This window comes from Sciurus carolinensis, chromosome 8 (genome assembly GCF_902686445.1).
Source record: "Sciurus carolinensis chromosome 8, mSciCar1.2, whole genome shotgun sequence".
Taxonomy (NCBI): domain Eukaryota; kingdom Metazoa; phylum Chordata; class Mammalia; order Rodentia; family Sciuridae; genus Sciurus; species Sciurus carolinensis.
The window spans coordinates 148,057,020-148,196,097 of NC_062220.1; the positions used below are offsets into that span (position 1 = coordinate 148,057,020).

A 139,078-nucleotide genomic window follows, 5' to 3' on the forward strand; every position below is an offset into this window, starting at 1 on the left:
AAATGCAGTTTCGGCCACGTTGGTTTCTGGCAGATCCTTCCCACAGTTTCTGTTGCTCTTTGGGGATTGGGGCTGGGGACGGACCTAGCCTTTGCTTCCTCTTCAGCCTCATCATCTCTGGCTGTCCACATTTCAACCACGAGAGCCTTTTCCAGTTTCCAGACTCGCCAAGCCGGAGGCCTCCTGCCAGGCAGACGGGGTGCAGCTGGCAGAGCCACTTCGGGAGATAGGCAGCATCTACCAAGACTGACCATGCGCTTCCCCTGCGACCCAGCGATCTCACTCCAAGGCTCAGATCCACAGGAACCAGAAAACGTTCACCAGCAGCTTACTCTAAATCTTCCAAAACAGGAAATCAGCAAATGGCTGTGAGAAATTAGCCAGCTATGAAGAAGCACACATTGCCTGTAATCCCAGCTGCTCGGGAGGCTGAGGCAGGAGGATGGAGAGTTCAAAGCCAGCCTCAGCAACTCACCGACGCCCTAAGCAACTTAGCGAGACTCTAAATAAAATGCAAAAAAAGGGCTGGGGATGTGGCTCAGTGGTTAAGTGCCCCTGGGTTCAATCCCAGGTACCAAACCAAAAAAAGAAACACACTTGGTAATGATTTTTTTGGTGGGGTTGGGGGTGCATACTAAGTACACGCCCTACCAGTGAACAACACGCCCTGTACAAAAAACTTCAACGGACAACAGTAAGAACGCTTCTGGGTCAGAAAGCAGAGCGGGAAATTGAAGAGAACTTCTTGGAGCCCAAGGAAACTTGCGAAGCAAGTGTTTAGATCTGGATTGGAATTGCGGCTCCACACGTGTGGCTTTGCTAAGACACATTAAACCGAGTTCAAATGGGTGCATTTTGTGATGTGAGGTAAACCTCAGTGAAGCCGGTGGAAGCGAACAAACCAGACGAGGGACAGAGTCTGAACACAGCCCACATTGTGCAGCCGGCGGCAGTTGGGTGTCAGGGGTCTGCAGGGACCTTGTGGGCTTCTGCAAGGCTTTTAGATCTTAGTCCGGGTGGCAGATGATTCAGGGATGTGTGCATACGTAAAAGTTCACGGCACTTTAACTTAGAATCTAGGCTCCGTGCTGCATCTGAGTCACAGCTCAATGAAAGGGGACGTTCAATCGACAGAAGGCACCGAAGTCTTCCCACCTAGGTCTCCGCCACTCAGTTCTGAGAATCTGGGGAGCTCCTCTCCTCCCCACTCCTCCACCTTCACCTGCCTGGCTTCCTCTAACCCTTTGGACTGAAAGGTCGCTTTTCCTAGGGAAGCTTCTCAGACCAGTCGACTGTCAATATGTGCTCTGGACTTCGCTTTCCTAACTAAATAATGGACATTATGGTTGGTGCTCCATCTGTGACCATTGACTAACCTCAGTAAAGGACCTCTGTTGTCGCTGCCACTAACAAGCAGTCACCTATTTAGCGGAGCCTCAGTGGTCCTCTGAGCATCCTGCCCGGGCTTTGCTCCAAGTCCTTGCCTCCGGTGTGGCCGACACCCCGGGCCTGGCCGGTCAGAACAGCGGATTCCTCTGCACACATTGACCGGTCCTGAGATGGGCGTCTGATCCAATCAAAGTCAAGGGCATTTTCTGAGTTCTTTCTTCAAGTCTGTTCTTGAACTTGGAGACTGAAAACAAGAACTGCCTGCAACTCTCTGGCCATCACAGGGACCTGGGAGGGAAGCACGACAGGGAGGTGGTGGAAGATCTGTGCCTTGGATTTCCAGTACCTCGGGCCCATGTATTCCTTTTAATTTATCCTAATTTTGGTCAAATCTGCAACCAAATTCCCTCTCACTGTCCACTATTAGACTAAACTCTGAGGACAGGTCCTGGTCAGTCCTGTTTATCATTGTATTCCTCCATTCTAGAACAGGGCTGGTGAATAATTTTACTCTTTTAATGCCCCTTTTATGTCCTCGCATCCCATATATGTAGGACAACTGTAAAAATTTAAATCAAACAACACTCCATTTAATTTTTCTTTTTTCAAAAAAATTTTTTTTAAATTTTGAGACAGGGTCTCATTAAGTTGCTCAGGGCCCTCTAAGTGGCTGAGGCTGGCCTCAAACCTTCAATCCTCCTGCCTCAGCCCCCCAGGAAGGAGTTGCTGAGATTACAGGCATGTGCCACTGCACCCAGTTCTCAATTTAATTTTTTTCAAATGTATCTTCCATATGGGACACAGGGACACAAGGGGTTAAATGTTTCCTGGAACAGATAGATCCTAATTATAGAGTCAGGTAATTCAGGTTTTATTCAGTTTACTTGTAAATACATCACCAGGAGAGGAACGCTCTGTGAGCACTCTTAGAATTGTCCCCAGGGTCCCTGAGTTGGAGCAGTTTTGCAGACTTAGCTTTAATCAGCAGCTGAGACACTAGTTCCAACTTGTTAGCCAACCGAGGTAAGGGAGAATACAATCGACAGGAGGCGATGAGGAGGGAGAAGGTGGCCTGAGCCTCAGCATGTGGCTTTGGATGGCTCCTTGGAAGGACACTCACCTTGCCTGGCTCCCTGCTCCGTGCCTCGTTCCCTCACCTGTAACATGGAACCTGATGGTTCTGGGGTCATGGGTTGGCCCGAAGAGTAAATGAATGGATGTCAGTTAAGTAACCCCAACACATTAGATGCTGTACAGTCCGATCAGTAGCAGCTAATATTTACTTAACTGCTACTATGTGCCAGACGCTGTGATAAATGCTTGTCAGGAATTATCTCGGCAGTTCTCACAATCAGCCTCTCAGGAGAGTCCTAGGCACTGATTAAATATTTACTGGGCTGGGCCGTGTCTGGACTCGGGGAATGTAGTATCTGCCCTGGGAGTGTTTTTATTCTGGAGGGTTGAAGCTAGACTTCTCTCATGCACCATCCACCTCTGTGAGAGTCCCTCTCTGTGACAACATTCCGCTGTGTTGGATGGACAGAGGATTGTATGATGTATGATCCTGTTTATGCGAAATGTCCAGGGACAGAGACTGCATCTGTAGTTCTCTCGGGCTGAGGTGGGAGTGGGGAAGAAATGGGGGAACTCTTAGCGGGGGTTCTGTTTGGGGAGATGAAAATATTCAGAATTAGCGGTGAGCCTGTACGTATCTGCGAACGTGCTAAAATCAGCCCACTGCATACGTAATATGCATGAATCGTCTGGGATATGAACTGTATCCGAACAAAGTTGCTTAAAACCAACAGGGAAGAGTTTCCAGCCAGCCGAGGCACAGTCTGCAGTAAGGTTCGGAGAGGGCTCCCTGGAGAGGTTGTATCTTTGAGATCAAATCATGTTCCAAAGCTGGTTGGGCTTGGGTTCTGTTATCTCCTGGATTGTTTTACCATCGTGAGTATCAGACAAATGTCACGGCTTTGAGGAAGAGCAGAGCAGCCCTGATGTCCAGGGGCTGCCTGCTTTACAAGGAGGCCTCGATGTTCTCCTGTTGACATCAGCCCTGCCGCAGGACGCGAAATTCAGACGAAGCCGCTCCAGATCCCGTGTCTCTCTTCTTGGACCTCTTAAAAAGGTGAGTTTTTGTTTTACTTGTTTATTTTTCTCTGTTGGGCTGCTAAGAAAGTAGGCAGGAAGTTGGTAGGCACGATGGTGCACGTGCCTGTCATTCCAGCGACTCCGGAGGCTGAGGCAGGAGGATCGGAAGTTCAAAACCAGCCTCAGCAATGGCGAGGCGCTAAGCAACTAGTGAGACCTGCCTCTAAATAAAATATGAAATAGGGCTGGGGAGGTGGCTCCGTGGTTGAGTGCCGCCAAGTTCCATCTCTGGTGCAAAAAAGAAAAAAGAGAAAGGAAAGTAGACGGGAAGCCTGGGGAAGGGAGGCGAGGTGAGGACAGGCCTCATCGCAGGCCCCGTTAGAACCGAATCGCGCTGTGCCTGAGGTTTTCCAGCTGCGTGAACCAGTGATCTAAGAGTTTAGCTGATCATGGCGATGGTGGTATAATTCTGTGAGCTGACGCAGTTGAACTGCATCATTCAATGGTTGAATTCTATGACATACAAATTACGCCTGAGTTTAAAGAGAACACAGCACGAGCCCTGACAGAATCACTCTCAGGGATTTTCTTGAAACGTAAAATAAAAGCAGTTGGCCCCGTCTGCAGAGGGAGCAGGCACACAGTTTCCCTGAGGAGACTCTTGTCCATTTTATAGATGAAAAGCTAAACACTCTCCCAAAAAGGAATTCAGCATGATCCTCTAAATAAATGAGGCACAGGGCTATGAATTTAAGTGATGGGTACTTTCTAGCCCATGACCTAGTCTTTGAAAGTGCTCTCTCCTTAGGCTCTGTCCAGATGTCAAAACCAAGCCACCACTTAACTGATCTGTTATTCTAAGTCTTTTTTTTTTTTTTTTTTTTTTTTTTTTTTTTGGTGCTGGGGATCGAACCCAGGGCCTTGTGCTTGCAAGGCAAGCACTCTACCGACTGAGCTATTGATCTGTTATTCTAAAGCATATGCGGCATTAGGCCTGTTTATCTCTGAGCCTGGCCTTGCTTCTGCTGTCACAAGCATCTTCAAACAGGTATGGGAAAGTCTCTGTGGTTGTTACATCTCTTGCTTTGGATTTTTATAGTTTATCAAAACTTTTCAATGGATACTGGGGATGTAGCTCAGTGGCAGAGCATTTGGTTGGCATGCTGGAGGTCCTGGGTTCAATTACCAGGACCACAAAACAAAACAAAGGCAAAAACAAAACCACAGCAAACAAAATCCACATCAACAAACCCTGTTTTATAACTCAAAAAAATATATAAATATGAAATCCAGGATATGGACTTCAGGTACAGCTAGATCCAGGAGTTCAACCATGTCTTCTGACATCTGCGGTTCTAAGCCCCTCAGCTCCCAGTCTGCACAGGTGGATATCACTATCATGCAGGCGCTCCTCATATAGTGGAAAAGGTAGCCTTGGAAACCTCTACAGTTACATCCTCCCAGTTCAATGACTCAGAAAAATCAGTGGATTTTCTTTTCTTTCTTTTTATTTTTTTAAATATATTTTTGGTTGTAGATGGACATGATACCCTTAATTAATTAATTTATTTATTTATTGTGATGCTGAGGATCAAACCCAGTGCCTCACACATGTGAGACAAGCAGTCCACCACTGAGCTACAACCCCAGCCCAATCAATGACTTTGCAACGCTTACCTGGGAGCATATGGTTGCTCCAGGACCAATCGCTGTACTTGTGGAGATGAACGTTGTGGACTGGTCAGGCTTAGCACAGGAGGATGAGGGCAAGTTACCTGAATGATACGGGACAAGGTAGAAAGGTGGCAGACCTTCGTGGAAAATGAGGGTGCTCTTTCAGGGGAGAACTGAGGTTGCGAGGGATGTTTCCGCAATGCGGTGATGCAAAAATAAAGCCCCTAAAGGTATCTATGGAAACATGTATGTACTTTGTTTTCCCAAATTCAGGAAAGTGAGTAACATCCATCTGCCAAATCTGATTGGGCAGTAATCCTCGAGGGTTAACACCCAGATGTTGAATAGGAAGGGAGACAACGCAAGCAGGACACGCTTTTACAATTTCCCTTGCTTGTTGCCTGGTAATTTTACAGAGTAACCGAAGGCTCTGAGAATTTAAGTGGTGAAGTTTGTGTAAATCTGTGGCCTCTTGGATGGATCCAATAAGAACTGGGAAAAGGGACCGAGTGGCTGCATCAGCCTGAGCATTACCCCGTGATAGGGGACCGGGAAGATCAGAATGTGCTCTAATGTGTCCTAAGAAAAATGGATGTTTTCTAGCCTGAATTAGTTGTTGAAGCTGGTTAAACAAAAAGGCTGCGTTGGAGGAAGCCTTAATGGCGGGTGAAATCTCCAATAGGGGCACAGAATGGGCAATATAAGCACTGTCTGTATAAATATTAATAGGTTTATCAAAAAATGTCATAAAGACTTGTGTTATAGCAAACAATTCTACAAGCTGTGCTGATGGATAAGCAGTGTCAAAGGTGGTAGGCTGATTATCAACAACAAAGGCTGCACGGCCATTGCTGGAGCCATCTGTAAAAACAGTAAGGGCTTGTGGAATAGGAGCCTTCCGAGTAACCCGAGGAAAAATAAATGGATGTAACTGAGCAAAATGCAAAAGGGGGTCATTGGGAAGGTGGTTATCGATTATTCCCAAAAAGCCTGATAGAGCAATACCCCATTCATCCCTCGTCTGTAGCAAAAATTGGGTTTGATCCTTAGTGTATGGAATCAGAATGTTATCAGGGTCTTTGCCAAAATGTTGTCGAGAAAGCAAGCGACCTTTAATAATGATAGAAGCTACCTGAGCAGGATAGACAGCAATAACTTTAGAGGATGTGGCGGGCAAATGAACCCAGAGCAAGGGGCAACCCTTATTTTTAAAATGTGGATCCCGCTGCCAGAATAGTCCCGTGGGTGTATGAGGGGTGTGTAATATAACCAAAACCAAAGGAAGGTTATAAGATATTTGTGTAACAAATTGTTGAGCGATGGCTTCTGTGACTTGAATTAATGCTTGCCATGCCTCGGGAGTAAGCTCTCGAGGAGAAGAAGGGTCAGAATCTCCCCTTAAAATATCATTAAGAGGCAAAAGCACATAGGTGGGTAGTTTTAAATATGGTCTTAGCCATTGGATATCCCCTAGTAGTTTTTGGAAATCGTTAAGAGTGTGGAGATGGTCCACACGCAATTGTATATTAGGGATTTGAATTTGATTAGTTTGAAGTTTGAGGCCCAAGTAGGTGTAGGGGTCCTGTGTTTGAACCTTATCAGGGGCTATCTGAAGTCCCAAGGCAGTAAGGGCTTTATAGAGATCCAAATAACAATTGTTAAGATCATAGGTATTAGGTGCAGCAATTAACAAATCATCCATATAATGTAATATATAAACTTGTGGCCACCGCTCTCTCACAGGGTCTACTGCTTGAGCAACATATTTTTGGCAAAGACTAGGGCTGTTAGCCATACCCTGGGGAAGGACCTTCCATTGAAATCTTTGCATAGGGCCCTGAAAATTGATGCGGGGGAGGCTGAAAGCAAAATAGGGTCTGTCCTCAGGATGTAAAGGAATAGTAAAAAAGCAATCTTTTAAGTCGATGACCATTTTATAATAGTCCCTAGGAATAGCTACCGGTGTAGGGATGCCTGGCTGTAATGCCCCCATCGGGCGCATAACCTTATTGATAGCGTGCAAATCCTGTAAAAGGCGCCATTTGCCTGATTTCTTCTTAATAACAAAAATAGGAGTATTCTAGGGTGAGGTTGAGGGTTCCGCATGGCCGGCTGTCAACTGTTCCTGTACTAACATGGAGGCAGCCTCTAAGTTTTCTTGGGTAAGGGGCCACTGATCCACCCACACAGGAGTTTGAGTTTCCCAAATAATTTTGTCTGCATGGGGTACAGGAGGGTCAGGGACCGACACTAAAAATCCACATACCCAAGTCCAAATTTGTCTGTTTTTTGTATGGGCTGTACAGGCTCAACCTGTCCTTGTCCTAGCCTCCCAAGGCCTGTACCAGGGACAAAGCCCATACGAAGCATTTGATGAGTGACTAAAGAGTCGGGACTAGCAAGAATAACTTTCATTTGGCTTAGAATGTCTCGTCCCCAAAGGTTGACAGGGAGATCAGGAACAACGAAGGGGGTAACGGTTCCTTTATTCCCTGTGTTATCTTTTGTGTCAGTCCAATTAAGCACCCTGGAGCTAACTAAGGGGTTTCTTGACTGCCCTATTCCTTTAAGGTCAGTTAGTGATGAGGTGAGGGGCCATTCTGATGGCCAATATTTTTGAGAAATAACTGTGGTGTCCGCACCAGTATCTAGGATCCCTTGGAATTTCTTTCCTTCAATAAATAAGGTAAGAGTGGGTCTTTTGTGGGAGATAGGTTGGACCCAATACACATCAGAGGAACCTAAAGAGGCTGTGTTTCCTGGTGAATTTCCTGAATTGAGGGGAAGGAGTATTAATTGTGCAATTTTTGTTCCTGCAGGGATGGCAGCTACTCCGTTAACAGCTGTGGCCAGTATTTTAATTTCTCCAGTGTAATCATCATCAATGATGCCAGGGAAGACCTGAACACCTTGTAAGGTGGTAGGAGCTCTCCCAAGAATAAGAGCACACATATGAGGTGGAGGGGGGCCTACAACCCCAGTGGGTATTATTTGGGGTCCTTGCATAGAGTCTAATATTGTATCGGTGGAGGCACAGAGGTCCAATCCTGCGCTGCCTGGGGTAGCACGTTGGAGGGAGGTGATTGTGGAGAAGGACAGGGAGCCTGGATTGGGTTGGGAGTCTGAGAGGGAACAAACCTTATTGCCCCTGGGTTTGCTCTGGGGGTGGTCGGGGCCAAAAATTTTCAATCATTAGGGGTGAGCCACTGTGTACTATGGTTCTCTAGCAAGGCCAGTGTATAAGGTGCAGTGGGGCCATACTGTGTACAAGCCTTTTTAAGTCTTTCAAGAAAGCGGAGGCTCAGCCTTTTATAAGAACCAAGGGCTCCACTCTGTCCAGAGGTGGGCTCCTCCTCATCCCCTGATTCCTGGTCCTCCTCTTGTTCCCTCTCTGGTTCTACCTCTTGTTCCTCCCCTGATTCCTCTTCCTGACTTCCTTTTAAATTCTCTGCTTCAGTTTGTGCGGGCTGATCTGCTTGACTGCGAGTGACTGGAAAGGCAAGAACAGGCTGACCACGTGGCTTCACCTTACGAGTATTGAGGGGTCTTGGGCCAGTTTGTGTTAACTCCGTGCCCAAGGCCAGTGAGCAAAGCTCGGCATCAAGGACTTTTAGTTCTTTTAAAAGTTGGATTTGTTCCCGCCTATGTTGGAGAGACTCGCGTAAAGGGGTTAGATTAGGCAAGGGAAGTGGGGAAAAAATGTCTGGGGGGGCAGTAGGTCCCTGAAGGGCCGGAGCACGAAAGGCAGGGGGTGTATAAGTGGGAAGTGGATTTTTAAGAGGTGGCAGGTCTGGAGAATGGTGTTGAGCCGCTGCCTCCTCCAGGGTAGCCTCCTCCTCTGGGGTCACCTCATCATAGGGATTTAAAACCGGATAAATCTTAGGGGGACTTTTAGGGGACTATTTTGGTAAGGTGGGATCTGGGAGGTTCCCGGGGTCTGGGAGGGTCCCAGGGTCCTGAGAAGGCTGAGTAGGGGGCATATGAATACTAACCGAAGGGCATGCCGATGGGGGGCGAGAGGTGGATTGCATTGCCTGTTCCCCAATCTTTACAAGTTTTAAAGTACCACTGTCAAAGGGTGAGCTTTTAAGAATCTCATTAATTAAATTCCAATAAGAAAAGGCAGTGACAGGCACCTTTTGAGGACCAAAAGTCTCATAATAATCTTTGAGGCAGTCTCCTACTCTGAGCCACCTTTTACCATCAATTGACCCCTCGAGGGGAAACCAAGGACACAAATCCTCTATGTATGAAAAGAATGATCTTAAATCCTTTTTCTTAACACGCGCTCCCCGAGTCTTGAGGGCCTCCTCGAGACCCGTCAAAAACAAATCATGTGACGAAACTGCTTGTCCCATGGTGCGTCACTCACCTTGCGCTGGCCTCACTCTCCTCCTGGATCTGACTCCCGGTCGCGTCCACCGAGGCGATCCCGAATCCCGCTTGGCCAAGTCTTCCCCAGAGGGCAGCGTTCGCTTCTCAAACAAAGGCTCGAGCCAACCACTTTGGGCGCCAACTGTCCCGACCCGCGGGACATCAACGCGGAACGGCAAACCTAAGAGAGAAGGAATGAAGGGACAAGAGACGCAGGGAGAGACAGCAAGACAGGAATTCTGATCAAGCTGCAAATTTTTATTGTTCTCACGGGTATTTATGCTGAGGGAATGAGGGGTATGACGAGGTGCAGCCTGGTTGGTTGTGTTGTTCTGCTGGGTTCCTGATAGGGTGCAAATTCGCGCTGGCGGGAAGGTGAAGTTCGCGCCGGTGGGAAAGTGTAGTCCCGGAAGAGAAGCCGTGGGCGCCATAGGCGCCATACTGTCAGAATTATCAGCCAGGAGGGGGGGAGGGGCGCTGCTGCTTATTGTAAAGGTCAGAATGTTCTCAGAATGAGAACTTCTTGGTCCCTGACAGATGTTTGAACATTTTTTCATATATGTTAGTCATTTGTGTTTCTTCTTTTGAGAAATGTATGTTTAGTTCTTTTGCCAATTAATGATTTTTTTTCCTTGCAGTGCTGGGGATTGAACCCAGGGCCTTGTGTTTGCGAGGCAAGTACTCTACCAATTGAGCTATATCCCCAGACCCCCCCCCTCCCGGTGTTAAGCTTTTTGAGTTCTTTACATATTCTGTATATTAATCCCCTGTTAGAGAAGTAGCCGACAAAGATTTCCCCTCATTTTGTAGGCTCTCTCTTCACACTCTTAACCATTTCCTTTGGAAAAGGTTCCATGAGCGGCTGAGAAGAAAGTGAGGTTAGCAGTTTTTGGATGAAATAGTCTATAGATATCTGTTAGGTCCAGTAGGTTTACAGTATTATTTAAGTTGGAAATATTTTTATTGCTTTTATGTTTGGATGACCCATGTATTGGTGATAAGGCCATGCTGAAATCACCCACCCAATATTATCGTATTGGGGTCTGTCTAGGATTTAAAGTCAAGAACTATTTTTTATGTGATTAGGTACACTAACATTGGGGAACAAATATTTACTATCATTATATCTTCTTGTTGGATTGATCCTTTTACCAATATATAGTGTGCTTTTTTGTCCTTTCGATTAATTTTTGCTAGAAATCTGCTTTATCAGATATTAGAATAACTATTCCTGCTTGTTTTTGGATTCCTTTTGCATGGATTATTTTTCTTCCCCATCCTTTTACTTTCAACCTGTGGGTGTCTTTGCCTATGAGATGAATCTGTAGATATAGTTGGAGCTTGTTTTTTAATCCATTCTTCTAGTCTATTTTTTTTTTTTTTTTTTTTTTTTTTTTTTGCAGTGCTGGGGATTTGAACCCAGGGCCTTGTGCTTGCAAGGCAAGTACTCTACCAACTGAGCTATATCCCAGCCCTTAGTCTATGTTTTTTAATTGGGGAGTTGAGACCATTTACAATCAGTGTGATTAGGGACAGATGTTCATCATTTCCTGTCATTTTGGTTGGTTTGCTATATTTAATTTGGTCTTGATTTTAATTTAGTTTGTTGCTCTTCTAGTGAACTTCATCTATTTGGAAGCTTTGGGGTTGTTTTTGAGTTCTTCTGTGTGCAGTGTATCTTTAAGTATTCTTTGTAGGGCTGGCTCAGTGGTCATGAAGTCTTCTCATTTATCCTTATCATGAAAAATTTTTAAATCTCTATTGATTTTCAAAGATAACTTTGTGTTACAGAGCGGAGAGAGTGAGGAGGCTGCGTCTGGCTCCCGCTTTCACAGCCATTGCAGTACATTGAGCTCCATAGAGACAGCGCCGGGCAAGTGAGAGCTGGACGGGCACTGGGCGACTCTGTGCCTCGCTGAGGAAAACAACTAAACATGGGCAAAGGAGATCCTAAGAAGCCAAGAGGCAAAATGTCATCATACGCATTCTTTGTGCAAACTTGCCGGGAGGAGCACAAGAAGAAGTACCCAGATGCTTCAGTCAACTTTTCAGAGTTTTCTAAGAAGTGCTCAGAGAGGTGGAAGACCATGTCTGCTAAAGAAAAAGGAAAATTTGAAGACATGGCAAAGGCGGACAAGGCCTGTTATGAAAGAGAAATGAAAACCTATATCCCTCCTAAAGGGGAAACAAAAAAGAAGTTCAAGGATCCCAATGCACCAAGAGGCCTCCGTCGGCCTTCTTCTTGTTCTGTTCTGAATATCACCCAAAAATCAAAGGAGAACATCCTGGCCTATCCATTGGTGATGTTGCAAAGAAACTGGGAGAAATGTGGAATCACACTGCTGCAGATGATAAGCAGCCTTATGAAAAGAAAGCTGCTAAGCTGAAGGAAAAATACGAAAAGGATATTGCTGCCTACCAAGCTAAAGGAAAAGCTGATGCAGCAAAAAAGGGAGTTGTCAAGGCTGAAAAAAGCAAGAAAAAGAAGGAAGAGGAGGAAGAGGAGGAAGATGAAGAGGATGAGGAGGAAGAGGAAGATGAAGAAGATGAAGAAGAAGAAGATGATGATGAATAAGTTGGTTCTAGCGCAGTTTTTTTTTCTTGTCTATAAAGCATTTAACCCCCCTGTACACAACTCACTCCTTTTAAAGAAAAAAATTGAAATGTAAGGCTGTGTAAGATTTGTTTTTAAACTGTACAGTGTCTTTTTTTGTATAGTTAACACACTACCGAATGTGTCTTTAGATAGCCCTGTCCTGGTGGTATTTTCAATAGCCACTAACCTTGCCTGGTACAGTATGGGGGTTGTAAATTGGCATGGAAATTTAAAGGAGGTTCTTGTTGGTGCACAGCACAAATTAGTTATATATGGGGACGGTAGTTTTTCATCTTCAGTTGTCTCTGATGCAGCTTATACGAAATAATTGTTGTTCTGTTAACTGAATACCACTCTGTAATTGCAAAAAAAAAAAAAAAGTTGCAGCTGTTTTGTTGACATTCTGAATGCTTCTAAGTAAATACAATTTTTTTTATTAGTAAAAAAAAAAAGATAACTTTGCTAGATACAGTAATCTTGGCGGGCAATTGTTTTCTTTTAGAGCTTGGACTGTCTCATTCTGGGCCTTCCTTGATTTTAGGGTCTGAGCTCAGAAGTCAGCAGTAAGCTGTATTAGTCTATGTTTATTTCATTTTGAGACTGTATCTTGCTAAGTTTCCCAGGCAGGCCTCAAACTTGCAATCTTCTTGCCTCAACCTCCTGAGTAGCTGAGATTACTGGCATGTACCTGGCATGTCCCACTTGGTTCCGAAAGTCATTTCTTTGATGTGCTGTACATTTACACATCAGAATGCTGTGTTACACGTATGTTTCTGGATCTACTTTCAAAGAAACGCTTAGAAACATGAAAAGTAAATCATTTAATTTTTTATTCATTAGCACTTTCTATTTTAAGAGATTGTATGTTTCCTTCTTGTGAACCCTGTCTGGTTGCAATTCCTCCGAACATAGCTCTTTCTTCTAGGGAACATGCTAAGTTGCATTTCCTCTATTGCTCTGTGCAGTCATGTAATTGAGTTTTTGTTTGTTTGTTTTGTTTTCTCAGTAGTGGGGATCGAGCCCAGGGCCTCAGGCATGACTGTTTTACTTTCTGAGACAGGGCCTTGCTAAGTTGCCCAAGCTGGCCTCAACCTCGCAATCCTCCTGCCTCAGCCTTTGGAGCCGCTGGGATTGCAACAAGTGCTGCATGACTGAATTCCGACCATGGAACAAGGACAGAACTGACAGTCACCAGTTTTAGGTCTCCTCTCTCGAATCCTCCTCTGTGATCCTCCACCCTCCTTCATTCCTCACTTTCCAGGGGGGCTCAGTGACTCCAACAGCAGACCCTGACATTTTAGGAAATGGTGACCTCCTCAGTGGGGGAATTATGAGTTCCCCATCACTGTGAGGAAGGCTCACGTGGGACTGTACCTTGGATTGTGACACAAACAGGACATAAGCTTTGACTGTGCTGAGCAACCGAAATGTTGAGGTCCTAGTTAGAGCAGCTCAGTCAGGCTGGACTACAGCATGTTGCAGTAACAACCTACCCTCCAAAATCTCAGCAGCTGAGACGCGGTAAACGTTCACTGCCTCTCACAGTCACTCAGAGACCTATCTTGACATATGCCTCAAAACACGAAGATGGGGGTAAAGAGAGGCTTGGTGAAACATGAACCATTAAACGCTTTGTCATGGAGTGACGCATGTCACCTCCATCCCCAACGGACTGGCCACACCATGACCCGATTGAACCTGAAGTTCTAACATCCCTGAGCCTGGGAGGAGAGGGATGTCAGTGAAAAGCTCTAACAACACACACACACACACGTATTTTTAAAAGTTTTTTTTTTGTGTGTGTGTGGTGCCTCCTGCAAGCTAGGCAATGCTCTACCACTGAACTACACAGCCCCCCAGCCCAACTCATCTTTCCTTGATTCCATGAGCAGAATTACCTTCTAGACTATTATTTCCTTTCTTTTTTAAAAATACATTTTCATAGTTGTTGATGGACCTTTACTTTATTCATTTATTTATGTGGTGCTGAGAATCGAACCCAGTGCCTCACACATGCTGGGCAAGTGCTCTACCACTGAGCCCCAACCCCAGGCCCCCTATTAATTCTTTTTTTTTTTTTTAAAGCCAAAGTTGGTTTCTGTTGTTTGCAATCAGAGAAGCCTACTGATACGGCATGAGTATTGTTGCTGGCAAAGTCGCTCTAAGTTGCAGCTCTGGTTATGTTACTCCTTGTTGGGGGTTTGATGCTTTCCCAGTGTCTATAGCAGGAGGAGGCAACCTTTTTCTTTAAAGAGCCACATTGTAAACACTTGAATTCTTGTGCACCATGCAGTCTCTTTGGCAGTTACTCAACTTTGCTGTTGTAGCTCAAGGATTCATGAGCAAGAGGTGGACAAATGAACTTGACTGTGTTCCAATAAAACTTTATTTACAAAACAGATCTTAGGCCATAGCTTGCCAAACCCCGGCCTCCAGAATAAAATGAAAGCTTAGCGTGGTGTGGAGGACCCTCCTTGTTTGGCCCCAGGTTTTCCAGTTGTGCATCTCACTATACTTTCCTTCCTTCCACTCACTCTGTGTCTGTCAGTGGAAGGTTGTGCTTCCTACTTGCAAATCCCTTCCCATCATCTCTTATTGTATGCTGAGATCCAATTATCTTTAAGTCTTAGCTTAATGGTCACCTGTCGTGCACATTGTGTTTTTTGTGCTTTCTAGTCGTCAACTGCATCCTGACCTTGCTTGGGGAAATCACCTCCCCTCACTCACCACTCAGTCCTGGGGATGGATCCCACGGGTGCTTTACCACTGAGCTGTAATCCCCAGTCCTTTTTATTTTTTATTTTGAGCTGGGGTTTCACTAAGTTGCTGAGTGTGGGCTCAAAATTGTGATCCCTCTGTCCCAGCCTCCCAAGTCACCTGTATGCCCCCCCAACCCCCGTAGGCAGGTACCAATAATCATCACTCAGCATTATGCATGGTTTGGACAGGTCCATAGTTTGGGAGTGAGTCGGTTGAGCAGTTCTGACCCAGGGTGTCTCCGTGCTTGGTTAAGACGTCTCCTGGGACTGCATTTACCCGAAGGTTCAGCTGGTGCTGGACAATCCCCTTCCAAAGTGGCCGGCTCCATGGGTGTGGGTGGAAGCCTTGGGTCCCCTCCTTGCTGGCACCTCTTCCATGCTGCTGTGAACATGGGTGTGCCTGTGTCACTGTACACTGACTTTAATTCTTTGGGATAAATAGTGAGGAGTGGGATAACTGGGTCCTACGGTGGTCCAGGCCCAGTTTTTGAGCAACCTCTATTCTAATTTCCGTAGTGGCTGTACGAATTTACAACCCCACCAACAGTGTGAAAGTGTTCCTTTTTCTCCACATCCTCTCCAGCACTAATCTTTTGGAGATGACAGCTGGCTTTCCCAGAGTAAGTGATTCAGGAGAAAAAGGTAGAAGCAACAACACCTTTTATGACTGAGCTGCAGAATCCCACATATTAGATGCAAGCGAGTCCCTGAGTCAGGCCTGCAGTGGGCAGAGTTGGGCTCTGCCTTCTGATGGGAAGAGTATCAAAGCAGGTGCGGGTATATTTGGAAACTATCACAATGGGTGATGATCAGTCTATGGTGAGACAAACCAGGGATTAGCAAGCACAGAAACACACTAAGCTGCTTAGAACTTGGGGAGCAAAGGATGGAAGTGGGGTCACCAGAGCCCAGGAGCCAGGACCATGTCGTGGCAGCCAGGAGGGGCTGCTGGTGGGAGTTGGGGCTATGGAGAAGCAGTGCCCAGTGCAGGTGCCCCAAGGCAGAGCGAAGGAGATGATGATTTGGTTTATTTCTTCCTCTGTCCCTCGGGTCTTCACCCAGAGCCTGCAACTGGCTGGACCTGCCAGGAAGCAGAGGGCAGGGGAGCTTGGGAAACATAGTTCTCTGTGATGCAGGGGTGAGCCGAGAGGGCTGGGGAGGACCTGCGAGCAAATGGAGAGAGGACCAGCTCTGGGTTCCTCGGAGCTCCCACAAGTGGCTGGGTCGATGGGGTGGTGACATCATGGTTGAATCTGTCTCGAGGGGCTGGGGTTGCGGCTCAGTGGCAGAGTGCTTGTCTCACATGTGTGACACACTGGGCTTGATTCTCAGCACCATATAAATGAATAAAATAAGGTCCATCAACAACTAAAAAAAAAAAAGGTCTTAAATTCAGATGAACTTTTTCTCTGTCTACATTTTTATTGGTGTACAATATTATATCTACATTTTTATAGTTGCGCGTAGTGACGGGATTGGTTGTTGCATATTGGTACATACACAATGTGACAATGAGATTTGGCCAATGTCCCTCCCTAGCACGTCCCCTCCCTCCCCACCTCGCCCCTGGTCCCTTTCCTCTACTACCTCCCTTTGATTTTCATTAGCCTCCACACACACCTTTCTTTTCTTTTCCTTCTTCCTCTCTAGCTTCCACATGAGAGAAAACAGGACTCAGGACCTTCTGAGTTTGGCTTATTTTGCAACTGTCTCTAGTTTCATCCATTTTTTTTGCAAATGACATGCTTTCATTTTTCCTTATGGCGCAGTAAAGCCCAATGGTGGATGTAGACCACATTTTTTTTTTTTAATCCGTTCATCCGTTGATGGACACAGGCTGGTTCCCTAGTTTGGCTACTGTGAACTGTGCTGCTGTGAACACGGGTGTGCCTGTGTCACTGTACACTGACTTTAATTCTTCAGGGTAAACAGTGAGGAGTGGTATAGCTGGGTCCTACGGTGGATTCATGCCCAGTCTTTTGGGGGAACTTCTATGCTTATTTCCATAGTGGCTGTGCTAATTTTCACTCCCACCAATGGTGTGAAAGTGTTCCTTTTTCTCCAGCATTAATTGTCATTTGTGTCCTTGATGGCTGTCATTCTGACTGGAGTGAGATGGAATCTCAGTGTAGTTTTGATTTGCATTTCCCTACGTGCTAATGAGGTAATGACATTGAGCATGTTTTCATATATTTGTTGGCCATTTGTATATATTCTTTTGAGAAGTATTGGTTCAATTCATTTGATCATTTAGTAATTGGGCTATTGCTTTTTGGTGCAAGTTTTTTGAGTTCTTTATATACTCTAGGTATTAATCTTCTGTCAGAAGAGCAGCTAGACTGTTTTTTCCTAGTTCCGCAAAGAGTGTCATTGGTATTATTCTCAATAAAGTATCGTCTTAAAACTGAAAAATTAAAAAAAAAAAAGGACTGAAAGGAAATTCCTCAGTGAGCTTTAATCTTCCCTAATGTTTTGACTTCTGTGGGGCCAAGAGGGAAAGGAACATTAATAACCAGCAGCAGGAAGCTGATCCCAGCCTTAAAATTCTCTCAAAAACTTGCCAGTATTTGGCAAAACTGGAAATCCATATGCAGTAAAATGAAATTAAACCCCTATCTCTCACCCTGTACAAAACTCAACTCAAAATAGATCACGGATATAGGAATTAGACCTGAGATCCTTCATCAAATAGAAGAAAAAGTAGGCCAGAATCTCCATCATGTTGGCTTAGGACCAGACATCTTTAAAAAGACCCCCATAGCACAAGAAATAAAAGCAAGAATCAATAAGTGGGATAGATTCAAACTAAAAAGCTTTTTCTGAACAAGGGAAACAATCAATAATGTGAACAGAGAGCCTACAGAGTGGGAGAAAATCTTTTCCACATACACTTCAGACAGAGTACTCATCTCCAAAGTTTATAAAGAAGTTAAAAAACTTTACACTGAATACAAAGAACCTGGTCAATAAATGGGCTAAGGAACTGGGCAGACACTTCACAGAAGATATACAGGTGATCAACAAATATATGAAAAAGTGCTCATCATACCTAGTAATTAGAGAAATGCAAATTAAAACCACCCTAACATTTCATCTAACTCCAATTAGAATGGCTATTATCAAGAATACAAACAATAATAATTGTTGGCGTGGATGTGAGGAAAAAGGCACACTCATACATTGCTGGTAGAGTTGCAAATTGGTGCAGCCACTCTGGAAAGCAGTGTGGAGATTCCTCAGAAAGCTTGGAATGGACCCACCATTTGACCCAGCTATCCCACTCCTTGGTTTATACCCAAAGGACTTAAAATCAGCATACTACAGTGATGCAGCCACATCAATGTTTACAGCAGTTCAGTTCACAATAGCTAGATTGTGGAACCAACTGAGATGCCCTTCAGCTGACGAATGGATAAAGAAACTGTGGTATAAATACACAACGGAATATTACTCATAAAGAACAAAATTATGGCATTTTCTGGTAAACGGATGAAGTTGGAAAATATCATGCTAAGTGAAATAGGCCAAGCCCCAAAAACCAAAGGCTGAATGTTTTCTCTGATAAGTGGATGATGATATATAATGGGGGAGGGTGGGCAGAGGGGAAGAGGAAGAATGAAGGAAATTTGGATGGTGTAGAGGAAAAGGGGGCGGGAGGGGTGGTGGGGGAAGGAAAGATAGTAGAATGAGACAGACAGTATTACCCTGTGTACACGTATGATTACATGAATGGTGTGAATCTACATCATGTACAACCATAGAAACGAAAAGTTGTACCCCATTTGTGTACAATGAATCAAAATGCAGTCTGTAAAAATTCAAAAAAATTTAAATAATAATAAAAAAAGATACAGCATATTAAAATTATCCTTCCAAATTGAATAGATAACTCAATAAAATCCGACTAATATAGCCTCTTCCAGAGTTGAGACTAAGAAAAAAACAAAACCGAAAGCTCGCCAGCATGTGAGAACCGACAGAAGGGATGGACAGGACGCCTCATCAATTTCCAGCCTGGTTTCCTCGTCCCTGCACGTGGCTTCTGAGGCCAAGCAGAAGTATTCTACTTCGTCCACTCCCGGTATGTAGGCAAGAGAGCTGAAGTCCACATCCTCACAAACACCTGAGCACGGACGTCTGTGGCTTGTGGTATCTTTCTCTTTTCCACTTGGATACAACATGGACAACTGCTTTCATAATATAAAAAATAAACGTACAGATGGTTTCCTGCTATATCTTTGGCCACCAATGTGTTTCCAAAAATTGAAATTGGAGTGTATTTTTGTTTTGTTTTGTTTTTTGATTCTGGGAGTCGAATCCAGGGCATTGTACCACTGAACTACATCTCCGGCTGCTTTTAAAATTCATCTAAAATTCATCTCACTAAATTGCTGAGGCCGACCTCAAAGTTGCCATCCTCCTCTCCCAGCCTCCCAAGTTGTTGGGATTACAGGTGTGTGACACCATGTCCGGCTGGAATTGAATGTATTTAGCTACAACATTCAAGATTAAGTTTGACACAATTCTCCTTCCTCTTGCCTAAGCAATAAACTACCTGATCACCAAAGGCATTTGAGTTTGGGTCCCCTCATTTATACGATAACCCCCCACAATATGCAATTGAAACTAAGTGTGGTGGTAGTGTGGTGGTGCACACCTGTGATTCCACAGACCTGGAAGTTTGAGGCAGGAGGATCTTGAGGGTCAGCCTCCTCAACTTAGAGAGACCCTGTCTCAACTCACAAAATAAAACACCAACCCCTCAACTGTGTCCTACTGAGATGCTAAGTGTTCACATTTTAAATCTCTGAGAGATGGAGCTAAAACAGTAATTGGTTCAAAATTAAAAATGAACCTTGAATATACAGATTATATAAAATTGTTTGTGGCACTTTTCTACATAACTAACCTGCCAGGGAAATCAGGCTGCCTGTAGGGCTCAAGAATGGAAAAGCCAGGCCACTATTGGAACCTTCAAGTCCAACAATGTCACACCAGGAAGTCTTCCTCCAGCAAGCTGCACCTGTTCTCTTGACGCTTGAAGTGGGAATCTGGATGTTAGGCCACTACTGCCCCCTATTGCCTGTTGTTTTTTGGAAAAAAAAGTCATTTCTTTGAAAAAAAATTTGCAAGCATATGGTGTCATCCCTTTTTACAGATAAGGAAACTGAGGCTCACGTGATGGAACATTATCAAGTCACATACCTGTGTGCAAAAGGGGAGCAGCAACCAGGTTCCCCCTCCTCAGGTCAGTTCGATGAACTCAACAAACGCGTAATGAGTGAAGTCAAGTGCGGTGAAGTAGGGACTGAGGGGACAGCATACATTCCAAGACGCGAGTTTAATGCCCTAAATGGCACAGACTGGTAAATAACCTTAATTCAGTAAGGACAAATCTGTGTTGCCAGCACAGAGGAAGGTACTCGTATTGGACAGAAGGATGTCCAGAAACATTTCAGAGAAGAGTAGACATTGAGTTTTGAGGGACAAGGAGGAAAATAGCCGGAGGCAGAGGTCAGAAAAGACAAACCCAGCAGATGGAGAGAGTTAAGAGAGCTTTGGGGGAATTGGGAGAATTCTATTTGGGGGGAATTTGAACGTGGAACATATATATATATTTTTTTGTCAGTGAGGATATTACATGCATACAGCAAAATAAGGTGCATTAGTGTTAACGCCGCTTTCTTTTTTTGTGGGTGAATGGGGATCGAACCCAGGGCCACAGGCAAGCCAGGAAAACACTACTACTGAGCCACACCCCCAGCCCCTAAGTATGCAGATTCATGATTTAAACAAACAAACAAAAAAAAAAAAAAAAAAAAAAAAAAAAAAAAGGGTAAAACGCCCAGGAATCCACCACGTAGGTGCATTTCTGACACTACAGTGAGTTCGCTCCGGAGGTCCCTCCGCGTCTGCACGCGCCCCAAGGCTTCCCCATCCCAGATAAACAGGGCGATGAAGGTGGGTGGGGGGCAACAAAAACCCTCACAGCTCTTGGCTCCAGTCCCCACCTCCCATTCCCTCCACTCCTAGCTCTGCCTCCAAATCTTTCACCACCTTCCTGGATAATCCTACAGAAGCAGGGAAATCGGGAAACTTCTTGGATGCTAACACTTTCTTGGGAAGTTCGCGTAAAGTTTACTTTGAACGCGAAAGGGTTGGTGACGATGATTTTTGGCCTTTCGGAGTCGCCGTCCAGGCGCGGTGAGCACGGACCCGCTGTGTCCCTCGGCGGCCGCCGTGGTTCCGTTACGTGGCAGCTGCCGGCGCCCGCCAATCCACGGCGCCCGCATCAGCCCCCGCGGGTGGCGCAGCCGGAAGGGGCGGAGCCGAGGCGGCGGCGGCTGTGGAGGCAGCAGTGGCGGCGGCGGCGGCTCTGGAGGCCGCGGTCCGGGTCCTGGCTTCGGCCCCAGTGCCACCATGGTGACGGTCGCTGAGCTCCTGGTGCTCCTGGCCGCTCTCCTGGCCACGGCCTCGGGCTACTTCGTCAGCATCGACGCGCATGCCGAGGAGTGCTTCTTCGAGCGGGTCACCTCGGGCACCAAGATGGGCCTCATCTTCGAGGTGGCGGAGGGCGGCTTCCTGGACATCGACGTGGAGGTGCGGGCGCGCTGCCCGCGGCCCGGCCGGGCGCCGGCGCCGCTCGGGGGTTGGTGGCGCGCGGGGCCCGCCTGGGCGCGGGCTGGGCCGTCGGGGCGCGTCCTGGGAGGCCCGCCGCCCGCCCCCGCGCCCGCGACCCCAACGGCCCCTCCGGACCCGCCCGCATTCCGGGCGCCCTTCGGGGCCCCGCGCCGTTCCCGGCGGCCTCGCGGTCTCCGCTGAACGACGGTTCCCGGCGGGGCCTCTGCCCAGCTTCGTGGCCCCGGCGCGCTCCGGGCGCTGCACGGAGCAGGGTCTCCGGCCGGCACCTGCCGTGCTCCGTCTCGCCGGGTCCCAGGGAGCGCGGCGTGCAAACTGCTGCAAAAGTAGATCGAAGCTGTTGGGGACAGTTCGGCACAAGTCGCCTTTACTTATGTGTTTATTTAAGGAACGGCCGCAGGGCCTTCCCCACTTTTGTGCCAGCCTCCAGGTGCTTTCCTTCGCCCGCCGTGCCAGGGAGAGGTGCGGAGGGGTTATGCAGTTTAGGAGTAAGGGTTGCACTGAAGTATTTAGGAAGCAAAATTATTTGGAGAAACCAGCCGTTCCTGGATCCCCATCCATATCTTTTTTAACCCACCCCCCCCAAAAAAAAAAAAAAAAAAAAAAGAAAGAAAAGAAAAGATTTGCTGCTGATTTTTCTTTTCAGGAAACCAAGTGTAAGTGATATCTTAGTTCACTTGCCAGCAAACTAACTGGGATTAATGATTTTCCATGGAACCGTCGAGCTGAGCACGAGCTACACAGTACGAGTAAAAGCCAATAGTAGGGAGAGGCAGTTCAAATTAGCTAAGATTTAGAGAGCAGTCATTCAGGCTCCTGTTTCATAGGTGAAAGGGGCTTTCCACGATTTAACCACCGATATGTAGCAGCCTGAGATGAGAATTTGGGTCTTTTAATTTCTGCATGCGTCTTTTTCCTGGAGCCTTCATAGGCATACCAGATAAAGCACATTCCTTTGTTTTTTGTTAGTAGACATGAAAACCTTGAAATGCGACTTTGTAAAAATTACTCATTGTAGCTGGGTGTAGGTGGCACAGGCCCTTAAGCCCAGCTACTGGGGAGGCTGAGGCAGGAGGATTGCAAGTTCCAGGCCAGCCTGGCAACTCAGCCAGACCATGACTGAAAATAAAAAGCTGCAGAGAGGTACTTCAGTTTTAAAGTAATTACCTACCACATCTGAGGTCCTGGGTTCAGTCCCTAGTACTGCAAAGAAAATCATTCTAAAGAGATTTCTTTTTCTCTTGGATTTCGACATCAACCACACAGATGACATATTTGTTGATGGCGTTAGGCCAGTTTGAGACCATATGTGAGGTGTGGTTTCTGTTTCTAAGAGATGCAAGTTTTGATTGGACAGTGACGTGTAGTCAGAGCTAAAAGAGAGCAGTGTAGTCTACCATTACTTCATTAAGTGGGAGAATTAGAACTCAGAGTGGTTACTGGAACTTAAGTGGAATTAAGTGAAAGTTATGTCTTAGTGAATTTCCTAGCTGATAGACACTTCTTACAAAGTTCATGATTTTAAATCTTTTGTGACATCTTATGTATTTCTCTTCTGCCTCCAGATTACAGGACCTGACAATAAAGGAATTTATAAAGGAGACCGAGAATCCAGTGGGAAGTACACATTTGCTGCTCACATGGATGGAACATATAAGTTTTGTTTTAGTAATAGGATGTCTACCATGACTCCCAAGATAGTGATGTTCACCATCGATATTGGGGAGGCTCCAAAAGGACAAGACATGGAAACAGAAGGTGAGATGGATAGTTGGAAGATGGCATCACAGTCTGAGAGCTAATTTTAATTCTATATATTTTTATCCATCTAAAGAGAGTACTTATATTTTAGATTTTTTATTCCAGGTTCATTAATTTTGTTAAAACCAAAAACCTTATGTGAAATGTGCTTTATCTCTGCAGGTCCCCTAATTAACATAGTTTCTTGAAGTTATATGTATTTTTTCATTTTTGATGGTTGTCCCTCTGGCAGCTTTTCTAAGTCATTTGTGTTCTTGTGATTATCTTAAGTCACGTGTATTTTATATTGTTCTGTTAATTTGTTAATCCTGGTATGTATACCTTCGTTTGCACATTTGTAGACTAGTTTAGCTAAACTTTTTGTTACCTTTTCTGTTCATATTTTATACTTTTCTTTAGGTGGTGGAGATACCTGGGATGGTATGTGGATTGTTTTTTGATAGCATCCTGTCTTTTTGCATCTTTTCGTTTGCTAATGTCTAATTTATGATTTCTTTTTCTCTAACCTCAGTTTGTGGCATGAGAGTGGTTTTTCTCTTTAAAAAAGTACAACTAATTAGGTTATCTTTTATTTTTTATTTGGTTAACAGGAGATATAGGCTAGGTTATTTTAAACTAAGAACACTAAGAACATAGCAGTTGATTGACATTTTGGTAGGAACATCTTTGTTTCTTTAAAATGAATACTCAAAGATTCAACTGTAACTAGACAAGAAAAAGTCTTGATTAAACGTAGCTCATTGTAAGTGGCACTTTTGACTTCATAGAAAGCATTTATATGCTTGTTTACTATAGAAGTTTCTAACTTGAAGCTTGGTTGGATATGAAATGCAGTTTGAACCATGTATAGCTAAGATGAAAAATTCTTTGGTCATATGTTCAGTTAGGTTGTCCATTGCTCAGCTGACCAGCAGTGAACCCTGATTAGTTCTTAAGGATGAATTGTTTACCAGGAGCCAGCACATTTAAAAAAATTTTGTCGCCACAGTACATGCTAGGTTTTTGGAAACCAGGAGTTTAACATGTTCCATAGTATTAGCATGGTAATTTATGTCCCAGATATCGAACAGTTAGTAGAATACTAACATCATAAAGAAGGTGAAGAGTTTTGTTAGGATTTGAAGTCTGCAGAATCTAGAGAATTGTACCAAATAGTTCCTGTGTTCATTTTTCAGGATCATTTACAAAGTTGAGTTGGCTAATTCTTTTTATTTCCTTATTTTGTTTTGTTTTGGCACTGAGGATTGAACCCAGAGGTGCTTAACCACTGAGCTACATTTCTAACCCTTTTTATTTTTTATTTTGAGATAGTGTCCTGCTCAATTGTTTAGGGCCTCACTAAATTGTTGAGACTGACCTGGAACTTGCGATCCTGCCTTAGCTTCCCAAGTTGCTGGAATTGTGGGCCACTGTGCCCAGCAGGCTTAGCTAATTCTTAAAGAGAATTAGGAGTTTTTGAAAGGCTTTGTGTTTGTTTTTCTGAAAATTGATCCTATTTATGTGGTTAGAAAATATTGACTGATGAACGTAGATAGTGAAGTTATTAAGTAATCCTTTAACACAGTATCTGAAATTTTGCTTTTGCCTGTCCATGAATGGCAGCTGTCAATTGAGCTTTCCTCTAAAGCAGTGGTTCTTGAGTGGGGATGGTCTTTATCCCAGAGGGACATTGGCAATATCTGGAGATGTTTTTGATTCTGAAGACAAGATCTAGGTGGGTGGATGTCATGGGCATAAGGGCTGGAGACTGGATGCTGCTAAATATCCCTCCAGTGCATCTACCAGCTCCGTACAGTAAACATGGGACACTTGGTATAAATGTCAACAGTGCCACTCCTGAGAAACCCTGCTCTAGAGGTTCCACAGAGTGCATGGGGGCTTCTACAGTGAAGCTGGTGAGGGGGTTATTTGAGATTCCAGTTGAACTGCCTTAAATGGTGGGGGGCCTGTGACTTCTCTTAAACTTAGGATGATCCATGGTAAACTGGAATTCCAGATGAGGCCCAGTTTTGGGCAAGAATGAAGAGATTGACGCCTTCCTGTTGGGAGTTTTTCCTTGTGCTATTTCTTTCCTGCCTGTTTTTTCCTTGTCATAATATAGCACTACCCAGAAGCAAAATGTTTTAAAAAATATTTTTAGTTATCAATGGACCTTTATTTTATTTATTTACATTCAGTTGTAAGGATAAAACACAAAACTCGCCTCACACATGCCAGGCGAGTGCTATACCATTGAGCCATAACCCCAGCCCTCCCAGGAACATATTTATTTATATATATATATATATGAGAGAGAGAGAGAGTGTATGTGTTGTAGATGGACACAATACCTTTATTTTGTCTATTTTTTTTTTTTTTTTTTTGGCGGTACTGGGGATCGAACCCAGGGCCTCGTGCTTGCAAGGTAAGCACTCTACCGACTGAACTATCTCCCCAGCCCTTAGGTTTTTTTTTTTTTTTTTAATGTGGTGCTGGGGATCCAACCCAGTGCCTTACACATGCTAGCCAAGTGCTCTATCACTGAGCCACAACCCCAGCCCCCAGAAGCATATTTTTAAGAAACAGTATCTTGTGTTCATTTTTGGTTAAAGAGGATACTTTGTTGCAGACCTGTGCAGCTGAGAGACTTGCTTTACTTACCAGTGCTTGCTGTTATCCATTGTAGTAACATAATTACCTTGTCACAGAAGAGTGTTTGAATTGTTTTGGAGTTTCCTGTGTGTCTTCACAGTTTTTTCCCTGCCCATTTACATAGAGTTTAAAAGTCTGTTTGTGTACTGCTCCTAAATTAACAGTTATGTGATTCTTTTATATATTTTTTAGTTGTCATGGGTCTTTATTTTTATTTACTTAAATGTGGTACTGAGAATCAAACTGCCTCATACATGCTAGGCAAGCACTCTACTACTGAGCTACAAACCCAGCCCATGTGAATCTTTTTTTTTATACCAGGGATTGAACCCAGGAGCACTTAACTATTGAGCCACATCCCCAGCCCTTCTTATTTTTTATTTTGAGATAGGGTCTCACCGAGTTGCTTAGGACTTTGCTAAATTGCAGAGGCTGGCCTGGACCTTGCAATGCTCCTGCCTCAGCGTCCCAAGTCTCTGGGATTATAGGCATGTGCCACTATGCCTGGCAAGTTATGTGGTTCTTAAGAGTAGATTTCAATTATATTTTATTTATTTATTTTTTTTAAGTACCTTGCACTTTTTCCTGTTGTCCTTGTTAAAAAAATATTTTTAGTTGTAGATGTACACAATACCTTTATTTAATTTATTTATTTTTATGCAGTGCTGATGATCAAACCCAGTGCCTCACACATTTTAGGCAAACACTCTTCCACTGAAGTACAATCCAAGCCCCATATTTTATTATTATTTATAGGACTTAATTTATATAGGATCTATTTTTGGTGGCAATGGGGGTTTGAATCTAGGGTTTCTAACACACTAGTCAAAGTAAGTGCTCTATCACTGAATTACATCTTCTTCAACCCATTACTGATTTGCTTAGGTTGCCCTTGAACTTAGGATCTTCCTGTCTTAGCCTTTCCAGGAACTGGGATTATAGGCCTTTGCCACTGCACCTGGCAGGATTTAATATAGAAATATATATAATATATATATGTGTGTGTGTGTGTGTATATATAAACATACATATATATATAAAGAGAGAGAGAGAGCTTTGTATATTTTCTTTCTCAATCTTTTATTTCTCTTGTTAGCATAGTAAACTTCAGTTAACAGTAGCATTTTACTAGAAGAATTTTCTTAGGACTGTATTACTTTAGTAAGCATTATATGGTGTGTTTCTTACTCTGAAAGAGGTTTCTCTACTGAGAATGTGCTGATAATTAATTGTCATCAGTGGTTTAAACTGATGTCTGAGCCATTTCTGAAAGTTGGCTTCTCTTTTATACCTTGAGGAATATTTTATCATGTAAAATGTATTTATCAAAAGAGATTGACGATGTATGCTCACCTGTTTTCAAATCCTTCTATAGCTCACCAGAACAAGCTAGAAGAAATGATTAATGAATTGGCAGTGGCGATGACAGCTGTAAAGCACGAGCAGGAGTACATGGAGGTCCGGGAGAGGATACACAGAGCCAGTGAGTGACCGGTTTAACTTTGTGGCAGTATCTCATGTTGAAGGGCAACACCCTGCAGCCTGCAAACGTAATGTGCCAAAAAACTTTGACTTTCAGAAAAGCACCTACACACACAGATGTATTTTGAGTATACATGTTTATAGAACTTTGTTCTAAAGTAGATTATTATTATCAGGACATTTGTTCTATATCACAAATCTATTAAGATTGAGAATAAGGGCTGGAGCTGTAGCTCAGTGTCACAGTGCTTGCCTGGCACATGTGAAGCATTGGGTTCGATCCTTACACAGATAAACAAGTTGTCCATCTACAACTACCAAAAAAAAAAAAAAGAAAGAGAGAGAGATTGAGTATAAACTTTAAAGAGCTTTTAAATTTTAAGAAAACTTTAAAATCCTAAAATAAGCTAAGGAATAAGCAGAGCAGCAGAGAAAACCATTGTAAATGGATATTACTTTGGTTTTTAGTCATGTACCTGAAACTTATGCCAGACACTAAAATTTAACATATTTGTTCCCTAAAGTGGAAAAAGACTTAACTCTAGTGGGAATAGAAAACACCCTGGGCTTCTGCGGTGGCTCTGTGGTAGAATGCCTGCCGAGCATGTGTGTGGCACGAGGTTTGATCCTCAGTACCACATAAAAATAAAGGTATTTTGTCCATCTACAACTAAAAAATAAAAATAAATTAAAAAAGAGAAAACACTAAACATAATATAAGCAAGTACCCAGTAAAAGATCAGTTTGGGATCACTATTTTGTAAATTAGAAACTTGGAATATATTTATCTGTGGAAAAAGTGATGATTAGAGTTCATTTTAGGTTGCAAAAGTTTGGTTGGTACAGATAGAGCATTAAATATTATGCTTTTGCATTTAAAATTAACACAGACCAGATACCATATTTCAGACCAAGTACACACCTGTTGTTGTGTCTTTTATTGTCCAAGTAACTCCTGGGGATAGATCTCAATGGGAGCAAGCTCTTGTTTGTATGTGCACAGGAATTGAAATTGACATCTTCTAAGGTTGGAATAGGGAGAGGAGCGGTTTGTCTACACCCTCTCCTATCTCCTCACCCTCTGGGATGGCCAGGGACCCATTTGTTGGTTAACTTGCTCCCAGGTTGGAGCCAGCCCATTCTGGGATGAGAAGGGCACTGAAGAAAATCTTCAGTGATAGCTCAGTGGAGGAGCACTTGCCTCGAATGTGTGAGGCATTGGGTTTGATCCTCAGTATCACATAAAAAGTAAATAAATAATAAAGATTTCACTCTCTTCTCCAAAATACTTTAAAAATAAAAATGCTTTTTTTTTTCTATAAGTGAAATAAGACATAACTATTTCTTTGCACTTTCATAAATAAGAGACCATATGGCAGGTGGCAGGTAACATTTCTTAGATTTGATATTCTATATTTAGGGGAGAAAAGAGTTAACGCATCTTCAGTTAAAGAACTGAAATCACTCAAAAGTTTACCACTTAAGATAATCACTGCCAACATTTAAGTGTTTTCTTTCACCTTTGTGATTTATTTCTAGAAGTAGGAATTTTGACATAAGTGAGTAAAGCTGTATATCTGCAACTTTATATTCCCACTTCTCAGGCACTTTAAGAAACAGCATGGTGGCTATGCCTATAATTCCGGTGACTCAGGAGATTGAGACAGGAGGATTGCAAGTTCAAGACCAGCCTCAGCAACTTAGTGAGGCCCTGACTCAAAAATAAAAAAATGAAAAGGGCTGGCATTGTAGCTTCGTGGTAAAGCACCCCTGGGTTCATTTCCCTCTCCAAAAAAAACAAAATGAAACACATTTTTCTGTCTCTCTGAAACAATAATAGTTGCTTAATATTTTAAAGAATTTATTCAACCATTCCCCTTTCAGATATGATCCTAAAATGGTATTCATTCACAATTATGATAGAAATTGTTTGCTAGATTTTCAGCAAAAGTAAATTTCATGTCATGGAATTAACTCTAAAATTTCAGTGATTTTGGTGGTTTTTAGATGGTTTTGATGGTTTTGAGATGGTTTTGATGGTTTTTAGTTTATATTCTTAATTATGCATCTGTTCTTACTCTTACAAATTGCCAACTTTTGAGGGAATTGTAACTTATCCTTTTGGAAAAATGTTAATTGCTTTTCATTTCTTTTTGAGTGATGGTCCAATAGCTGTTATAAATCTAGTTGATTTAAAAAGTTTTTTTTTTTTTTTTTTTTTTTGTTGCAGATGGACAGAATACTTTTATTTATTTATGTGGTGCTGAGGCTTGAACCCAGTACCGCACATATGCCAGGCAGGTGCTGTACCACTGAGCCACAACCCTAGCCTCTCAGTGAATCTTTAAAGTTCTTTTTAAAGCTAATAATCTGCCTCTGAGAATGTTGAGTTACTTGGGGACAAAACACAAAAGTATTTAGAGTACTGTGAATGGTGTGCAGATGTTACATTCACTTAAAGACTAGGAGATAATTTATGATGCCTATGCCTTTCTGCAGAGTTGTTAAATTTTGTTTGTTTGTCCTCAACAGTCAATGACAACACAAACAGCAGAGTGGTCCTTTGGTCCTTCTTTGAAGCTCTTGTTCTAGTTGCCATGACATTGGGACAGATCTACTACCTGAAGAGATTTTTTGAAGTCCGGAGGGTTGTTTAAAAGGCCTTTTCCTGATGATCCCAAACTCATAATTCACTTGTTTACCAAACATCTTGGTCATAATAATGTCATTAGTTTCTACATTTTTATTTTCTGAACTGTACATTCATAGCTTATGTTTCTTTGTGATTAATAGATTTTGGGGGGAAAAACCTTAGGAAAGTTGTAGTGAAAATTTGACATTTGATTGGCAGAAAATTTCTTATTTGAATGTTGCCTCTATTATACAGGTCCTTCCAGAACTCAAACACTGTAAATGAAATACAGGAGTATAGTCTTTATTATGTCTTATTTCCCTTTTGTAATAAATGTGGTTTGTTCAGGAAATCAGCACAGAGCCTGATAGTACCTTACTAAAATGGCTGATTCTTTGGACTCCCTCATCCTGTGGTTCAGGTCATTAAAGATTCATTTTGTTGAGTCATCGAGTGAAGCAACAGTCTGAATCTTGACATTTTCTGCCAAGCCTATGGCAGTGCTGGCTGATTGGGGAGTGTGCTGTCAGGCTGGTTGTGTTTTTACTTGGTTTTTTTTTTTTTTTTTTTTTTCTTTTACACGCAAGACTTGCCCCAAATTTTTGCATTTGACTTTAGGACCCAATCACCTCCACTTAAATTGATGACACAAGCAGCTGATAACCTTTTTTGTTTGTTTCTGCCTAACCTCATAAGTCGTCTCTGAAAAGCCGATTCTCTGGGTGTTTGAGCAAATGCTAGCTTTTCTTTCTGCGCTGGCACATCCCTATTTCACGCTTGGCACATGGGAAGTATTCATACGCATAATTGGAAAAAATCTGGATTTCTGATGCCAAAGGGTTAAAGCCTCTTGGGTTTCATTGAAGTGATATGCAGCCACTATTTTATTTTTGAGCAGTGGCCTTTTGGGCCACTTTTTAAGACACTGAATATCAGTGTCAGCACTAGGGTTTTTGTTTTTGTTTCTCCTGGGTCTTTCTCTTTTGGTACATGTGAATTTCGTTTTATATAAAATGAAAAGACTTTCTCTTGATCTCTGATGATGGGTTTAAAATTAAAGGAGCATCTGGTTTTGGTGTGGAAATGATCCAGGATTATGTTGTGACCGATGTATATTAGTTACTTGTACATTTTTTTTTTTTTTTTGAATCTTTGCAAGGGGAAAACGACAAGTAACAAGTTTTATATACTTAATTTAAATTTGTTACAGGTTTTCATGTTCAGGACAAACAATTTTTCAACCTTGGGTGAAAATACTTGCAACAGTTAATTGTTAAGGTGACTGTGTTTCACCTTAGGACAACTGTTGCTTACCAATTCTTTTTGTGTGTGTGTGAAAACACTTCAAAATTGAATTAAAAGATGTAAATTTAAAATTGGTTGTGTATCTAATATATGCCCCAGGTTCAGTAAATAAACAATTCTTTTTAAAAACAGTCAGTATTCTGAGTTTTATATGTTAATGATTTTTAATTGCCGTTTTTCAAAACCAAATTTCTCTATTCATGAGACATGTCTGTTTTATGAGTAATCACACCTGCTCTAAGCCTCTGTCACTTGTTACTTTTATAATCTTGAGGATAGTGAACAGAAACCCAGCTTCAGTTTCCACATGGTGTAGTTTCTTTGTGTCATTGTTAACATCTTAAGTATTGTTTTGGGGAAAAATATGAACTACTGTCACTTAACGTCCTTCACACTGAGCACCTGCTAGTATTCACAGACGCCGTTTATTAATACTGTGCAATGTCCCGGCTCCTTGCTAAGTGCCTCACGTGGTCCGTCCTATTTATGTCTTAAGACTGCCATTATCTTGGGTAAAATAATTTTGGAAAGGAGACAACGGGCTTGGAAAAGGTCCCAAGATCAGAAAAGCAGTAAATGGAGGGCAAAGGCCGACAGTGCGGTGCAGTTGCGCTGGGCCCCGCCGCGAGCGCGCTCCGCCACTCGTTAGAGTTCGGGGGACGCGACCGTTTCAGCCAGAACGCCGCTCAGGCTGGGGTCTGCGCGGCCCCGCTCACGCCTGTCGCGAATTCGTCCCACAGTCCGACCTCTGTGCAGCCCCTGGGAGCAGAGGACTTGCCTGTAGCCACGGCCGAGACGCTAAGCCAAGGGTGAAAGCTGCGGAGGGGAGGGAAGCAGCTGGGGCTTTCGAGATCAGGAAGACGTCCCGACAGCGGACGCGGGGACTGTCCTCGGGCGGCGCAGGACGCGCGGCCCGCGCCAGCCTGCCGGATGGAGGTGTGCAAGGACAGACGAGTGGCGCTAGCCGGGGAACTCGGCCCGGGAAGACTTCGGGAGCAGCGCGCGCTGGGAGCCCGACGGCGCAGGGGCCGCGCGGGCAGCGGGCGCTGCGCCGAGCCCGCCGCGCGCGGAGCCCCGTCCCTCCGCCCCGGAGGCGGAGCCTGCCGCCGGAAGCGGAAGCGCTCGCCGGTGCGGGGCGTTCCCGGCGGGAGCGGCGGGGCCATGGAGCACGTGACGGAGGGCTCCTGGGGCTCGCTGCCCGTGCCGCTGCACCCGCGGGTGCTGGGCGCGCTGCGGGAGCTGGGCTTCCCGTGCATGACGCCGGTGCAGGTATCCGTCCCGGGGCGGGGAGGGAGGCGGCGCCCGCGAGCCCGCCAGCCGCAGGGTCCAGGCCCGCGCGCGCTGCGTCTCTGCCCCGAGCCGAGCTCTGCCACGTCTCCGGCGGTCTCGGCGAGGCGAAGCGGGTGGCCGTGACCACCGCGCCTCCCGCCGCCCTGCGCTGCGGCAGCCCTGGGGTCTGTTTCCTGTCCTGGCCCTTCCCTCTGTCTGTGAGACCTCGGACAGTGACTTCACTCGCCTCTCACCTCTGTGCTTCACTTTCCTTTTCTGAAATGACGAAGGTGACGTTACCTGGCTCCTAGGGTTGTGGGGATTAAATGAGACTGCATGGGCCCCTGTGGAGCTCAGGGAAGGTTGCCTGTTGTGTCTGTGGGAAGGTGCAGTATAGTGGCACAGTGCCTTCCTTTATTAAGGAACATTTATTGAGAACCTGCTGCGTATCAGGTACTTCTCTAGGCTCTGGGGACTTTGCCGTCTTGGTTCCTACTCGTGGGCTTTCTTTTCTAGGGCAGCTAGAGAAAGAAGTAAGGGGACGAGGTGATTTCAGCTGCTATGTGTTAGGAAGGAACTCTTAACGGACTGATGGCATAGACAGAAGCGGGCCTCTTTGAGGAGGTGTCATGAGCTGAGACCTGAGTGATGGTGAATGGGCTGGAGGTGATTGGGGCAGCTCATTCCAGCAGAGAAATGCCAGTAGATCGTGGTCGAGTAGCTTGAGTCACATAAGAGATGAGCAGGGCAGGGCTGGGTCATACAGTCAGGCAGGGGCTGGAATTATATTTATTTATGTAGGTATGTATGTATGTATGTACATATGTACGTACATACGGGGGTTTGAACCAGGTAGCACTTTACCACTGAGATACATCCCCCAGCCCTTTTTATTTTTTAATTTAAAGTAGTCTTCCTAAGTTGCCGATGTGACCTTACACTTGTGCACCACAGTGCCCGGCTGCTTGGGTTTTATTCTAAATGTATGGAGAGGCCATCGTCTGTGGGAAGCGGTGTACAGGAAGGGATGTGATGCTGCGGAGAGAATGGAGGAAGCAGGGAGGTCCCCCAGGAGGCCGTTGACCATGAGGAATGGTGGGGGGGTAGAATGGGAGCAGTGGACAGTGAGAAGGCACATGAGGGTGGCTTTAAGATGGCTGAGGGGCTGGATGAGGGGTGATGACGGGGCTCCAGGAGGATCCTGGGGTTCTGTAGCTGGGTGGATGGTGTTCCGTCTGCCAAGATGAGGAAGGCTGGGAGTGTGACAGGTTCAGGGGGAGATCAAGAGGGCTCTGTTTTAAAAGGTTGAGTCTGTCCCTAAGACCACTGGGAACGATGCCGAGAGCAGGCAGGCTGAAGATAAAAGCTGGGAGTGCCACGTGGTGCACCTCGCACAAACCAGACCCAGTCTCCATCGGAGCGCGTCACCTAGAGCTGTCCGTCCCCTGCCCCAGTCAGCTACGCGCATGTGGCTTTTGAGCACTTGAAACGTGGTTAGTCCAGATTGAGATGTGCTCTGTTAAAGTAACACTGGATTTTGAAGACTGGATCTGAAAAAAAGAATGGAAAATAATGATTAAATGTTGAAGTGACAGTATTTGAATGTGTGGCTAAGTAAATATTGAATATTATTAAATGTTAAATAAATGTTAAAATTTATTTCAGCTGTGTTTTTTTTACTTAAGGTAGTAACTTGAAAATTTAAAAGCATGTATGGTTCATATTATTTCTGTCGGATGACAGTGGTCTAGAGCAAGGTCTGCAGCCTTGGTGATTCTAACATTTGAGCTGGAAAACATTGTCGTGAGGGCTCTCTGGGGTGTCCTCGGATGTTTATCAAGATCCCTGGAATCTGCCTGCTAAATGTCAGTAACAGCAACTTCACCCTGGGTTTTGACAATTGAAAATGACTCCAGACATCACTTATGTTCCCCGGGGAGGGAGGACAGAAACCTTCCAGGTTGATAAGCACCTGCGCAGAAGCAGGTGGAGTGGTCTGACGTGCTGTGGTAGGGCTGGGGACCTGCTCTGGGGACCAGGAGTGGAGTCCTGGGGGAAGTGACCTCAGGGCCAACACCTGAGTCTGCTTCAGACTTAACTGCTTTGGTTACTGAAGCCAAAAAGCCAAACTTTTTATGAAACTTGAAGGACCTCTTGTGTGTAAACTGGAGGGTGTGTTTGAATGCCTGTTCTGGTTTGGCCACCAGAGCTGGAAGATGCCTAAGATGCAGTCTTTAACCCCTTTCTGGCCCAAGGAGGAAAAAAGAGGGCAGGACTCGAATCCAGGACTCCCATCACATGTCTGTGCAGACACCATTGCCATGTTTGAGTCAGGACCCCCCAAGGTTCACTGTGCCCTTAGCCCCCTCTGTGCTCTTAGGACGTGGGCCTCACCAGTGAATTACCAACTTTCTTTAACTTGGTTTTGCAATCTCTCTCTTCAGTCTGCAACCATCCCTCTGTTCATGAAAAACAAAGATGTTGCTGCAGAAGCGGTAAGTTCCTCCTGAGATACAGCCTGTCCACGTGGTTTTCTTCAAATGAACTGTGTGGAAAGCAGCACAAAACCCAGTCCTCCTTTGCAGGTCACAGGTAGTGGCAAAACACTGGCCTTTGTCATCCCCATCCTGGAAATTCTTCTGAGAAGGGAAGAGAAGTTAAAAAGGAGTCAGGTGAGAGGAGCTAACCGGATTGTCACTTGGCTACTGGAGAGTTCACAGCTGAATAAGAAGCTGGTCAGAAACTTGAGAAAATAGAAGATAATTGACCCACATTATCTGAGATTCTCTTTTTGAATTTGCCTGCTTGTTAAAATTTATGAACCCAAAATTGAAGCTGGGGTGCTTTTGCAGTCATTTGTAGAAATGCTTTGAATTTCAGCCCGCGTGCTATAAAGAAGTGTCCTTTTTGTGGTCTGTTTAGTACCACATGTTTGCACATTTTTGTGCCTTTTTTGGGTGATTTTGCTGTTTGGTTGCCCGTAATGTGGTGCTATGGTGCTGTGGAGTGTTCTGAGTGTAAGAAGGCTCTGAGGAAATCTGTAGTGGATGAACTTTCCTTAAGCATGAGTTACAGAGCTGTGAGTTCAATGTGAGTAAGTCAGCAATATTTACCGAATACGGTGTTTTTAACAGAAGCCCACAAAAAATGAGGTTGTGCATTGATTGGTTGGTGAAAATGTGCCCAGAGATTGGCAGGACCCTGACTGTATTCCCCTAGAAGCAGTGATTCAGTGCTCACAGTGATGGCAAATGATCATGAGTTGGAGCTGTGGACATGTGGCAGCCAGGAGTCTAGGAAGTGCTGTTCCCCTGGGAACCGTCCCCTGGAGGTGGTGGGTGCTCTAGAGCCCTGTGTTCTGCTAACCATGCCCCTTCCTCCACATGGGTAGGTGGGAGCCATAATCATCACCCCCACTCGAGAGCTGGCCATTCAGATTGATGAGGTCCTTTCGCATTTCACGAAGCACTTCCCACAGTTCAGGTAAATTGGATGCAACATCTCTGTCAGCCACAGGCTACTGTTTTGCTCGACGTGCTCAAAGACCTGTTGCTCTCTTTTTTTAGCCAGATTCTTTGGATTGGAGGCAGGAACCCTGGAGAAGATGTCGAGAGGTTCAGGCGACAAGGGTGAGCTCGCCTGCTTCTGCTCCTCTCTGTTGCCCTTGGTGCTGCACTGGCGGCACCACGCATGGCTGAGGCCTGATGCCTGACGGAGAGTCCCTGAGCGCCCGCTGCCCAGAGGTGCTTCTGCAGGCCCAGCTCCTCGGGTCTTGCAGGTCAGCCAGTCCGGGCCACATCTGGCCCAGTCTGATTCTCTCTTACAGTTGAGTTTCCTGGGGTTTGCAGGCCCCAGACACTGGTGCGAGGTCAGGCCTAGCAAGCCTTTCTCTGTGGGACTTGCCTCTGACGGTGGAGATCAGGACAGACAGAGTAGCAAGTGATGAGGTTGTGGTTGTCCACTGGTGAAGTACCGACACAGCTGGCGGATTGGGCCCAGCCCGAGCTGCTCGTGGCCAGAGCCAGAACAGATCTCCCTTGGGGCCCTCGCCCTTTCTCCATGGCTGACCCACCTCCCCTTCCTGGGTGTTTTTTCCTCACTGGGGTTTGTGTGACTTATGAAGCTTGGTGTTTTGGTAACCATCTCTGATATTTCCAAGGTCCAGAGTTGTGTGGTAAATTCTTTCTTTCTTCCCAAAGTGGAAACATCATTGTGGCGACCCCAGGCCGCCTGGAGGACATGTTCCGGAGGAAGGATGAGGGCTTGGACCTGGCCAGCTGTGTGAGGTCCCTGGAGGTCCTGGTGCTGGACGAGGCGGACAGACTTCTGGACATGGGGTTTGAAGCAAGGTACCCCATTTTGGGTTTCTTTGACTTGGGGTGTGTAGGTGATGGCTGGAAGAGGAGAGCGGAGTGGAATTCCTTTATCACTTAGTGACTATTGGTTAACCTCATTGATACTTCAGATCACGAGGTAGGTGGACCCTTCAGATTCTGTTAACTCAATTTTATTTATTTTATCTTCGATCTTCTTAAAGTGCATTTTCCCCCTGGTTTTCTTAGGTTTTTGTTGTTTTTGTTTAGTAAACGGACTTTTTGCCAGTTGCAGTGGCTTGTGTCTACTATAATCCCAGTGACTCTGGAGGCTGAGGCAGGAGGACCTCAAGTTTGAGGCCAGACGGGACAACTTAGTGAGACCCTGTCTGAAAATAAAAAGTAAAAAGTGCTGGGGGTGCAGTTCAGTGGTAGAGCGCCACTGGGTTCAGTCCTTAGCACCAAAAACAAAACAGCAAACAAACCCAGATTTTGGGGGGACGTAATTCACATGGCATACGGTTCACCTACATAAAGTCTACCATACTGTGTTTTTTAGCTTCAAAAAGCTTTGTCCTAATTTTACACTATTACTTGACCTCTGAGTATAAACATGTAGTTTATGCTCATATTGAGAAGCCTCGGAAGAATGAAAGTATAGAGAAACAAACATCACTCATAATCTCAGCTTCCAGTAACGTCAGTTATAGAGATTTGATGGCTTCTCCAAATGCGTCTTTAAATACGTGTTTCATATCATGAAAGCACTGACTGTGACTGTTGCTGAGTGACGGAGTAACTGTAAGATCTCTCGTTTCAGCATAAACACCATTCTGGAGTTTTTGCCAAAGCAGAGAAGAACAGGCCTTTCTCTGCCACACAGACGCAGGAGGTGGAGAACTTGGTGAGAGCAGGCCTCCGGAACCCCGTCCGCATCTCGGTGAAGGAGAAGGGTGTGGCGGCCAACAGCACCCAGAAGACCCCCTCCCGCCTGGAGAACTACTACATGGTGAGCACGGGCTTGTCTGCTCGAGCCTGGGATCCAGAATGATGGCGTTGTCCTAGGGATGTGCTTGAGGCTCACAGGGAAAGTAAGTGTATAAAATGAGACCCTGTGAGCCAGTTGCAATGGCTTAGGCTTGTAATTCGGTGAGTCAGGAGGCTGAGGTAGGAGGATCACAAGTTGGAGGCCACTCATAGCATATTAGCGAGACCCTGTCTCAAAATTAAAAAAAAAAAATAAGCACTGGGGATGTAGCTCAGTGGTAGAGCACCCCTGGGTTCAATCCCCAGCACCCAACCACCTCCCTCAAGAAAGAGAAGGACCTGTGACACACTAAGAATGCATTTGGAGACAGAACTGGAACCCATGATCTGAATGACAAATGGTCCTACCTTTTGAATGAGTGACTGAGTTAACTTGGGCATAAGTGTACTTTAAGCATGGTCTCCAAGGACAGTGTCTCTGAACTTCCCACCCCAAGTACCAGCTGTTTTTATCACACTGGCCTGGAACCGCATGGTTTGGTACTGTGGTTCCGGGGTTGGTAGCATGTCTGTGCCATGAAAGGACACAGTTAGATACACAAGCCAAACAGAAAATCAGGTGACAGACTACAGGAGCGACCTAGATGTTTTGCTGTGCAGCCTGAAGTTTCCGCGTTTCTGACCTGCATCAGTCCTAGCTGTCATTTTCTGTAGTTGCCTTGCAAGGCAGTGGACAGACTTTGGGAACTTTCTGAACTAGGTAGACTGATTAATCTTCAGACTACAGTCTCTGATTCTGGAGAAAATTGGACCCCTTAAAACTTAAGACTGGTACTCTGGAGAACAAGTTCAAGGTTAGTCTGGGCAATTTAGCAAGACCCTGTCTCAAAATAAAAAATAAAAAGGATTGGGGAAGTAGTTCAGTGATAGAGTGCCCCTGGGTTCAATCCCCAGTACTGCCAAAAACAAAACAAAACAATAAATAAATAAATAAAAAAGCCGAAATTGAAGGTCTTAATTTTATTTTTCCTTGTATTTTGCAGGTGTGTAAGGCAGATGAGAAATTTAATCAGCTGGTACATTTTCTTCGAAATCATAAACAGGAAAAACACCTAGTCTTCTTCAGGTAACCCTCTGGGTTCTAGTTGAGAGTCAGGGATTCAACTGCGCCTAGAACATGCAGGTGCAGGTGGCCCTTGGGTTCCAAATTCCATCTAGGATGAATGCTCTTCTCTCAGGGTGTGCTAGGCTGAAAATAATTGAAACCCGACTTCTGTGGCTCTGACAGGAAGGGTTTATTTTCTGTAGTCAGGTGCACAGGTAGGCAGTTTCTGACGTCACGTCTCGGCAGTGTCGGGTAGTGGGTCTGTGGTTGTCTTGGCCTTTCTCTCCTGAACCTCACCTGTAGCTTCCAGGCGGCTACTGTCATGCCCTTGTGTCTGCACTGAAGGCAGAGACAGGAAACGTGGGGCGGGAATGGCAATGTTATTTGTATCAGTCCTTTTCTACCATAAGCAAAAAACCTTCTGGGAGACTCCTCTGCCCTAGCTGACTGACGCTAGTAGAGGCAGGTGAAGAAAGAAGATGTTGGGAATGGCTTGGGCATGGCACCCAGGCTGTCACCGTGGGGTTTGTCCTGTTGTCACAGAGCAGGATAGCAGTGTGTGCGTTCCTCAGCTGAATCAGCCCCAAGTCCACGATGTCTGGGAGGGACCTTCTGCTTCAGCAGACCTGGGTTGTTTGCTGAGCCCTTGGGAATCCCGCTCTCGGAGGCAGGAGCAGTTCTCCAAGAGGAAGGAGAGTAGCTTGAATCTCGCCTGCTTGTCTTACGTCCTTCTTTTCGTCCTGGAGGACCGCTTCAGCTAAGCCTTTCTCAGAGCCGGGGGACCTCTGGCTGGATGTCTTTGGACAGTGGGACACACCCTCAGAGTCTTGACTCGGTCCACCACCTTTCACAGACTCGGGTTTCTGGTGGGGCTTAGCGCGGGTGCTCTCCATTCACCCCTGGGCGTAGGCGGTCCGTCTTCTCACCCTCTTTTAGTGCTCCGGTCCCGTTGCAGGAGGGCCAGGAGGGGCATGCCTCTGAGCCCTCTGTCCCCCGACAGCACCTGCGCCTGTGTGGAGTACTATGGGAAGGCTCTGGAGGCCCTGGTGAGGAACGTGAAGATAATGTGCATTCATGGGAAGATGAAGAACAAGCGCAATAAGATCTTCATGGAGTTCCGCACGTTGCAGAGGTGGGCTGGCTTCGCTGGCAAGTTGAGGTCCCTGGCCACGGGCCTTTCTAGGCTCCCACGCTCCCCTTTCTCCCTGCCTGGGGCCCCCTTCCATCCCATACCCACTATCACACCTCCATAGAGACACCCGGAGCCCCTCCTCCCTGCTCCCTGCACACTTTGCTGGGCCCCTGGCTTACTGAGCACCCTGCCTGCCGTAACCTCGTGTTCCGTGTGTTCCTGGATTTCCTGGTGCCTGGCTCGGAGGGGTTCTGGTGACTGTCCACTGGAGGAGTGGAGCAGAACAGGGCAGTTCTGTGGGCTCACGGGGACAGAAGCTGCCTGTGGGTCGTCAAGGTGATGGCCACCCAGCACGGACCTCGTGATTTCCTCATGAGCATAGCTTGTTTCTGTTTTTCTTAATCACTGCACAGCTACATTAAAGAACTCCTTTTTTAAATGTGTATTTTTTAGTTGTACCTGGACACAGTACCTTTATTTTTATGTGCTGCTGAGGATGGAACCCAGGGCCTCACGTGTGCTAGGCAGGCACTCTAGCAGTGAGCCACAACCTCAGCCCTACATTAAAGTACGCTTTTTAAAAATTATCATATATATATATATATTTTTTTTTTTTTAGTTGTTGATGGACTTTTTTCCCAATATTTTGTTTTAGTTGTAGATGGACATAATACCTTTGTTTTATTTTTATGCTGTCCTTTTTTAAATGTGTATTTTTTAGTTGTACCTGGACACAGTACCTTTATTTTTATGCTGTGCCGAGGATCGAACCCAGGGCCTCCCGCATGCTAGGCGAGCGCTCTACCACTGAGCCACAACACCAGCCCGTTAAAGTACTCCTAAGGGCAAAGTTGAAAGAGGTGTTTCTCCACTTCTGCCGTGTGGGTCTGCGTAAGCTGCGGGCCTCTGTGGCAAGAAATGTGCTGCGCCTTTCCATGGTGGGCTCTGCCCTCAGCCCAGCAGCCCACTGCCAGATTCTGGATACTTTTCTCACAAATTCAAAGACAGAAATTCATGGACAACGGAAGGCAAGAGTGAAGGGAATAGGATTTATTCAGGAATAGGAACAGCTCCGGCAGGGTGAGGGGACGACAAGGGGCTGCTGCCCGAGTGTGCTGGGCCAGGCTCCACGTCACGTTTCTGCTGAGGGCTTGGGAAGGTGCCAGTGCTGTTGGTCAGCTCTGCATCTCCGATTGGCTCTGCCTCACCTTCGTTTTCTCACCACTAAAGCAGGAGGTTGAGGTCGTGGGGCTGTGAATACCCGGGGGTCTGGGCCTGGTGCTGTGTGCAGTGGGCATCCACACCAGACCCAGCTGGACCTCCGCGTGCCTCAGGCCCACACTGGCATGGCGGGCTCTCCGCTCCTGCCCTGCTCCCAGCCCACCTTGCAGCCTGCCCCGCCTCTGCGCTGTGGCTGCTTGCAAGGACTTGGCTTCAGAACGACAGAGTGAAAGTACCACTGGTTTTCCTGAAGTGGCACCAAGATAGCCCACCAGTTTAGTCTTTCAGTGGAAATACACCGATCAAAAAAAATACTTGCTTTATCTCCTAACCCCCATTTTCTTTGGGAATTTGTAAAGTTATGGAGATTCTTAGGAGGAAGAAAAAAATAAAATATTACCATCAGGGAGTATTAGCTTCTGTGATATGCTTATTAGGTGTTTTTATCTTTAATAATACAATAGTTATAGGTATAATTATAAGAGTTATGTTGTCAGGCATGTTATTATAGCATCAGCCAGCAACTCAGGAAGCTGAGACAGGAGGACTGGAAGTTCAAGGTCCACCTGGCAATTTACTTATTTATTTGGTACTGGAGATTTAACCCAGAGGTGCTTTACCCATGAGCTACATCCCCATTTTTTCTAGTTCTTATTTTTGAGACAGGATCTTGCAAAGATGTTCAGTTCCTTACTAAGTTACTCAGGCTGGCCTTGAACATGTGATCCTCCTGCCTCAGCCTCCAAGTCACTGTGATTACAGGCATGTGCTACTATGCCTGGCCAGCTTGGGCAACTTATTAAGATCATGTCTCAAAAAGGGCCGAGGGTGTAGCTTATTGGTAGAGTGCCTTTGAGTTCAATCCCAATACTGGGGGGAAACTATTTGCTTCTGTGGATAGTCCAGAGCCTCTGTGTTGCTGTCATCATTGAGGTTGGTAGACTCCCTGAAGGTGACAAGATGACCTCCTTACACTGAACCCTTGTTTTCCTCCTCTAGTGGGATCTTGGTGTGCACTGACGTGATGGCACGCGGGATCGACATTCCCGAAGTGAACTGGGTTTTGCAGTATGACCCTCCCAGCAGCGCCAGGTACTCAGGGTAGAGTGGACCCTCTCTGTTGAGGACTCGAGCTCACTGACTGGGAGTAAGAGGAAGACAAACATAATGACGTTCAGAATATTATTTTAAATAGCAAGAATAGATTAATGGGTGAATAACCTGTGGTATATTATTTTCAAGTACTGAAAGTTCTTGCTGAATTGCATAATAGGCTGTTTTAAGTGGGAAAAAAACAATTCAAAATACCATATATGAAAATCACAATTATTTTCCCCACATAAAAAAAATCCTGTAACATAAGCTCCTAAGTGATGATAATGGTTACTTCTGAGATTACAGGTCTTTTGTATTTTGTTCTTTATAATTTTCATTGCGTCCCAAATTCTCTGTGTGATCCTGTCCTGCCCGTGTGGTCCCAGAGAAGGGGCGAGTTAACACAGGCGTGCTTGAGCCGCGCTGGCACCTGCACTCCTGGCTCCTGTGGTGCCTCTGGTAGCCACTTTCCCATGCTGGTCAGTGGCTGGGTCAGTGTGTGGCCAGAGTCTGGGCTCTGCTCACGGCCACCTGGCTCCTGTCCTGTATCCTCACAGTGCCTTCGTGCATCGCTGTGGCCGCACAGCCCGCATTGGCCATGGGGGCAGCGCGCTGGTGTTTCTCCTGCCCATGGAAGAGTCCTACGTCAATTTCCTGGCGATTAACCAAAAAGTAAGTTGCTTCCCTTTTTGTATAGAATACCCAGTGACAGGGCAGCTGTGACAGTTCTTGTCCCGAGTGTGGTCAAAGGATTAGATCAGGGTGGGTGGGGGGTCTGTTTTGGAACCTGGCTGGCCTTGAGGCTGTGGGGCCAGGGTGGCAGCCAGTCTGCGCCCAGGCCAAGGCCACACTGGGGACATGGCCAGTGTTGCTGTGCTCTCCTGTCAGAGCAGAATCATGGGAAATTCATTTTCAGATTTTCTTTTAAAAATGTAAAATGCAGGGACTGGGGATGTAGCTCAGTTGGTAGGGCGCTTGCCTCACAAGCACAAGGCCCTGGGTTCAATCCCCAGCACCACACACACAAAAAAAGTAAAACACAGGGCTGGGGTCGTGGCTCAGTGATAGAGGGCTTCCCTAGCAGGGAAGGCCCTGGGCTCGATCCTGAGCATCACAGAAAAATAAAATAAAGGTATCGTGTCCACCTACAACTTAAAATATATATATTTATTTTAAAAATGTGAAATACAGGCCAAGGAACATACTTGGGCTGGATTTAGTCTTCAGGCTTTCAGATTAAAATGGATTATTCTGCCGTTGGTGCTACTGACTGGCTTTGCGGGGGACCCTGGGGATGAGGCCTCAGCCAGGGAGGTGAGAGTGTGGCCTCTGCAGTGTCCCCTGCAGGAGATGAAACTCCAGAGGAACACTGTGGACCTGCTGCCGAGACTCAGGTCCATGGCCCTGGCTGACAGAGCTGTGTTTGAGAAGGGCATGAGAGCTTTCGTGTCCTGCGTCCAGGCCTACGCGAAGCACGAGTGCAGCCTCATCTTCAGGCTGAAGGGTAGGTCGGCTCTTCTGGTTTTACACATACAAAATCGCTTTGCTTGTCACAGCGCGTGGTGTGGATTAGCCTGTTTTCCAAATGTCTCAGGTGGGGTCCTTCCTAGGCTTAGAGTAGTCACTCAACTGACTACGGGGTGCTCAGTGTCCTCTTTCCTGTCACACTGTAATTGTTGGGACTCTCATTAACAGGGTCTGTGAAGTCCTTTGGTCAGAAACATTGTGTTGTGAGGACTCTTCTGTCGTTGGTTCTGTGACCATGTTCTGGTGTGCTAACGCTGGTGTTTTGGTTTAATTAGATCTTGATTTTGCTAGTCTTGCTCGAGGTTTCGCCCTGCTGAGGATGCCCAGGATGCCAGAACTCAGAGGAAAACAGTTTCCGGATTTTGTGCCTGTGGACGTTAATACCGACACGATTCCATTTAAAGATAAGGCTAGAGAAAAGCAGAGGCAGAAACTACTGGAGCAACAAAGAAAAGAGAAAACGGAAAATGAAGGGAGAAGAAAATTCATTAAAAATAAAGCTTGGTCGAAGCAGAAGGCCAAAAAGGAAAGGAAGAAAAAGATGAATGAAAAAAGGAAAAGGGAAGAGGTAATAAAGCTTGCAGTTTACTGGCTAAATTTCAACTTACAAATTTGAGCAAATATCATGGTAGAATGTTTGAATGTAATAGAACGTAGGAGTCATGTGAGGCTGTCCCATTTCTTTATTGTGTTGGTCAGCAGGGTGGGAAACATGTTTGTGAAAGCGGACGTGAGCAGAGTTCCTCACTAAAAACTGCTGGGCATTCCTGTGATCTCAGAGACCTGGAAGGCCAAGGCAGGAGGACTGCAACTTGGAGCCAGCCTTGGCAACTTGGCAAGGCCTCAGCAACTTAATGACTGTCTCAAAATAAAAAATAAGGGCTGGACAACCAGGGAAACAAAAGTTGTACCCTATGTGTGTATAATGAATCAAAACTTAAAAAAAAAAAAAAAAAAAATTAAAAAAAGGGCTGGGAAGGTAGCTTAGTGGTGAGTGCCCCTGGTGTTCAATCCCCAATATCCCCCCTCCACACCCCCTCAAAAAAAGCCTGTTGATTTCACGCTGTTGCTGAGAAATTCAGTTTTTGGTTTCTTGTTTGCACTCAGGGTTCTGATATTGAAGATGAGGACATGGAGGAACTTCTTAATGACACAAGGCTCTTGAAAAAGTTTAAGAAAGGCAAAATTACTGAAGAAGAATTTGAGAAGGGCTTGTTGACAAGTAGCAAAAGAGCCACAACAGCAGATCTGGGGATCTCAGATTTGGATGATGACTGACTGCTGATTCCAGTGCCTCCGGTGAAGCACAGGTGGGCACAGCTGGCCCCACACTCAGGGGACACAGGAGTGTCCTGGAAGCTGTTCTGTCAACTGGGAGGCAAGGCAGGGACTTCACACCTGGGAATTCCTCCCTAACAGCATACCAGACTTGAAGTCCAAGAAGACAATCTGAGTGTAAATAATAGATGTGTTTATTTTGGGGAGTCACCTGTAACCAAAGCGCTTTTTCCTGAAGTTATTTTGTATACCGAAGCATACTTACTGTAGGCTTTTTAAAGTTCCTAAGGGTGCCTGTAGCCCCTGGACTTCACTAATCCTCTGCCCTGCACAGAGCACCTGCAAAGGTGGGGAGTGTACCGGGAGTCAAGTCTCCAGTGCTGTTTCACTGGTGAACATCTGGAGACCAGGAAACTAATCATTCTGGGGATGAATTAGTGATGGTTTCCGTCTTCTGTTGAGTATTTCGAGTGTATCCTCAGCCAGTGCCTTCATGTGGCATGGCTGGTGACGTCTCACTGCCGTGACTGATGTGTGGGGCCTAAGGTCAGCCTGTAGTATTGAAGCAAATGTATCAAAAGCTTTCATACAATTTATTTGAAAAGATGCTGAATTTGTTGCCAAATATACTTTTTAAAAGCTGTTTATGACCAAATGTGTTTACAGGAAATTCACATCTTTTACAGATTCAGAACCTGTTTACAGGTACTGCGGCAGGAAGGTGTCTGATGCCTGCGTGCCTGTGTTCTGGGTCCAGTGTTCACTCGCTGGCCAGGTCCTGTCCAGGGCAGGGAGCAGGTGCAAGCCAGCAGGTGTCCCTTGCCTTTCTCACAAGCTCCGCACGTGGCACACATCCTGCCAGCTGCTGTCCCTTGGGGTCTGGCTGTGGTGAGGGCCCCTGCTTTTCAGCTGCCTTGCTTTCTTGGATGCTTTTGGCAAATCAGCCTAGAGTGGCACAAGAGAAAGGGTGCTGGACTTGGTCTTCCATCGGGGCAGTGGCCAATAATCTAGCTATTTCTGGACAGTGAAAGTTTCTGGAAGCTCTATGCTCATTTAGGTTTGGTTCTAGAACCAAGAGCACATTTTTGATGGGACTGAGATGAGTAAAAAAGATCCTCCAAGACTTGTGATTGAAGTCCACAGTACACAGGTCTTCCACAGAATGGTTCCTTCTGGCTCACAGGGGTCGAGGCTGCCTGTTCTGCCCCAGGCGCACAGGCTGGACGCTGGTGGAGGACCAGTAGTTACAGATAGAGCTTGATGAGTTCATCGCTGACTGCTGAGGGTGTCAGCACACCCAGGTCTGTGAATAGCAGGGTGATTAGGGAAGGAGAGGTGTAGTCCACCCACGGGTGCTCCTCTCTGAGGTCCTGTCCAGCCTGGGCAGACTTCAGAGTATCTGCCTTGTACTGAGGAGAGAAGAACCTGTGTTAGTCTGCGTGGCACAGCCAGCGATCTGTGCTGCTGTCGGTGTGCTGGTCCCGAGGCTGCTCGGGCAGTGAGTCGGGGAGGGCAGACCTGCCACTGTGAGCCACATCATAGTGGCCTACCAGCCAAGGACGAAGCAAGCAAGAAACCTAAACCACAGGCCCCTCACAACTGCTGGGCTCCCTTCTCCGACCTCCCAAGGCAACCACTTAGAGTAGCCATGGAGAGAAGCCCAGCCAGCCCTGCCAAAAGCTTCCCACCACCATCAGGTAATACCATCCTGTTCCACAGATAAGGAACTGAAGTTCAGCAAAGGGACTTGGTCAAGGCTGCGAGGTTTGTGAAAGGTGGAGGTGGAAGGTGCATGGGCAGTGGACCCCAAGGCTGGGATTCAGCTGCTGGCCTCCTGCCTTCTCTCCTGCGCAGAGTGCTGCCTGAGTGAACCAGGCTGAAGAGAGTGAATTCTGGGGAAGGAGGTATCCCTTCAAGTTCAGCATAGACTCAAGGATTCCTTCAGACAGGACAATCTTACCTTAAATTTATCTGGGACGTCTTCCTGGTTTAGTGGGAAGAGCCGCACAAACTTGAAGCTTTCTGCAACTACATAGAAGGGCTTGTTCTGTGCCTTGGCGCACACGGCCATCTGGTGGCTCCCAATCTGGGGGTCAGGAGGTAGAGGGTGAGCTCTGAGCACACTTGAACTTGGGAGCAACAGAAAGTGTATAGACGAACATAATACGTGATTCTTACTTAGGAATCAGGACCCTTAAAAAAAGAAAATATTTCTCCAAAGATCTGCGAATGACCCTTATGTAAGCGCAAAAATGCTCAATATGGTTAGTTGTTGGGGAGGGAAACGAAATGAAAACCACAATGAGGTATGCACACAGCTGCGTGTCCATCAAGAAAACAGTACGCAGTGCTTGCTTTGGCAGCTTGGATACTAAAATTAGCATTCCATATTAGTGTGTGTGTTAAAAAAAAAAAAAAGATAGCTAGGCGTGGTGGTGCACGCCTAGAATCCGTGTGACTCAGGAGGCCGAGGCAGGAGAATCATGAGTCAGCTTCAGCAAAACTGAGGTACCAAGCAACTTGGTGAGACCCTGTCTCTAAATAAATACAAAAAAGGGCTGGGGATGTGGCTCAACTGTTAAATGCCTCTGGGTTTAATTCCTGGTATCCCTCCCTGCCCCCCAAAATAAAAAGGTTTTTGTTTTATGTATCTATCTTAACTACTTAATTACCTAATGGGAAGGGGTTATAGCTCAGTGGCAGAGCACTTGCCTGGCACATGTGAAGCACTGGGTTCGATCCTCAGCACCACATAAAATTAAATAAATAAAAATAAGGTATTTTGTCCATCTACAATTTAAAAAAATTAATAAAATTTATTTTAGCCAAGGGTGCTGGTGCACACCCATAATCCTAGTGGCTCAGGAGACTGAGGCAGGAGGAACTCAAATTTGAGGCAAGCTGAGGCACCTTAGCAAGACCCTCTCAAATTTTAAAATAATAAATAAAAATAACAATAATAGTAAAAATGGATGAGAATGTAGCTCAGTGGTAGAACGCCCCTGGGTTCAATCCCAGTATGGGGAAAGAAAATTCATGAAACTTTTCCAAGTTAAGCAGCAAATAGAGAAACTAATGAAATATACTAAGGTCAAATATATGCTTGGTTAAAAACAGAAAGCAAACAAACTGCACTTTCCAGCTAGAACCTCTTTTGTGAAAATATAAATCACATCGACTTAATTTTTGTAGATCTGTCTTTTAAGGAAGAAAATACGAGCTCAATTTGGTTGACTGTGGCAGTGGCCACAGGAACGGAGTGAAGTCCTGATGCCAGGATCAGGAGGGGCGTGAATCAGGACGCAATGCTGTCTGGCACCCCATTAGCAATATAGCTCCTGTCCGGAGCAGGACCTGGGCAGACCGCTGCTCCTACCTTGTTAATAATGCCGCCATTTTCAACGACTCCCTCAGCTCCAACTATGACGAGGTCTACCTTCTCCATGATGTAGCTGAGGAAGGAAGTCAGAAGCGCGTTATGCTTTCTCTCCTTGGATCTAGTTGGCAGCATCATTTCTGATACTCCATTTTCATCATGGCAAGTCCCCCCACAACTGTCTTTGCTCAAAAGGGACTTAGAAGATACCAGGTTCCCTTGAGGAAGGGTCTTTACTGAGAAAAACTTATTATGTGATTGATTGTTCTGAGTTAGAGGGTGGGAGGGATGGGTTGGCGAGGTAGAGGATTTACAGGACAGAGGGAATACTCAGTGTGATATTGTAGTGGTGGGTACATGTCATTATACAGTTAGCCAAACCCCAAAATGCAAAACCTCAAGAGTGACCCCTAACGTACACTGTGGACTTCGGCTGGTAAAGATGTGTTGATGTAGAGTCACCATTTGTAACACATACTACTCTGGCGGGGACACTGGTAAAGGGGGAGGTTTGCCTGTGGGGTAGATGATTATGGGAAATCTCTGTGCCCTCCCATTTTGCTATGAAAATAAATCACTTTAAAAGGGGGGGGGAGGGGGAGGACTTAACAGGAGGCATCAGCCCCTGGCATTGTTAGCAGTTCTGTTAGCACAGGCATTAACGTCCCTCTGACCACTACCCCTCAGTGTGATGGGCTACACTGCCTGACACATGTGCACAAGCATGTGTGTAGCTCAACCAGAACTGTGTCCCCCCTTATTTGTGTGCACTCAGTTCTGCTTCAACACAAATAAAACAAAAGTTTAAAAACCCAATGTGATCTGAAGTTGGAAACAAGCCATTACTCAAGAATATTCCTAGTAAGAAGAAAGCAATTTACTTATTTACTTTTTTTTTTTTTTTTTTTTTTTTGGTACTGGGGACTGAACCCAGGGGTGCTTTACCACTGAGCTGTATCCCCAGCCCTTTTAATTTTTTCAGTTTGACACAGGTCCCACTTCATTGCTGAGGCTGCCCTTGAACTTGGGATTGTCCTACCCCAGCCTCCCAAGTCTCTGGGATCACAGATATATGCCACCATGCCCAGCACAATTGACCTTTTAAATGAGCAAAATAAACAGAGTTGCTCAAAGTGTGCTCTTCAACACATTTCTAATTTCCTTTTTTTTTTTTTTTTTTTTTTTGTGGTGCTGGGGATTGAACCCAGGGCCTTGTGTTTGCGAGGCAAGCACCCTACCAACTGAGCTACGTCCTCAGCCCCCTTATTTTATTAATAATCTGACTGTGTTTGTTTCCTAAGAGATCTTTACTCCTATTTTCTCATGTGCACACACTGACGATTCAAGGAAAATGGGATGTGGGTTTCAGGAGGAAAGTGCCTGGGGAGGAGCAGCGCCTGGCACATGCCGAGCGAGGACAGCTGTGCTGGGGCTGGAGAGAGGACTGACTGCCCCAACTGCTGATCGAAATTCAACCTTCTCACTCTTTTTTTTTTTTTTTTTTTTTTAACATGTTTTTAAATATATTTTTTAGTTGTAGGTGGACACAATACCTTTATTTTATTTTTGTGTGATTCTGAGGATCAAACCCGGTGCCTCGTGTGTTCTAGTCGAGCACTCTACCACTGAGCCAGAACCCCAGCCCTGCATCTCACTCTTAAATGCACAGACGCTCACAGCGTGCTAGGGACACAACCCTTACTGACCAACACTCCATAGTCCTGTTTCCTGCACACGCTACAGAGACCTCATAATGGGCTTGCTGGTTTAGGGCAGCTATCAATTAAGACACAAGTGTGGCTTTAAGAATGGGAGTCAAACCTTCAATCTGAAAACACTACTTAGAGTCACCCTGGGGGCAGGCAGGACAGGTGATCATGACAGAGAAGACGGGCACTTACCCAACAGCAGCATCTAGCACCACAGTGACAGGAACGTTGAGTTGACAGAGCGCTTTGGCCATTTTCTTACTGAAGATGACATTGGGAACATTAGAGAAAGTCCCATAGTGATGGCTGGTGAGTCAATTAAGATAGTGATAAATCATGCTAGCTCAAAGCTCAGTTACTATTAATGAACTAAGGGGCAGATCCCAAAACTTTTGGATCAAGGAAACAAGAACTTGGTTTCTCTAGGAAAAAGCATGCATTTCAGGAAAATTTTGTTCAGGCATTTTGGGGAAGAGATGCAAATTCTTACAAAAAGAAAAGTTTTGCTTTTATTATTTTCTGAAAAGATAGGGATGTGAAGTACCTACTCCTTGATGATAACTTTTCAACAACACAATCTTGCTGTTCCTCTGATTTGACTACTTAAGTAAAACCCTGGAGCCTGTATTCTACCCTGTGGCAAATCCACCATGACTGTTCTTCCAGGGGCAGGAATGACAAGATCAAAGGCAACACAGCCTGCCTGGCCAATGTGGCATGTTCTGGTTCCTACTATGATGAACTCCAGTCTTGGTGTGCTCTCCAGAATGACTGCTGGACATATGACTGAACAGGAAGATAGATACTTGCCCCGCCAAATCAGGCTGTGACTCTGTAACGTACACGCTGAAGCGCTTCTTGGCTGCCACGGCTGCTTCGAGCACTCTCAGGACCACTCTGGAGTAGGCGTGAGTCAGTATCCTCTGTGGACGGAGAAAGCTTCGTGAAGGGGAAGCTCCCTGGCGACGGCCCACACCTCTGCACTGTGGTGTGTGCTCCTGGCGCTCTAAGCTCCTCTGTAGTCTTGCCTCACAGATTAACCATCATCAGAAGAGATCCTGAGAGGACGCTGAGTTTCAAGCCCTTTACGAGCTGACAAAGTTCCTGCCAGAGCAATGTAGTGTGGGTCTCCCGCACAGGGCCTGAGAGCCCATGGGGTTCCCTGGGTTGGTTTCCCTATCTCTAAGACGTAGTTTACACACTTGGGCCTACAGGTACCAGGCAGATGACATCAGTCAATGCAGTGGGCAAGGTGGCACCAGTGGCATGGCAAGGCTGAGGGGGACCAAGGTTCCTTAGCTCTTACTGTTTTCACATGGTCCTACTATTGCCAAAATATCTGATTTTTCCAGGGAAGCTGAAAATGTAGTAATTAAATGTTGGCTAATAACTTTTAAAATTTTCATAAATACTCTTTGGGATAAATACAAGTCATCTGTGGGGCAGGTAATGATCTGTGGAAACTTACAAGAGGTCTCTTCTAAGGAAGAGCAGGAAGGGTTGTGTAACAAAGATGGCAGGCATGGTGTCCAGACTCCTGTCAGTGCCTCACCTGACACCTGAGCAGCCCTGCTCTACACGTAGTCTAGATCAGTGCTGAAATGGGTGACACAGGCAGAGGAAACCTGCGGAATAATGACCACATGGCAAGTCCCGCAGGGCTGGAGAAGGCCTCAGCGAGAGGCAGTCACAACTCTGCTTCCACGTGGCCCCAAAAGGCTTGGTTTGCAACTGGCTTTTGTACATGTTCCACTTACATCTATTATGTAATTTATTTAATAACATTCTTCTAAGGTTTGGAAAGGGGTAATAGAAAAGAGGACAAGATTTAAGAGTTGAAATGCAAGTAAAATGCTTTCATTGTCAGTGGAGGCTTAGGTGGCGAAAAGGATGTACGCTGGAGGGAGAGACATCATAAAAGTTTATGACCTGAGCTGGGAGACAGGCCTAACGTGCGGTTCCTGTCTTGCCTCACTTAGACTGACACACATCTGGGAGCCCTGCATTACTGTCATGGCATCTGAAACAAAGTTAAAAGAAAACCTCAACCCAGTAGTTACCGTCACCAGGAAGATGCTTCAAATTAACCAGTGACAAGAGCTGGTCTGTGTGGATTTAATAAACTATATATCCAATCATAAAAATACTTCTTTAGAAAAACTTGTTAAATCAAGAATCGCCAATGCTGTCCCAGTGTTTTCCTCTGCCTGTTTACAATGACAAGCATCTATAGTATCTGTTTCCAGAGCACTGAGCCCCTAACGTACCATCTCACTTAGTCCTTGCGGTGACCTATGAGGCAGGCATTGTTGTTGCCCTTACTGAACAGATGAGAAGTTGGAAGAACCTGCCCAAGGTTACCCATCAAGTGAATGGAAGAGCTGGGATTTTAGCCCCAATCGTTTGATTCTAAAGTCCTTGCTCTGTTACCACGTGTGCTAGATGTCTACTCACCGCCCCATCTTTGATGAAAGTATGGCACAGATCAGCAATTTTGTTTCTTGATAGGGATATTCTCCTGAGAAAAAGTTCTCCCCGCTCAATCATGATCTTTTTACATTTGGAGTAATCCTAGGAAGAGAAGAGCAAGGTGAGGAGAGAGGATCCAGAAAGCTGAGAATATGTGCAGTCAAACAGAGATAAGGAAAGGAAACCCCAGGGCAGGCAGTGGCTTACAGAATACTCCAGGGAGGTAAGGCTGATGAAGCGAAGGAAGAGTTCCCCACCAGAGGACACTGCCACGGAGGAGTCCACGCCACACAGGGTTTCTATGGCGCTGGTGAGATTCGCTCTCAGTCCCTGGATTGTCTCCCCTGGAATGATCAAAGGAGAAATGTGATGTTCCCCTCAGTGTCAGTCCCTTGCTAGATCTGTGATTCATTCATACAGTGACTATTTACTGGTTGCATCGATGACAGGGATACATCAATGAAAAAGGGCTGTTTCCTAGTGGAGGATGCAAACAATAAACAAGTAAACAAAAAAGGAAATAAATTACAGAATGTAGAAAGGACAGAGAGGATCAGAATGATGAATAAGGTGGCCACTTGAAAGAGATGCCGTTTGGAATGAAGACCATTTAAACAGACCTAAATAAGAAAGGATTCAGCAGCATAAAGAAGCTCCAGGCATAGGCCATAACAATGCACAGGCCCCAATCTGGGAATAAACTTGGCATGAAAAATGCCGAGAGGCTAGCAGAGCTGCAGCATGGCTTAGCAGTGGACAAGGCGGAAGGTAAATAAGGTGGCAGATGAGGTCTGCAAGACAGTACCGGGCAGCCTAAGATGTCTGAATGTTACTGTAGCTATAATGGGAAGCCAGTGGAGGCTATTGTAGAAACACGTCCGAAGTCCAGCCCTTCAGTTTAGGGACAGCATCATCTTCATCATCATTAGTATTTTGCTTATAAAGGCATTATGCTATACTCAGATGCTTACACATTTAGATCGGTGAATTAACAGATCACAATGAATAATAACACCAAAATTTATTCTGAAATGTTCTCTCTAGCATCTGTACAGAACCCAGGGCAAGGCAAAAGCTCAATAAATATGTATAAAGTTGAATTACTGCTGTAATATGTCTCATGTTAATATGAGAAAAATGGTCACTTTTGATTCAAAGCATATATCATTTATAAAAAGGATCCTTTCTAATGATAACTTGAGGGCTTTCTCCAGGTTAAAAGGTCTGAAATGAAGAAAGAAGCTGGCTTAAGGATGTAAGGAAATATACATCTCTCACTTTCTACATTTCTAATAGTAATTAGAAGACTTTCCTAAGACCAAGAGTGTTCCAAGGATGACCCTCTTTACCTTTATCTCTCTTCAGGAATTCCAGCAAAGTCCGGATGGCAGCCACTGCTGAGGCCATGTCAGGATCTTTTTTCATCTGAGACTTGAAGTATTCAATTAATTCTGGGAAGGGAGAAAAAGTGACTCATGAGATTCATTTTGCAGGATATAAGGCCAGAAAGATTGTTTGTCATTATTGACCTTAAGAAGCAAAATCATTTTGAAAATACTTTCTTTTTGGGGTGTTTAGCTTCCGGGACATGAGAAATGGTGATAGGCATAGAGACGACACCACTTTACTCTTTCTTACTTTAAGATAGTTATCAGTGTGCAAGGCATAAAATTTAAGCCCTAAAATTAATGTAATGAAAAGTCATTTTTCTTTCTACTCTTTGCTCTAAGTTTTAAGAGGATCCCAGAGTCATCCACCTGTCCACCCCAGTCTATGCTAGTTCACGTCTACTCAACTACACACATGTACATACAGAGTTCAAATTCCACCTCGCCTTTTTTTACATGACAAGTATTGTATTAGTTCGCCCTTGTTTTCCACTTAATAAAACACCTTGATAACCGTACAGGATGAGCAAACCAATGATGCCTTATCCTTTCGTTTCTAATAACAGATCCGATGTGGCAGGAAGCCTTTCCACTTTACGTGGTCCGAGGTCTCATTTTTTCGGAGGCCCAGGGAACGGGCTATGGGTGGAGGGGTGTCTGCGGACGCTCTCAGGGCCCATTCCCTGGATTCAGGAGCAGCGAGGGAGATTTAATTGCGATTACAGGAAAATCCAGCCGAGCGGCCAGAGCTTGGACAGAGACTCTCCCGAGTCCACTCTGGGCTGGTTGGGAGGTTGGTGGGGGACCCCTGTGCGGCTTGGTCCCCCAGCCCGTCCCGACTTACCCTTATCGTCCATGGTGCCTCCGGACCGTGGAGACCTGGGACCCCGCAGCCGCTCGCGAGGCTTCTATTAAGTCCCACGACTGCGCTCGCCAAGCTACAAGCAGACTGCGCGCGGCGCACTCCGACGTCACATCCGGCGCTCTGGGGGCGGGGCCGTAGTGCAGCGCGCACCCGGGCCCAGCCACGCGTGCGTCACTCCGCGGCGCCGGAAGTCGGGGTGCGCAGACTTCGGAGCGCTCGCCTGACCGCTGTTTTGCGCGGAGGGACTGGGTCGCCATGGTCTCAGACGGTGAGGGCCGCGCAGGGAGGGACCCCGACCCAGGGCTGGGCGAAGTGGGCCCGGCCCGGATCCGCCTGGCGGAGTGCGTCTTTGGGCCGGGTGGAACCGTCTGGGTTTTAGAGGAGAGGCCGTGCGTCCCTCCATTCATTCTGGAAATACTTTGGATCGCTTGTGCGCCAGGCAGTATTTTCTGCACTGGGCTGTACGGTAGAGGACGCGGCGGACGGGGATGCTTGAGTAGGTCACTGTGAGCAAGAGGGGCATTCGGCAAGTAAATAAAATTCCAAAGGGTGACAAGAGCTATGAAGACAGTGTAAGAGGAAATATAATAGGACCTTGTGGGGACTAGAATCAAGGAGGAGCTACTTCAGTTGGGAGTCCAGAAAAAAGCGAGATAGTGGAACTAGTACTTGAATGATTTTGTGAACTTCTGGGGGAAGTTACACAGAAGTTCGAGTTACCAGTTTTCACTAAGAGAAGAAACAGGGAGCCTGATAGAGGAAGTTGGTGAGACTTTCATCCATACATTAAACTACCCATTATAGGGCCTCCATATCTTGAAGAAAGATATCGAGGTGAGAGGGATGAGATCGAGAATGAGATGGATTTTGACCATGCAAATCATGAAGGGTGCCAAGAGGTTGAGCTTTATCTTATGAAGCTGTTTTAGGGTTTTTTATTTTTATTTTTTAATTTTTTAGTTGTCAATGGACTTTTATTTTATTTATATGTGGTTCTGAGGATCGAACCCAGGGCATCACACATGCCAGGCAAGCACTCCACCACTAAACCACAACCGCAGCCCCACGTTTTAGAGGTTTAAGCAAAGACTTGGTATGATTTGTTTTCCAGTTTAAGAAAATCACTTGGCTGCTGTGTGGAAGGTGAACTATGAGGGGCAAAAATAGACTTTGGGAGGTCCTCTCAGAGGTGGGAACAATGGATCATACTCCCTTTATCAGTTTTCACTGGCCTCACAACCCTTTGAAGGACGCAGGCCTGGCATTGCTGGTTTGCAGATGAGGTAGAGAAACAAAGGAAATTCACAGGACATGACATGTGTGTAGGTCCATACGTCTGACAGGCAACATTTTTTCCCTCATTTCTCAAACTTTTAAGCAATAGCAAGGACTGAATGGCCCCAGGATTGTATGTTGTGGCCAGATGGAGAATATAAGACTAAGGCTTACAGGCTGTGGGTATGTCATGCCTGTGGCAGATACAATTATTAAGTGCCGCTTCAGTGTTTGGCATGTCATTATGTGATTTACATGTATTATCTCAACCTGGGATAGAAAAAAAAAAAAGAAGAAGAAAAGAAAAATAATTATCATTCTTTAAGGAGTCTGTAGTCCAGCAGGCAGCACTGGGAAGATAGGCCAGAAGCACAGTGGGTGCTGTGTCACTAGAAGAGAGTCAGTGCTGTTGGTAGTAGGTAGAGGTAGGCAGTGGGCCATGGAAGGTCAGTCTTTAGAGTCAAGCAAACTGACTTTTCCACTTGCTAAGAATCCATGTGGCTTGGAGCACGTTACATTCATTTGCAAAATAGGGATACTATATACCATATTTCAACAAAACTAATATGGATTATGAAATGTGCCCTTATTTAATATACCTCTGAAAAAGAAAAAAAATAAGGCCCATCTTAATTCTAGGATACTATCTGGGTTTTAGTAACAAATTGAAAAAGGAGGGGGTACATGTTATAACTGATGAAAGACAATACTATGTCCTTTGTGGGGTTGTCATCAGGATGGAATGGGTTGTGGGGTCACAGAGGCCAGTGCCTAGTGCAGAGCAGGCTGGAACTCTCCAACCCTCAAGAAAAGAGTACACACTGGTTTGGGACCTTGAAGAATATCTAGGATTTGGATATACAGAAACAAAAAGTGGGATGGGGATTTCCTGATGTAGGAGATGGGACCGCAGGAAGGAAGGTGGGGAGGCAGGAAAGGTGTTCGTGTTCTGCGTATTGCATGAGCACCCTGGGCCTTTCATACCAGTGCGCTTAGGTGTTCACCTGTCTGCCACCTCAGTGAAAAGTGTGGCTCTGTGGACTTGGACCCAGGACCCCAATAGTGAGTACCGGTACTCAGTGTAAATATTGAACAATCACTGTGTTATGGTAGCCTGTTTAGTGGTGTCTTTTGCATTGGAAAGCATCCTAATTCCATTTCCCATTAAAGTCTTTATGTAGGAATTGATTTTCCCCCTTTGGTTTTTACTTTTTAAAAATTGGTTCCATTTACAGCTGGCCTGCTGCGAGGAGACTGGAGGAGCACTGAGCCAGGTTGAGTCTGGGCCTCCCCTTCACTCTGTGCCTGAGGTTCTCCCACTGGAGATTGTTCTACCGGTTACTCAGTGTTTTCTAACCATGACCAGGCATTTAAAGTGCAAATAACTTTGGGTTCATTCACTAGAAAGTTACTGATCCTTTGTTGTGTGTTAGGAGGTGTGGATAAGTTGTGAACAAAACAGACAGAATCCCTGCCCTTGCTGAAACCCAGATGGTGTGCTACTATGAAGATGGTGGCATTTTTTTTCTTCTTGGTACATTAAAAAGGGCACATTTTTGCCAGGCATGGTGGCACATGCCTGTAATCCCATCGACTTGGGAAGCTCAGGCAGGAGGATGGTAAGTTCAAGGCCAGCCTCAGCAACCTAAATGAGGTTCTCAGAAACTTAAGAGAAACCCTGTCTCAAAAAGTTAAAAGGAAAAAAAAAAAAAAAAAGTTAAAAGGACTGGGGATGTAGCTCAGAGGTGAAGCACCTGGGGTTTGATCCTAGTCCAAATAAAAAGGGGGGGCACATTTCACAATCCATTTTGCCTTAGGTTTGATGAAATATGGCTCATGATATTCTAGAGCATGCAGGGGGGTAGGGAGCATGCAAGGGCTGCTAAGAGCCCTCTGAGCTCAAACCTTTATAACAACTTGGCTTTCTGTTAATCTCATGATTGTAAGAGGATAAACATTTAAAGTTATATAGTGAATTTAATGGGCATGTTGGCTTTGATTCATTTTCATGAGGCAGATGTTTTTAAATTTTATTTCTTGTTCATATTTTCAGAAGATGAATTGAATCTTCTGGTTATCATAGTTGATGCCAACCCAATTTGGTGGGGAAAGCAAGCATTGAAGGAATCTCAGGTAAGATGGCTCGAAGAGGCCTTTGGATGATTCTGGTTTAACTTGTGTAAGTTTTATATTGCTTTAAGTATCCTGGGCTTTATTGAGGAATAATTTACTTGCTATAAAGTTTGGGAATTATAATGTGCACTTTGGTGAATTTTTAGTAAGTTAGTGAAGTTACGTAACAAACACCGCAATTCCATGTTAGAACATTTCTTTTATCACACGAAGCTCTCATGCCTGTTTACAGTCAATCTCTGCTTCCATCCCAAGCTGCAGGTGGTTTGTGTTTTGAGATCTCTTTATAAATTCTAGATACAAGTCCTTTGTCAGACCTGCCTTCTGTCTCCATATTGCCTTTTCTGAACATTTAATAAATTGACTTGTATAGTAAGCAGTCTTTTAAAAAGTTACCGTAGGCTGACCAGAAACTTTAAATAATGGTGGAGAGAGGTCCCATGTCCTATTCCTGATTGCCCTTGGTAACATCTTACACTACTGTGCACAGTATCACAACCAGTGCAGTCTACAGACCTTACTTAGAAGACATTCCTTTGTGTGTTTGTGCACTTTGGTGCAGTTTTATCACGTGCATAGGTTTGTTTAATCACCACCACAAACAGAAATGAAACTGTTCTATCACCGTGTAGGAGCTTCCTGTGCTGCTCCTTATTCTTGTGCCTTTGTAGTCATTTCACGGTCTGAGTTATTTGGAGTGTGAACTCGTTTCTCTCATGTTTCCTTGCTCAACAGTTTACTTTATCCAAGTGCATGGATGCTGTGATGGTGCTGGGAAACTCCCATTTATTCATGAACCGTTCCAACAAGCTTGCTGTGATAGCAAGTCACATTCAAGAAAGGTATGTGTGACTATTGTGCCACTTTGTGTTCAGTGCTTGACATGTTTTAGGTTTTTGGGCCAGTTGGGATGTGATGTTCCTAGTCTGTATTGTAGAATGAATTTTCCTAGTTGCAGTGAACAGTAGCCATGGCATCAAGAATCAGCACGTGTATGTTTCAATATGTACGAACATTGATAAATAGTTGGGTTGCACAATCACACATTTCTCTTACACAGTCACCTATATTGTCTAGGAAAAGGAGAGAGTGGCCAACCAGACTGGCAGCTCCCCAGCTCTCTGCTCATTGCACTGCCCCAGAGTGATCCACTGCACATGTGATCATGCTCTCCTTTCAGCCAGTCTCGCCTCTGCTTACTCTGCATGGTGTGACCATGAGCAACAGCAGCCTTGGCTCTGGCTGGGTGCTGTGGTGCATGCTTGTAATCCTGGAAAATCTGGACACTGAGGCAAAAGGATTGCAAGGTTGAGACCAGCCTCACCAATTTAGTCCCTAAGCAACTTATTGAGACCCCATCTCAAAATAAAAAAAAAGACTGGAGATATGGCTCAGTGGTAAAGTACCCCCCTGGGTTTAATCCCCAGTACCAAACACAAAACAAAACTGGCTCTTAGACTCAGTACTAGATGGCGCACGTGAGTGTAGATACAGGTGGATTTTTCTATGTGCTTTTCATGAGTACTGCTGACCACGTTACTTGGCACATTGGGTACTGACTGTATGGTCAGCTCCCCCTTGTAAAACACAGTTCTTCTGTTTTCACTGGCCCATCACCATGGCAGTGACTTCTTTACCAACATATTTCCTGTAGGTAACTTTCCAGTTACCTTGATTGTTGGAGTTACTTCCTTTGGTGAGGCAAGAGTCCAGGGCACTAACTATGGACTTCTGTTCCCATCCTTGGTGTATATTTTTCTTAATAGAGTCATGAAGCACTGGGAGAATCTTTTGGGAACCCTGGGACCAAGTTTTTATTACTGGGGTAGGTAGTATGGAGCTCAAATAATAAGTTGGCAGTAAATTAGAATTTGATGTGAACATCTTCTGATTGTCATCTGAGGGAGTAAAGCATGGGTACCCCCTGGGTCTCAGGGGTCTGTAGCCCAGCACCCTCCTCTTTTTTTCTGATGTGGTGCTGGGGATCTGACCCAAGGCCTCAGCATGCTGGGCAGTACTCTCCCACTGAGCTCCATGCCCAGCCTTTATTTCCTCACATTTTCCAATTTAGCACCAGAACCATTAAAGTGTTCTGTGGTGACAAATGAAATGTTCACCAGTGTGCCTATTTTATGTATTTTTTAAAAATGAAATGTTTTACAGTATAATCTTGTGAGTCCAAAGTTGGTGTCATTTTGTTTTCTTTGAATTTCGCCCTGATCATGAGTGAGAGTAGGGCAGTGGGTCCTACCATAACTAGAGTTCTTTTCCCTGCTGTTGCAGTCGGTTTTTGTATCCTGGGAAGAATGGCAGACTTGGAGACTTCTTCGGAGACTCTGGCAACCTTCCTTCTGAATTGAATCCCTCCGGCAGTAAAGATGGAAAATACGAACTGTTAACAGCAGCAAATGAAGTTATCGTTGAAGAAATTAAAGATCTGATGACCAAAAGTAATAGCTTTTTATTTTTATGGCTGTTACTTTGCTCTGGGGCTGCTGGGAGGGCCTGCAGGCTGTAGCGCAAAGACCCGAGGCTCCTGATGCCGTGGCTCCGTGCCCTCCCTGCTCCTTCCCTGTCTCGGAATCTCATCCAGGCTGCATAGTTCCCTGCTCCTCAGCCTTGACGCTGCTGCCCAGCTGCTGCCTCTGCGGCACTCTGAGCAGCCTCTGGCTTCAGGATATCCTTAACCTGGTTTTCCTCTTTTCTGGACCATCGTTTCCTCATCCCACCTCTGGCTTTTCCTCACTTGTCCGCACAGGTGTGTCCCACCTCCCTCTGGGGGCGTGCGTTTCGCTGTGGTTTTCTCCCTTCTCTGAACGTTCTTGCCCACTTTCACCTTTTGTTGTCATTTATACGCGAACACTTGCCAGTCTTTGTCTCAAGCCCAGTCTTCCCTTCACACTTCCTGGTCTCCGTGTCAGTGTCCCACAGTCCCCTTCCTGTTGCCCAGGTGCCCCCAAGGATACCACCATTCCCCTTCCTGATGTCCCCCACCCACCTGTGTCTCCAAACGCAAAGCTGTGTTTTTGACTCCTTTTCTCCTCACACCCATGGTCTCATCAGCCTCGCAAGCCCTACTGGTTCCCTGTTGCCTGAGGTTGTGGTTTTTCAAACCTTAGTGTGCGTCGGAGTCACCTGGAAGCAAAGGGAGCTTTAGACACAGAAGTAGGTTAGTGGTTGCCCAGGGCTAGAGGGACAAGGCGTGACTGCAGTGGGCCCAGTGATCTTGGGTGACGGAAGCTGTTCTGAGATTGGATGTGGTGACGGTTGCATGACTTTCAGCTTACTAGAAATAATCAAGTAGCACACTTCAAAGGAGTGAGCTTTGTGGTCTGTGTCATACCTTAATAAAGCTGCTAAATCATTTGGAGGAGGTGAGCACAGTGGTGCGTGCCTGAACGCCCAGCACTCTACCACTGACCCGCTTCCCTAGCCCCGTATATGACATTTCACGCCATGTAGATGGGTAACCTTTTTTTTTTTTTTTTTTTTTTGTACCAGGGATTGAACCCAAGCGTGCTTAACCACCGAGCCACTTCCCCAGCCTCCCCAGCCTCCCCTTGCCCCCGCCCCCCAGTGTTTTAAAAATTTAATTGAATTGAATTTTGAGACAGGGTCTCGCCAAGTTACTGAGACTGGCTTTAAACTCACGATCCTCCTGTCTCAGCCTCCTGAGTTGCTGGGGTTACAGGTGTGCGACATTGTGCTGCCTTAGATGGTTAATCTTGAAACTTTCAAAATAATAACAGATCACAAACTTTACCTTTTTGTCTTTTCTTCCCTGCTGCTACTGCTGCTTTTTTTCTTTCGGTGCTGGGGATCAAACCCAGGGCACGCTTGCTAGACAAGTACTCTTTCATTGAGCCACACCCTAGCCCACAAAATTTATTGCTTTAAACATTTTTTGAAAGCTTTTCATTACAGTAAAATCTAGATGGAATTTACCAGTTTTTAGAATTTTTACTTTAAAATTTACATAGCAAAAATTTTACCATTTGTGTGCAGTTTATCAGTGTTAAGTTTCAGGTTGCTGTGGAGCCCTTACAACTGTCCGTCTCCAGAACTTTATTACCATCCTAGACTGGAGCCCTACACCACTGAACACTGACTCCCCATCCTCCTCCCAGCCCTGAACCAAGCACCTAGATATTTTATGTTGAGAAAAGGTTTCAAAGTTGCTTTTTTAAGTATAACTGAGAATAAGTTGTTATCTGTTTTTAAACCCACCTGAAAATGTCATTTTCTTTCATTCATGTAGAACACTTTGATTTGAAAATGACTTTAGTTGAAGAAAGAGTACTTAAATATTCCCTCTTTAACGCTTTTTATTATTTGTAGGTGACATAAAGGGCCAACATACGGAAACTCTGCTGGCAGGATCCCTGGCCAAAGCCCTGTGCTGTATCCTTGGTGTTTGACTTGCTCAGAAGCAGTCTTCTCTAATGAGCGTGTTTGACTTGTGGCATTTCTTGGACCTTGGATGTCTCTAAAGCCAGAGGGTTCTAAAGTGGTCAGTAATAGTAATTTTAAAAAATATCGTTTATCTTGGCTTCGAGATTACCTACAAACTTTAAAATGAGGGAAGAATGAGAAAACTCTGGTTTTCCCATACTGTCCTTGTGCCTGCAACAAATGCCTCTTTAGGATGCTTTCTTGTTTCTTATTTTGATAAGGTGGCATTTTAAAGAATTTCATTCTTGAGACAGTGTTTAGCTTTAAAAGCGGTTTACTGACCTGGCCGCTTAGTGAGCTGCCCCTTCCCTCAGCGAACAGGTCGCTCTGCCCTTGGAGTAGGGCACTGTACTGTGTCTGTGTGATGGTCTCTCAGTTTTATATGTAACTGTATTATTATTAGCATAACTACTATTATCATCATCATTATTTTTACAAGTACTTTGCAGTACTGGGGGGATTGAACTCAGAGCCTCATTTATTCTAGGAAAATGCCTTGCCCCTGAGCTATGCCGCCAGCCTTTTTTTTTTTTTTTTTTTGGATACCAGGAATTGAACTCAGGGGCACTCAACCACTGAGCCACATCCCCAACGCTTTTTTGTAGTTTATTTAGAGCCAGGGTCTCACTGAGTTGCATAGCGCTTTACTAAATTGCTGAGGCTGGCTTTGAACTCTCTATCCTCCTGCCTCAGCCTCCTAAGCCACCGGGATTACAGGTATGTGCCACTGTGCCCAGCTGCCCCAGTCCTTTTATTTTTATTTTTTTGGACAGTACTCAATGATTCCTGTGTCCTGGACTTTGATTTAGGTTGCCTGATCATCTTTTTATATGGTTTTAAAATCTTTATCTCATTTGATTGGCTTGTTGATTTGCATATGGTTGCAGTATTCAGATCTAGGATGCAGAGGACAATCCAGCTGAGGTTGAAACTCTGGTAGAGTTCTTGGCTCGCACATGTGAGGCACTGGTTTGATCCTCCGCACCATGTAAAAATAAATAAAATAAAGGTATTGTGTCCATCTACAACTAAAATAATAAAATAGGACAATCAGATATAATTTTTGAGGGGAGGCCTACTAAGGATTGAACCTAGGGCCACCTAACCACTGAGCCATGTCCCCAGCCATTTTTTGTATTTTATTTTGAGACACAGTCTCTCTAGGTTGCTGAGGCTGGCTCTGACCGTTCGATCCTCCTGCCTCAGCCTCCTGAGCCACTGGGATTGCAGGTGTGCACCACTGCCTGGCAGATGTTCATTTTAATCTGAAACAAAGACCATATTTTGACCAGATAACAAAGCCCAGTTAATTATAAAGTTAGTATCAAAAAACCTGATTGCTCTTGTGTGTCTTACCACCATAAATACATCATTTCCTTTTTAAATATAGCTGGTTGCTAAGTTTATTTAACTAAAATTTAAGGTTATTTTTCTGTTTATTGTAAGTATTTATGAAGTAAAAGAATTTTTATTTTCCTTAATATTAAGAAATTAAGACATTCACAGAATGAACAAGGAAGTTAAAGGTAAGAACATTTTTTAATGAGAACTGTAATTCTACTTATTTTATTACTGTGTGTTTGGTGGAATGTTGAAACGTGGTTGAAAAACCATATATTTAAAAAGTTTTATTGTTATTCATTTAACAGCAGTCAACCATACATGTTTGGTAAGCTACATTGTTATTCAATTAAATTGTAATCTGTTTTTAATCTCTTCATAGATAATCAGGAGATGAAATCAAGAATATTGGTAAGATTTAAAAAGTTTACACTATGTTTATATATAACTACATGAATTGGAAAACAGTGAGAATAAGACCCATTTAAAATAAAGATGCAGAATTAATTTAATGGGCATTATGTAAATTGACAACAAAAAAACCTAAAATTCTGAAATAAAAAAAGTAAATGGAGTATAAGAGCAGATTTTAAAGATAAATAAATGGAGAACCATATTTAATTCTTAGATGTGAGTTTTTCCAAAATCACACTTTAAATTCAATGTAATCTGTCAGAAAATCAGATTTTTTTTTTCCCAGCAGGTCAGGGTGATTTTTAAAAATTAGCAATAAGCAAAAGGAAACAGGAACTTTCTGAAAGGGAGTGAGAAATAGGACATGCCTGTAAGTCACTGAAGTGCTCTGTGAGGCCACGGTGACGTTGTGGCCCCGGTGCAGTAGTGGACAAGTAGATGGGAAAGGCTGGAGCACAGAAACGAGTCCACGTTCCTACCGCAGTGCAGCGTGGGACAAAGGAAGCACCGACATCAGGGGAAAAAGGTGCTGGGCCTGCCCATTGGCCTTGTTGGGCAAAACGAAGAAGATCCCCGTCTTACTCATGATGCCCAAATCTGTTGCACCAAAGTCAAACATGGCAGTGTTAAAATTTGAGTCACAAAAATGCCAAGAGAAAACATCCACTGATAATCTTGAGAGGCAAGGGCCTTGTTAAACATGTACATCTCAAAAAAAAAAAAAAAAAACATGTACATCTCAAAGAAATAAGTAAGTAAATAAAACCCCAAACAAGGACAAAAGAAAAAGTATGTTTCAGCATACTTACCTTATAGAGAATTAATATTGTATTTCTAAAACAAAAAAGAGCTCTTATTAAAAGCTAATCTTTAAAAGTCAAACTTTACTCTAGAAAAACAGGTAGAAAAAAATGAGCCTGCAAAAGAAGAAATGAAAGTGGCCAGTTCTAGTTTTCGAAAATGTTCAGTTTGAGCTGGGCACGGTGGCTCATACCTGTAGTAATCCATGTGACTTAGGAGGCTGAGGCAGAAGGATCACAAATTCAGGACCAACCTTAGCAAATTAGCAAGGCCCTAAGGACTTAGCGAGACCCTGTCTCAAAATAAAAGTATAGAAAAAGAGCCGGGGCTGTGCTTCAGTATATAAGTGACCTTGGGTTCAATTCCCAGTACCATGAGCTGGGGTTGTGGCTCAGGGGCAGCGTGCTTGCCTCACGTGTGAGGCGCTGGGTTCAATTCTCAGCACCACATATAAAAATAAATAAAGGTCCATCAACAACTAAAAAATTTTTTAAAAAAAATTCCCAGTACCAAAAAAAAAAAAAAGAAAAGAAAATGTTCAGCCTGACTAACAGATAATGGGGTTTTCATTGTGTGTTGCTTAGCACAAATGAAAAAAACCTGGCAGTTCCTAGGGTTGTTGGCAGGGTTAGGAATTGGTTGTTCTCTCTCTCTTTTTCTGTCTTTGTAATACTGGGATTGAACTGGGGGCTGGGGGTTAAGCACTGCGTTCATCCTAAGCCTCAAACTTATGATCCTCCTGCCCCAGCCTCTTGAGTAGCTAGGATTACAGGTATGTGCCACTGTGTTTGGCTAGATTGGTTGTTTTCATGTATTGCTGATGAAAGGATAAATTGGTAGAATTTTTGGTTTGACAATCTATATCAAAATTAAATTTGTGCCTGGCATGTGGTGCATACCTGTAATCCCAGCACTTGGGAGTCTGAGGCAGGAGGATCACAAATTCAAGGTCAGCCATGAGCCAGCAATTAAGGGAGACCCTGTCTCAAAAAATAAAAGGCCAGGCATGGTGACACACACCTGTAATCCCAGTGAGCCAGGAGGATCCCAAGTTCAAAGCCAGCCTCAGCAATTTAGTGAAGCCCTAAGCAACTCAGTGAAATCCTGTCTCTGATTTAAAAAAAAAAAACAAAAAAATTCTGGGGATATGTCTCTGGTAAAGCACCTCTGGGTTCAATCCCTGGTACCCAAGAAAAATAAAATAAAAAGGGCTGGGACTGTAGTGGTAGAGTGCTTGCCTAGCATGTGTGAGGTGTGAGGCCCTGGGTTCAGGGCTGTATGGGAAAAAAGCAGTGCGCACACTAGCAGTCTTGTGGAGGCAAGCAGGGTCCACAAGAGCAGAGGTCCCTGACGGTGTCATCAGAACACTGTTTAAGACCAATTGGGAGCTGCTTCAATATCCTCTGCAGATAGTTGGTTAAATCCTAGAAATCTGGGAAGTCAGCAAGAAGTACTATCTGTATTCATGCCCTGCCTAGTGATGTTTCATCACGGTGGGCTGCATGTACGGGGGTGGAGCCTATAGCCGTATAGTAGGTGGTGTCTAGGTGTGTGAAGTTCACTCTGTGGTGTTCAAATAGCAGAATCTCCCAATGACTCATTTCTAGGAATTTATCCCTATCATTAAGTGACATACAACTATTCTATTTTATTGATGTAAAAAGATCTCTTCCCTTCATATGTCATGGACGGACAAAGCAGGTGGCAGAACACCAGATGGAGTCCCTCTGTGGGCGTGCATGTCTGCAGATGTGCTCTCTAGGAGCATATTCAAACTGTTTACAAGGATCATCCTGGAGCAGGATTAGGGGCAAGTTCTGCTGCCATCTTTTACACTTCAGTATTTAAAATGGAAAATAGACAAATCGGAAAAACAATACTGGTTGTGACTTGTGAGTGGGAGTACACGATCACGCTGAGAAGTATTAATGGGGTCTTGATTTTTAGGTGATTAAGGCTGCAGAAGACAGTGCACTGCAGTATATGAACTTCATGAACGTCATCTTTGCAGCACAGAAACAGGTGACTTGAGAGCCTTCCTTTTCGAGAACATTTGTTTCACATTGAAGGAATCTGTCATTTGAATGACCTCGGGTATTCTGGGTAAAGAATCTTATTAATGGATTAAGAATCCAGAATCTTTGCTGGAAGCTAGTTACTTCTGTTTTGTGTCCTAGAACCCCTGAGAATGTGTGGGGTCCCCAGAATGGTATGCACTCATGTGGTTTTTCATGCAGTTTCATCGTATTCAGGGAACCCTTTGGCCTATCCTTGGCCCCTGGCCAAGAATCCCTTGTTTGACAGTTTTCTTTCCTTTCCTTTTTGTTTCGTTTTTACTTTTTATTTTGCAGTAATAGGGGTTGAGCACAGAATGCTCTACCACTAAACTACATCCTTAGCCCTTTTTAAACAGTTTTAAATTTTGAGACAGGGTCTTGCTAAGTTGTCCAAGCTGACCTGGACTTCTGATCCTACTGAGTCTCAGCCTCTCAAGTGGCTGCATTACAGTCCTGAGCCCTGTGCCTGTCTTGGTTTGACAGTTTTCTGCGTAAACCTTGCCTGGGTTTCTCTCTCTCTACTTTAGTAAGGCATTTAAAGATTCAGTATTTTTTAGTTTAAAATAGTAAAAATGTTCAGATGAACATAACTAATACATTTTCTTTAACAGGTTTAAAAAAGATAGGCCTGTTGCAGTGGTGCAGGCCTGTAATCCCAGCTACTTGGGAGGCTGAGGCAAGAGGATCATAAGTTCAAGGCCAGCCTGAGCAACTTAATGAGATCCTATCTCGACTTAAAAAATTAAAAAGGGGATGGGGATGTAGCTCAGTGGTAAAGTGCCCTGGGGTTCCATCCCCAGTACCAAAAAAAGAAAAAGGGATAAGTATAAAGGCGTCATTATTAGTATTGCTTTTGTAATATTTTCACAATGTTCCTTTCAGAATATTTTGATCGATGCCTGTGTTTTGGACTCTGATTCAGGACTCCTCCAACAGGTATGTTTTAAGACAATGCTTGACATTGGTAGTTATGGAAATAAATAGTTTTTATATTGAGTAATATCAAAATGGCAATACTTTGAATATGTTGCATTAAATATGTTACTAAAATGAATGATCTTTTAATTTTATTTGGTACTGGGGATTGAACTCAGGGTGCTTAACCACTGAGCCATATCCCCAGACCTTTTTATTTTTTTGTTTTGAGACAGGGTTACTAAGGGTTACTAAGTTACTGAGAGCCTTGTTAAGTTGCTGAGACTGACCTCAAACTTGTGATCCTCCTGTCTCAGCCTCCTGAGCCACTGGGATTACAGGCGTGTTTTTATTTTTAATTGACACATAGTATGTGTACATATTTATGGAGTACGTGCAGTATGACATTTCTGTACACATATACATGTATGATGATCAGGTGAGAGTACCTGGCATATCTTCATTTGTTATTTAAGCCATGCTTCTGTATTATATATATATATATAATCTTGCACACATGATTTTATTTCAGCATTAAAATATCAGAAAGATTGAATACATTTTTTAGCAACACAATTCAGTCCGCACAGTGTAAACTCCAAGATCTTGCTTCTATCATGGCTGCAAACCAGCTGTGACCCCTTCCCTGGCATTTGTGACTCTGGTGCCGGCCTGGCGCTCCTCTGGGTTCCAGGTTTGCATATTCAGCCGTGTACACAGAGCATCCTCTCGGTGGACCTAGGTCTCCAAGGAGAGCTTTTTCACACAGCCTCTCCCTCCCCAGGGGCAGCCCCAGCTCAGCCAGAGGCAGCGCACCCCTGAGGGGGTGCAGCCCCAGCCCGACACCTGCTGTCTGCTCTGCCTCTCCTTTCCTATCTCCTGGCAGCTCCTGTAGATTCTATTTTAAATACATCCTGAGCCCCCACCGCCTCCCTTTGTGGGTGACGGGGTGCTTTCATGTTTACCCCGCCTGCCAAAGTTGGTTCTCCCCGAGGCAGTAAAGCTCGCTTGAAACCCTCCGCTGACGGCAGGTCAAGGCGCTAACCCAAGCCCTCGCCCAGGCATCCTGCGGGTTGAGTGCCCGGAACCTGAGCCCCAGCCTCCCGGGCTCTTTGGTCTAACCCCCGGCCCTCCGGCCCCCTCGATGCTGCTTCGGTCTAGCCCCTGGACCTCCAGCCCCTTTGACACTGCCTGAAAACCCCGCAGCACCTGCCCTGTTCCTCTGGTGCTCCCTGCCTGTGCTCTGTCCCTGCTTCTGTGTCATCTCCCAGAGAAGCCACCCTTAACCACCTGATTTCATTTTTCCTCATAGAAATGATCATGACTTGTGAAGTTATTCTTGTATTACTGACCCAATTTACTCTCTCTTGCGGGACCGGATACCGGGGTTCGATTGGGGGCACTTTACCACTGAGCTACAGTCCCAACCACCGCTGCCTCCCCCTTGTATATATGTGAATTTTTTAGATGTTGAATGGACTTTTATTATTTATACGCAGTGCTGAGAATCGAACCTAGTGCCTCACACATGCTAGGCAAGTGCTCTACCACTGAGCCACAACCCCAGCTCCCCTGCCCCTTTTTAAAATTTTATTTTGAGACAAGATCCTGCTAAGTTGCTGAGGTTGGCTTTGAACTTGTGATTTCTGCCTCAGCCTTCTGAGTTGCTGGATTACAGACATGCCACCCTGCCCAGCCTGATTTGCTCCTGATTTTTTATTTATTTAAAAAACATTTTTTTAAGTTGTAGATGGACACAATACCTTTGTTTTATTTATTTATTTTTAAGTGGTGCTGGGGATGGAACCCAGTGTCTCACACATGCCAGGCAAACACTCTACCACTGAGCCACAACCCCAGCCTATTCCTGATCTTACAAAAGTACTAGAACACCAGTTCATGAGGATGAGACACTGTTCGTCTTATTTATTGCTGTAGTTCCCGAGCCAGGGACAGTGGCACGTGGTAGTGCTTGAAAAACAGTTACTGAATGAGTAAATGAACTTCATGTACCAGTTGAACCTTTTATAGACCTGGAGAGTTGCTGGTGGGAATTCCATCCCCCTGGAAAAGCTTAGAGGTGCTAGATTGGCAGAGCCCTTCATGTGTCTTGCAGGCTTGTGACATCACAGGAGGACTGTACTTGAAGGTGCCCCAGATGCCCTCCCTTGTGCAGTATCTACTGGTGAGAAGAGGGCAGCAGTGCCTGCCCCGAGGGTGCCCAGGGATGGGTGGGAGCATGGGGGCAGGGCCAGTGACTGCAGGGGAGGAGTAAGCAGGTGGCTTCGAGTTTCCAAGTTTCCAAGCCAGGAAGGGTGGCGTCAGGTCTTTGGACCCTTCAACCTCTATGCAGTATCTCATGCCTGTGGATTGGTCGAGTGAATAAAAATCCATTTCTCAATAGACTTTTAAGGAAAATCTTGAGTTAGTGTTGCTGGCTGATACCTGTTATGAATTCTGACTCCTGGTTATTTTTTCAAGTATTTTAAGTAAAAGTTCCTCACTTTTTTTTTTTCCCCCTACAGTGGGTTTTTCTTCCTGATCAGGATCAGCGATCTCAGTTAATCCTCCCACCCCCAATTCACGTTGACTACAGGGCTGCCTGCTTCTGTCATCGAAATCTCATTGAAATTGGCTATGTCTGCTCCGTGTGTTTGTCAAGTAAGTTCATGTGCCTATTTTTCTTTTTTTTCTATGTTGGAAGGGCAGAAAAGATCTCAAATATAGTTTTTAAACCATTCTGTTTTATTTTTATAATTTACAGTATTCTGCAATTTCAGCCCCATCTGTACCACTTGTGAGTAAGTATCTTTGAGGTGGTGTGTGTGGCTCAAGTTCAGAGCTTTTCATGCATTGAAAGTGTTCTCTGTGTCATTTCAGGACCGCCTTTAAGATTTCTCTTCCTCCTGTACTGAAGGCCAAGAAAAAGAAACTGAAAGTGTCCGCATGATAAAAAAAACATTTCCTACCAGGTGCGGTGGCATGCCCCTATCATCCCAGGGACCCGGGTGGCTGAGGCAGGAGGATTGCAAGTTTGAGGCCAGCCTGGTCACCTTAGTGAGACCCTGCCTCAAAATTAAAAGTAATAAAAGGAAAGTCCCTGGGTTCAGTTCCCAGTACTGGGGGAAAACTTTGCATCTTTTAAGGCTATTATTAGAAATTGTGTGGCAGAACTTCTGTTGGGAAGACTGAGATCAATGCCCATATGAACAGGACAGGTATTAATGTAGTGGGTTTCTTACAGGAAATATTTCTTAAATATTATTCTCAGCCTGTGCTTCTGGGACCCATTTGTCTGAGGGAGTCATCCCATGTGATGCAGCCTAAGGTCTTCTAACAAGTTTGCAACTTTCTTTTTAACAGGATGTTCATTTATCAAGGTCAGGCTTTTCTAACCTGTAGGCCCTCACTTTGAAATGCATGGCATTGACATTTGAGCACAGCTTTGGGAAAAGTGACTTTTATGGAGTCACAACATCAGTCAGTCAAGACAGAGAGCGTCCTTCATCGCTGCCTCCCACCATGGTCAGATGCGAACAAGGCCGTATTGTCTAAATGGAGATTTGGCTTCAGATGTTATCACATATTTATTCTTTTATGTGTTATCAGTACATGTTTGGACAGAGTTATCCAAATAATAAGTTTGTCCCTGAGTAACTACAGAATCTGATTTCAGGTTAATGAGGAGAGCAAGTGTCCTGGGCTGTGGAAAATTTTTCTCCATAAATCGACATGTGAAAAACTTATTGGGAAGCTAATATCTAGGATTTGAGGGGGATTTATGGGGAAAATGGACTCTGTTACTTGTCTACAGATAGAAATCTGTCACTTTTAATGAGAAAAAGTTAATATTGTAGAATTATTCTATAGAAGCTATGAACTAAATAATGAAAACTTCCACAAGTTCAAAACAAACATGATTTGTAACTTTAGCAGTGAATTTATTTTTCTATGTAATAGTTTTCCTTGAACTATTTCCTTAACTATTTCTATTCAGTAGTTTTCTTGAAATTATTCAAAGTTCTTTTGAATTCCAGTATAGTGTAGGAAAGATTAAGGAATGGTGACTGGTTTTTTTTTTCATAGCATATCAACAAAAACCCATTTGTGTTTGTTTGTAACTTTGTATATAATAAGATTTAAATTTTTTCTTTATCTTAGAAACTGAGTCTTATTTAAATAATTTGCTTAGATAATTTCAGATAGATTTTGTATTCTGGATTTGTATTTTCGTTAACAGATACACAGATTTCAGGGACTGCTTTGCAAGTATTTATTAATCCTTGAGTTTGAGAATTGGTTTTTCTTTTAAAAATATTACTATTTCAGGGCTGGGTTGTGGCTCAGTGGCAGAGCACTCACCTAGTATGGGTGAGGCACTGGGTTCGATCCTTAGCACCCCATAAAAATAAACCAAATAAAAACATGCTATCCATCTGCAACTACGAAAAAATTACGGTTTCATAGACTAAGCATAATGGAAATCACTGTTTTAAACATAAGAGGTAAAGCATTGTAGATCTAAAAGATGAAGAGTTTTAGCGGGGCACAGTGGTGCTGAGGCCAGAAGATATGGGGTTCAGAGTCAGCCTCAGCAACTTAGTGAGGTGCTAATAAGCAACTCAGTGAGACCCTGTCTCTAAACAAAATACAAAAAAGGCTGGTGATGTGGCTTAGTGGGTGTCACTGAGTTCAATCCCCAGTCCCTGCCCCCCACAAAAAAATTATAAAAGATGAACAATTTCAAATAAGGTAGCATGGTTTTGTTACTACTTTTTTATTTTGTAAGTGTTTTATATACTTGCTTAGTTCTATTTTTTATTTTCAACTGTTATATTCATTATATATTTTGTATAAATGTGTACAACAAAATAATTTGTTTCCATACTTGAATTATTTCCTCTCTTAATCATGTTTATCTCATGTTCATTCAATACTACTTCAAATGTGTACTTTATAATTGGATTTCATTAAATGACAGACAAGTGTTTATTCAACTCTGAAGAAATTTAATTTCAAATCTTGCCAAAAATCATACATGGAAAAGTTGTTACAAGTACCATATAATAAGAAGTTGGTATGAAGGATTTAATACATGACTCCTAAGAAAGTATTAAAGGAGAGATTTGATGTTTGTATTTTACCCTGGGAGCAAGGTCAGCAAAATTTCAGTTGCTTGATATTTTCCTTGGCTCAAGAAGGCTGGTTGTAAGTGTCGTGCATGGTTTGATGCCAGGAGAGTGGGCTACTTTATTATACTGTAGTATTTAACTTAAATGCTGTGTAGTCATCTTTGTGTGAACCGGTAGATGGATGTAGCCGTTCAGCCCACTGCTCTGAAGGCACCCTTTCGACTTCATCTATGGTCTGTTGCTTTAAAAAATAATTACAATTTTTATTATGATATCACTGTAACATATATTATTACGGTTGGTGATGTTGATGATGATTTGTGGTGCTGGGGATTGAACCCAGGGGCGCTGCACTGCTAAGCTACGTCCCAGCCCTTTTTACTTATTTATTGTTTTTGAGAAAGGGTCTCACTGAGTTCCTGAGGGCCTCACTAGTTTCCCAGGCTGTCCTCCAACTTGAGATCCTTCTGCCTCCCCTCCCAAGTTGCTGGGATTACAGGAGTGCACCACCACGCTTGGCTTTTTCAAAAAATTACTTTGTTTAACTTCAAATTTTTCGAAGTGATTTTTGAGAGCACTAGTAATTCCAGAAAGAGTGCAGGGAGTGTTTCCAGCAGCAACAGAAGAACCGTGACACCAGTAACACTTTGGTGTGACAAGTGCAGATATAAAGATCAGGGCTGGGCATGGAAAATTGAATTGAAATTTGGGGCCTACATTTTATATTAAGATAAATGAGAGTTTTTTAAAAAAATATTTTTTAGTTGTAGATGGACACAAGATCTTTATTTTTTTAGGTGGTGCTGAGGATTGAACACAGTGCCTCACACGTGTGAGGCAAGCGCTCTACCACTGAGCCCCAGCCCCAATAAGTGAGAATTTTAAGACAGACTTTCTGATACTGATTTTTAATAATGCCATTGTTCTTCAGAAATACCAGTTGTTTTTCCTCTTGTAACTTACTTTTGACCACTACCCTAGAATTTTATGGTTCATTTCACTACTGTCTAAATAGCTCTAGCTCAGTGTATCTAAAACCATGAATGTGAGGCATACTTTTATTACTTTTTCTTCTGATTATAATAGAAAAAGATTAAATACTTTCTGAAGAAAATCACAGCATTCACAAAATAGGAGGAAAAACAGAAAATCCACTTTTATCATTCTCCCACCCTATCCAGAGCTGACAGGATTAGAGAACAGCGTCCATTAATATTTGGCAACCATAGACAGCCATGGGTACACGTTTTGTGTATTCTGTTTTAAAGTCCCTCTGAACATGTCTTTCCTCGGAAGCCGTCTGACTTCACATCTCAGTGGCCTCAGGGCGACTTATTGTGACTTGTGGCAAAACAGGACTGAAGAACCAGCCAGTAGCTTCTTTGGGTTGTGTGAACATTGCCAGGAGACCCCGCGACTCAGCGACTGTTAGAGGAGGTGGAAGCTCCTGAGCTCAGAAGGAGACGGTGTGGAATTTCTTCCCTGTGGGTAGTGAATGTCCTAAGCCCAGTGTCTAGCGCCCTCTACAGCCCAGTTAGATGGCACGTGCCTTGCTGACCTCACAGGATGGTCGGGTGGGTAAAGGAAGCACAGTGTTTATAAACTGAAGTGCCTTAGCGGGTGGCAGCCTGGTGGTGGTCTGGGAGTAGACCTGGCCTCGGGCTAGCCACTGAACCCTGGAGCCTAGGAGCCCGCCACTGTGTGGGATGCCAGCTTCCCATGGGGACAGGCTGCAGGAGTGCCAAGGCTGCCCGGTGCCTCTGAGAGACAAGTCTGAGAGCTCCCCAGCCAGACTCCTTCAGACCGTGCAGTCAGGTGGCTGTCCACCTGTCCTTCCCGCCTGTCCCCTTCCTCCTGGTCTGCTGCCTTTCCCAGCTCCCTCCCATTTCACAAGCCTTTTCAAAAACTCATCTTCTATTCAGCATTGGTTCTTTACTTCAGTGAATAATTGCCAGCATTACGGAGCCCTCATTTTGTGTGGGGCCTTGAGCTAAAAGCACTTTACAGCACATGTGCAAATCTCACAACCAGAGGTGGTGGTATTCTGTTAGAGATGAACTGCACTGGCAGCCCAGTGGGTTCCTCCTGCCAATATTTAGTCAAAATAATGTCACAAACTACTTGAAGATGTATAATTCACTGGGTGCAGTGGCACGTGCCTGTAATCCTAGATACTTGGGAGGCTGGGGCAGGAGGATCACAAGTGTGAGCTCAGCCTCAGTAACTTAATAAGGCCCTAAGCAACCTAGAGAAACCCTGTCTCAAAAAATAAAAAGGGCTGGGGATGTGGCTCAAGGGTGGAGCATTTAAAAAAAATTATAATTCAGTGACTTTTAGTTATTCACAAATTTGTTCAACCATCACCACTATCTTATTCCGGAACATTTCTGTCGCCCCAAGAAGAAACCCTGCTTCTAGTTCCTAGCAACCACTAATCCACTTCCTGCCTCTGGGTTTCCCATGTAGATGGAGTCCTGCACTGTGTGACCTTCTGCATCTGGCTCACCTGTATGTTCTCAAGGGGCATGGGTTGGGACTTTAGGTTTGTTCTAGCACCTCTGGGTGGGTCTCCTTTGGGCCCGAGCATCTCCTCTACAACCCTAACCCCAGCAAAGCTCCTGCTCTAGTGTGAACACTTACCAGGTCCAACGGCAGTTTGCTAGGCTAGTGTCAGCTTCCCATGAGTTAAGCACTGACAGTCTTGAGAGGCTAAGCTACTGATTCATAAACCTAGAGTGATCGGTCTTTTTATTTTTGTATATGTTCTCTCCCCACCCCCCACCTTCCTTTTTTTTTTTTTTTTTTGAGACGGCCTCACTGTTATCCAAGCTGACCTTCAATTCCTCAGCTCAAGTAATCCTCCTGCCTCAACCTCCCAAGCAGCTGGCATACAGGTATGTACCACCATACCCAACTTTCTGGGCTTTTTTTTTGCACTGGAGATTGAACTCAGGGGCACTTGGCCACTGAACCACATTCCCAGCCCTATTTTGTATTTAGAGACAGGGTCTCACTGACTTGCTTAGTGCCTCGCCATTGCTGAGGCTGGCTTTCACCACCATGCTTGGCCTATGTATTCTTTATAGTGAACACATCACGTGGAGGGGAGGGACAGGACAGGGCACAGTTGCCTACGGGACTGTTTTTTCTCAGGAGGCTTTACCACCCAGGCTTTAGGGTATGGCTGTGCCTAATTAATTTGTAGATTCATTTCCCAAAGACGGAGAATAACTAATGTTTGTCTTTGACAACTTTCTTCTTAGTAATGTTCCCCTGAGGTTTATTACAAGATATCAACAGATGTAAACACTTCGGCAACTGGGAAATTTTCATGCCAACGCTATTTTTTTTTTTTTTGCGGTGCTGGGGATCAAACCCAGGGCCTTGTGCTTGCGAGGCGAGCACTCTACCAGCTGAGCTATCTCCCCAGCCCACAATCTGCAGTTTTGAAGGAGTATAAGAAAAAGACAATGTTCAAGACAGGCTTGGTGGCACACACCTGTGATCCCAGCTACTCAGGAGGCTGAAGGAGGAGGATTTAGTTCTAGCTCAGTCTGAGCAACCAAGTGAGATCCTGGATCAAAAAATAAAAATGGTTGGGGATGTAGCTCAGTGGTTTAATCCCAGTAGTGCACGGAAAAAAGAAAAAGACAACATTCAGGGTAAGGCCCTTGGAGAGTCTCAGAGAATATTAGATTTGCTGATCCAATAATATAGAACTAAACATTGAGAGTAATAGCAAAGTAACAGCAAACATTTGGTGGTTAATGTTGTGCATCAGTGTGCTGAACGTGTGCATGGACTCAGCTACTGGATGCACCATCTCTTGATAGCCAGTGGTGAGCACTGAGTCCAGGTGTTGGCCTAAACTCAGCTGTTATTTCATCCTCACACAATCCAGTGAGGAGGGGCTGTCACTAACTCTTTATAGATGAGGAGCAGGGTTAGAGGGGTTAAGTGATTTGCCCAGGGTCACTTAATAGAAAATATACAAGGAAGGAGGGCGGATTCTCAAACCAGAGTGTTCAGTCTCAGCTGGCACTGCCAGTCACCAAACTACACGAGTTCTTGATATGGGCTGCCACTGTAGACGTAAGAAACACATTACCCTTCCCCCGCTGCGGATTTCGGATGCTTCTGCACCTGTCCCACTGCTGGGCCACACCTTATTTACATGTTCTTTTATTGGATGTGCTTGGGAGTGCTGAGAACACTCTGGTGGAAAAAGCCCAAGAACTGGAGTAAGGCCCAGCGAGGTGAGCATGCTTGTAATCCCAGTGAACCCAAGGACTGAGGCAGGAGGATCCAAAGTTCAAGGCCAGCCTGAGCAACTTAGCAAGGCTCTTAAAAAACAGGGCTGGGATGTGGCTCAGTGGTAAAGTGCCCCCAGGTTCCATACCCAGTACAATGATCACCATTCTACATTACATTCTAGATTACATTACATTCTAGATTACATTACATTCTAGATTACAGAACTGCAGTCTTACTCCCTTTTAGGTTCACTCCCCAAAATCTCCATAAAAATTGAGTTTATTGAGGTGCAAACCTGCCCTCTGTTTAGAAGCCAGGGCCTGTAGGCTCACTCTTGCAATATGCTTGCATTAACTCCAGGGAGGTGGGAAACTCCAGGTTTTCAACTGGACACAGACATCCTCAACTTTATTCTAACTGGAAGTCAACCAACACACCAATGGGAAGGCATTTGTGCCGACACCAAATGTGCAGTCCCTTCTCCAGCACCCTTCGTCTCTCCAATTCTACACACACGGTGGCAGCACGTTCACAGATGGCAGTATGGAGTCCCACTGCACATCTTCACTCCAGATGCCGGTCACAGCCATCAGGTCCCAGGTTCTGCCTGTTTGGATAAACGGTTCCCAGGATCCACCTATTATCAGAGATAAAACCTGGCAAAATGAAAAAGGGGCCCATTCTCAACCCGTGACACTCCTTCTCATGTGCTGAATAAGAGTGTCAAAATACATAAGGAAAACTGACAGCTGCAGAGGAGCAGTAGATTAATCTACAGTTCAGGATGGAGGCTTCAAGACCCCTCTATCAGATGTGCATAGATCCAGGAGGCAGAAAATCGGTAAGGACATAACTAAACAGCAACATCCATCACCTGGATATGTTTGAGACGGTAGACTGCTTCATTCAACAAGAAGGAGCAGACTACATTCTTCCTAAGTTCACCCAGAACAGTCTCCAAAATAGACAACATTCTGTGCCACAAAACGATTTTTAGGTTTGCACAATAGTACCTCTATGACCATGTATTGGTTTTAAGACTATAAAAGTAAAACTCAATTTGAGAAAAAATGTTATACAAGGTATATTGTTAGACCACAGTGGAATTAAATGATAAATTCAAACCAGATGCCTGTGAAACGCCAAAATTGTTAAGATTAAAAAATAACACCTGGGTCAAAGAAATCTCAAAAAGAATTTAAAGGATTTTTTTCAATAAACATGGAATAATATGAAATGTCTTGTCTCATAAAGAATCTCAAGCTACAGACAAGTATTCACAACGTGGATGGAGATGGGCAAAAATAACAACATATAAACGTCATAGGCCCTGTTTCTGTAATAAAATAGTTAATAACTTCGCCTGCCTTCATTCACCACATAATTCAAGCCACCTTTAGCATCGGACATGATTCTGGAGAGAAGTGTCTTAATCGGTAGGCGTTCTGGGCAGCCTTTTCCCCGCTGGGACCTGTTTCCCTTTTATATACAGACAGAGCAGAGCAGCAGAAAAGGCTCCGGGCCCGGTGGGCGGGGCCAGGGTGCGCTCCAGGGACGGGGGTGGGCCTTCTTTCCAGTGAGCCAATCAGGACGCGCCTCTCGCCGGGCCCGCGGCCGATTGGCGGTTGCCATAGCTCCGGGTGTTCGCTTGACAAGATGGCGGCGGCCGGGCGGTGGCCGCCGCGTCTTCAGCGCTGGGCCCTTCCCGGCTTCTGAGGCGGGCCGGGTTCCAGGCATGGGCGCTGCGCCCGCGGCCCCGCTCCTGCTGGGGCTCCTTCTGCAGGGCGTCCTGAGGCCGCTGCGGGGGGACCCAGGTGTGTACGCGGGGCAGGGACCCCCGGGCCCGGGAGCTACGACGCGGGAGCCGCCGCCGCGCACTCCGCAGCAGGGGTCGTGCGGCTTTTGATCCCGCCTCCCGCCCGCTTCCCTCTCTCCTAGCTTTCATCCCTCCTTTCATCCGAATGTCCAGCCCAGCGGTCAGCGCGGCCCTGGTCGGAGGCCCCGAGGAGGTGACCGTGTCCCTGGCCCCGCTGCAGGTGGAGGCTGGTAAGGAGTCGGGCCTCTGGTGGGGGCAGGGGGCGCCCTGCGGCCCTGCCTCTGCCCTCAGCCAGCAGGGTGGACAGGTTCTGCGCGAGAGCTTGGGCTGGTCGTGGCTAATCCTCGTGCTTGTCTGCACCGCCTCCTGTCCCTAGTGAGAATGGTGTCTTTTCCTCCCAGTAGACCAGCGAAGAAGCTGAAGTTGAGAGAGGTTGCCCCCTCCCAGTGTCCAGCCTAGGCAGTGGGAATCCCGTGAACCTCTTACTTGCTGGACCCTGCTGCCTTGCAATCCTCTCTCCCTTAGGAGTACTGCCGATTCCAACTTGTGAAGCGCTGGGCAATGAGACGGGAGACTGGAGCGTGGCTGTGACCCCTGGAGTGGTAAGGCAGCAGCAGACCCCCTGGGGTTTCTGCAGCGCTCTTGATTTGACACAAGCGTCCTCCGGGTCGGAACTGCTGCGGATGGCTGTCTGGGGAGCCTTGGCTGCATTTCAAGGGCTCGGAGAAGCCTGTTAAATTCTGTGCGCATTTTTCTAATGGGAAGGTCTCCAACTCATATCAGTTTATCCAGTGGGTGTGGAACTCAAAAAAAACCTTCCTGACCACCGGGTCTTGCCCAACCCTGGGCTTCTGTGTCAGGACAGTGAGGACTGGAGAGGTGATGTGTCTTTCATGGAATAAGTGTCCACTGATTGTCTAGTATCACCTCTGAATTAAATGGACAAGAAAGGCAGACTCTGCTTGTACCTTAGGAATAGACATTTGCATATCCAGAGCCATCCTGAGAAAAACTGGGGATCATTTTCATTGACTTTTGTGGGTATTTCATCTCCCACTAGTGGGAGAATAAATACACTTAAGAAGGATCTAGATAAATCGAACTAACATGTCAGACCTGTTTGACTTTCTCTAAGAATTCGAAAGTTGTTTGCTTTTATGTTAAAAATTCAGAGTCAGCTTACATATTTCAATAGGTTTAGGGATGGAATTGAAGAGAATTCTGTCATCTTTGAATACGGTTCTTCTCTTGCAAAATGCACCGAGGCTTCTGTGTGCTTTTATCGTGCTTTCTGTTCTGTGTTCTGTGTATGCTGTGTTGAGTTACCAAGTGCTGCAGTGTTTTCCTTTCAGAAGGTGTTGGAAGTGACCGTGAGGCTGAAGAGGGACCTGCTGCAGTGTTCCTCTAATGGGACAGATTCCTTCTCAGCGTCCCCGTGTATTGTTCAGACTCTTCTGGTTTCAGCATCTCACAACTCATCCTGCTTAGCACATCTCCTCATTCAGGTGGAAATTTATGCCAACTCTTCTCTGACCCATGGTGCATCAGGCAAGTGAAGCCTTTGATGTCGTTCATGTCAGATATTAGCTGTTTTGTTATAAGTATATGCCATGCAATTTAAAAGTGTTCTTGGGGGCTGGGGGAGAGGCTTACCTAGCATGCATGAGCCACTGGGTTTGATCCTCAACACCCCATAAAAATAAATAAAATAAAGGCATAGTGTCCACCTACAACTACAAAAAAATAAAAGTGTGCCTGACTTTATTCTTTTAAAAAAAATTTTTTTTTGTAGTGTGTGTAGCTTAGTGCTAGAGCACTTGCCTAGCATGTGTAAGGCATTGGTTTTGATCCTCAGCACCACATAAAAATAAATAAAGGCATTTAAAAAATAACATTATTGTGCTAAGTGAAGCCAGTCTTCAAAGACCACATTCTGCACGACTCCATTCGCAGGGAGGTGCATGGGCAGCCGGGAGCATGGTGGACAAGCAGCAGATGCAGGGGTGGTGGATGGAAAGGGCGCAGGCTTCTTCCTGAGGTAGTGGAAGTGTCCTAACTTGACTGTGAACACACCCAGACCCCTGAGGTCCCCTCATGAAGTGCCCAACACCTTTAGGGACCTGCACTGAGAATGGGATCCCTGCTTGGGGGGTGAAGGGAGACCTGGGAAGGAGGGGGTGCCCTTTCCACTGCAGAACAGGAGACCACGGGAGAGGCAGCCAGTGCAAAGGCCAGGAGTGGGTGTGGCGAGCAGCAGGGACGAGTGTAGACAGCAAGACAGTGGCGCCCAGGCCAGGGAGGCGGGGCAGGTCTTGGGCACTGAGGATGGGGCAGGGCTTGGGGAGCCTGTGGGGACCTTTAACACAAGAGGTGGCTTAACTTGTTTTTGTACTGAGGATGGAACCCAGGGGCTCTCAACCACTGAGCCACCTCCCTAGCCCTTTTTCATATTTTATTTAGAGATAGGCTGGCTGAGGCTGGCTTTGGACTAACGATCCTCCTGCCTCAGCCTCCTGAGCTGCTGGGATGACAGGCATGTGTCACCGGATCTGGCTTAAGGATTCTTTAAGGGGCAATGTTAGAGGATGATGATTTAGGAAATAATGATTCTGCTTTTTTCCTTTTTCTTTTTTGAATATCACAAATGTGACAGTGCTCTGTTAGATCGTGTCACAGCTGACCTTTCCTGTTGTCCGTGCTTTTCAGAGAACATGACTGTCATTCCTAACCAGGTGTATCAGCCCCTCGGTCCTTGTCCTTGCAATTTAACGGCTGGCGCCTGTGATGTCCGCTGCTGCTGCGACCAGGTACGTTCTCTCTGACTGCTGGGCACAGAAGTCAGGCTGCCTGAGAGCGTGTGAAGGACACCAGCAGGCCCCATTTTGGCTTCCTGATAGATGGTCTTTCAGAGTTGAGGTGACATCTCACTGGCAGTTTGCTTTCAGATTGTGTCTTCTCATCTAGTCTTGTCAGTCTAGCTTATGGAGGAAAAACTGCATCCCTGGACAAAGCCGTGATTGCAGCGGCTGTACTGAGAGGGTGGTTGTAGGGTCCTTAAGAAAACGCAAAAAAGAAAGCGTGGTTTCAGTGGCTGCCAGTACATGTGTAGAGTCGTGTGGCCACGTCCTCTTCTGACTGGGGAACATCTCGGTCACCTCAGAAGAGACCTGTGCGCATTCACGGTCACTCTCATTCCCATGGCTCGTCCTGGGCCACCACGAATCTGCCTCTTCTGCACGTTGCCTGAAGTGGATCCCCACGCTGGGAGCACTCAGCGTGGTTTTTGAGACTGTCCTGCTCTGGCCTGTGCCGGAGCCTCGCTGTCACGCTGAATCACCTGCGCCGTGCAGATCTGCCACATGTCTCGTGCCCATCTCGCAGGGGTGGGCCCGCCCACTGTTCTCACTCTGGCTATGATGAGTGGCTGCTGTGGACAGTGCACGTGAGGTTTCTGTGCACAGGCTTGGTTACAGCCTATTGGGTTTGGAATTGCTGGGTCCTCAGGGACAATTTTTTTTTTTTTTTTTTTTTTTTTTGGGTGCTGGGGATCGAACCCAGGGCCCTGTGCTTACAAGGCAAGCACTCTACTGACTGAGCTATCTCCCCAGCCTCAGGGGCACTTTTGAGAAGCTGTTTTCCAGATTCTTCCAAAGAGATTGCAGTATTTTACATTCCTGTCAGCAAAGTGTATGGGTTGTCACTAACATTTGAATTATCTTTTTTTAAAAATATCTTTTTAAAAATATCTTTTTAGTTGTCAGTGGACTTTATTTTTATTTATTTTTACGTGGTGCTGAGGATCGAACCCAGTGCCTCACACGTGCTAAGCAAGTGCTCCACCACTGAGCCCCAGCCCCATTATCTCTCTTTGATGATCGCCCTCCTCGTGTGTGTGGAGTGGTGTTTCATTCTGATTTTGATTTGTGTTTCTCTAGTGGCAGATGATGTGCACAGCTTTTTATGTGCTTGTTTGGTATTTTTGTGTTTTCTTTGGAGGAGTCTGTTCAGATCCAGTAATTCCCCGCCTCCGCCCAAGTTCTTTTTTTTGTGGGGGGAACTGAATCCAGGGACGCTCTTCCCTTGGCCTTTAACTTGTGATCCTCCTGCCTCAGCCTCCTGAGAAGCTGGGATTGCAGAAGTGCACCAACACACCCAGTAATGTTATAATTCTTGTAATTAGAGCTTTCACAACCATTATATTTAATTAAAAGATAAAAGCACGTCATAAATCTGGTTCAGGTGTCACTAGAAATGTCAAAATGGTGTTCTCTCCCTCTTCCTCCTGTTACTCTTCCCTGTTTCTAGCATCAGGGGACAAAGTTCCACCTCTATTTCGTCAGCACCTGGCTGGGTCTGAGAACTAAATTGACGGTAGATGGACCGGACAGGAGCACGCACTTTTATTTGGTGTAGGCTTCTCCTGGCACAGGCGTGGACACAAGGAAGCAATCGGATGCCGTCTTGCTGTGTGTGCTGAGCGGGTGTGGTGGGGTGCAGGGCGGATAGCTGGGTGCAGGTGAGGAGCAAGAGGAGGGTTAGCGTCATGGGGCTTGTTTGTGCAGAGCCCTTGGCCTCAGCTTTCTCATCGGAGAAAAGGAATGTGGCCTTTGGGGGGCGCCTCGTTGGTACTGCACGTGCTGGGGTGCGTGAGGCTGCCCACCCCCAAAAAAGGAAGGAGAGAGAGCGTGGCTGTCGCTGGTAAAGGGAGCCATCCCTCACGCGGCACTCCATCCTCCGCACCTTACCTAGTCAACAGGCAGGTGGCCTTCAGCCGCATGTCACCTAACCATGGGGACGCGCTCTGGGGACACGCTGTCGGGCAGTGTTGTGGTGCCAGCATCCTGGGGTACTTAGTCAGCGGGGAAGCCTGGGGCCTCGGGTGTGTGCAGTTGTCACTGACAGCTGCGTGAGCAGCGCGTGACCAGAGTCCACCCCCTCTAGCTTCGGAGTTTGCCGTCGTGTCTGTGGCACTCGCCACTGGCCTTGCTCATGTCCTGGACCAGTGACATCCTCAGGTAGCCACGACCCAGATGCTTTACACACAGTTTTCTGTTTGGATGGTTCTTGTTGGAACAGTGGGTCAGTTCCGTTTTGTGTGGGAGGAGGGTGCTGGGGTTGAGCAGTCTCAGGCGGTGAGGGGAGTGTCCTTCCTGCAGTGACCGCAGGCTCCTTCCCTCGGGAGCCAGGAGGACCCAGCTGCGGGAACGGGAATGGGCGCGGGAGTGAAGTGATGCTCTGAGCCGCCCGGGTCACCCAGAAGACAGCGGGCGCCCCTGGAGGCTTGTGGGCTGGAGGCTGTGGCCTGCATGCCCTGCTCTTTTGGGCGGGGGTTTGAGCAGTGGCGACAGTGAGAAGGGGGTCTGCTCTGTCGTGGTCCCCAGGGTCTGTGCTGTCACTAGTGAAGCCGCGGTTCCCCTGAGGCCTGAAGTTCCCACCTGGAGCCTCGTGAGGGCGTTGACTAAGGGGATCTGGAAAAGCACTGTCAGAGGAGATGGCACTGTGTTTGCTTCTCACCTGTTCCGTTGCACCTTGCTGGCCTGACTCAGTGTCGTCCGCTAGCCGGGGACCACGACTGGCAGGCCCAGCGGAAGCCTTGACCTTCTTGCTTTTAAGGAGTGCTCGGCGGAGGCCAGGGGCCTGTTCCGACAGTCCTGCTTCACTGGTGTGTTTGGAGGAGACGTCAACCCTCTGTTTGATCAGCTCTGTGCCGCTGGGACGACGGGCCAGGTCCCCGACGGGTTCCCCTTCCTCTGCGTGCAGTCCTCCCTGGCCAACTCCCCCTTCCTGGGGCTCTTCTATCACGGTGCCGTGTAAGTACCCGGTGCCTGGGAGGGGCCTCGGAGCCTCCTCCGGAGGCCCTTGCTGGGGTCCCTCTTCCCTCAGCACCCGAGGCGATTCGATTCTAGACTCCAGTTAGCGAGGCCGCCTTGTTAAGTGCTTGAAGGAATCGGGCCTCATGAGCCTAAGGTGGCACAGCAAACAGTTCACAGTGATTTTCTAGCTGGAAGGAGCAAGCGGGCACCGGGGCTTTTGCTTCTGCTTGTGTGGTGGGGATTGAACCCGGGGGTGCTCTGCCACTGAGCCCCAGCCCCAGCTCTCCCCATCTTTAGAGACAGGGTCTTGCTAAGTTGCCCAGGCAGGCCTTGAACTTACCGTCCTTCCGCCTCAGCCTCCCGGAAATCTGGGAATTCAGGTGTGTGCCACTATGCCTGGCCCCGCAGGGGACTTCTGTCTGTATTTTATAGTTCTGTATCGTTGAGAATTTACAACTATGATTTTTATAATTAAAAAGTAAAGAAAAGCTTGAAGGAAGACTTGTGTCATAGTGGGCGGCAGCGGCCGTGTCACTGATGGTCTCTGCTGTGGACTTGCAGTACCTCTGAGCACCACCCTGCCTTTGAAGCGCATCTGCATGCTGAGCCACAGGGGTTTCCAGACTTCGGTTACAAGCAAGGAGATCCGGTCATGACCATAGACAAGGCCTACTTTACTATTCCGCAGGTAAAGGCTTGATCGTGCAGGAGGCTTATTTTCCCATCCTGCTGTTGATTCAACTCGCTGCTTTTCAAAATCTCTACCATGTTACTTATTTTGCCAGGGACTTTACTATGGATGGTCTCTGGATTTAAAAAAAAAAAAAAGCATTCTTAATCACTAGCTAAAGCTCAGAATGGACTTGTCAAATAAGACAAAAGATTATTGATAAATTTTCTTGGAATTAGTGAGTATTCTTCACCTCTGTTGCTTTAATAGCCAATTTCTGCTAAGCCATAAATATATCATTGTACTTTTACTTTTTTTTTTTTTTTTTTGATACCAGGATTGAACCCAGGTGCACTTTACCGCTGAGCCACATCCCCAGTCCTTTTTGGTTTTTTTTTGAGACAGGGTCTCACTGAGTTGCTTAGAGTCTCTCTCAGTTGCTGAGTCGGCCTTCAACTGGCACTCTTCCTGCCTCAGCCCTGTGATCGGCGTGTGCCACCATGCCTGGCTAATATATCATCTTATGTACATTCTAGAATTTTGAAACATATTTTAGGGTTATAAAATTTTATATGAAATCTTAATTTTTTTTAGTTCAACATTATTAGGAGAATACATTTGTGAGAAGAAAACATGGGATATAAAACAATTTCTCTACTCTTCAAATGAATCCATTTTTATGGCATTAAGAAAATCTGGGTACTGGAACTCAGTATAGAGCAGGTGCTTAGCTGTGTGGAGCACCGCCCCCCCCCCCCCCCCCCAGTTATGAAGTGGGAGAGAAAATCAAGTTGAATATCAGGTCTTTGCAAGAGTAAGAGTGGGACTGGGTTGTGGCTCCGTGGTAGCACAATTGCCTAGCATGTGTGAGGCCCTGGGTTCGATCCTCAGCACTGCATAGAAATAAATAAAGGTATTGTGTCCATCTACAACTAAAAAAATATTTTTAAAAAGTAAAGAGAATGGAGCAAAGGGTCTTACTCAGTTTTATTACATAATACTTGGTGTGACTCCTTAACCTGTCAATCATAAGTTGCACTAAAGCTGGTGGTCAGCTCATCAGTGGACTAACCACTGTTGAAACCAGACCAGGGACAGGGGCAGGCAGCAAAGGAACAGTTATAAGAGACGCTGATCTGTTTTTTTATGGTTATGTCATAAATCTGCTGGATGTGTCCCTTACCCTCAGGTGTCCCTGGCTGGGCAGTGTCTGCAGAATGCCCCTGTGGCATTCCTTCGGAATTTTGATGTTAAATGCACTACTAATTTGGAAGTGTACCAAGAACGCGATGGCATTATTAATTCAAAGATAAAGAGCAGCACCATGGGAGGTATGTGACGTGTTTGGAAGGAGACCCCAGTGTTAAACTGTGACCTCGTGAGAATGTAAGTCATTTCTACTGGATCAACACTTACACTAAACTGGTATTTCAACTGGCAACTGAGGATGGTGTTTTCTCTGGAAAAAGTGCAGTTCTGTAGGACAGCCTGTTACACATTAAGTCTTTGTTTCTTTGGAGGTACTGGGGATTGAACCCAGGGCCTCATGCCAGGCAGGTGCTCGGCCAATGACTTATAACCCCAGTTCCAGTTCTTTCTTTTTTAAATTCAAGTAAAATTTCCATGACGTAAAGTTGTAAAGCAGTGGCAGTTAGTACTTTCACACCTGCGTGTGTTTCTAGACTTTTCCAATACCCGCCAGAACTGCTGTGCCCTGTCGTAGTTGCTCCCCACTCCCCCTCTGTCCCCGCAGCCTCCACCTGTTTTCTCTCTGTCTGTGGATTTACCTGGACAGTTCATGGAAGCGGAAGCCTACAGTATGTGGCCTTTCACATCTGGCTCTTCCACTGAGCGTGATTTCATGTGTCAGAACTTGGTTCCCTTTTACGACTGGATCACTTCTGTTGCTTGGGCTGACCACATTCTCTTATCCATTCGCTGGCCAACGGAGGGCTGGGCTGTGTCCACTTTTGGGTGTTGTGAATAGGTCATGAATAGTGCTGGTGTGAACACCATATATAGGTTTTGCAAGAGCATGTTTTCATTCCTCTTGGGCACGTGCCTAGGAGTGGGATTGCCATGTCCCATGGGACTGTGACACTGGGGAACCACCAAACTGCTCCCCAAAGCCCTGTAGCCTCTCACGTCCCAGGGTGGGAGTGGTACCCTGTGATTGTACTGCTCTCAGGATCCTCTTGGTCCTTGCTGGTGGCTGAGGTGACTTGCATCTGCTGGTGTTGCAGGGCGGGCTGTGGCTGGCTCCTAGGGCAGGCGTGGTTTCCACGTTTGCTTGATCAGCTTTCCTTGGGGTAAGTGATGCGATCACGTGGACAATGCCATCTTGTGGAAGTTAATCTGTGTTTTCTCAGGCGTAGTTACACCAACAGTGACCTATGAGGAAGCCACCGATCTTGACAAATTCATCACCAATACAGGTATTTACTGTTAGACTTTTATGTCATTTCTGCAGAAATGTAAATGTCATTTTTTACAAGTGTGCCACAGTTCCAGAGTAAAACACATTTTTATTAAGAATTTTGGGGGGTTTACCAGAGTCAGGAAGACATCCCAAGAGCATTGTGTTTGTTCCTGTTCCACCTTGCTGTAGGGTACCCTCTTAGGACCGCAAGGTACCTCCCACCGCCTCCCGGCCTGGATTGGATGAGTTGCAGGGCCCCTTCTAGTTCTCAGGTTCCTGGAGACTTTCTTGGACGTTTGCTAGGTTGTTAAAAAATTCTTTAGGATACCATATTTTCATCTTTTACTTTCAGTTGTGATGCAGCCAAATAAATTATATCCAGTGTGACTGATCTTACCAGGACTTTGTGTGTGTGTGGCGTTGGGGACTTAACCCAAGAATGTTCTCTGAAACTTTGAGACAGTCTCGCTCAGTTGCTGATGCTGGCCTAAAACTTGCAATCCTCCTGTCTCAGCCTCCTGAGTCACTGGGATTACAGGTGCACACCACTGTGCCTGGCAGGACTTTTGTTCCTAATGAAAGATACTATTTGTGTTCCTTTATGGTGTGTTGTACTTCCCCAGGTCATTCATTACGTCAACAATTTTGTTTACATGTATTTATTTTGATTCACTGTACACAGATGGGGTATACTTCGACAATATTTTAGAAAAATTCCTGCAGTGTAGTAGGAAGCTAGGTGGCAGGCCCCCACCCTGGAAGCGATGCTCTGTAATCTTTCACTTCACAAATATTTTCACCAAATGCGAGCTCCACGTCATGCTGAGACAGGTGCTGGGGACTCAGGAATAAAAGGGAAGGGACATAGTCATTCAGGGTAATGCGAACGGAGGAGGCTGCTGGCACCAACCTAGGGATCAGGGCAGGTTCCCTGGAGCTGGAGGCTGGTGGCAGGGTGGGGTACGCTGGGAATGGCCACCCAGGCAGAGAAGTTCGGAAGAGTTCTTGTATTTGCAGAAGCACTTCTGAGCAACGAATCAGCCTCCGATGGATCAGATTCCAGATTCGTGAATGTGGAAGAGCATTATATTTTCAGATGGAATAACAACACAATCAGTGAGATAAATATCAAAATTATCAGGGCAGAAGTCAGTGCCCTTCAGAAAGGTAACTTTGAGGGTAGTGAGAATGCCTTAAGTTTAAAGCCAGCCTGCCTGCCTTTCTTTCTTTCTTTTTTCAAGATTCTCATATTTATGACCATAAAATGAAGTCAGATTTTTTCTTAAGTGTGTCTAAGAGTTAATCAGAGACAGTATTTGTTTGACATCAAACTACAATTTTTTAAAATATATTTTCTTTAGTTGTAGATGGACACCATACCTTTATTTTATTCATTTATTTATGTGGTGCTGAGGACGGAACCCAGTGCCTCATACGTGCTAGGCAAGCGCTCTGCCACTGAGCCCCAGCCCCGGTCCTCAAACTACAGTTTTTAAAGAAAATAATTCTACGGGGCAGCTTCTTTCCAGTGAGTGGTGCACGTATGTCTTTATTTGGATTTATTTCTAGGAATAATAACGCAGAGGTTTACTGTGAAGTTTTTAAGCCATAGCACTGGTGACGAAGAGGAGATGTCTGGAAATCCAGGTAAGGTGAGCGTGTGCCGTCTGTCCGTGACCTGCCCGCGAGCAGGCTGCAGCCCGGCCGCACCACCCCACCCCACCCGAGGCCGCTGGTGCTCCCCACATTTTAGTTTGCTGTGCTGACCTGCTTCTTTTTTCCTTTTTGTGACATTGTATTCTTTTTCTGATAGCATCTTGAAATTTTTTTTAACATAAAATGTCCTACATAGTAACAAGTTGCTGTAAGTACAAATTCCTTCTCTGTAGCTACTGATCTTTTAAAATAGACATATTGTACTTAAATCATTGGCAAAATAAAGTTTTTTATTTGTTTGGTACTCGGCATTGAACCCAGGGGTGCTCTACCACTGAGCTACATCTCCAGTCCTTCTGTTTTGAGACAGGATCTTGCCAAGTTGCTGAGACTGGCCTCAAACTTATTATCCTCCTCCCTCAGCCTCCTGAGTTGCTGGGATTATAGGCATGTGCCACCATGCCCTGCTAGAAAGTTATTTTAATTTATAAGGAATTCTAAAATGTTGAAGTTTAGAAAAATTTAATCTGTGGTCTGAGTCATATTTCTATTGGACCGAACTTGGTTCGGCTATACGTGCTCAGAAAAGATTTGTTGGTTAAGCCGTTTTGTCTCGAACAAAAAATTCCCTTCCTTCGGCTCTTCTTTGATATCTTGAGGTGCTGGGGAAGGAAGCCAGGACCTCCAAGCCTGCTCCATTTTGGTCTTAACCAGGCAGTCGTTAAATGGAAGAGGACTTTTTGCTCTTCTGTCACGTTTTTGCCTGGCCTTCCCCAGCGTGCTGACTTCTTTGGTATATATTGACTTAATGGCGCGTGTGGATGTTATTTTTTTTTAAAACCTATTACTGTGGAGTTTGGGGGATTATTGTTGATTTTGAAAGTAGCCTCCTGGAATTTAAGTGTTTTCATAGGATTTCTGAGAACTGCTGTCAGAACATGTGAAGAATATTGAAGCTCTTGTCAATAAAGGACGCGTCGGTTGAGAGCAGATCTGACCAGCCCCGGGGACAGCTTGTATGTGTCCGTCAGGTGGCACAGGGTGGGAGCACTGTACCCCTGTCTTCAAGGAATTGCTGTCTTACTTGGAAAGACAGCATCAGATTGTGAGAAAAGATGATGAAGCAGCCGAGACAATTGACAAACGAGTGCTGTGCTTCTAGACAGGTGCCCTAGAACTGCAGCCGAGCGGGGGGCTGAGGCTGGAGCATTACAAGTCTGAAGCAGCCTGGCAGCTAAGTGAGACCCTGACTCAAAATAAAAGATAAGAGAAAAAAACGTGCTAGATGTGGCTCAGGGGAGGAGCGCCCCTGGTTCAATCCCTGGTACCAAAAAAAAGCCACGTGGCAGAAAGGAGTCTGAAGTCCACTCAGGCAGGGACAGCCTACAGCCAGCAGGGAGACTGGGGTTCAGGGACAGTGGGAAGGAAAGCTGGGAACAGGAGCAACGCCTGAGTCTCAGTCGGAGCCCATGGTAGAAAGAACTCTAGAAACACGTTTCGAGGGCATGTAAGTGGGAATACAGACATGAACTGATGTGATATTATCATGGAGTTATGTTTCTTAGATGAGATATTTGTGTTGTCATTGTGAAGGGGAATACCCTTACTATAGGAGACGATGACAGAGGGTTTAGAAAGGAAGTATGTGATGTCTGCAGCTTATTTTCAAATGGCCCTGAAAAGTATATCTATATTTATATGCTGCTCTGACATTTATATTTGTGGCTGAACACAAAGTTGCTGTTTTTCGGTGGTGGTTATGTTGGTGTTCGCGTTATTATGGTAAATTTGTGGTGGCTCTCACCTGTACTCCCACCAGCTAGGGAGCTGAGGCAGGAAGATCTCAAGTTTGAAGCCAGCTTCAGCAGTTTAATGAGGCCCTGTCTCAAATAGAGAAAGCGCTGGGGCTGGGAAAGGTTACCGGCCAGACTGCTTGTTCTCTTGCGCGCATGTGTGAATACGCGACAGTAGGTCACCATCCTGCACAGCTGTACTGCCCCAGTCAGAAAGGTGAGAGAGCGCTGGGGATAGAGCTCAGGGGCAGAGAGCCCGGTTCCAGCCCCAGTACCAGGGTCTCAGACAGGGTCTCACTGAGTTGCTTAGCACCTCCCCACTGCTGAGGCTGGCTTTGAACTTGCGATCCTCTGGTGTCAGCCTCCAAGCCTCTGGGGTTACAGGCATGCGCCACTGCACCCGCCTCTCAGGACGTTTTAAAGAAAGCTCTGCCCACGTACTTTCTTTCACTGTAATCCTCCCCTACGTTATTTGCTGAGAACAACTTGAGGAAAGGTGCTAATCCCCATGCGTGTGTTTGTCTAGGTTACCAGCTTGGCAGGCCTGTCCGAGCCCTTCATACCGACAGGATGAATAACGTTACTGCTTTACACCTTTGGCAACCAGGTAATCTGGCCGTTATGATAAGCTTCCTGGTGAACCAGAGCTAGATGTATATCCATACTTTGATCTAATCAAGTAATCGATTAGTTGAAGGCCAAATTGGTTTCTGTAGTTGGGAACAGGAAGAGGCTGTTTTTCATGCTTCCGTCCTTCAAAAAGGACTGTTAACATTGTCCACTGCTGTCACCTGTCGTCCCTGTGGTGCTGAGAAGAGCTGAGAACAGCCTCCTTGTGCACCCTGGCCAGTCTCTGCACCCCTGGTAGTTGCCCACACCTGCCTGCCAGGCACGGGGCTCATGTTCAGAAGGGACCCTGACCCTGTCCAGAAAGGAGCCTTTGTTCGCCTTTGAAGGGATTAAAGTAACAATAATCTCAGTTTGTGAAACTGGAAGCTTTATTTGTACTTACTGTTTTCTCTGTTTTTCAGGAAAAACTTTGAAGTAGATCTTTAATTTTATTTGGCAAAAACAGTAAGAAGATACTCTTTTTTCTTTGATAGCTGGAAGGGGTTTGTGCACATCAGCCACTTTCAAACCCATTTTATTTGGAGAAAATGTACTCTCTGGGTGCCTCTTGGAAGTTGGAATTAATGAAAACTGTACTCAACTCAGGTGAGTTTTACTGACAAAATTTATCCACAGTTTTGAATGATTTGCTTAATAAAATTAATTCACTACAAATACTAAAAACATATGAAACATTAGAATGAATTGGAACTTGGTAAAAATGGTAGGGAAAAATGAATAAATAGTTACCCACTCACACTAGAGTTGGTTTGAGCAACCTCATCAGGGAAAACAGACCTCTTTCTCCTCTTTCTTCAGACGAAAGCTACATCTTCCATATTTAAGCGAAGTTTGCTGCTGAACTGAAGTTTGTTTAGGTTGTTTGAACTTTATACTCTGAGAACTTGCAAAAGGGCCAGGAACAGGTGCAGTTGGTGTGATTACACTTAATAGTTAAGCCCTGTTACGTGCTGAATTGAGAACCTTCCATTTAAACGTATGGGTAGCATTAAGGTGTGTTTATGGATCTGAATGTACACTGTGGGGTGAACCCAGGGACTCTGCATGCCAGGCAAGTGCTCCACCACTGAGCCACACCCCTGGGCCTTTTTAAAAAAACATTTTGTTTTGAGGCGGGTCTCATGAGTTGTCCAGGCTGGAATTTACCATCCTCCTGCCTCAGTCTCCGAAGTCGCTGGGATGACAGGTATGCACCACCTTGCCCAGCATTCTTTTTTAAAAATCGAGGTAAAATTCTCTAATTAATCATTTCAAAGTGAACAGTCTGGTGACATGTAGTGCACTCTTCAGGGCTGCAGTCAACACCTCTGTCCAGTTTCAAAAATCAGCCAGAAAGGAAGCCTGTACTGGCTCCATAGTCCTCCGTTTCTGCCTCGCCCCAGCCTCTGGCACTTCCCACTTTTTGTCTCTGGGTTTGCCTGCCTGGGCCTTTCATGTCAGTGGAGTTGGACACTGTGACTCTGCCTGGCTTGTCCCAGTGGCGTAATGCTGTCAGAGCTCACCGTGCTGTGGCGTGTGTCGGGACTCGTTCCCTCGCACGGCGGACTCGCCCCGCACTGAGTACGTGGACCACGTTGTGTTCATCCATCCGCCCGCCCATGGCTGTGCTGGTCGTCTCCACCTCTGGCGCTGGTGAATACCGTTGCCATGCGCGTTCAGTCCAAGCAGCTGTTTGAACGTGTTTTCGGTTTTGAGTACATTCCTGGGAGTGGAAGTGCTGGGTCATATGGTGAGTCTCTGTTGAGGCTTTTGAGGAACTGCCAAATTGTGTTCGATAGTGGCTGCACAACTTGACATTCCCACCAGCAGTGAAGGAGGGTGTGAATTTTTCTACTGCCTCAACAACACATGCTGCTTTCTCTTTTAAAAAAAATAACTGTCCTGGCTGGGGATGTAGCTCAGTTTTAGAGTGCTCGCTTAGCATGCTTGAGGCCATGTGTTCAATCCTCAGTCCTGTAAAATAAATCAGGAAGATAGTTAAAGCAGTTCTTCAGGAGCTCAGTGGTAGAATGTGTGCTTAGCCAGCATGCAGCCCTGGGTTCAACCCCCAGCACCACGAAAACCCAAAACAAAACAAAGAATCCTAGTGCAAGTGAGGTGGTGTTCCATGATGGCTTTGTTTGCATGCCTTCTTACAAGATTTTTTTTTGTTACCAGGAATTGAACCCAGGGGCGCTTAACCACTGAGCCACCTCCCCAGCCTGTTTTTGTTTTATTTTGAGACAGGGTCTCACCAAGTTGCTAAATTGCTGAGGCTGGCTTTGAACTTCTGATCCTCCTGCCTTAGTCTCCTGAGCCACTGGGATTACAGGCATGGCCACTGTGCCCCGTAGCAAACCATGTCTTATATGATACCAACATTTTAAGCCCAAAGTAAGAAATTGCTTTTGTATGTGCTCCCTCTCTGCACAGTCCATCCTGGGAAGGCCATCAAGGAGAAACGGGACTCCAGATGTTTTTTTTTCCCTTTGATTATTTAGATAATACTTTTATTAGTTTCTGTAATCCAACCCACATAGACAAGCCCTTACCTATTTAATACAATGCTTTACTCCATAACCTCATCAGATTTTAATGACAGCTCCTTGGAAGATTTTTATCTGGGCACTGACAAGTATAACTGGACTGTCCTGGGAAAGGACCTCAGGACAAGATCTGTGGGCTGAGAAATGTCTTACTCTCTTGCAGGGAGAATGTTATTGAAAGACTTGATTCGCTAATACAGGCAACTCATGTCGCCATGAGAGGCAACTCTGATTACCATGATCTGAGTGATGACTGGCTGGAAATTATACGTAAGTCAAAGCCACGTACGCATAAGCTGTGTGATTTGGTCGCTATGCTGTTGTAGCATTAGAGCCCAATGTGGTAGGTCACTTTGCTTTGCTAGCTTAACTGGACATTTGTCCAGTAGTTACTCTCCAGGAACACGGGCACTTGAGAATTGAATTTGTTGTTTATAAAAGCAACTTTGCAAATTAAAATAAAGCGAAGACACGATGCTAAGTGAAAGAAGCTCAGCCATAAAAGACTGCATCCTGCCAGGAGTGCTCGTGCACGCCCATAATGCCAGCGGCTCAGGAGGCTGAGGCAGGAGGGTCGCAAGTTCAAGGCCAGCCTCATCAGCTTAGTGAGACCTTGTCTCAAAATAAAAAAATATAGAAAGGGCTGGGATGTTGCTCAGTGGTTAAGCACCCCTGGGTTCAATCCCCAGCACCCCCTCCCCCCCCCAAAAAAAGAAAAGAACGACTGCGTCCTGTGTGAGTCCATCATACATGATATGATATTCAGAATAGGCAAATGTATAAAATAGAAGACAGATTGATGGGAGCCAGGCTTGGAAGGAAGGGGGGCAGTCTTGATGGGAATAGGATTCTTTGCGGGGGTGCTCTAAACCTGTGTCTGGGGCTTGGGCTGAAGCTCGGCGGTAGGATAACGAGTGAGACCTGGTTCAACCTCAGCACCCAAACCCACCCTCCCCCAGACAAGAAAGACAAGACAAAGCATCCTGAGTGTGGTATGGTTGCACAGCTCTGTGGGCCCTGAATCATACATGCGCCTTCACGGACAGTGGGTGAATGATAACGAAGTGTGAAGAAGCAAAGAGGGACGAGGAGGTGTGACAGGTGGGGTGACAGCAGGGCTCCTGGAGGCCCAGGAGGACTTAGCCCAGTGCCTTTGGCCAAAGGCACTTGCAGGGCTGGGGGCAGGAGTAGTTCAGCAAAGGAGGAGGAGCCCGCGTGCAGGGGGCGTGGAAGTGAGCTGGACTTCGCTGGTCCCCAGAGGCCTGAGTTCACCTCCAAACCCGAGATACCCATGGAGTCACTGAGCTCTGGCTCACAGGGTTTCCTGTGGCCAACGTGAGCCCTCTGACCTGCGAGTCTCTGCAGAGTTAGAACAAAGTCCAGGGTCCCAGCTGCTTCTCTCTTCCCCGTGGCACACAGGAACATCTGGCCAGTTTCTCGGGAGTCTTGGTGGCTTCTGCTCTCGCCCTGGCGTTGCCTTGTTGGGCTACAAAGTGCTCACTGAGTACAGCACCTGCCTTCATAGTCCCTCCTCACTGTGGGTGTGATGCCCCTCCTCCACCCGGCCAGTGGGGAGCAGCTCTCTGGATCCTGCCCTTTCGCTTTCCGTGTATCTTCCAAAGTCACGGAATTCATACCAGGGGCCATCTAGAAGCCTGCCTGCTCTGTCTCCAGCCCTGCTGAGATGAAAGTCATGATTACGACCCTCCTTGGTCCCCTCTGGATGACTGGGATCATATAATATCTTTGTGAGCTCCAAGCGCCCGTTTTCCAACCGGGGGGCGGGTCCTGTGGGGTCTCATACTCCCACCTGCCCATCCGGTCTGTGCCGAAGCACTAGGCCCGAGTTTGATCCTCACTTACACCAGAACCTAGAGATTGGGCTTCTCAAACCCTGGGCTCTGGCATTCAACCCAGCAAGGTGGGCTGTGGCATGACCCTGAGGGATGGAGGGAGGGGCAGGCACAGACCCGAGGAGTAAAAGGCCTGGGGAATTCCCGGAGCAGCAGGTTGGTGGGGGCTACATCAGAGAGGTGACGACTTCAAGGTGGAAGTGTTATCTTCTCTTCACCTCTAAGCCAAAGAGCAACCCCAATCCTGGTTGATAAACAGAAGAGAAGTGACAGGGACATGTGTGTCAAGGAGGAGGAAGTCCGACATCACGGATAGTGGCAGTAACTTTCAGGATCGATCTCTCTCTCTCTTTTTTTTTTTTTTTTTTTTTTTTTGGTGTACAGGGATTGAACTCAGGGGCACTCGGCCCCTGAGTCACCTCCCCAGCCCCTATTTTATATTTTATTTAGAGACAGGGTCTCACTGACTTACTTAGTGCCTCGCTGTCGCTGAGGCTGGCTTTGAACTTGTGATCCTCCTGCCTCAGCCTCCAGAGCCACTGGGATCACAAGCGTGCGCCAGTGTGCCTGGCTGACCTTCGGGATCTCTGAAGGAACAAGAACCCCCTCCAGGGTTGCCAGGAGACCTGCCACCGCCTCGTTGCTGGTTTTCCCAGTGCCAGTCTTCAAAATGAAGGGGAACAAATTTCTCTTTCACTTTTATTCTCTTGTAGTCCTATCACCTTGGCGGCAACAGCCTAGGAAATCACTCTTCATCTGCTTAACCCATGCCAGCTGAAGTTGTCAGGGTGGATTTTAAATGTCATACGCAGCCTTTACTAGGATCACGTGTCCCTAAAACAACTCTGTGACCTTTAACTGCAATTATGTGTTTCCTTTAAAGGCTGGGTGGACTATGGCTTTGCTATGTGGGTCAGGACTTTTGAAGTTTCAGTGACTGACTTACATACAAGGAAACATTTTAAACAACTCTGGTTAATTAGCACCTGTTCGTAGACTTAGGGCCTGAGCAGTGGGTGGAGTGACAACCTGAATCTATTAGACTTTGAAGTCTCATAAATGTGATTCCTGTCTAATATTTCCATTTTTTTGGTATCACGATATCATTGGAAAACTGTCATTAAACCCTTGTAAAAACGCACCACTTACCGTTTCTGTAGGTGTGGATGCCCCTGACGTGCACACTGACGCACCTGTTAGCAGCACGCTTGGCATCTGCCTGGACGTTCCTGCTCAGCTCCACATCCACGTCCTGATCGCTGACGCTGGCGTGGTGGAAGGGGTGGTTCAGCAGTACATACTTGGCATCCAGACCAGGTCTGACCCCTCTTGGATAAGCGTACTTTAGAGAGAGTCAGCCGGGTGGAGGGTGTGCCACGGAATAGCGAAATGCTAAGTTAGAATCCACTTGTGGGCTGGGGTTGTGGCTCAGGGGTAGAGCACTTGCCTAGCATGTGTGAGGCACTGGGTTCGATTCTCAGCACTGCATATAAAAAAAATGTCCATCGACAACTAAAAAGAAGAAATTAAAAAATAATCCACGTTTATTTACACATTGCAGTATTAGCAATATGATTGTATGTAGAGATGGAAAGTGTATAAACTGTGTTTATAATGGAAACTTCCCTCAGGAGTAGTTCTAGAGCTGGGTGTAAGAGGTTACGCAAGGTTTTTCAGGGAGTTCAGAGTGAAAGGGGCTCCTGAGCGCGCTCGGCATGCTCAAGTGCCTGATGTGACTGGCTTGCTAATCAGAGAACATTGCCGAGGGAGACACGGGCTGCCGGCAGGCAGGTTTAAGTCATGCTCTCCCACTGGTGAGCTGGGTTGTGACCTTGGGCAACACTTTATGTCACCTGACCTATATTTTTCTCATCTATAAAAGGGTCATAACACCTTTTTTTTTAAATTAAAATATCTTTTATTTACAGATAAATGATTCATTCTACACAAATGGGGTACAACTTTTCATTTCTATGGTTGTGCACAACGTAGATTCATACCATTCATGTAATCATAAATATATATAGGGAAATACTGTCTGTTTCATTCTACTGTTTTTCCATCCCCACATGCTCCCACCCCTTTTTCCTCTACACCATGCAAAGTTCCTTCATTCTTCTCTTCCCCCTGCCACCCCGCATCCTTGTATATTGTCATGCACTTATCAGAGAAAACATTTGGCCTTTGGTTTTTTGGGCTTGGCCTATTTCACTTAGCATGATATTTTCCAACTTCATCCATTTACCAGCAAATGCCATAATTTTATTCTTCTTTGTGGCTGAGTAATATTCCATTGTGTATATATACCACAGTTTCTTTATCCATTCATCAATTGAAGGGCATCTAGGTTGGTTCCACAATCTAGCTATTGTGAATTGAGCTGCTATGAACATTGATGTGGCTGCATCACTGTAGTATGTTGATTTTAAGTCCTTTGAGTATAAACTGAAGACTGGGATAGCTGGGTCAAATGGTGGGTCCATTCCAAGTTTTCTGAGGAATCTCCATACTGCTTTCCAGAGTGGCTGCACCAACTTGCAACTCCACCAGCAATGTATGAGTGTGCCTCTTTTCCCCACATCCACGCCAACACTTATTATGCTTGTGTTCTTTGGCAGTAGTGGGGGGATCGAACCCAGGGCCTTAACCTTGAAAGGCAGGAACTCTACCAACTGAGCTATCTCCCCAGCCCCCAACTTGTGTTCTTGATAATAGCCATTCTAATGGAGTTAGATGAAATCTTAGGGTGGTTTTAATTTGCATTTCTCTAATTACTAGGTATAATGAGCACTTTTTCATATATTTGTTGTATATCTTCTTCTGTGAAGTGTCTGCCCAGTTCCTTAGCCCATTTATTGACTGGGTTCTTTGTATTTTGGGTGAAATTTTTATAAGCTCTTCATAAACTTTGGAGATGAGTGCTCTGTTTGAAGTGTGTGTGGAAAAGATTTTCTCCCACTCTGTAGGCTCTCTTTTCACATTATTGTTTCCTTGGCTGAGAAAAAGCTTTTTAGTTTGAATCTCTCCCATTTATTGATTCTTGCTTTGATTTCTTGTGCTATGAGGGTCTTGTTAAGGAAGTCTGGTCCTAAGCCAATGTGATGGAGATTTGGGCCTACTTTTTCTTTTGTTTGGTGAAGAGTCTTGGGTCTAATTCCTAGATCCTTGATCCATTTTGAGTTGAGTTTTATACAGGGTGAGAGATAGGGGTTTAATTTCATTTTACTGCATATGGATTTCCAGTTTTCCCAGCACCATTTGTTGAACAGTCTATCTTTTCTCCATTGTATGTTTTTGGCGCCTCTGTCTAGTATGAGGTTACTGTACTTATGTGGGTTGGTCTCCATGTCTTCTATCCTGTACCATTGGTCTACCTGTCTATTTTGGTGCCAGTACCATGCTTGTTTTGTTACTATTGCTCTATAGTAAAGTTTAAGGTCTGGTATTGTGATACCTCCTGCATCACTCTTCCTGCCCAGGATTGCTTTAGCTATTCTGGGTCTTTTGTTCTTCCAGATGAATTTCATGATTACTTTCTCTCTTTCTATGAGAAATGTCATAGGGATTTTAATTGGAATCGTGTTAAATCTGTATAGTGCTTTGGAAGTATGGCCATTTTGATAATATTTATTCTGCCTATCCAAGAATATGGGAAATCTTTCCATCTTCTAAGGTCTTCTTCAATTTCTTTCTTCAATGTTTCGTCGTTTTCATTGTAGAGATCTTTCACCTCTTTGGTTAGATTGATTCCCAAGTATTTTATTTTTTTGAGGCTATTACGAATGGAGTTATTTTCTTCATTTCCCTTTCAGATGTTTCGTCACTTATGTATAAAAATGCTTTAGATTTATGTGTGTTGATTTTATAACCTGCTATTTTGCTAAATTCATTGATGAGGTCTAGAAGTTTTCTGGAGGAGTTTTTTGGATCCTCTAAATAGAGAATCATGTCATCAGCAAATAGTGACAGCTTGAGTTCCTCTTTTCTATTCATATCCCTTTAATTTCTTTAGTCTGTCTAATTGCTCTGGCTATTTCAAGTATGATGTTGAATAGAAGTGGTGAAAGAGGGCATCCCTGTCTTGTTCCCTTTTTAAAAAGGAATGCTTTCAGTTTTTGTTCATTAAGAATGATGTTGGCTGTGGGCTTAGCATAAATAGCCTTTACAATGTTCAGGTAAGTTCCTACTATCCCTATTTTTTCTAGTGTTTTGAGCATGAAGGGGTGTTGTATTTTATCAAACGCTTTTTCTGTGTCAATTGAAATAACTGTATGATTCTTATCCTTAAGTCTATTGACATGATGGATTACATTTATTGATTTCCAGATGTTGAACCAACCTTGCATTCCTGGGATGAACCCCACTTGATCGTGATGCACTATCTTCTTAATATGTTTTTGGATACGGTTTGCCAGTATTTTGTTAAGGATCTTTGTGTCTATATTCATCAAGGATATTGGTCTAAAATTTTCTTTCCTTGATGTGTCTTTTCCTGGTTTGGGTATGAGGGTCATATTAGCTTCATAGAATGAGTTTGATAGGGTACCCTCCTTTTCTATTTCCTGGAATACTTTGAGAAGTATTGGAATGAGTTCTTCTTTGAAGGTCTTGTAGAACTCTGCTGAGACTCCGTCTGGTCCTGGGCATTCCTTGGTTGGTAGGCTTTTGATGGCTTCTTCTATTTCATTGCTTGATATTGATCTGTTTAAATTGTATATGTCCTCCTGGTTCAGTTTTGGAGGAGCATATGTCTCTAGAAATTTGTCGATGTCTTCAGTATTTTCTATTTTGTTGGAATATAGATTTTCAAAGTAGCTTCTCATTATGTTCTGTATCTCTGTTGTGATATTTCCTGTTTCATCACGAATTTTAGTAATTTGAGTTTTCTCTCTCCTTTTTGTTAGTGTGGCTAAAGGTTTGTCTATTTTGTTTACTTTTTCAAAGAACTAACTTTTTGTTTTGTCAATTTTTTGAATTGTTTCTTTTGTTTCAATTTCATTGATTTCAGCTCTGATTTTAATTATTTCCTGTCTACTACTACTTTTGGTGTTGTTCTGTTCTTCTTTTTCTAGGGCTTTGAGCTGTAATGTTAGGTCATTTAGTTGTTGACTTTTTATTCTTTTCTTGAATGTGCTCCATGCAATGAATTTTCCTCTTAGTACTGCTTTCATAGTGTCCCAGAGATTTTGATATGTTGTATCGTCGTTCTCATTGACCTCTAAAAATTGTTTTATCTCCTCCCTGAAGTTTTCTATTATCCATGCTTTATTCAATAGCATATTATTTAGTCTCCAGGTGTTGGAGTGATTTGTTTTTTATTTTGTCATTGATTTCTAATTTCATTCCATTATGATCTGATAGAACACAAGGCAGTATCTCTATTTTTTTGCATTTACTAAGGGCTGCTTTGTGGCATAACATATGGTCTATTTTCAAGAAGGTTCTATGTGCTGCTGAGAAGAAAGTGAATTCACTCGGTGATGGATGGAATATTCTATATGTGTGTGTTAAGTCTAAGATATTGACTGTGTTATTGAGTTCTATGGTTTCTTTGTTTAGTTTTATTTGGAAGATCTATCTAGTGGTGACAGTGGTATATTAAAGTCACCTAGAATTATTGTGTTGTGGTCTATTTGATTCCTGGAATTGAGAAGGATTTGTTTGATGTACATGGATGCACTGTTGTTTGGGGCATAAATATTTACTGTTGTTATGTCTTCCTGATTTATGGTTCCCTTAAGCAGTATGAAATGTCCTTCTTTATCCCTTCTGACTAACTTTGGCTTGAAGTTCACTTTATCTGAAATAAGGATGGAAACTCCTGCTTTTTTACTGAGTCTGTGTGCATGGTAGGTTTTTTCCCATCCTTTTACCTTTAGTCTGTGGATGTCTTTTTCTATGAGATGAGTCTCTCGAGGGCAGCATATTGTTGGGTCTTTCTTTTTAATCCAATCTGCCGGTCTATGTCTTTTGATTGATAAGTTTAGGCCATTAACATTCAGGGTTATTATTGAGACATGATTTGTATTCGCAGTCATTTGGGCTTATTTTTGGTTTTTAACTTGACTTGGTTTCTCCTTTGAATGGATTTTCCTTTAAGGTAGTTCCTCCCTTTGCTGACCTACATTGTTGTTCTTCATTTCCTCCTCATGGAATGTTTTGTTGAGAATATTTTGTAGCGCAGGCTTTTTATTTGTAAATTCTTTTAACTTTTGTTTATCATGGAAGGATTTTATTTCATCTTCAAATCTGAAGGTTAGTTTTGCTGGGTATAGGATTCTTGGTTGGCAACCATGTTCTTTCAGAGCTTGAAATATGTTGGTCCAGGCCCTTCCAGCTTTTAGAGTCTGGGCTGAGAAATCTGCTGATATCCGTATTGGTTTTCCCCTATATGTAATTTGATAGTTTTCTCTCACAGCCTTCAAAATTCTATCTTTATTTTGTATGTTAGGCATTTTCATTCTAATGTGCCTTGGTGTGGATCTGTTGTAATTTCGTGCATTTAGTGTTCTGTAAGCCTCTTGTATTTGATTTTCCATTTCCTTCTTCAGGTTTGGGAAATTTTCTGATATTATTTCATTGAATAAGTTGTTCATTCCTTTGGTTTGTATCTCTGTGCCTTCTCGATCCCAATAATTCTTAAATTTGGACTTTTCATGATGTCCCATAGTTCTTGGAGATTCTGTTCTTACTATATTTCTTACTATATTCTCTGGGCAACTTTATTTTCAAGATTAAATATTTTGTGTTCATTAGCTGAGGTTCTGTCTTCCAAGTGGTCTAGTCTGTTGGTGATGCTTTCCATTGAACCTTATGCCCAGTGCATTGCCAAGGGTTTACTGTTGGTGTCCCTCCTCCTGGTGGCTGTGTTTATTTGGCTTATTATTTCCTTCATTTCAAGGATTTCCGTTTGTTTTTTTTGAGAATCTCTATCTCTTTGTTGAAATGATCTTTTGCTTCCTGCAGTTGGTTTTTCAGCTTATTGGAGTGATCATTCATTGCCTGCATTTACTCTCTTACTTCATCCTTTGCTTCACGAATCGTCTTAATCATGTATAATCTGAAGTCCTTTTCTGACATTTCTTCTAACATATTGTCACTGGATTCTATTAATATAGAATCTAGATTTGTTTGGATCATTTTCTTCCCTTGTTTTTTCATGTTGTTCATGTAACTTCCCCTCTAGCAGTGCAGATCTGGGGTATTGTACTTTCCCCTGTGTAGGCTTATAGTGACCATATAGGTTTCCAAAACCTTTTCTTTAAGGGGGAGATCAATATTAGCAGTGCCCAGTACAAATAATATGCAACCTAAACCAAATAGCCTCTATGAGGACATTAACAATATTGTCATAATAAACAGAATGAGTTCAATTATTATCTTCAGTATAACAAATAGATTTGCAATAAGGTCTACAGTTTCTAATGGAGGACAAGGAGGATACAGAGGGGTGTAGGATGTAACGGTTAATGGAATAAGAAAAGAATATATAGAAGTTCTAGATCATAGAAAGAGGGAGAGTGTAATCAAAAGAAGTCAGTTGTTAGCATGGGAAAAGGGAGAAAGAGACTCTGTGGGAACAGGTAAACAAAAGGAAAAGACAGCAAGAAAAGTAAAGAAATAAAAACTTAAAATTGTTCAATAAGGAGAAGAAAGAAAACCTACAGTATAACAGTCATATAGTAATGAAACCTCCCAGTCTTTAGTAGCCTGATGCATGAGAAGTACCTGACAATGAGCTTCAAGCCTCCAGCAGGCATCTCAGGATGGGATTTGCCCCACCTAAAGATCGGAGCTACGGCTTCCAGGATTATCCAAGATGACCACTCTGGCTTCCAAATGTGTTGGCAAATGGGGAGCTGCAGCTCGGGGTGTGGGTGTGGTCAGCTGGAAGTCTTGGAGGTGGGGTGTGGTTGGTCGGGCAGGGGTCCTGGAGGTGGGGTATTGTTGGTCTGGTTGCGGAATCCTGGAGGCGTGGTGCAGTCAGTTGGTCTGGGGGTCCTGTTGGTAGGGTGCAGTCAGTTGGTCTGGGGGGTCCTAGTGTCGGGGAGCAGTCAGTTGATATGAGGGCCCCAGAGGCAGGGAGTGATAGGTCAGGTTGAGGATCCTGGAGACGGGGCTCAGTCAGTCCAGCCAGGGGTCCCAAAAGTCATTTTGTTGTCTCAAATGGCATGTGTAACCAAACCTGCAGGTACTGTGGGAGTGAACTTCCAGGCAACAGCAGGCAGCTGGTGCTCCACTGGCGATCTGTGGTCAGTTTGCTGACTGCTGTAGGACAATCGGGAGGTGAACCTCGGGTGGTAGGTGTTGGGTACGTGAAAGGCAGGCGATGGACAGGCAAGCGGCAGGCAAATGGTCAATGGTGCCAGACAGTGAGCAATCTGCACACAGTAGTCGATATGCTGGCAGACTGCAGGTGGTCGCAGTAGACAAATCTGATAACACCTTTAAATACCATGCCTCTATTGGTTTTATTTATTTATTTTTTATTTTATTTTATTTTTTTTTTTGCGGTGCTGGGGATTGAACTCAGGGCCTTAGTGTCTATTGGTTTTAAATGACATGGTCCCATTAAGTAAAACAGGGTGTGTATTGGAAAAGTCAACACACAGCTCGTCTGTGGTTCATGGCTCTCGTGTGGTCAGGGTCTTCTTCACCTCTTGGATCCTTTTCCCTTTGGTTGGCTTCATTCTCTGGGAAGCCGTCCTCAAGAGATGGCAAAGGGAGCCGGGTGCAGCTCAATGGTAGAGCGCTTGCCTAGCACCTGCGAGGCCCTGGGTTCCAGTGCTGTAGAGAAACAAAGACAGAAAAGAGAGGGCAAAGAGGAGCCCGGACATCTCCTTGCATCAGTTCAGCAACTCCAGTGGAGAGGCCGCAGAAAAGGTCTGGGCAGACTTTCATTGGCTCCGTTTGGGCCACATGCTCCCTGCTGAACCAATCCCTCTGGCTGGGGCAGTAGCCAGCTCTGATTGGCTAGGCTTAGGTGGTGGGCCAGCCCTAGGTTCTGGCTGGTGCCTCTGAGTGTGGATGTGGTGGTTCTTCAAGGCAAGGTGCGCATAGTTACCAGAAGAAAGGGGAAGGGATGCCTGGCAGGCAGAAGGAAGGGAGGCCGACCACCATAACCACCAAACCCACTCGGGAGTGCTGTGCCGAGGGTCCTGCGGCGCTGTGCTCAGTGGGGGACGCCCCAGTGGACAGTTGCTGCTGCTGCTGCTGCTGTTTATTATATTGCCTGAGACCAACAAGTGATGGAACAAGTCACCTTTACAAGCACCTGGCTGAAATGGCTGCGGGAGGGAGCTGGGACAGGCGGGTGGTTGCAGCTGGTGAGGTGCGTGAGGCTCCTGTGTACCTGGATTTTAAAGTGTATATAATGCCACCATGACCCTGTGTTCTGAAGGCTTGGAGGGGAGTGACAGCCGTGTTCCCTGCCTGTCTCTCCGTGCAGGCTCTCCACAGTGAACTGGCAGTACCAGTGTGGGCTTACTTGTGAAGATAAGGCTGACCTGTTCCCTATCAGTGCATCAGTCCGGTTCGTTAAAATACCTGCACAGGTACCCCGACCCCTGACGAGGTAATCCATTTGCTGACCTAGTTAACATTGTAAGGAGAAAGAGAAATTTATATTTGAAAATAGAAGTTTATTCCTTAAATCACGTTTTGATGCTTTTCACTTGTTGTGACCTTCTGAAATGTTTGTAGATTCCAGATCAATTTTACAGAGTACGACTGTAATAGAAATGCAGTGTGTTGGCCACAGCTTCTGTATCCATTAACCCAGCATTATCAAGGTAGGGTGAAACAGATTTCTGCAATGATTATCAATTATGTTACAGAAATTTAAAAAATTAAACAAAACACGTGAATGTCACAGACAACTTAAGAAGGTTTAAAAAAAAAAGGTTTAAAAAGGAAAAATGTACTGCCAATGTGCTTAAAAATTATATCACTATTAATGGTTTAGCTTACTTCTACCTAAATACTTACAAAAAAATTAAGAACCAACATTACTTATTTTTCCCATCATCTTCCAGGGGAACCTTATGCCCAGTGCATTGCCAAGGGCTTACTGTTGGTGTCCCTCCTCCTGGTGGCTGTGTTCCTGAGCAACCCCTGGACCAGAACAGCAAAGCTGGGCACTCAACCACCATCGACTAACTCCCCTTCCTGATTGTAGCCCCCATGCTCCAGTGACTATGGCAGTCTTACATACCTCTCTGCAATATTTTAATAAAGGAAATGTTTTTTATTTTTGTAGAGAATTCCTTTGAAGTGTTCTGTGAGTTTCACTCATTCATGTGGTTGTCCAGGTGTTCACAGTGAGCAGATTGACCATTTCCATTGCTGGTCTGGCCTGAGTCAAGTACATAGTTGAGAAGATCAACTGTGTAAATAAATGTTAGAAATTTTAGCTTATCACAGATTACTAAGGTCACAGGGCTTTTATTTACATCAGATCAATCTTATCTTTAATTTTTATATATTTGTCTTGGTTACTTTCCTATATTCCAGAGAAAGGATTAGGAAATGCATAAAACCTTAAAAATGCATGCAATACTGGTGCTGGGGTGGAGCTCTGTGCTTGCCTAGCATGTGTGAGGCCCTGGGTTCTGATCCACAGTACCTGCATGTAATACAAAAATGCAAATCAAATCATTGAGGAAAGATGGGGGGTGAACAGGAATAACATAGGAAAGAAGATAAAAATTGGGGTGAATATAATTTCACGGGAATATATGCCAAAGACTGCATATTTTGTTAAGGCAGACCCCTACTTTCAAGTTTATAAGAAGTCAAATGTGATTGGCTATGGGAGTCATGTTTTTTTTTTTTTTACATTAAAAATAAAATGTTTTTTTTTCTCACCAATTTTGTGAGACCCTAAGCAATTAAGTGAAACATCGCAAAATAAAAAAAAAAAATGGGTGGCTGGGGCTCAGTAAGCTCCCCAGGGTTCAATCCCCAAGCCTAAATAAATAAATAAAATAGTAAAATGGTTTTCGATGAAGGACAGTTTTTCCTATTTTCAGAAGGGAACATTCAGCCTGACACATGGGGGGATGGGCGTCTTTACCCACAACCCTGCAGTAGCCACATGGTACGTCACTTGTGGGTTTTTTGTGTGTGCCAGGCGATTCACTAGGTAGTATTTCAGATGGATTTTGCACACTCGATACATCTAATTCTGAAAGTGTCTTCCCTTTTACACTTTTCTGTTGAGCTCCTAATGCCTCTTGACATTCCAGCACCAGGGGAAATGTGCCCTTGCGTGGTCTCTAGAGTTCCTACCTTGTGACTTCAGCTTGGAAGTTTTCAAATGGGAAAACAAGTCTACTGCAGCACAGGTCACAATTTCCAGCAAGATGGAAGCTTCTTCTGCTGGTGCTGCTGGGCCTTGACTCAACCCTGGGGTTGAGCTAACCCAGGGGTCTGGTCAGTACTGGACCAGGGGGACTGCAGTATGGCCTGCTATTGTCCACACTTAAGCTGTTGGAATTCACAACCCTTACTGTGGCTGCGTATCACTTTCGACCTTTCCTTAAATAGAATTACCACCTTCATATTTGTGAAACTTTGGGTTTGATGTTAGTTGTATTTTTTCCTAATCGATACTAATACAAGTAATGAAAGATTTTTTTCTGCAGGAGCACTATCTGTATTAGTCGTGGGAACCTGGGGTTCCTCCTCTCTACCTGTCTTTCTGATTTGGATTGCTGTAGGATGAAGGGATGGCACCCTGTGGCAGATGAAGGAGATAGCCAGGGGCGAATGGCGGCGGTTGGGAAAGTCTTTCCTTGGCGGTTACTATAGCCAACTTAGGACTTAAGATATTTGTGAAAAATTAAGTTTCCAAATGACAAATAACTTAGCCTATTTTGTGGGCTTGGTTTGGGAAGATGCACTTTGGCCTAAGGTGGATCTAGGGTGCATCCTATGTGGTGTTGACTTTTCTAAGTTGTACATTCCCTGAAGCTGGGGTGTAGCTCCGTGGTGGAGCTTGTGCTTAGCATTCCCTCAGGCTCTGGGTTCAGTCCGCAGCATTAAAAAGCATGTTTTTAACTGAATATGGCTATGGTGTGCTGCGTCCTGGGGACACCACAGCGGCTGGGACAACGTCCCTTCTCTGGTCCAGTTTCCACTCTAGGGGCAGTAAACACGCAGGCAGGATAATTCGGGATGGTGGATAAACAGGTATGTAATGGGGTGGGAGGGGGCTACCTTTGGGGTTAGGGACCCCTTCTCAGAGCAGGCTCCAACTGAGCTGGGCACTGAACAAGCCAGCGTCTAGAAGGTCCGGAGCGCGGGTGTTCCAGGCGGAGGGTTCAAGGCACCGGCCTGGGAGGAGCAAGAAGGCGGGTGTGGCCGAGCCGAGGGCCTCCTCGGCAGGCGGTGGGAGACCAGAGTTAGGGGCGGCGCGGGCCGGCTCTGGCGGGGTCTCGCTGGCCTTGGTACGAAGTTTGGATTTCGATCCGAATGCAGTGAGAAAAGCAGAGACTCAAGCAGACTCGCTTCGGACGTCGGCCCCTTGTCACAGCCACCACGCAGCTGCTGTGTGCAGGCTCGCGGAGGGGCGGGCGGGATCGCAGGCGCCGCACGCCGGCGCCGCACACTGCCCAATTCCGTGGACAGCACACTTCCAGGGCTGGCGGCTCTTCCCGGAGGAGGCCGTGCTCGGTGACCCGGCTGGGCGCGTGGGAAGGGGACTGACCGCGACCGAGCAGGAGGAATCTTTCTGGGGTGTCCTAAGGCTGTGACAATGCTGCACCCTCTGTAACTTCGCTCAAGACCGCAGAACTGAGTACCTGAAGCGGGCGAGCTTTAAGGCACGCGGAGGATCAGCTTCGCTTCACAAACCTCGGAGGAAGCGAGGCGAACTGCTGAGCGCGGGTAGCACCTCTCGGGTTTGCGCGGGCGGGGCGGGAGACCACAACTCGGGCTCCCATTGGCTGGTCGGCGGGGGCGGGCGGCCGCGACTCCGGGATCCTATTGGCTGACTTGCGGGGGAGGGCAGACGCAACCCCGGATTTCCATTGGCTGGACGGCGGAGGCGGAACCGGAACCGGCCACGGCGCGGGGGCGGGGCCTCGCTGCGCGCCGGCGGCGGCTGGAGCGGCGGCCGCGGTGGCAGGACGCGGGCGCCCGCTGCAGCTGAGCCCATGGTGCCGGGCCACGGCCAGGCCGCAGGAGGAGCCGGAGGCCCGGGCCGCCCCGGCTGACCGTGCGCGCCCGCGGGGCCGGAGCCGCCGCCTCCGCCGGGCCCCTCCGGGCCCCCCCGGGCGCGGGCCGCCCGCCATGGGGTCCCTGTTCCGGAGCGAGCCCATGTGCCTGGCGCAGCTCTTTCTGCAGTCCGGCACGGCCTACGAGTGCCTCAGCGCGCTGGGCGAGAAGGGCCTGGTCCAGTTCCGAGACGTGAGTGTCGCCCGCCGGGCTTCCGCCCTGGCCCACCCGCCGCCGGATCTCCGCGCGGCGGCTCTGCGCGGCCAGTTGGGGTCGCCCGCAGCCCTCCGCGCCTGGGTCCCGCCGCCGGATGCCCCGGCGGAGCGGAGCAGCCTGGCCGAGGCTCGGGGAGCCCTTTGGGAACGTGGAGGCGGGGACACCCAAGCCGGAAGGTGTTCCGCTGTAGAGTAAGGCGGGACGGTGCCCCGAGACTCGGTGCCAGGTGTTTTGGAAGAGGTGGGCAAGGAAGGCCTCTCGGAGGGGGTCGCCTTTGGGTTAAACCCGAACGGACGGAGCTGGGGAAGGGGGTGCCGGGTGGAGGGCACAGGAAGAGCACAGACGCTCCAGGGCACCTGCTCCTGGAAGAGGTTTTGTCTACTGTGTTGCCTGATGTGGTGGTGCACACCCTGGTGTGCCGAGGACCAGGACCAAGCAGCATCTGGAGTGGAGGCTTTCTCCCCGACCAGTAATAAGAAACGCTTGTTTGTGCGTCCACTTATTTGTTTATTGTTTGTCTCCACCACGGACTGCCAGCCTCTGAGGGTGAGGACCTTGCCCGACTTGTTCTCTCCTCATTCCCCAAGCCTTAGCACAGCCCTTGGCATTTGTTGGCAGTAACAGGCATTTGTTGAATGAATGAACAAGCTTTTATTGGGCGCCTGCTATGTTCAAGCACTGTTTTTGGTGCTGACCAAACGTGAGCAAGGCAACCAAAGTCCCGTGTCCTTGGGCCTCACAGTCTGGGGAGGGGACAGAATAAACACACTCTTCTTATGAGCACGTCTCTATGGAGGAAAAGAACAGTGTGGACGTGAGACTGTTAGCAGGACCTCATTTTGGTGGAACTGAAATTCACTCTGGCCAACACCATCTTTTGAACTATCACTTTCATCTCCTGTTTTTTCCCTTAGTTTCACAAGGGAATGCCCCTACCCAGTATCTGATATTAGGGATCCCTGGGTTGGACACCTAATGTGGTTACAACACCAGGGAGAAGCTCCTGAGTGACAGGTGAGGCTGTAGGCAAAGTGCAGTGCTCTTCCTGGTTCCTGGAGCTCCCTGCTCAGCTGTCAGGTGCAGTGCTGTGGGGAGTACCCCCAAGGACCAGACTGCAGTCACAGTAGCAAGGGTAACAGACTGCTTTCTTTGCAACAGGTAGATTTGTTCCACCCTCTTAGGACTCAAACCAAGGCACCATAATTCAGTCTTAGAGGTTTGAACAAATGCTCTAATTGCCAGAGATTCAGGTTTCATTAAGTGCCGTTACATGAGGTCATGGACTATATACTCAGATCAGTGAAAGAAAAAGAAAGTCAGTTCTTTTTTTTTCCAGAAGGAAAATAAAACTAAGGCCTTCCTGGGTAGTGCTAGGTTTTCAGTGTGCCTTTGTGGGTGCCGACAACCCGCCACAGCTCTTCTCACTTCTTTGGGGTGTTTCTGACCAACTCTGCATTCACTGGGTGGAGTCTGAAGTCAGTCCTTTCTGGCTTGCTTAGACTTTTCTAGTAGCCCTCATGACGGGAAGCGAGCAGGTCAAGGATTTCAATAGCAACAGCCAGTGAGCAGACCTGGAAGAAAAAGGTTGTGCAGCTAGGGTAGGGATCCGGGAGGTGGGGGCGGCTCCCTGTTGTAAGGGTCCTTGCTAAGCACAGTTTTCCTCTCCCGTCCCTTATCTGCTGGAGCTGCAAGTCTACATTGGGAGTTCCAGTACACGGCACAGGGCTCCTCTGCCTGTTCTTCTAGGTGAAATGCTGGTCATAGGAGGAATCCGTGTTAAGATGTACTTTATGCCCAGCCCAGCGACTAGGGAGGCTGAGGCAGGACAATTCCAAGTTTGAAGCTAGCCTCAACAACTTAGCATGATCCTGTCTCAAAATAAAAAAGAACTGGGCATGTAGTTCTGTGGTAAAGCACCCCTGGGTTCAGCCCCCAGTACCAAAAAAAAAAGAAAGACAAATGTACTTTATGCTATTAGCTTTGAACTGCCACCCTAAAAAGAAAAAAAAAAAAAAAAAAAAATCCGAACTTTGTAACACGACCCACAGCAGAATAGCAGTATTTGCAAGTGGCTGCTGGTGGTGTGTCAAATTCCAGTTGTGTTTGTACCATTGCCACAGAAGTGTGCCTTGTCACACACTTTCTGCTCTTCGTAGATCTGTAATGTTCAATTAGAGTTGAAAGAAAAATGACCCTGAGAAGTAGTGTCCTTTGAGCCAGCCTCTGGCACATGGCTTCCTACCAAAGCTCTCAGTCCTATAGAAACAGGGTAATATCTGATTCATGAGGAACTCGGAAGTGGTTACTTTAGGTTAGTATGACCTCTGGAAGTGAGCGAGAATTAATAAACAATAGAATTTTTAACTTTCTTCTGGGCGATTCTTTTTTTTTTTGGTACTGGGGATTGAACGCAGGGGTGCTTAACCACTGAGCCACAGCCCCAACCCTTTCTATGTTTTATTTGGAGACAGGGTCTCACTGAGTTGCTAAGGGCCTTGCTAGGTTGCTGAGGCTGACTTTGAACTTGTGATCCTCCTACCTCAGCCTCCTAAGATGCTGGGATAACAGGTGTGCACCACCACACCTAGCCTGGGGAAATATCTTTTTTTTTTTTTTTTTTGGTGGTGCTGGGGACTGAACCCAGGGCCTTGTGCATGTAGGTCATGCTGTCTACCAACTGAGCTGTATCCCCAGCCCACTGGGAAAATATCTTTAATCTGCTTTTCACTTACACAAATCAGACTAATTTCCTAATTTTATTAAATGGTTTTTACAATTTGTTAATTGTTTTAAGTTTTGTGTTATAAGAAGCTCAGTAGAATCGAGGGCATTGGGAACCCATGCGTCCACACTGGGGAGGAAACGAGTAGCTACTTGGCTTTAGCCCTGCACTCAGTCCTGCTGGATCAGGTCACTATAAGCACATTCAAGGGTTCACAACTTCAGAAAGTATCTCTATAAGGACTTAAAAATCCCAGCCATGATACCATTATTGTAGCTGAATACTTTAATAATAATTTCCTAATATCAAATACCTGGTCATTTAAAAGAACAGTTTTAGTAAGTGCATAGTTATCAGTTGTGTGACCGAACTATGATTTGTGGGCAGCTTTATTGAGGCCTATCACAAAATGCACCTGGTTCAAGGATACCACACATTGGATTTTTAGAAAACAACTCATGCAGCCGTGGCCAGTCCAGCTGTAGAACACTCCTCTGCCCCATGAGACCCTTCCTTCCTGCGCCAGCCCAGGCACCCACTCACCCTGCCCATTCCGGGCTCTTCACATGGGGGATCCTACAGCCCGAGTCCTGTCTGCCTGGCTCCTTCACGTCCTGTCCTGTTTCTCAAGTCTTCCCTGTTGTCAAGTGTCAGAGGATTGTTCCTTTATATTGCTGAGTCATTTTCCTTGGGGTAGAGCTAATCTGTTTCTTTGAATAATTTCCTCTTGTTGGATTTTTAAGTTAGCATGTTTTTCTAACCTGAAGGTTGATGTTTTTAAAAAATTGTGTCCTTGTCAATTTTTTTTTTCTCCCTGAAGTTAAATTTCTCACAGGATAGTTCTAGGCCAAGGGATATTTTTCAGGTTCTTTTTGATCAGCAGTTGCCAAATCACTGTCCAAAAAAGTCATGGCAGCTTTTATTCTTGTTTAGTAATATCCGTGGGTGTATTTCCCCCCAAATCTTGCCAATAATATAAAAAATTTGGGGGTTGGGGTGTAGCTCTGTGGTAAGAGTGCATGCTTAGCCTGCTTGAGGCCCTGGGTTTGATCCCTAGCACCCTCCTCCCAAGTAATGGTAAATAAATAAAAGAAAAAAAAAAAATCTGGTTTTAAATTTTAGAAATTCAAAGCAAAATTCTCATCTTTTCCTCAGCTCAACCAGAATGTAAGTTCTTTTCAAAGAAAATTTGTTGGTGAGGTGAAGAGGTGCGAAGAACTAGAACGAATATTGGGTATGTTGATTTTCCAATTTTAATAATGTACATAATTATTTTCATGTAAGCAAACCTTGTTCATTTTAGAAAAATAAGAAAATATAGACAAGGAGAAAGGAAAAATAAAATTGTTCATATTTTATAAGTCAGAGGTAATCACTGTTATGTAGGTATTTTGTTTTTCCATTCTTTTTTTTATGCATCTATAAAAGTAAGGACTTATGTACCTAATGGTAGGTTATTTTGTTTTCAGCCTTGTCTTCTACTTCATAGCACTTACTGTAACATCTTTTGATGTTCATAAACATTGAGCGACCCATCATTTTTGATGACTACATGATCTATCTCTGTATTAATGTACCATGATTTATTTAACCAGCACCTTGTAGTTTTTTTATAACTTAACAACATTGCATGTGTGTTAATATATTAATTTAAAAACATGTTGAGAAACGGAGGCAAGTGGCAGGTAACTTGATTGACAATCACTTTTGTTTTCTCTGGGCTCCTTTTGGGAAGAAGTTAGTTTAGGGCTTCCCTGCCCCCCTTTTTTTTTGGTACCAGTGATTGAACCCAGGGGCACTTAAACACTGAACCACATCCCCAGCCCCAACCTCCCTTTCAAAAATTTTTTTAAATTTTGAGACAGGGTCTTGTTAAGTTACTTAGGGCCTCACTAAGTTGCTGAGGCTGGTCTCAAACTTGTGATCCTCCTGAATTGCTGGGATTATAGTCATGTCCCACCACACCTGGCTAGATAGTGCTTTTAAACTCTCACGACTTAGTAGCCCAAGGATGCTGTTTTCATCTTTAAGATTTTAACCAGAGAGCCAGATATGGTGGTGTACACCTGTAATCCCAGCGGTTTGGGAGGCTGAGGCAGGAGTATCACAAGTTCAAAGCCAGGTTCAGCAACTTAGCGAGACCCTAAGCAACTCAACGAGACCCTGTCTCTAAATAAAATACAAAAAAGGGCTGGGGAGTGGCTCAGTGGTTAAGTGCCCCTGAGTTCAGTCCCTGGTACCAAAAAAAAAAATCTTAGCCTGAATAGTCATTATCAAGTCAAGCTTTCACATTCTGACTTAGCTGGGAAAAGTGACAGATAGTTGACTAAAGTACAAAACTTGATTTTAGAAGGATGAACAGAAAACATAGGGCTGGGGGGAGAATATGATTTTTGGAATGATTTCTAATATCTGATCATCATTGTGGGTTTATGTTTTCAACTGGGTATTTTAGCGCTAAGAATAACTTTCAGTTACCTGAAATCTATTCCTTTGCATCTTGCCTGAGGTCCTGGTGACCCGTGTGGATTGTGTACATTAAAGTGATATCATGATGAGTCACTGGATAGGTTGTATTTTGGAAATAAGGTTTTTAAAGGCAGAGCAAAGGTCATGATGTGTTAGATATGTCCAGGACTTCCTGTAGCTAAATGCTTTAAAAAATACATAGACTTGAAGCAATAAAAAAGGAATGCTCAAGTTAGTTGAGTAATAAGTTGGTTTGAACAGTTTGCATCCATCTCTAGAAACCCCTTGAACTCAGTACTTTCTGGTAAGATATATTTGCTTTTATTCCTCCTTTCTCCTCTCTCCATTTCCTTCCTTTGCGAAACACCATGTCTAGTAATGACTTTACTGGGTATTGTGACTTTTATCCTAAGGAGAAGGACTCTTCATGAAATTGAAAATAGGAACTAAAGAAAGTCAGTGAAGTCTGGCTGGTGTACTAGTTCCGCAGATCTAGCCCTCACCTTCATCAGTGAGGTGGACAGATGGCCCTAACTCAGCAGCAGGGCCTGCTGGGGGCGCGGGAGAGCCTGGCTCTGCCCGGTCTCCCGGTGCTTCTGCTCTACAAGCCATGACCGTCTCCGTGGACATCCGTCTCCTCCTGAGCACCTCTGCAGAGAAGCCACTGCTGGCTCTGTGGGGTTGTCACAGGCCTGTCACTTGGTTTATTTCTGCACTTTAAGCATGTCCCTATCCTTCTGCCTCATTCTACAGGTACAAGGCCTCAAAGACTCCTGCAGTTGGTATGGGAAATGAAAATAATTGGGGGAATTTCAGCAAATGTTTGTCCAGATTATTGTTTATTTTGCTGGTATCTCTAGGCAGCATTATTTTGTAGATCTTTAGACAAAGTTGTAAGAATGACTCATGAATCATTTGGAGCAGGCATGATTTTTGTACATTTAGAAGGTTGGGATTTACAGTGTTCTTACTGAAGTGGATTATGGTAAGTGTTTGTGTCTAATTGGTTTGACTTTTATTTTCACAGTGTATCTGGTGCAGGAAATTACTAGAGCTAATATTCCCCTGCCTGAGGGAGAGGCCAGTCCTCCTGCGCCCCCTCCAAAACAGGTTCTAGAAATGCAGGTAACGTGCTCCTGAAGAAGCTGTGTAAATTGTGGAACTCTGCCCTGTCACTTGTATTGTCTGATGTTTTTTGCCTTTTTTCTCAAAACTGTAAGATGAAAATCAAAGGATAATTTTAACCCTCAGTAGTATATTATCCGTGATAAATTTTAACTGAAATTCAATTTCCTTTTATGAGTTTTCAGTGCTGGTGAACAGAGGCTAATGAGAATTAGGTCATCAAATTTATCACATGATGTTTCAGAAAGTTCACGGGGGATTATCCATGCTTAGGATGCCTCTCCTCTTACCAGAAACTGAGACTCTGGTCCTGTGCCTTCCTGTTCTTCCCAGCCTCACCCTGATGCTCTCTGCCCTGGTCTTCAGAGGCTGTAGGTTGTTGCAAGTGGGCAGCAGAGAAAATGCCCTCTCCTGAGGTCTGCTACTTGGGCCTGGGAGATTAAACCGTCCCCTGTTGGAAACACTTGCTGCTGTTTAATGGCGTGTCCCGTGAATTACCCCCTGAGGTTTCAGCCTGCCGTTGTATAGCTCATCACTGAGAAACAGGCTGGCTTGTCATTGCTGTCTTAGAACAGTGAGTGTGGTGCAGCTGAGACCATAGTGTGGGGAGCTTGTCATTTGTCGTTTGTCATTTGGCACGAATGGACTTCAGAGAAGTACGCAGTCTGGTAAGCAGAGAGCAGTCATCTGGTTTGGCCTGTTGGGTAGGTTGGTGATGATATGATTACAAGCATATCAGTCACTAAGGTTTTTATAAGGCAGAGCACAAGTAATAAGTGTAGTGTGTTGGGGCTGAGGTTGTAGCTCTGCGCTTGCCTCTCATGTGTGGGCACGGGGTTCCATCCTCAGCACCACATAAAAATAAATAAAGGTATTGTGTCCATCTAATAAAACTAAAACAAAAAAACCCCTGAAGTATAGTGTGTTTAATTTGTTTGAATACAAGTTTTCATTGACTCGTGTTTTTATAGATTGTTTCAGTGAATATATATGGATGAGGATGCTTTGTGTGTAACTAGTTATTAAAGAGTCGTCTCCAGGATTCCTGTGTCCACTCAGTTGTGTTAAGTACCGATGCATAGAAACTCAAGCTGGAGACTAGGAGAATGTGTGTTTAGAAAGGATGATCTAGGGATGGGGAGATAGCTCAGTTGGTAGAGTGCTTGCCTTGCAAGCGCAAGGCCCTGGGTTCGATCCCCAGCACCACAGAAAGAAAAAAAAGAAAAAAAAAGAAAGGATGATCTGAATTGTTCTGTGTTGCATATAAAAGGAAATGCAGACCTGCTGTTTGGTAGTGGACAAGCTGGTGAAGGAAAGCCAAAGTGGCGGGCCTGAGAGAGAGGAGGGCCAGCCTCACTTCTGAGTCGTCACAGCCTCCATGTTTTATGTCAGGCGTGACATGAACTTAATGGAAACTACTTCAGCTAGTAGGAGGCAGCAGACAAGGCACTGGTAGAGTCTTTGTTCCCCTGTCCCCTCACACATAGGTAAACTGTGGTTTTTGGTCCCCTGGCTTTGGTGTGCTCTAGAGGGTTGGAATGCGCTGGGAGCTGGACCGCACGCCTAAGGGGTGGCTCTCAGAGCTCACGACACACACCTGAGTGACAGCTGTGTTCTTGTAGGAGCAGCTGCAGAAGCTCGAGGTCGAACTGAGAGAAGTCACCAAGAACAAGGAGAAACTGAGGAAGAACCTGCTTGAACTGATCGAGTACACACACATGCTGCGGGTGACGAGGACCTTCGTTAAACGAAACGTCGAGGTGGGGAGAGGCGGGTGAAGTGCACTTCCTCCGGGAAGACTGCTCTCTATAGGTTGTGGGTTTCGCCCACTTCATCCGGCTGTGTCCCTTTTTATGAAGAGACGAACTGTAGTCCTAGCTCGCTGGCTTGCCTTTTTGCAGTGCTGGGGACGAGACCCAGTACTTGGCACATGCTAGGCCAATGCGGCCATTGAGCTGCAGCCCCAGCCTCCTTGGCCTTACTTTTCAGTTGGATTATATGACCTTGAACAAAGATTTGCAGGCCTTTTCCTGTGTTGGTTGGTCTTAGCAGTAACAGTTCCTGTTTGTCAATGCTTTAGTTTTCAGTTTTAAAAAAATGTTTTTATAATCTCGAGGAAAAGTGGAACAGAGTTGAACTCTACCATTTAGTTTTTCTGAATTATTAAGAGTAAAGGAAGCAAAAAACAGTCTGTAATTTATAAGAAGAGTCTGGTTGTAACAGGTTGAGAATGTCTCCTCCAGCATGCTTGGGAACAAGGAAGTTTAAGATCTGAGAGTTTTGGGTTTTGGGGTGTTTCCATAGGCTACCAGTTGAGCATCCCGCCTGCTCAGAGCATTCAGATGTCAGAGTTTGGGATCACGAGCTCAGCTTGTGTTGTGCCGAGCTGACGTAGAAGGAAGAGTCTGCGACTTCTGAGCTTAGTTCACTTGATCTAGTAATGACCTCTGATAAAGTTACTTTATTTCGAATTAAGGTGTGACTTAGTTTAATGTAAATGTCTTCAAGTGGCTTACAAATAAAGGGTGGGAAATGGCCTTTTTATTTGTCAGAGCTGAGTTGTCTTGGGATGTGTCATGGGAACTTACCTGGAAGCCTGATGTGAGAAAGGGTCCTCCTTCTGAGGTGCACTTGGCTTTGTGTCTTTCCAGTTTGAGCCCACCTATGAAGAATTCCCGTCCCTGGAGAATGACTCTTTACTGGACTACAGCAGTATGCAGAGGCTGGGGGCAAAGCTGGGGTAGGTGATTGATGGTAACGGGGTGTCAAGCCCTTTGGTGTTGGGTTTTGAACTCAGGGGCACTTGACCATGGAGCCACACCCCCAGCCCTATTTTGGATTTTATTTAGAGACAGGTTCTCGCCGAGTTGCTTAGCACCTCACTTTTGCTGAGGCTGGCTTTGAATTTGTGATCCTCCTGCCTCAGCCTCCCAAGCTGCTGGGATTATAGGCGTGCGCCCTCGTGCCCGGCTCAAGTCCTCTTATGAAAGGAAGATGAACTTTACAGAATGATGAATAGGACCATTTTAAACCCTGTGACTGAATGAAAGTGAATATTTGTTTAAGAAAACACTGTACCCCTGTACTTGTTGAGCTAAATTGCTCAGCTGTGTTGACTTTTAAGCATCATTTGATGGAAATGTCTTCCTTTGCTATAATGAGTTAGAGAGGAACAACAGTATGTCACTCGGTATTACTCCTGTAAGGAAATCATTGGTCACTGAAGCATCCAGTCCTGTTTGTGGACTTGTCGGGGCTAGACTGAGCTGGTTAGTATTTCATTAATCCTGCTTTCAGGGTCTCTTTCTGCTGTTTATTCTTTCTGCTTACTTAAACTAACAGTACCTTTTTTCCTTGTGTGATTTTTTTTTTTTAAATGAACTTAGGTTCCTCAGTTCCTTAGCTGAAGGCGTTCAGTGGGGTTCAGTCTGAGGATGTAATCCTCCAGAGAGAATTGTTTTATATTTGTTAGGCACCTTGGCGTGCTCTATCAACATGGAATCATTTGCATTGGTTTTTTTAGCATGGGATTTTTAAAATTGACTATTAATTTTTTGGTACTGGGTTTGAACCCAGGGTCACTTTACTACTGAGCTACCTCCCCAGTTCTTTTAGTTTTGTTTGAGAAAGGGTCTCACTAAGTTGCTGAGGGTCTTGCTGAGTTGCTAAGGCTGGCTTCACAGTTGGAATGTCCCTGCCTTGCCTCCTGAGTCACTGGGATCACCAGTGTGTACCACTGCTAGACTGGTTGGTTTGATTTGATTTTTTGAATTTGCAAGTAGTATGAACTTAAGCCACAAATCCGACTGAATTCTAACCTGTGTGTGCAAATTCTTAGGGAAGACCTCTCTCCGTTCAGAACCAAAGCTGAAAAAGTGATTTTACTTGTAGGCTTCTTTGCAACTTGGATTATTTTCTGGTCCACATTCACGAGGTGTAGCCTTTGGGCAAGGAGAAGTCCCAGCTCTAGTGGGGATCAGGCCATCTCCTTGCCTCATCTGAACCCGGTGCCCATCCCTGTCTCTCATGCTGACATTAAACCCAAGGCCATAGATCCTGGGTGGGTATAGTGCATCTTGACTGTTAGAACATCCCATTTAGTCTTGGGGTCCAAGAGTCTCCCTGTCTCACAGGCCGGGCATCCTTTAAAAGGCTGGGTCAGAGGTATCTGGCGGCAGTCGAGATGTCTCGCAGCTGGAGGGCTTTCAGGAGGTGCTGCCATCTCGCCAGAGGTGGAGGCCTTCGTCCTCCTGGGCTCGCAGTTTGAATCCTCCTTGCTTCCGGTTGACCACAGGTTGTCTTCACTGTCCCAGGTTTGTGTCTGGCCTGATTCACCAAGGAAAAGTGGACGCGTTTGAAAAAATGCTGTGGAGGGTCTGCAAAGGGTACACCATCGTGACCTATGCAGAGCTGGACGAGTCCCTGGAGGACCCCGAAACAGTGAGTATATGTCACGCTGCCTTCTGGCAGTGACAGACCCACAGCAGGCCCAAGGTGCAGGGCAAAGTGCAGCGACACTTCACGGAGGGCCGCGTTTCAGGGTGTCAGTGCCACCCCTGTGCAGAGGCCAGGCTTAGGTCTGTCTGCCCTGTGCTTCCTTGTGCCTCAGACGAATCCTGCTCTTTCTCCTGACGCCTGCCACCTCAGACCCCCTTTCAGTAGAGGACAGCTCCGCGCTCTCAGCCCCAGTGGCCAGAAACCTTGGGTCATTCTGTCTCTTCTCTTTCCGTCCCTCACACTCAGAACCCTCCACAGATCTGGTGGCCCCGCTTCAGGTACAGAGCGAGTCTGGCCACTTCTTGCCCTGCCCCACCACCCTCCCAGTCAGGTCATTGCCACCCCACACCGTCCTTGTCTCTGTGTTGGGGCAGCCTCCTGCCTGCCCTCCTCCAGCTTCCAGGATGGTCTCTGCAGAGCACTGCACTCCTCTGCTTGGGACCCTGCAGTGGCTTCTTGCAGCATTGTGTGTGCTGACCTCGCTGACTGCTCTCCTGCGCTCACCTGTCCAACCCCCTTCTGAACGTGCACCTGCCTGTGCTCTGCCCTTCTCTTGGAAAGTTCTTCCCCGCAAATCCGTGCCGCGCACTCCTTCATCTTCTCGTTTCTGTACCCTCTGGCCTGGGGGCTTTGCTCACCCACCCTGGTTTTTTTTTTTTTTTTTTTTTTTTGTGGTGCTGGGGATGGAACCCAGGGCCTCGTGCTTACAAGGCAAGCACTCTACCAACTGAGCTATCTCCCCAGCCCCCCACCGTGTTTAAGATGGCGCACCGCACTCTCTCCCTGTCTGCTTCAGTTCCTCCGGTACTCACCGACACCTGGCACACGCAGCTTTCCCTCATTGTGCCCCTCGCTCTTGGCCTGAGCCTCAGCCCCTGCTCTCCTGGTTGGGTTTCTGAGTCTTACTCACTGTTGTGTCCTTAGCACCTGTAGTGGGCTAGGCTAATGGGTACAACGCCTATCCGATCAGCTTCTTCTGTGCTGGGAATTGAACTCTGTGCACTCGAGAAGCATTCTTGCTCTGAGTGTCTCCAGCCCTCCTAAGACAATTACAGAATTCTGTTTTATTGAAAATCTGTAAATACAGTTTATTCTCATTAGTTGCACTAATTATGTTCTTTAAAGTCAGTAAAACACTGAACTACCAAATACAGAGTTATTACTCCTAGGAAAATACAGAGTTGAGTTTCTGCAAGCCTCTGAGCCCAACACTTCCACAGCTGATCAGGTTGTGACTGATTTTATTTGTCCCTCTTTAGGCTCTTATTTGATATGTATTGCTGATTCAATCACATTCAGCCTAGGGCCCTGTGGCTTCTCTCCCGGGTTTCTCAGCAAGGCCCCTCATAGCCTTCTTGTGCCTGGGAGCTCTGTGAGCCTTTTATTTTATTTTTATTTATTTATTTTTTTTGGGTGCTGGGGATCGAACCCAGGGCTTTGTGCTTACAAGGCAAGCACTCTACCGACTGAGCTATCTCCCCAGCCCCTCTGTGAGCCTTTTAAACAGCAAGATCAACAAAAAGCACAGCAGTGGGGAAAATGTGGCAGAGCATAGACCCGAGGACACTGGTTAGGGTTTGAGCCGAGATGAAAAGGCAGGTGTCGCCTGCCGGAGCTCCTCGGTCATGGAGGCGTCACGTCCTGCAGTGTTTTTAACTGCAGGCGCTGCGGGTGTGACTTTGGTGCGTTGCAGTGAGTGGGTGAATTGGCAGTTGGGAGTCTGCAAACAGTGAGGCACGATTGCTGAGTGAGTGAACTGACCGCGTGGGTGGCCGTGATTTACAGGCTGAACGCACAGAGCTGACGGTTCTATTGCTCTTTGTAGGGAGAAGTCATAAAATGGTACGTGTTCTTGATATCCTTTTGGGGAGAGCAGATTGGCCACAAGGTCAAGAAGATATGTGACTGGTAAGAGGAAGCACTTCATGTCATGAGTTTTTTGAGGTTCAGTACCTGCCGGGTTTCCGTAAGTCTCCCTCTGCAGTCAGAGGTACTGTGGATGCAGAGGCTGCTGGTTTTGCCACATGACTCTTCCTGAGAGGCCAGGTTCTTTAGCATTTGTTTGTCTTCTCTCTTGCCAGGGCATTACTTAGATAACTGAAAGTAGAGACCATGTTAATTATAATCCCAGAGTTGATATTTTTCCTTGCTTGGGTCTCAAGGCTTCAGATTAGTTGAGGAAGGAATCAAATTTTCTTTCTCTTTCTTCCTTTTTTTTTTTTTTTTTTTTTTTTTTTTTTTTGGTGTTGGGGCTTGAACTCAGGGTCACTTTACTTCTGAGCCACATCCTCAACCCTTTTATTTGACTTTAAGACAGGGTCTCGCTAAGTTTCCCAGGCTGGCCTTGAGCTTGTGATCCTTGTGCTCGGCCTCCTGGGTTGCTGGCTTATAGTGTGCACCACTGCCCCAGCTTTCAGGGTTTCTTATTTTTCGCCTTCAGCTAGAGGTCGGCCTCCCCGTCACAATTGAGCACAGCTTCTCCTCTGCCTCGTGGTGCCAGTTGGCGGATGGGGAAGTGTGGGCTTGCCTGGCCCCTGTCACTGGGCTAACGTGGACAAGTGACCAAGCCTTGTTTCCTCATCCACGAGAGGTGACAGCAGTTCTTCTCTGTTAAGGCTGCCAGGACTCAGCGCAGCAGTGCAGGTGAAGGCATCAGGGTCACATCAGCCTCCAGGACACGTGGAGTAGTGTCGCACGAAAGAAGTCTGTGACTTGTCCCTGTCACCAAGGGGACACTTAGCAAAAGCCAAACAAAACCCCACAGGAACCTCCTTGTGTCTTTCCAGTGGGCATGTGGGTCCTTGTTTCCTGAGGGAGGGGGTAAGGCTTGGGTATTTTCTATTTACCAGTTTGGTTTTCACTGATCATATAGCAGGTAATTTCGGGGTGTCACCCAGACAGTCTTTTTGTTATTTTAATAGATATATATTGTCATGTTGATTAGAAAAACTACATGCAGCTCAGCAGACCCTGATTTCCCAGGTATCACTGCTTGGGAGAAGGCTGGAGTAGGGATTTCATTTTTCAAAGGCAGAATGCTAAGTGTGGATTAGTATATTAATCCTAAGTGTAGATTATATTAATGCTAAGTGTGGATTAGTATATTAATCCTAAGTGTGGATTATATTAATGCTAAGTGTGGATTAGTATGTGTTGGCAGATTGATGCACACCTGTAATTCCAGTGACTCGAGGCTGAGGCAGGAGGATCTCAAGTTTGAGGCCAGTCTGGGCAACTTAGCAAGACCCTGTCCCAAAATGGGAATGTGACTTAGTGGTGTAGCACCCCTGGGTTCAATCCTTGGTACCAAAAGAGTCAAAACAAAAACAAAAATATATTTAGTTTTTGTGGGAACTACTGCAGTAGGGAGAGCTAGCATTTCCTAGTATGGCCTGGGTGTCAAGGGCCCCTGGGCGAACATGGCTCCTAAAGTCAGGGAGGTGCATTTACACCTGGCCACTGCTCCTGAACCAGAGCTTGCGTCTCCTCCTTGTCTGGTGCATGTGCCTGTGCACATCCTTGGTTTTGTTTCCTAGCCCCAGGACGTTGGTGAGTTTCAGAAAGTTGGAATTGGAAACATGCTTCCCGAATCATTGAGGGAAGGAGTGGAATTTGGATCCAGGAGAGAGCTTGCCAAGTCTGTTAGTTCAGGAGTTGTTGTGTGTGAGACCTGACGTGACAGGCTATGCCCCATGTTTTCCCTGAGGGCTGCTTTCCTTCCATTTCGAAAGGAGGTGTGTCTGGTGGAGAACTGATCCTAGTTCTCGTGTTAGGAGTAGCTCGTGTAGTCCTGCTGATGTGAGGCCGTGTTTCATTCTGTCCCCTAGTTACCACTGCCACATCTACCCCTATCCAAACACTGCTGAGGAGCGAAAAGAGATCCAGGAGGGGCTGAATACTCGGATCCAGGATCTCTACACTGTGAGTACCCGACACTCTTGCCTCCTGGTCTCCTTGTCTCAGGGTTACAGAAAGTCACCAGTCTGTTTGCTTCTCTTAACATGAAAAGCTGTAGGCAGACCAAGGTGTCTTAGGAGATGGGAACGTCCCTTTCCTCAGGGAAGGTCCATTTTAGCAGCCTGTTAGGAACGTAGGTAGTAATGTTGGGACTTTCAGAAAGGGTTCTTTGGTCATCTTTGATATGTTGAATGGGCATCCTTGATCACAAAGGACAGGCAGGACTCACGGAAGGTGCTGGGTGTCATTTTACCTGCAGTGCTTAAAGTCATGTTTCTTCCGGTGCCAGTGAGGGCCCTAGGCAGGTGGCAAGAAGCACATTCAGACTCGCTTAAGCAAAAGGGGATTTCTTGGCAGAAGGCAGGGAAGGGAGCTGGTGGCTTCTAGTGGCGAGGGGCTGGGCGGGAGTCCCGGAGGTTGTCTGGGCCCAGCCAGTGTCCCACTGCCACGGCGAGGACAGCAGCTTCCCTCTCCTGAGCCCTCGGGCCCTTTCCCAGGAGGCAGGCTGCCAAGCCCCCGCTGAGCTCCTGCTTTTGCCCTGCTCCTGGTGCTGCTGCCACAGGAGGCGGGTGCCTGGATGGACCCACCATCAAGAGAACTCCCCGGGCAGTTGGGGCCAGGTGCAGAACCTGGACAGTGCCCGTGTTGTTGAAAGCCCACGTCTGCTCTCACCCAGGTGCTTCACAAAACTGAGGATTATTTACGGCAAGTGCTGTGTAAAGCCGCGGAGTCGGTGTACAGCCGCGTCATCCAGGTGAAGAAGATGAAAGCCATTTACCACATGCTGAACATGTGCAGCTTTGACGTGACCAACAAGTGCCTCATCGCCGAGGTCTGGTGTCCTGAGGCGGAGCTGCGTGACCTGCGCCGGGCGCTGGAGGAGGGCTCGGTAAGGCCCTGACTGGACTCTGCCTCCGAGGCAGTCTTGGAGAGCTGGTCATTCCAGGACACGTGTCTGTGCATTGCGAGTCGCTCTTCTGTCAGTTCATGTGGTTTACAAGTAGAGAAATCTAAAACAACAGCCAGGGAAGTGGCTTCCTCCTACCTGCAGCCACACAGATGGCCTTTGTTTTAGTCCTGCCCTGTCTTTGAGTTACTTAATCACAGATAAGCAGATATGAATAGACAGGCTTCTTTTCCTTTTTTTTTTTTTTTTTTTCAAAAGTTGTGTGCTATGTAGTAGTTTTTTTTTTTAAAATAAGAATGGCAACTTTATTTATTCTTTTTATATAGTTATTTTCACTCAATAAGACTTCCCTGCTTTTTTTTTTTTTTATAACAAACCCTCTGTTGTTTGTGTGCACCATGGCTTACTTAGGTAGTTCCTAAGTTATAAATACCTTTGCAGTGACTAGCTGTTGACCTCTGGAATTGCCATGTGTGCCGATTTCTCATGGGGATGGACCTGCTGGGTGGCGTGGGTGGTGGTGCCCGCTGGGCGCTTCTCTTGCCACCAGTGGAGCCAGCGCCTTCTGTGCTGACGGGACTTGACCTTTCTCTTTTTGTGAACTGTCCATATCCTTTGCCCCGCTGTTCTTTTTCTTACTCATTTCTCTTGGCTCCTTTTTTCATTACAAATCAATGTGTTTCAGAAGAATTGTAAACACTGAGGGAGAGTACTGTATGTGAGTTTGTCACACTAATACGTTAATGTGGACATTTTGGTTTATTTTGTCCATTTCTCTTAGGTGATAGTTGTCTCCAGCTTCCTCAGAGACAGCTCTCAATTCCAGTCTCACGCTGGTGGCTCAGGGCTGCCTCCTGTGTCCCTGTGCCTCTCCCAGCTCTCATTTGCCTGCCTCGGCTCTGCCCCTGCCCTTCCTCCTGGAAGACCCCAGTCTCGAGGGTCTTCCAGCCCCTGGTCCTGCTGTCCTTGGGCCTCTTGAATGGGGGGATTGCTACTTCACCGAACCCACACAGGGAGTTTTCCCCGAGTGTGAGCCAAAGTGTTGAACGTCAGTAGTTTTTTCTTGGATAGTGATGTCTTTCTTTTTCTTTTTTTGCACAAAAGAGAGAGAGCGGTGCTACCATCCCCTCATTTATGAACACGATCCCCACAAAAGAAACACCCCCAACCCTAATCCGGACCAACAGATTCACTGAGGGATTTCAGAATATTGTGGACGCTTACGGTGTCGGGAGCTACAGAGAAGTGAATCCAGGTGGGACATTGGAACGTGCCCATCCTTGCTGCTTTCCCAAGGTAGAAGGATGGGACGCTGTCGGAGGCACCTCGCTGCTTCTCTGGGGTCTCGCTCAGTGTCTGTTCCAGCCTGAGGGACAGCCACACTGCCCCGGGGCTGCCTCGCGCGGCGTCTGCCCTGACGGACCCTCTCTCCTCCTCCTCCTCCGCAGCTCTCTTCACCATCATCACGTTCCCGTTCCTGTTTGCCGTGATGTTCGGCGACCTGGGCCATGGCTTCGTGATGTTCTTATTTGCCCTCTTGTTGGTGGTGAATGAGAATCGTCCCGGACTGAACCAGTCGCAGGAGGTAACATGAGGCCGCCAGCTCCTTCTTGGGTGGTATCTGTGTCACCTCTGGGTGCCATGCTAGGTTTCTGAGACGCCCCGGGAGAAGTGACTGGGAACACGCTTCCCTGCGGTCCTGTTTTGACGGGCGCTTGGCCTCCCACAGATCCTGAGGATGTTTTTCAACGGCCGCTACATCCTGCTGCTCATGGGGCTGTTCTCGGTGTACACTGGCCTCGTCTACAACGACTGCTTCTCCAAGTCGGTCAACATCTTCGGCTCTCGGTGGAACGTGTCTGCCATGTACAGCTCCAGCCACGCTGCTCAGGAGCGCGACAAGATGGTGCTCTGGAAGTGAGTGCGGCGCGGAGGGCACGGGCGGGAGGCCTTCCAGGCCTTCCTGCGCCGCCCAACCTGCCTGCTCTGCTTGTTACAGTGACAGCGTCGTGAGGCACAGCAGGGTTCTGCAGCTGGACCCGGCCGTTCCTGGAGTGTTCCGAGGCCCTTACCCCTTTGGGATTGACCCAGTGAGTGTGCTCTCTAGCCTCTCCTAGACTGTTGGCGCACTGTGAGTGAGGACGGTGCCCCAGGTGGCTACGGCCTGCACGCTGGTGGCTCCCCGTGCACTGCCCGCCCCTCTAGCAGGAGTCGTGCGCTCCACGTGGGAAGCCATGTCAGTGTGGGAGAGGTCCAGGTTCCAGCCTCGTGCTCCAGAGCCAGGGACTTAGGCTGCTCTCGTTCCTTCTTTGTGTAAATGGTCATTCACCCTTGGTGTTGGAATAATACGCGGTTCGGGAGCTAGAAGGAGCTGAAGGTCCTGGGGCACCTGTCGGGGCAGCTATCTGAAGGGGACACGTGTCCATAAAGGAGTAAAGACGTCGCCCGACCCCACAGGGGGCCTGGCTGGCTGGGTCCCACGAGGCCGAGGACCACGGGGTGCACGAGGCAGGTCCCTTGCCCCATCTCATCTTCCTGGGGAGCTGTCCTTCTCCAGAGAAGTCTTGGGAACCATCCAGGGTTAGTTCAGAGGGGCCGTGTAATTGCAGACAATAAGGAGCCATCCAAACTGGATGGAAAAGTTTGGTGTGCTGTAATCTGTGCTCTCCCAAGTTCTTAGTCTTATAATATGTCTCCTTTATTCTTTTTTTTTTTTTTTTTTTTGATACTGGGGATTGAACCTAGGGGCAATGGAACCACGTCCCCAGCCCTTTTTATATTTATATTTTATTTAGAGATGACCTCGTTAAATTGTTGAGTCTGGCCTTGAACTAGGGATCCTCCTGCCTCAGCCTCACAAGCCACTGGGATAACAGGCGTGTGCCACTGTGCCTGGTGCCCTTATTCTTATCTCTAAATATATAATTTAATTTTTTATTTAATGCCATGTCTTAAGTCTGTGTAATTGGGAACTCAAAACACTTTTGTGGCAGTTTAAGGTTTGCAGCCAGATTCAGTAGTACCCTGTGGCCCTCCTTTCAGGAAAGAAATGTTTCTGCATAAAGGAACCAAGGAAGACAGTTTGGGTGTTTGGGCCAGAGGGGAAGATTGGGGCATGGTTTTGTTGTTATTACTTTAATTTTACAAACAGACGTGACATTCCTCCGTTGCTGCAAAGAGACGTGAACAGTTCCCACAAAGCCTGCCCACGAGCCCCTGCTGTCCACCTGGGGTCCCCATTGCAGCTTCTCCATGATGACGCAAAGGAGCACACACGTGTTCTTGTCCCCAGCCTCCATCCAAGAGGTGGTTCTAGGCAGCTTTGTGTAGCTGCCATTGCAAGGCCGACTAGGGCCAGGGCGTGGCTCCGTGGCAGGCACCTGCCTGATGTGCGAGGTCCTGGGTTCTGTCCCCAGCCCTGCGAGGGGGGAAGAAAGGCCGTGTTGACTGGGCTGAGGCTACACCTGTGTGCTCCCCTGGCTGCTGGACTTCACTCTGTCCCCCTCCCGATGGGACAGATGGATCATGTCAGCAAGGCCGACTGGTCCCTGTGTCATTACCCGGTTCCTTCTAAACTCTTGCGTTTACTTAAATAGAATGATCGTGTTCTGTCCTAGGTCATGTTTCCCTTTTCCCTGTCTTCTTGAAGGCCTCCTGTGGAAATTAGTTTTCAGAGAGGAGGAGAAACAGTCACTGAGTGGGGACCTGTGGGGGCTGGGGTCACAGCTGCCAGGGAGACAGCCCAGCTCTGTGCTTTGCTGTCAGCGTTCAGCTCAGCCGGGAGCTCAGTGCCTGCTGGCGCCTGCCCGGCCCTCGGCTAGGCACAGCCTGGCCACTGGCTGTAGTTCTGCTTTCAGTTTTTTTTTTTTTTTTTTTTACATTATTAGAAAGTTCACAGGTGAGGGACGTGAAAGCATGTGGAAACATGTCTCTGAGCACGCTGTAGCATGTGCGTGTACATCTGCTGCCTGGGGGAGAGGCATGTACCCCGCGCCTGTGAAGCGTCCTCTCCTTCCTCGGGTGCTGGAGGGAGCCGAGCCTCTGCGCCTCGAGGTTGTCCCTTGCTTTTCTTCCTGTTCACTTCCTGCAACTGTATTGGTGTCCTTAGTGATTCTTGAATTGTATGTTTTTTTACTTTTTTGGTACTGGGGATAGAACCCAGGGGTGCTTAACCACTGAGCCACATCCCAGCCCTTTTATTTGTTGTTTTGAGACAGGGTCTTGCTAACCTGCTGAGATTGACCTTGAACTTGCCACCTTCCTGCCTCAGTCTCCTGAGTTGCTGGGATTTAGACCTGTGCCACGCACATGGCTTGGATTTTATTTTGTTGGGATTGTTTTCTGACAGCCTGTGGCCCTGTTTTAAGAAAATCAGTGGTTCCCAGGTAGAAACCATCAGGAGAAAAATTGGAATGTTGTTTCTTTGTAAATTTAGAGCTGCTCTCCATCTGAGAGGAACTCTGAAACATTAACTGTTGAAGGATGTTAACGGTGTCTTTCTTTTTTTCTTTTTTTTTTTTTTTTTGGTCTTTAGATTTGGAACTTGGCAACAAATCGCCTCACTTTCCTAAATTCTTTCAAAATGAAAATGTCTGTGATTTTAGGAATCATTCACATGACTTTTGGTGTCACTCTGGGAATATTTAACCACTTGTAAGTATAGATTTTTTTAAAGCTATGTTTGTAAACCACGTTTGGCCCTTCTTAATTTGTGCTTCTTCTCTCAGACTGTTGGATTGGGTAAAGGGCAGCCAGGTGCTCTGTGGTATGTTACACGGGTCTGTTTGATTACTTAGGTCTCGTGTGCATGGATTAGTTCATTCCGCATGTGTCCGTTGAGTGCCTGCTGCGTGCCAGGCACTTTCTAGACCCTGGGGACTCAGCAGTGAAGAGCACGGGAGAAAAGCCCTTGTGCTCATGGACCTTGTGCTCAAATGGACCCTTGCCATGTAGATTCAAGTCAGGGGTGACGTTTGCCGTATTCCTTTTTTATTTTATAAATTGAAAACCTCTTTGTTTTTATTTTGTTAATTAGAGCTAGTAGAGTAAAAGTAAGAGATCGAATCCTTTTATTCCTGTTCATTCTCAGCTCTAAGATAATTGGTATAATTTAATGTTGTAGCCTTAAGTCTTAACATAATTGAAACTTGAAAACCTTTTCTAACAGCCTCTTTAAGATAGAGCATTCTGAAGCCAGGTCACTAGTCACGTGTGGCCTCACTTTGAGGAAAGGAATGTGTCTGCAGGAAGGAATCGAGCAGGTTTGGTCCTGTCCACAGTCCTCTCCTCCGTGGAGAGACCTGCAGCCGGGCTGTCACTCTGGGGTGGCCCTTCTTATTGAGTCAGAATTTCTGCTGCCCCTGCTCAGGGCCTGGTGGTGCTTGTCCCTGGGCTGATGGGTGCTTGTCTCCCAGGCACTTCAGGAAGAAGTTCAATATTCTCCTGGTTTCCATCCCCGAGCTCCTGTTCATGCTCTGCATCTTTGGATACCTCATCTTCATGATTGTCTATAAGTGGCTCGTGTTTTCGGCAGAAACTTCCAGGGAGGCTCCCAGCATCCTGATCGAATTCATCAACATGTTCATATTCCCAGCGAGCGGGACGAGTGGCCTCTACCCAGGGCAGGTGCGTACGTCTGTCCCACGTCCAGGTCCCCCGGCAGGCTCCCTGCCTCCGTTCCTTCTATCCGCACAGCTAGTGAGGGTGCTGGCTGCAGCCCCCTGGGAGGCCAGAGGCCTCAGTGTCCCTGTGCTGTCACCAGAGCATGCCAGTCCTGCTCTGGACGCTGTGCTGAGGTGCTGCCCAGGCACTGCACTTGACATCAGGGCTCCTTCTGCAAGTGCCATGGTGCCCTCCTCCCCAAGGACGTCAGGGCAGGTGCCACTCAGCCTGCTGTGTAGAGACCGGGTGTTCAGGGAGGCGCTAGCGCACCCCTGAGGGAGCATTTCCACTTGTTGGTGGAGTGCGTCTAAGCAGGTGTGGAGCTCCACGCACAGCTCTGGGCTTTGCTGGCAAGCTGCAATCTTTGAGCTTTTGAGTTTCTACTTTCATTTCTGTTCCTCTTATTCGTGGTTTTAAAAATCGTATTTTATCATTATCTTACAGAAATGAGAATAACACAGATACAGGTAAGCGTAAGGGAGTTCAGTGGGCACAGGCCCCTGGCACGAGCAGCCAGGGGAAGCTGCCTTTATCTTGCACCTGCTGCACACCTGAGCGTGTGCTCCTCGGCTGCTGTTTTTCTCAGTTCTTCCACGGCTCCACAGGGTGGACCCAGTCACTCACAGCTGGCAGGACCCGGGCTTGAACCAGTCCACACCAATACTTATTGCTTGTGTTCTTGGTAACAACCATTCTAATTGGAGTTAGATGAAATTTTAATTTGCATTTTTCTAATTACTAGAGATGTTGAACACTTTTTCATATATTTGTTAAACACCTGTATATCTTCTGTAAAGTATCTGCCCAGTTCCTTAGCCCATTTATTGATTGGGTTCTTTGTATTTTTGGTGTAACGTTTTATACGCTCTTCATAAACTTTGGAGATTAGTGCTTTATCAGAAGTGCATGTGGAAAAGATTTTCTCCCACTCTATAGGTTCTTTTTTCACATTATTGATTGTTTCCTTTGCTGAGAAAGAGCTTTTTAGTTTGAATCCATCCCATTTATTGATCCTTGCTTTCATTTCTTGTGCTTTAAGAGTCTTATTAAGGAAGTCTGGTCCTAAGCCAACGTGATGAAGATTTGGGCCTACTTTTTCTTCTATTTGGTGAAGGGTCTCAGGTCCAGTTCCTAGATCCGTGATCCATTTTGAGTTGAGTTTTATACAGGGTGAGAGATAGGGGTTTAATTTCATTTTACTGCATATGGATTTTCAGTTTTCCCAGCACCACTTATTGAAGAGGCTATCTTTTCTCCATTGTAAGTTTTTGGCACCTTTGTCTAGTATGACATGACTGTATTTATGTGGGTATGTCTCTGTGTCTTCTATCCTGTGCCATTGGTCTCCCTGTCTATTTTGGTGCAATATCATGCCATTTTTGTTACTATTGCTCATGTCTGGTATTGTGATACCTCCTGCATCACTCTTCCTGCCCAGGATTGCTTTGGCTATTCCGGGTCTTCTGTTCTTCCAGATGAATTTCATGATTGCTTTCTCTATTTCTATGAGAAATGTCATTGAGATTTTAATTGGAATTGCTTTAAATCTGTATAGCGCCTTTGGAAGTATGGCCATTTGGATAATGTTAATTCTGCCTATCCAAGAACATGGGAGATCTTTCCATCTTCTAAGGTCTTCTTCAATTTCTTTCTTCAATGTTTCGTAGTTTTCATTGTAGAGATCTTTCACCTCTTTGGTTAGATTGATTCCCAAGTATTTTATTTTATTTTTTTTTGAGACTATTGTGAACAGAGTTGTTTTCTTCATTTTTCTTTCAGATGATTCATTGCTTATGAATAGAAATGCATTAGATTTCTTCGTGTTGATTTTATATCCTGCTACTTTGCTGAATTCATTTATTAGTTCTAGAAGTTTTCTGGTGGAATTTTTTTGGATTCTCTAAATATAGAATCATGTCATCAACAAATAGTGACAGCTCGAGTTCTTCTTTTCCTATTTGTATCCCTTTAATTTCTTTGGTCTAATTGCTCTGGCTAGTATTTCAAGTATGATATTGAATGGAAGTGGTGAAAGAGGGCATCCCTGTCTTGTTCTAGTTTTTAAAGGGAATTCTTTCAGTTTTTCTCCGTTAGGAATGATATTGGTGAGCTGAAGAAATAGCTCATTTTGGAGAGGGCTTGCCTAGCATGCTCAAGGGCCGCGGTTCGAATCCCCGGACCCTCAGACGGGGGTATGGGGTATAGGAAAAAAAAAAAATGATATTGGCTGTGGGCTTAGCATAGATAGCCTTTACCATGTTGAGGTATATTCCTACCATCCCTATTTTTTCTAGTGTTTTGAGCATGAAGGGTGCTGTTTTGTCAAATGCTTTCTCTGCATCTATTGAAATAATCGTATGATTCTTAATCTTAAGTCTGTTGACATGATGGATTACATTTATTGATTTCCAGATGTTGAACCAACCTTGCATTCCTGGGATGAACCCCACTTGATTGTGGTTCACTATCTTCTTAATATGTTTTTGTATGTGATTTGCCAGTATTTTGTTAAGGATTTTTGTGTCTATATTCATCAGAGATGTGGGTCTAAAGTTTTCTTTCCTTGATGTGTCTGTGTCTGGTTTTGGTATCAGAGTGATACTGGCTTCATAGAAGGAGTTAGGGAGGACTCCCTCCTTTTCTGTCTCATGAAATTATTTTTTAAGACAGTGTTTCTGGTCTTGTTCTGAATGCTATTGCAATATTTTCCATGTGTAGAAACAAATCTAACTCAAACACTCACATTCCTCCAATAGTTTTTATAATAATAAATTTAAAAACCTAAGATGACCGGATGTTAAAAAGTATTATGCTTGTGTTTCCATTTTCTCGTTAATAGAGTTTTCAGAAAATTATTAGCTAGAGTTTGACTCCACTTAGCATTTTCCAAAACTCTGTTGACTGACCTAAAACAAAATGATGCTCCACCGCCCTGTGGTTGCTGTGCCATCGGTTGTGGCCTTGGGCTGTGTTTCGGGCAGTGGTAGCGAACTCCGCTGAGCAGGTAGCTCTGGGCTGGGGACACCGCAGCTGCTCCTCGCTAATTTCATCACGTCCCCTATCGAGGCTGTTTTGTGTCTGTATTTTTTAAAAAGTACTGTTTTAGATGTTGATAGACCTTCGTTTTATTTATTTATCTGTGGTGCTGAGAAGCGGACCCAGTGCCCCACACATGCAGGCAAGCACTCCACCCGACCCCAGCCCCCACCCTGCGTCTGTATTTCAGCTGTTCTTCTCCCCTTGTCACCAACAGGAGCACGTGCAGAAAGTGCTGCTGGTTGTCACAGCGTTGTCTGTTCCCGTCCTCTTCTTGGGAAAGCCACTGTTTTTGCTGTGGCTGCACAATGGGCGCAGCTGCTTTGGCGTGAGCCGGGTAAGTGTGACTCCAGGTGTGTTGTAGACCGCGAGCGGGTCTTCTTCTGGGCGAGGACCCCGGGGCCCTGTGCTGGGCCACGCAGAGCCCTCGCCTGCTCTGTTGCACAGGCCGAGGCCCGCTGAGTCCTGGGCATGCGCTCCCGTGGTGCAGCAGCACAGCCGAGTGTGGTGATACAGCTTTCCATGCTTCTACCTCTTAATTTTTTCTTTAAAGTTTCTAAGAAATTAATACAGCTGAATTATAATATACAGAAATGGGCCCAGGCGCAGCAGCACACGCCTATAATTCCAGCAACTTGGGAGGCTGAGGCAGGAGGATGGCACTTTCAAGGCCAGCCTTGGCCACTTAGGGAGACCCTATCTCAAAATAAACAAAAAGGGCTGGGGACGTGCTCAGTGGTACAGCACCTCTGGGTTCACTCTCCAGTACCAAAAAAAAAAGTCCTTGATTCTTCCACCGTGTTATAACCAGTTATGTGTGTTGAACTTTTTTTTCAAACGATTTTCCCACGTCTAGTTTTTACTCTTCTGTGAAATTTTGGTGAGATGTGTATAACAATTTACCATTTTAGCCACCAAGTTAAGTACATTTACGGTGTCACGAGTTACTCTCCATTCCTAGAACCGTGTCCTTTGACAGAACTGGAACTGTGCACACTCCCTCCTCTCCTTTCTCCATAAACCCTGGCAAAATTCTGTTGTCGATCTCTGAATTTGGCACCCTCAGTACCTGTTGGAAGGGGAACCACGTGCTTGTGATTTTTCCTCTGACTTTGTTCATCTAGCAAAAAGTGATCGGCTTTGTCCATGTTTCAGCCTGTTAAAATTTCCTTTCAAAGACTGTACGATTCCGTGCTGCTTATCCACGCCTTCACTGGTGGACCTTGGACGATGTCTGCCTTTTCCTGTTCTGAACAGTGGTGTGTGAACGTGGTGGGGAGCCTTCTCTTCGCGCCCTTTTCTGTTCTGGGCGTCCTCCCACAGGTGGAAGAGCCGGTTCAGCCCTGTTCCATCTTGGAAGCGTCCCGGCGCCATCTCACGCTGCCCGCTGCAGGCACAGGGCTCCTGATCCCCACTCCCCTGCCAACACTGCTGGCTCTCTTCCCATAAAAGCCTTCCTGTTGGTATGAAGTGCTCATTTTCTTTCAGAGAACTTTTGTTCCCAAAGAGCTAAATTGTTAAGAGAAAGAAGAAATTCTGGTCTCACCGTGACCTTCTAAGGTCAGAGCCACTGACTCTGCTCTTTTGCTTCTTAGAGTGGTTATACCCTCGTACGGAAAGATAGCGAGGAAGAAGTCTCTCTGCTGGGAAACCAGGATATAGAAGAGGGAAGTAACCAAATGGAAGATGGATGCCGAGAAATGACGTGTGAAGAGGTAATCTTTTCATTTGCTGTTGATAAGCTTAGATAAGCAGTGAGCCTCTGTAGAGATGACCATCGGGACAGAAGTGATCATCGCCATCTCAGAAAGCAAGACAGCGGTCACCGGTGGCTTCCCAGTGCTGCTGGGGTCATGCTGAGGGTGTCAGACGGAGGGGTCTGGGATGTTGTTCTGCCGTTTCTCTTTCACCCTGGGATCTGCCGAGTGAGGTTGCTGTGTGCCTGAAGCGACTTGGGTGTCATGAGCACTGTGGATTCAGCCAGAGCTCTGCCACAGCTGCAAGAGCTGGAGATCTGGCTTGCGCTGAGTTCGAGGGGAAACCTGCCGGCTCACGTTGGAGAGAGCGAGTTGCTTTCAGGAAGCTGGTCGCAGTTCTGAGCGGCCCTGCCTGGGCTCCTTCTTTGTACTTCTGTACGTTCTGGAGCTGGTTGGCCCCACCATGATGGAGCCTGGCCACAGGTGGCCCTGGGCGTACTTGCTTCAGCCTTTCTCGTGTTCACGTGGTGCTGGGCATTGAACTCAGGGCCTCGGGCAGGCGAGGCACGCGTTCCCCTCCGCATTGCACCCTCTGCCCTTCTCGCCTTTCAGTGGGAGAGGAAGTCACTCGTATCTGATTACCTGATTACCGCAGTGGGAAAAAGTGCCAGGGACGAGCCTGCGGCACCGCTCGCCATCCTGGCCAGAGACTGCCGTCTTTGTCGGAGCTGCCGTAACCAATACAACATAAGTTTGGCTTAAATGATCGGGATCTGTTTCCCATAGTTCTGGAGTGGGTGTCCGTCCAGTATCAAGATCTGGCAGCTGGCTTCTCCTGAGGTCTCCCCTCAGATTGCATATGGCTGCCTCCTGCCGCGCATGGGGTGGCCTTTGCTGGTGTTGCATTTCTGGTCTCTCCCTCTCCCTGTGGGGACATCAGTCCTGTTGGATTAGGGCCACCCTCAGGACCTGTTTAACTTTAGACACCTCTGTGAAGCCCCCCTCACTTTGGGATCAGGGGTCCTGCATGCATTTAGGAGGCTACAGGTCAGTCCCCGAGGCTGTGGGTGGGGAGTAGGGCTGGGCAGGGAAGGGTGGGTGCTGGGCAGGCAGGCACAGCATGCACAGTCCTCTGATGTGCCTCATTTTCTTGGAAACTGTATTGGGCTTATTAAGTATAAAAAAATTCTTATACTCAACATTTTTGTCATTGTTATGTAATTTAGTGTCTGAGTTTGAGATTACTAATAATTCCGTAGACTCGTCAACAGCAGAAGGCAGAGCGGGGGACCTGAGGGCATCTTGCCCAGCATCCGGCAGCCTCTCTGCTCTCAGGACCCTCTTCTGCTCTTCCCTTGGGACCTTGTGCTCACAGCACGCTGACCGGGGAAACGTGCCTTTGGGGCAGCGTCCTCCAGTGCCCTCCTGTGGTCCTGCAGGGACACCCTCCCCAGTGGGAGCGGGCACTGGAGCAGAGTCCAACCCTCTGTCCTCTCTCCCAGTTTAATTTTGGAGAAATACTGATGACGCAGGTGATCCACTCCATCGAGTACTGCCTGGGCTGCATCTCCAACACTGCGTCCTACCTGCGGCTGTGGGCGCTCAGCTTGGCTCACGCACGTGAGTTCTGGTACTGGGGGCATTTCGAAACTCGAACAACTCGGGCACTGAGGGGTATTGTAAATTTTCAAGGGAGACCCAGCACTGTGTCCGAGTTAGTGTGTGAACTAGTACTGTTGCGTTGTATGGACTTCACTTAATAGATGATTAACAGAATTTGTTTTTTTTTTTTATTTTTGGTACTCAGGGTTGAACTCAGGGACACTCAACCACTGAGCCTCATCCCCAGTCCTTGTTTGTACTTTATTTAGAGACAGGTCTCACTGAGTTGCTTAGCGCCTCACTGTTGCTGAGGCTGGCTTTGAACTTGAAGTCCTGCCTCAACCCACCAAGCTGCTGGGATTACAGGTGTGCACTACCATACCTGGCTAGTTTTATTTTTTGGACTGGGAATTGAACCCGGCTGTATTCTACCACTCAGCCACATCCCCAGCACTTTGTTTTTGGTCTTGCTAAGTTGCTTAAGGCCTCGCTAAGTTGCTGGGGCTGATTTTGAATTTGCGATCCTCCTGCCTCGGCCTCCTGAGTCTCTGGGATTACAGACGTGCGCCACCACCCTGGCTTGAGCCACAGTTTCGATTACGGGCAGTCTGGTGGTTCTGATATTTGTGAATTTCAGTTTCTGCAGTTTATCATGTGACACCTATTCCCCAACAACACTGTTCAATTTGTAGTTCTCGGTTGACTGTGAGTAGATATGTAATGTACACTTCACTGCAGGCTCTTTAGTCCACAGATCATGCAGATCACACACTTGGGCTTTGTGATCAGAGGCCAGTCACATCTCTTCTTCCAAAGCCTGTTGGCAGTTGGTCACTGCATCTGCACTCAGTTCATGCACAGACACAAAGCACCCACTTATGTTGCCTCCTTGTCCAGTAGCAGTCCCAGAGGACAGTTCACAAAAATGGGTGACCACAGGGAATTGGTAGGC

General features: G+C 45.9%; 7 protein-coding genes, 1 long non-coding RNA gene and 1 other non-coding gene across 17 annotated transcripts in view; 6 read left to right on the forward strand and 3 right to left on the reverse strand.

Annotated features, from left to right (window-relative positions):
- The first annotated feature begins 11,327 nt into the window (after positions 1 to 11,327).
- On the forward strand, positions 11,328 to 12,579 carry LOC124991068 (high mobility group protein B1-like). The gene is given in 2 exon segments (XM_047561769.1): positions 11,328 to 11,748; positions 11,751 to 12,579. Coding segments are annotated over 2 exon segments (639 nt in total). The 5' UTR covers positions 11,328 to 11,465; the 3' UTR covers positions 12,107 to 12,579.
- A 6,045-nt stretch (positions 12,580 to 18,624) lies between these two features.
- LOC124991802 (uncharacterized) lies at positions 18,625 to 20,436 on the reverse strand. The gene is made up of 3 exons (XR_007109944.1): positions 20,092 to 20,436; positions 19,796 to 19,969; positions 18,625 to 19,073 (listed from the first exon to the last, which is right to left on the reverse strand). It is a non-coding gene; the product is annotated as an uncharacterized LOC124991802 (long non-coding RNA).
- Positions 20,437 to 21,196: 760 nt separating this feature from the next.
- On the forward strand, positions 21,197 to 31,467 carry Tmed2 (transmembrane p24 trafficking protein 2). Of its 2 annotated transcripts, XM_047560281.1 has the most exons (5): positions 21,197 to 21,486; positions 23,091 to 23,283; positions 23,686 to 23,706; positions 27,293 to 27,400; positions 29,932 to 31,467. In XM_047560281.1, the coding sequence occupies exons 1-5, from the start codon at positions 21,307 to 21,309 to the stop codon at positions 30,054 to 30,056; spliced, it is 627 nt and encodes a 208-aa protein (XP_047416237.1). In that variant the 5' UTR covers positions 21,197 to 21,306; the 3' UTR covers positions 30,057 to 31,467. The 2 variants fall into 2 exon arrangements, with proteins under 2 accessions (XP_047416237.1, XP_047416238.1); XM_047560282.1 differs by lacking the exon at positions 23,686 to 23,706 and having other exon boundaries at positions 21,198 to 21,486.
- A 550-nt stretch (positions 31,468 to 32,017) lies between these two features.
- On the forward strand, positions 32,018 to 47,712 carry Ddx55 (DEAD-box helicase 55). The gene is given in 15 exon segments (XM_047560279.1): positions 32,018 to 32,605; positions 35,050 to 35,100; positions 35,191 to 35,277; positions 35,997 to 36,088; positions 36,172 to 36,234; positions 36,805 to 36,954; positions 37,739 to 37,782; positions 37,785 to 37,927; positions 38,949 to 39,031; positions 40,011 to 40,142; positions 42,363 to 42,455; positions 43,016 to 43,130; positions 43,794 to 43,962; positions 44,261 to 44,553; positions 45,093 to 47,712. Coding segments are annotated over 15 exon segments (2,025 nt in total). The 5' UTR covers positions 32,018 to 32,266; the 3' UTR covers positions 45,264 to 47,712.
- Trnaa-agc (transfer RNA alanine (anticodon AGC)) lies at positions 40,893 to 40,965 on the reverse strand. Its single transcript has one exon. It is a non-coding gene; the product is annotated as a tRNA-Ala (tRNA).
- Eif2b1 (eukaryotic translation initiation factor 2B subunit alpha) lies at positions 45,440 to 55,178 on the reverse strand. The gene is made up of 9 exons (XM_047560280.1): positions 55,050 to 55,178; positions 54,167 to 54,268; positions 53,025 to 53,161; positions 52,803 to 52,919; positions 51,159 to 51,271; positions 50,541 to 50,609; positions 48,640 to 48,715; positions 47,224 to 47,349; positions 45,440 to 46,672 (listed from the first exon to the last, which is right to left on the reverse strand). Exons 1-9 carry the CDS (start codon positions 55,060 to 55,062, stop codon positions 46,508 to 46,510), a joined length of 918 nt encoding a protein of 305 aa, XP_047416236.1. The 5' UTR covers positions 55,063 to 55,178; the 3' UTR covers positions 45,440 to 46,507.
- Positions 55,179 to 55,260: 82 nt separating this feature from the next.
- Gtf2h3 (general transcription factor IIH subunit 3) lies at positions 55,261 to 73,864 on the forward strand. Of its 5 annotated transcripts, none has more exons than XR_007109960.1 (13): positions 55,261 to 55,338; positions 58,399 to 58,478; positions 59,214 to 59,320; positions 60,762 to 60,928; positions 62,817 to 62,879; positions 64,427 to 64,456; positions 64,654 to 64,682; positions 67,434 to 67,508; positions 68,426 to 68,479; positions 70,575 to 70,643; positions 70,984 to 71,119; positions 71,223 to 71,430; positions 71,822 to 73,864. XR_007109960.1 is itself a non-coding variant. In XM_047562686.1 (13 exons), exons 1-13 carry the CDS (start codon positions 55,326 to 55,328, stop codon positions 71,406 to 71,408), a joined length of 930 nt encoding a protein of 309 aa, XP_047418642.1. In that variant the 5' UTR covers positions 55,261 to 55,325. The 5 variants fall into 5 exon arrangements, 1 of the variants encoding a protein (XP_047418642.1); XM_047562686.1 differs by lacking the exon at positions 71,822 to 73,864 and having other exon boundaries at positions 71,223 to 71,259; positions 71,339 to 71,408; XR_007109963.1 differs by lacking the exon at positions 55,261 to 55,338 and adding an exon at positions 55,392 to 55,411.
- A 5,626-nt stretch (positions 73,865 to 79,490) lies between these two features.
- Tctn2 (tectonic family member 2) lies at positions 79,491 to 107,276 on the forward strand. 3 transcript variants are annotated; one of them, XM_047559959.1, is made up of 18 exons: positions 79,491 to 79,658; positions 79,783 to 79,890; positions 80,186 to 80,262; positions 81,013 to 81,208; positions 82,367 to 82,467; positions 85,274 to 85,470; positions 86,035 to 86,161; positions 87,333 to 87,474; positions 88,513 to 88,578; positions 89,580 to 89,729; positions 90,132 to 90,209; positions 92,538 to 92,618; positions 93,115 to 93,226; positions 95,330 to 95,436; positions 98,180 to 98,336; positions 106,468 to 106,593; positions 106,722 to 106,810; positions 107,054 to 107,276. In XM_047559959.1, the coding sequence occupies exons 1-18, from the start codon at positions 79,580 to 79,582 to the stop codon at positions 107,188 to 107,190; spliced, it is 2,130 nt and encodes a 709-aa protein (XP_047415915.1). In that variant the 5' UTR covers positions 79,491 to 79,579; the 3' UTR covers positions 107,191 to 107,276. The 3 variants fall into 3 exon arrangements, with proteins under 3 accessions (XP_047415915.1, XP_047415916.1, XP_047415917.1); XM_047559960.1 differs by having other exon boundaries at positions 81,016 to 81,208; XM_047559961.1 differs by lacking the exon at positions 89,580 to 89,729.
- Positions 107,277 to 110,087: 2,811 nt separating this feature from the next.
- Positions 110,088 to 139,078, forward strand: part of Atp6v0a2 (ATPase H+ transporting V0 subunit a2) — a 33,127-nt gene continuing 4,136 nt past the window's right edge. Inside the window, exons 1-18 of one of the 2 annotated variants that reach the window (XM_047559958.1) lie at positions 110,088 to 110,429; positions 114,331 to 114,409; positions 116,672 to 116,769; positions 118,392 to 118,529; positions 119,421 to 119,509; positions 121,083 to 121,209; positions 123,092 to 123,108; positions 125,094 to 125,187; positions 125,900 to 126,112; positions 127,235 to 127,385; positions 127,579 to 127,715; positions 127,860 to 128,047; positions 128,130 to 128,220; positions 130,665 to 130,783; positions 131,545 to 131,755; positions 135,045 to 135,164; positions 136,423 to 136,542; positions 138,027 to 138,144. In XM_047559958.1, coding sequence (XP_047415914.1) covers positions 110,313 to 110,429; positions 114,331 to 114,409; positions 116,672 to 116,769; positions 118,392 to 118,529; positions 119,421 to 119,509; positions 121,083 to 121,209; positions 123,092 to 123,108; positions 125,094 to 125,187; positions 125,900 to 126,112; positions 127,235 to 127,385; positions 127,579 to 127,715; positions 127,860 to 128,047; positions 128,130 to 128,220; positions 130,665 to 130,783; positions 131,545 to 131,755; positions 135,045 to 135,164; positions 136,423 to 136,542; positions 138,027 to 138,144 — 2,227 coding nt within the window. In that variant the 5' untranslated portion in view covers positions 110,088 to 110,312. Of the gene's footprint in view, positions 110,430 to 114,330; positions 114,410 to 116,671; positions 116,770 to 118,391; positions 118,530 to 119,420; positions 119,510 to 121,082; positions 121,210 to 123,091; positions 123,175 to 125,093; positions 125,188 to 125,899; positions 126,113 to 127,234; positions 127,386 to 127,578; positions 127,716 to 127,859; positions 128,048 to 128,129; positions 128,221 to 130,664; positions 130,784 to 131,544; positions 131,756 to 135,044; positions 135,165 to 136,422; positions 136,543 to 138,026; positions 138,145 to 139,078 lie in introns of both variants that reach the window. The other variant, XM_047559957.1, reaches the window with a different exon arrangement.

Excerpts from the sequence above, each read along its gene's own strand:
- Tmed2 (XM_047560281.1), top strand. The coding sequence starts at position 21,307 with ATGGTGACGGTCGCTGAGCTCCTGGTGCTCCTGGCCGCTCTCCTGGCC. Across the intron at positions 21,487-23,090 it reads TCCTGGACATCGACGTGGAG|ATTACAGGACCTGACAATAA; the intron begins GTGCGGGCGCGC and ends TTCTGCCTCCAG. Across the intron at positions 27,401-29,931 it reads GGAGAGGATACACAGAGCCA|TCAATGACAACACAAACAGC; the intron begins GTGAGTGACCGG and ends TGTCCTCAACAG.
- Eif2b1 (XM_047560280.1), bottom strand. Across the intron at positions 47,350-48,639 it reads ATGGCGGCATTATTAACAAG|ATTGGGAGCCACCAGATGGC; the intron begins GTAGGAGCAGCG and ends CCTGACCCCCAG. Across the intron at positions 46,673-47,223 it reads ACGTCCCAGATAAATTTAAG|TACAAGGCAGATACTCTGAA; the intron begins GTAAGATTGTCC and ends TTCTCTCCTCAG.
- Gtf2h3 (XM_047562686.1), top strand. Across the intron at positions 60,929-62,816 it reads TAAAGATCTGATGACCAAAA|GTGACATAAAGGGCCAACAT; the intron begins GTAATAGCTTTT and ends TATTATTTGTAG. Across the intron at positions 62,880-64,426 it reads CCTGGCCAAAGCCCTGTGCT|ACATTCACAGAATGAACAAG; the intron begins GTATCCTTGGTG and ends TAAGAAATTAAG.
- Tctn2 (XM_047559959.1), top strand. The coding sequence starts at position 79,580 with ATGGGCGCTGCGCCCGCGGCCCCGCTCCTGCTGGGGCTCCTTCTGCAG. Across the intron at positions 95,437-98,179 it reads TGACTGGCTGGAAATTATAC|GTGTGGATGCCCCTGACGTG; the intron begins GTAAGTCAAAGC and ends CCGTTTCTGTAG. Across the intron at positions 106,811-107,053 it reads ATTAACCCAGCATTATCAAG|GGGAACCTTATGCCCAGTGC; the intron begins GTAGGGTGAAAC and ends ATCATCTTCCAG.